General features: G+C 46.0%; 1 protein-coding gene across 2 annotated transcripts; it reads left to right on the plus strand.

Annotated features, from left to right (window-relative positions):
• Positions 1 to 58659: 58659 nt before the first annotated feature.
• On the plus strand, positions 58660 to 114269 carry LOC144149957 (ribonuclease Oy-like). 2 transcript variants are annotated; one of them, XM_077681710.1, is made up of 10 exons: positions 58660 to 59130; positions 65036 to 65273; positions 71732 to 71749; positions 88087 to 88133; positions 100847 to 100913; positions 103189 to 103259; positions 104958 to 105071; positions 105322 to 105370; positions 112952 to 113026; positions 113669 to 114269. In XM_077681710.1, exons 1-10 carry the CDS (start codon positions 59057 to 59059, stop codon positions 113792 to 113794), a joined length of 879 nt encoding a protein of 292 aa, XP_077537836.1. In that variant the 5' UTR covers positions 58660 to 59056; the 3' UTR covers positions 113795 to 114269. The 2 variants fall into 2 exon arrangements, with proteins under 2 accessions (XP_077537836.1, XP_077537837.1); XM_077681711.1 differs by lacking the exon at positions 71732 to 71749 and having other exon boundaries at positions 58664 to 59130.
• Positions 114270 to 144179: the final 29910 nt, after the last annotated feature.

Raw genomic sequence — 144179 nt, forward strand, 5'->3', positions numbered from 1 at the left:
GAGAGAAATGCTTGCTTTATTAACGCTGAACTTCAAGATAGCAACTACAATGTGCACTGAAACAGTGTGATAGTTCATCTTGAAACAACTCCCATAAACATTGCAAACAAGGATTTGCGTTTTTGTTTCATAACGTAGTTCACTTCACAGCCATCGCGAAAGAAGGGCGTTCGAAAAAAAAAACAGAAAAATGAACATCACAATGCATAGTGTTACGACATAGGGGTACATTTTTTACATAAGTTTGTTTAGATTACCGGTACAAAAAGATGGCTTGATAACTGCATCTTGGCGCACCCTAAACCTTGATCTTCGCTGCTTCTATTTTAGCTCGCTTTCACTAATAATGAGCTTTTAGCAATTTAGCTGCAAGAGCGTTTACTCTGTTTGGCCAACCTACATGAAACGGCTAACAATACTTGTAGCATAAAACGTTCAGACATAACGTCCATATGTCAGCATTATATCGTGCATATACGCATACTTACACAGCAGCATGAACATACTGTTTGTCCGTTAGCATTGCCCTCCGGTGCTGCAGAGAGCAAAAGAGACGCCTCGCTATAGCTATGACGCAAGTGCCATGTCGGCTCTGCAGCGGCTCTGATCTCCAAATGTTCAAAATTGGTCTGGTGTACTCGCGCTAAGGCCGCGATTATAGCACGATGTAGCTTCACAGCCTAAATCTTCCCATTTGTGAATACTGTATATAAAAGCATAATTTGATAGGCAGAAAATTTATATCCCAAAAGTTAATGGGGAAGATTCCGCTTTGACGTTCCATGCGCATATATTTATTATCACAATATAGATGCCTTTTCGCAGAACGCCTGAAGCCAAGAACTGGCGCTTTGAAGCTGATATCTCTCGAAATAAAACCGAGTTTGTAGATTATAAGAAAGAGGTTTTTCAGTCCGCCCCTCACTAAAGTATTAGTAATGAATGTTGCCATTTTTTGAAGTTCATTGTAATTGCAATTCCAGGCAAGCAAAAAAGGATATTTTAGTCCGCATTGTTGCCACACTTTTAAATAAGGACTTCGGTGGAGAGCACTCCACGGAATAGTGCCATGAACGGCAGCAACCACAAAAGTGTTTTGTCTCTTTTTCGCGTTTTATTTTGCCGACGTCTTAGCAACTTGTACGCACTGACGGTGAATGAAAGTCGCCTTTAAGCAATACTGAGATTATTTGTTTTACAGGTCAGAATTTTTTTCAGTGGATATTATATTTGAAGGGTATTTATTTAGGTCCGTGCAATTACTTAGAGAGGTGAAGGTGTAAATAAAGAAAAGATGTGAGCTACGTTTATTTCCTTTGGCAGGGGTTCAAAGCTGCCGTATTTTTTCTATAAAACCGGAGGATTTGTCACTTGTTTTGTTGAGTCGTATGAAGTAACTGTTCGAAATTGCACAGATTCGATTTACTCTGGAGTTCATCATGGTATAGCGCTTCTACTGCGACCCTATTAACACCAAGTAGGTACGGTTATGAAGCTCGGTAATGAAATATAAAAAAAGGGAAGACCTCAGGATTACCCATTGCCACAGATGTAGAGGAAGCGTTTATACATGTGGGTTTACACCAGGAACCCGAACAAATATTGCAACACGAACGGTAAGCTCATGCAATATATTATCAACGGAAATAACTTCAAACATGGAAATACGTAGTCTAGTACCACCTAATGACGAGTGATGCCTTTGGTGGAGGTAAAAAGTGTACAAAAATGAATCAGCTATCAGGGGAATTAAACATCCTTGAAATAATATTGGAAGGGGTTGCGATGTAGACGCACAAGTAAAGCACACTTACACATACACACACAGCCACCACGGCGCCGTTTTAGTGGTCTTCAGACATCGTAACACTTCTCCTCAAACCACACGCCGAAAGGGAAAGAAATGCCAATACAGACAACCTGACTTGGCTACTGGGCTATCTGGGCTGACTGGGATAACTAGAAAATGGATATATATCACCTTGAAGGGAGAATTAGGGGGAGCAGAGGCGGCGTGAACTGCTTGATTTTGGGGAAAGAATTTTGGCCCAGTGTCCACGCCAATTAGTCTTTAGAATACAGACATCTTAGTACAAACAGTCGTGTAGTTACGGTGAGTGATCAGCAACTCGCTAATGCCGGCTTGCCTTTGGAAAGGGGGATAAAGCAACTGGGCCTAGAATGTGACTGCACGCTAAAGCGCTTGTGGATTCTTTTGGAAATATGAGTGGAGGTACCCTGAATGGCCACATAATCAATCGCATGCCCATTTGAGTAGACTAACCCAGCAGCATGTAGCAGGCGGTTGACTCGTGTCACCATGATAAAGTAGCGGGGTCACAACAATATTACGCAATAGGCGTTGTACCATTCCCGCGCAGATCAGGCGACATGGCTTGTTGAATTTCCGGTGTATGTGTCATTCACTGACTGCCCCACAGATAAGATGTATTCTATTAGGGATGAGGCTTCGCGCTCAGCGCGTAGTAGCCACTAATTTCGAATAAAAAACACGAGTGATTGTGCTTTGTCGTAACGAAGTTTGCCTCACATAAATGTAGTCCCGCAGACTCGAAATAGCCACTACAAAATAGTGCGCCATATTGACACTCGAGATTGCGGCGTCTGCTCAAACATTAACCCTATCGGTTGGTGACCATAGTTTATTTTGTTGAAATTATAAGAGATACCGATAAATTGATCTAGTAGTGAAAGTTTCGTGGAGAAACTGATAAATTAGCTTTTTAACAATTTTTGTAAACGACCAAAACATTCTCGCATTGAACGTCGTTTTTGTTAAAACTAAATATATGCATAACACGACGTCCTTTACTTAGCGTATTTCCTGCTTTTGGTTTTCATAACCTAATATAGCCTTCTCAATGAAAAACACAGCTCACTGAGTGCTTCTTTTGATGCTTTAGATCACGTTCTTCTGAAAGGCCAGTCGTCCTGGATGGTGGGCTGAATAGAAATTCTTGCATTTCAACTTCATTTTTCTCTGTTTTACACAGGTCGCTCACGTTTCATACTGTCACGGTGTTTTAATTTGAATTAAATATTCAGAATAGCACGAACCTCTTCAGCATGGTCTTCAAAACCAACACCCTCCATTTCCAGGCGTCCTAAAGATGTAGATTACCCTTTCATGCGGTGAACGCTCTACATATCTCTCTCTGTGTTTTTATTTGCATTCGTTGGGTCTGGTCTTGCGAACCGTTCTTCGTGAGATTCGTGTCATTTCGCCCAAATAATCATTTGCATTAACTCTCCTCAGTGCTCTTAGACACGCCACTAAGGACGAGTTATTTTGTTTGCTCAACGAATGGTATATTACGAAAAAAATACTCCAACCAGCTGGAAATAAAACAGTCGATATTACAAGCCACAACAAAAAGAAAAACACGGTCTTCAAAAAAAGTTGAAATATTTCCTTATGTAAAACAGTGGTTAGGTATACCCTAAACTTCCGACAGCAGCGCGAACTTGTGGCTGCAGCGCCTTCGAAAGGGAGGTGGAACGGGTGGTGGGGGGGTGAGGGGGCGCTGGAAAATTTTAACTAATTTACGGAGCGCAGAGCTAGACCAACATGCTTTAGAAAGTTTTTCCGAAGGAGATTGTAATGTGGAATAACACTCTGCGCATTGCCGTAAACTTAGTTGCTGTAGGAGTCCTTCAAATAAGTCCCTTTCTGATGTGAGAAGTTCCTCAGAGCTGCCCATCTCTTCGGAACAACTTCTAGATCTAAGCGAAGGTGTACATTGCTTTTGTAACATACTATACTTATTTAATGATTTTTGCCTAGTGTTTGGTCTGTATCACACTTTAGGTGTATCAACCAAAATTATTGTTTATTTATTTACTCAAATCACTTAGAACACCAGCAGCTATCACTAAGCAAGGCAAGTAACCAATCACAGCTCACATCGTTGCACTACGAGTACTCCACGAGGCACGTAGAAAATGGCGGGACAGGGCCATTTTAAAAAAGTTGCCCTTCTAATAGCGTGCATTTGTTCTGCAACTGTGACTGCGGTTATATGAATAAAAGGGACTCCTACGCCACGCAGAGTGTTTAGTACCGAGTGCAGCCAAGCAAGACGAGTAGCAGTGGCACGCTTGAGCATGTATCAACGCGCTCATTACACTCGGTTTTGCTGACGTGAACCTTCCGGTATTTTAAAGTTGTGGTTCCGTGTGACGGCCGCTTTAGATGCCAACAGCAGTATTTTATGTTTTCTTTCATCGCTTGCTATATTTTATGGTGGTAATACAAATACCACATCTTAAGTATATTCACGACGCTTCTGTGTACAATTTTCTCTTGAAGGAGGGAGAAGATACAGTAATGAAAACGATTGCGGCACAATTTTCAGAATACTTAGATCGTCCTAAAGTTTCCAGAGCCTAGAACCATGCCAACGTTTTTCTGATTCATAAAACGGGATATGCCAGGTACCTTAAGAAGTACAGCCCCATCAGACTACCCTTAGTTGTTTACGAGACGTTTACTAAAGCTACAGTTAACTGCATTGGAGACAGCTGGGATTCTCAACAACTCAGAGAGCAGGCATGAATTAGGAAGGCGTACTCAACCATCGATCATACCTATATCTTCAATGAAGTTATAGAAAAATCTGCAAAATCTATTTAACTCCTTTAGTTGACTTTTATAAACTGTGATAAATTCTTTCACTAAGTACAAACCGCAGCCGTGCTAAAATCAATAAACAACCAGGGAATACAAGGTACCTGCTTAAGACTTCTAAACGAAGTAAATAATGCAGGTACAACCACGATAACACTTCACAAGCAAAGCAATTATTTGCCCATCCAAATGAGTTAGAGAGGCACTATCTCACCGAAACTGTTCATTTCATATCCGGAGGGGTATTCAGTTAGCTTGGCTGGGACCACACGCGATTAAGGTTCAATGGATAATACTTTCGTCATTGAAGGCTGGAAGGCGACATGGTATTTCTGACTGAGACTGCAGAACACCTGTGAAAAATGTGTAAGGAACTGCAGTTATAAAGGAACCCACAGGAGCTACAAATGAAAATGAGTAAATCTAAAATTATGAGGAATAGGAATGCAGTAAGCGCCCTGTTCAGCATAGAAGCCGAACGCTAGAAGTACAAGATTAAAACTACAGATGGTTAGCGCTGACCCCAACCACGATAAACGCGGTGCCAAAAATGTAAGGAAAGAGTAGCACCCGGCAAGCGCCCCCAAACAATCAAAAGTAGCTACGTCTCTCACTTAAAAAAACGAGAATTATACAAAGAGTGCACACTACCGGTGCTGAAAAGGGGGAAGCTACAAAGCATCATCAACATCATATGGCGCGTTTGGTTCAGCCGACCTGGTGTTACGATTTCGAAAAATAAAATTTACGAATTTACACATGCAGAAAAGAGCTGATCTTTTCCGTATTGCAATATAAATTTTGTCTCCAGCTGCCTATCACAGCGGGCGCCAAATACCGTGTGTGGTTATAGGTCTACATGTATTTAACCATTCAGCACGGGTGCGCCGACTTCTTGTAAACCATGAACCAAGCACGTCTCCATATTGGTGTAAGCATTGGTGCCCCCCAAATTGCTGCTACCCCATAGCCCGTCCATTGATAATCAACAGCGAAACAACCATAACGGCGACAGTAGCGGCCCTTTTATCATAGCGCAAGCTACACAGGATCTCCAATACAGGCACAAAAACGGAATAGAAGTTTCGGTGAAGGCCTTTTTTCTCTGTGCTTCATGCAAGCACATTGTTTGGTAGAAATAAAATTAGCGCACTAGCGCTGCAAGAGCTGGAGAAACAGCAGAGCTGGAGATCGCACTAGCTTCTCAGCACACTGAATGTGCATCTCAGGAGAGAGGGAGCCGCCGTAGTGGAGAAGAGCGAAGCCGTCTGGATGGCACCTTCAAGCAAAAATGGATGGCACCTTCAAGCAACACAGGCCCGTGCGGGGAGAAAAGCACAAAGAGAACAGAACTCCCGCAAGCGCAGTTTCAGGCAGGGGCGCGCGAGCATTCCGAAGGTTGGAAATTTTAATTGCATTGGGGTGTAGCAGTAAGCGGATAACGGCGGTACAGCCCATTATTGGGGAATCACTGCTCCGCACTTCCGTCAGCTTTCACATTGAGTGTCACGGCTTTATTTTTCAATGCAGAGCATTTCTTTAACTCACGATGTCACCCGGCATTTGGGTGCCTCGGCGTCCGCAACAGCCGTTCCAGGTGCGCCCTCTCCCCTACTCCTCCTCTCCCGCATCACGCTACCCTCCTCGCTCTCAACAACAGGTCCGCACCCCTCCCCCTACACTATATAAAAAAATATACTTACCGGCGCCTGGTTTCGATCCGACGACCCTGCGGGCGGAACGCAAGGTACATGGTGCTCTACCCACTGCGCCACAAAGCCGACACAGAATGGAAGGCTACGAACGCGCTTTATATCCTTGACTCATTCAAACTACGTCAAGAAGCAGCTGATACAACGCATTCACTAACACCAACTCCCCAAACACTAAACGTTAACGCATTACACCCACCCCCTATGCGACGCATTTACTCGAGTCCCCCTCGCGGGGAGATGGGCGCTTTTTTCAAACCATTGCTTTAGCGCGTCTTCCAAAGATGACACGCTCACTTCTATAATTACAAGTCTGCTTGGTCCACATACTTAATAGTGTGTTGCCTCAAAAATGGCATTTTTATGCTCAACACTGCTCAGAAATATGAGGCGTGATTGCAAGGTTACTATGGAAAGTCACGGCCGAAATTTTCGTTCAAGAAATCCCGCAACATCTTGTCCGTGGGTCTGAATCAAGGGACAGACACAGTTGCAAACATCTAGACATAAACGTATAAACGAAATGAGAAACTCGTGTTTAAGTTGGCTGAAACTGCACTGTCGTGGCCAGTTGTAGTTTCAGCGTGGCTACTGAAGCTTGCATCGTGCATCATGTAGGGTGTGGCTCAGGCGCGTAGGCTTAGGATATCTCGTAGGAACGGAGAACCGCACTGTGATACGAAGATCAACTTTTATTCGGTGCCCTATCGCTCCCTGGGAATGGGAAACTGCCGCCCTTAGTTAGGGAGTGCCCTTGCCGGGCGGGTGTTACGAGCAAACGTGAATGTCGGCAATTGAGCAGCATGAACTTTGGCGGGCACTGCGCAGCGGAAACTAGTGCAAAGACGGGCAGGGCAGCGAAATTTTAAAATTAATTTCCATATAAAAAATATCTACTGAAGCTTGCACTCGTGCGCAAGACTTGAATCGCGAAACAGTTGTAGGTGAGCATTGACGGACACATGATTTCAGTATGACGGGCTGCCTGTCGGATCGCGGCCTCTTCTTCGGCCATGCCAACTACCCGCGGTATAGGGCCATAGCGAGAACTAGAGATGCGTTGCTCAGGAGCGATCCGGATCTTTTGAGCCGCTCTGTTAGATGCGAAGCATCTCTTGCTCTGGGGGATGTCCCACGTCCGTGCCCCGTCCGCAGCGCCTCTGATGGTGATTGTGGCAGGATGCCCCTAGGGATTGGCCAACCAAAAAATCCATCATGAGAATCGAGTTCAACCACCGTCGCAATCTTCCCGTAGGGGCCCCGCTGAAGAAGAAGGAGAAGACAAAGCTGCGAAGAAGAGGGCGTGTACGTTGCTCTCAGCCGGTGCACCAACGTCCACACCCTTTACCTCCCCAACGCTGACGGAGACTACCGATTCTGCCACAGAGACGAAAACATCGACAAGAACATGATGGACGAGTTTCACGCCTCGAGAACCACCGCCTACTCAACGTTACACAACACTACTTGCGTGCCTTTGCTGCCAGTGTGGACCTGGACGTGGAATTCCCTCTGGCGCTAATAAACACCAAATAACATAACATAACTGCAACACAATGGAACCACATGGAACCCCCATGATGCCTCGCATCCTTTTCCGGGTTCCCCACGGGAAGATGGTTTAATTCTTTAAGAGCGTGTGAGCTGTGGCTCAGTAAATGTGACGAGTGGAATTTTTGGAGAGAGGCAGCCTCTTCCCGCCGGCTCAGTGATCGGTGTAGAACAGGGCGAGCCACAGTAGAGCCAACCATGGAGGAAGAAAGCCAACTGAGCCGAAAAGCCGGACAGCTGGGACAAATAAGCAGGCTGTTCGGTGCGAGTTTCGCGCCATCTATTTTCTGCGAGGGTTCAACTTGAATTGAGGACGACTCAGTGCGCAATGGAACGGTAGATGATAGGTGTATTATTAAGGAACAAGGAGATAGCAGAGTGGGTCAGGAAACAAACGCGTTGTTAAGGAATTAGTAGAAATTTAGAAAAAAATGGACGTGGGCAGGGCATGTAATGCTAAGGCAAGATAACAGTTGGTCATTAAGGGTAACAGAGTGGATCCATAGAGAAGGCAAGCGTGGCAAAGGGCGGCAGAAAGTTAGATGGGCAGATGAGATCGTGAAGTCTGCGGGGATAAAGTGTTCACACTTACCACAGGACCGAGATAGTTGGAAATTATTTGGAGATGCCTTTGCCCTGCAGTGGGCGTAGATCGGCTGGTAATGATGATAATGATGACGATGTGAATCGGCGCAAGATAGTAACTGCTTTGCCATGCCAGGCGGTGATAATTTTCTAAATTCCTACAGCGCCTCCTGTCGTGTGAGCAGACAGTCGGATTAAGAAGAGCCGGATCTTTTGAGCCATTCTTCGGCTCTCCTAAGCCGATGTTTTCAAGATCCGCACTTCGCGGAGCCGATCTTCTGACGCACTCTTTGAGAACGGCGGTTGTGACCGCGGCGGCGGCGGCGGTGATTGACAGATCGGGAGGCCGCAATGACAGCAGTGTACGAACTGCCTCTACATTTTGAAAATAAGAAAAAAAGATACTGCTGTGGTCTATACGATTCACCACAGTCACATTTGTGCGCTCGGCTATAGTCCGAGTCAGGAACGATGCGGATCTTCTGAGCCACTCAGCTCAGCGGCGGTTCTCGGCTCGTGGCAGTTCTTTGGCAGATCGGCTCTCCCAAATAACCGCCGCTTAACGTCTACTCACTGCGATCAGAGAACCGTGCTGATCCATATGGCCCTGGACGGATCGGATCGCTACGTTGCGGCAGAGTTAGTAACGGCGCATCGGCCGTGGCAGCCTGGTCTTGTGTGGCAATTTCGCGTCATCTATTATAGTGCCCAAAAGCGGACCCTTCTCGCTTGGAATAAACTGAGCGAAGTGTTGTTCATACAGCACAATATACATTTCATGTATTAAAATAGAATTGTTGTAACTATATTCCTAGAATCATTTTTTCTGGACTCCCAGCTCACTAGAAGAGCGCGTGTTCGTGAGCTAATAAAGTTGACAAAACTTTTACATTTTTTTCTTTATATATCGACCGAGAATGATCTTGAAATACCACAGACACGTGAAAACCTTTGTAATGACGGTAAAGCCAATTCCTGTCTGTGCAAATACACGGCATGCTGTGAAAAAAAAACGTTTCCATAACAAGCAAATGTTCCCGCACTAAAATTAGCGACTAGTCAAATTACGCTTACTCCAGGTTAATGAACGGCTTAGCCGTTCAAATGAAGCGGTTCACTTAGTAAGCGGACCCATTCTGAGCCTCTTACTGGAGTGCGCCATTTTGCACATCTCTACCGAGAACTGCGAAGACGCTGCGCGCGAAGTCCCTTGTACGATACTGAGCGCATGCGCGCGCGCTCCTCTCGAGTGTTTGGGCGGCCGGTGTGGAAGCTATCACTTGTCCTTCCGTAGTCGAGGGGTATTGCGACATCTGCACGACACCTGCGAGATAGCGTTCCTCGCGGGGAGTTTTCTGCGCGCACGCACACCAAACCTACGGCGACTATAAACAGCTGCGCTGTAAAAATTTAGTACGCGTCCACCCTGTGACAAAGGAAGACCTGCGAAGCTGGGCGCAGTCCATGGAGTGGACGCAACAAGACACATTTTTAGTTATTCATTGATTGTAGGGTTTACGTGCCGACGCAACGCAGGCGATGAGGCGCGCCGTAGTGGAGAGCTCAGGATTAATTTTGCCCACGTGGAGATCTTTAACGTCCGCCGAAATCTCGTACACACGGGCGTGCTTGCTTTTCGCTTCCATCGGAAAAGTGGCCGCCGCTGCCGAGAGTCGAACCCGCGACGTCGCGCTCAGCAGCGCAATTCCTTACCCACTGAGCCACCGCGGCGGGTCATTTGAAATAATGTATTGAGCATACTTCCAGCCAATTAGCTGGCTGAAACTCAGAAGGACTCGAGTTTTATTCTAGTGGAGGAACATGGTGTTGTCTGTTTCCCTCATTTGTCGTAATTGTCTTCGGTCTCTGTAACACACCAATCTACTCCGCTTCACCAGGAATGGCACCGGACAGGTAGAATTGGGCCGTTTGACGTCCAGGTTTAAACCTAAAATTCAAAACAGCGCAAAAAGACGGGAGAGAAAACCGTGACACACGTAGCTGACAAGCGACTGGTCGGTTTATTCAGCGGCTTGCGAAACATACCCAAGAAAGGAAGGCGAGAAGGAACCATAATAAAAGGAAGTACATCCAACGGAGAACTCAAGATTTGTGCATGTGCCTTGAGCGAAACGTTAGCAATGCTGATACAGCGCAGCGATAACACACGTGGCGGCAGAGGCGCGAAGCAATGAAAGTCAACCCTGGACATTGCAGATTGTTCTTTTTTACCTCGTAATTCAACAGAAGCCATACTAGCACAGTCAGCACCTGCCTTGTGAATGAGCTAAGCTTCATAAATTTCACGCGCGCGCTGACCCTTGTACGGTCTTGTAACACGGGTATCGTGGAATCTGGGCCCATTTGCTTACCTCGTAATCCAACACAAGGCTTACTAGCACAGTCGCCACCTGCCTTGTGAATGAGCTAAGCTTCACACATTTCACGCTCGCGCTGACCCTTGTACGTTCTTGCAACACGCGTATGGCGGAATCTCGGGGCCAGATTCCACGATACGCGTGTTGCAAGAACGTACAAGGGTCAGCGCGAGCGTGAAATTTATGACGCTTAGCTCATTCACAAGGCAGGTGGCGACTGTGTTAGTAAGCATTGTGTTTAATTACAAAGAAAGAATGCCCGCTATCTGGATTCATAAAAAACAATCTGCACTGTCTAGGATTGCGTTTTATTTGTCCAGGATTGCATTTCACTGCCTCGCGCCTCTGCAGCCACGTGTGATGTCGCTGCGCTGTATCAGCATTGCTGATGTTTTAGTCAATGCACGTGTATAGATTATTGGTTCTCTGTTTATTGTAGGATGTACTTCTTTTTGTCATGATTCCTTCTCGCCTTCCGTCCTTGGGTGTATTTCGCAAGCCGGGGAATTAACTAAGTTGCTAGTGAGCGCCGTGTGTCGCCGTTTCTTGTCCCGTATTTTTGCGTTGTTTTGAACTTCAGTTAGCATGCCCCAACCATCCCAAACCACCGTTCTATCCCAGCTGTAAACCTTCCGCCAGCGCAATGGTGATCTCAATAGCTTCCCGTACACGTCTTCCCCCTCCCTCCACTCCCAACAGTGCACGCCTCAACGGGCAGCCGGGGATGTGCCCGTGCTTACACATGAACAAAATCGTCGAAAATGTCTGTTTAAAAACCAAGCTGCACAACAAATACTGGAGCACGGCTGCGTTCAAAGCAGACAGGTTGCTGTTCCTCCGGGGAAAATGGGCAGCTACTCGGCGAGGTAAACTTGTGGTGGCAACGGCACCAGGTGTGTTTTTTCCGCCAATTCATGCTTCTGTACTGTCCAACGTCATTCGACGCCCACTCTTCATTTCCCGAGCGAATGACATGCGTCCGTGTCATAGCCAGTTAAACAGGGGGAGACTCCAGTTTTATTTCAGTGCAGAAACTTTGGGCGGTGGGTTTCCTTCCCGTGTTGTAGCCATTCTGCTAACAGTGTAACACACCCACCAAACTGAAACCGCTCGAACACGGAGGACAGCTGATAGGGCGCACTGTGTGGTGAGACTTCACATTTTAATCGGCCACCGGCGCAACGTGCGTGTCATTTGCATGGACATGAACCCTAGCTGCGTGTGCACACCGCCTCCTTCTACCCCCAACCCGTGCACGCATAAACCGGCCACCGGTGATAGGTGCAGCCGTAGGCGTGAACTTCAACGGCTAAAATGTCGTTCACAAATTATTTCAAGCTGGAGAAACATTATCGGCTCACATCGGCTTTCCAAGCGGTTAGGTTCCTCTACATCCGGGTTCGATTCGCAGCTGCTACAGAATGTCAATGTTGATGCGGTAGCGGCTATCGGACCATTTGACGCGACTTCGCGCTTCTTCTGATTCTGTGCTAATAACGGCGTTACCGCCGTTATCAGCTTTTGCAACTTGCAAGGGAGACATTGGGCGACGAGGAGCATAGAAGTGGTGCCGAGGAAAGCGGCCTCACCGGAATGAATGCTGGGGCGGAGAGTGGTTGTAAGACAGATATACTGATTCGCTGTAATACCAAAAGGAGGTTCCTGGCAATGGCGAGCGAGCTGAACGAGTTTAGCATGTTGCTGTCCAGGGGGGTGCTCTATGGTGGTAGGAGCCGCTGCCCATTCATCGGCTCTTACATCAGTGGGCAGATTGCCCAAGGCGCTTGTAGAGCGTTCTCAGCATCCCCGTACTTTTCTGAAGGTCTCAATTAAAGCACAAGCTTCCAGTCGCGCTCTCTTACGAACACCAGATGCGCACGTCTTGCCCTCGCTTTGCAAGGCAGCAGCTCTTCGCTTTTGTCACATCCCCCGTAAACCACTCCATCCGCGACCTTCGTTCTAACGGTATCAGTGACATGACTTATTTGCTTTGGAATGCACATCTCCTGCCTCTCCGTCCGTTGCTCCAGCGGCATCCGGATATTGTGCCGTCATTCCGATTTCCCCCTGCTTGCCGCTTGGTACTCCAAAGTGTCAGCACAGTCTATTTTACATATCTTACAAGCGGTGGCAGAATATACGGCAACGTGCGGTCATCACCCGAGGGGATCGCGTGCTGTGGCAAGTGTGGAGACGCGCTTCAAATTGAAATCCCCCTTGTGACGTGAGCAGCTGAACGAAAGTAGCAACCACCTACATGGGATTGCGCCTTCTATTCAGCTGCCGCTATCGTGCAAAGTCAACGGCGAACACTTCAGCCGAAAGGCTTGTTAAGGTGCTCATTAAAAAAAAAACGCCTGGGTAAATGCGGCTCGATCGTCATTGTATGAGGGCACCCTGTGTTCCCTAAAGTTATAAAGGTTCCATGTTACGGCAGCCACGAACCAGTGCTGCATTTCGGACCAGTACATATTTGAGCCAGAGATAATAAGGAGGTCGGGGTTTTGTAGTTCCTCGCAATGCCTTCTCTGCCCGCTATGATCTGAAAACCGACAAACGCGTTGAGCTCATCGAGGCATGTCGTCGCTGCCTCTGCCAACTTATTCGTCGTTGGCTGTTTGACGATGTTTGCGGATTAGTTGTTGATTAGGTACTGCATTAGTTCGAAGAAACGTTTCTGCAATAGCATTTTTTCTTCGTCTCGGCATACACATGCAGTTTCACTAAGTAGTAGATGTCAACGCGTTATTATCCTATTGTACACGGTTGCTCCTTCATCTTCAGTCCGGCGCTTAACCACTACGCCAAATTTTGAATAAAACTCCAGGTTCCTTCGAGGTATTCAAATTAGGAGGTTTAATGAGCAGAGCCTCCACTGGGGCTGTGCGGAGCGCCTTAGTTGAGGACTAAAGGATCATTTACGACATATTCGTACTGTTAAGGTTGATCGATATTGTGGCACAATTTTTTTTGTTTTAGTTTTGAATATTTTTATTTTTATTTTTATTGTTATTTTAAACAATATATGCCATCAGCAGCCGATGTGCGGTTTCAAATCAAAGACCAGCTTGTGTACAGCTCAAAATACGCTACGTGGAGTGTGTCTGGGAGTTTAATTGCTTGCGTCCAGCTTTTCTTCTCCATGAGGTATAATACCTTATTACAATATCTTAGGGGGAGCACAACAATGATGTTTCGTAGAATGAGGGCAACCGGTCAAAAGAAGATCTTAACGCTAAAAGGCAAAGGAACCATTTAAACAGACTCATATGTTATATAAACTAATCAAGGGACATTAAAAGAGATACCTCTTAGCACTTATTACATTTTCTTGTGGATACGATACACGAATAAGCCATGACCTCAATAACAACGTTATCTGTACTCTTACACCTGTGTTACATATTAATTATTTTTGGAAATGTAAACCATTGGTACCCTATAACCCACATCAAACATTTGCAGCCATACGCAGCTATATTTCCCGGTATCCTCAAGGAAATGGTATCAGTTTATTGACCATGAAAGCTGTGTAACTTCGGGTAGATATGGTTCTTTTCACTTAGAATTTTAATTGCGTTGTTCTGCTTTGAGTTCTTATTTGAATACCATAGTGTTTTATATATTGGCTTTGCTTATTTATTTTGTTGAGTAAAAGTTTTTGACACATTGTAACCCACTCTCCGGAAATACTGTCACGAAGCCAAAGATGATGCAGCTGGCTCACAGTAAAAACAAGTTTAGGAGAGCGAACTTGTGCTCCCGTTGCAACTGACAAATTTTACAGGTGGCGAAGAAGCAATGAACAAAGTGACTCGCGCAGGCGAGTGTCGGTTGTCGAATGCCGCGGCATCTGCTCTGCTAGAATTTTTCTTTCGACGTGGATGTTCTTCGAACCGTCGAATTACATCGAGAACGCTGTAGATAAAAGAAGACTATTCTAGGCTAGTAGAGGTAGGGCGAAACATTCTACCTCTGAAATGAGATGATCCTCGCGGAATGACACAGAAAGAATGGAACATGCGCTCCACTGGGGGCACTGGTAACACATCCCTGTGCAGCCGGGAGGGAAAAGCGAAATTATAAACCAATGCATTAATCACTCGTAATAACGAACTCGCTTTACTCGAAATATCGCTTTTTTGGAAATTTCTTCTGGTCTGAACCCAAACTCATACAATTTAGGCCGCATTATTCGAAGCGCATGAAGAGCTTGACCCGCTTAGAGCGAAGTGGCAAGCGGAGGCATCGCCCAGCGGCGGGGACTCAGCGCTTGTCAGGCTGTCAACATTGCGGCTCAACACAAGCTGGTGTTTCCCCGGCGATTTTCTCGAGCCGGTCATGCTCGATATGCCTCATCCGACTTTAAACACACGGTCCCAATCCGTGATAGGGCCATTAAAATTTGAGCCTGGACATTGGTCAATGGCGTAGACGAGATTGTGCGCAAACACTGACACTCGTTCCATAGACTCAGCAGTGTTGGAAGAGCGCGAAAGAACTATTGTGTCGCAAACTTAACGGCTGCATAGCTCGTAGAAAACAATTGCCCAGTCATCATGCAAAGCCCCTTGTGTAAAACCGGTTGGTTTTCATGATTGCGCTGTGCACCCACAATGAGCGGTTATTCGTTTTGTAGCTCAACAATTAAAACCTCAAACTAGAGCCACTGCGTTTCCGGCGCTTTCCAGCGCGGAACTATCGTAGCGTTTCGTGACACCCGTACGACCACTCCCACTTTGAGAGTGGTGGGTGTGGGAGTGGCCACTCCCACCACGACCAAGAGTGGCCACTCCCACTGCCAATTCCAATTCCAATTCCATGTTCCCCCCCTTCCCCGTCAGAAAAAAAAGAAAAAAAAATGTGGGGAACAAGACCTGCTCCAGCTAGGCTATGCCAGGTTTAAAGCAAATATAAAATAAACAAATAGGGCGAAAAGCCAAACAAACATTTTTAAGAAAAACCAATTTGATGATTAAAAAAAAAAATTACCCCGACGTACGTAACAGCAGGACAACCAAGCAAAGTTTAAAAGACTAACTAAGCGCGAAGGAACATCAAACAAAGCATAGGGAAGAACGTTCTCAAGTCAGTTCGGCACAAAAGATCGCACAACGTAGCAGTTCCACTCTCAAGTGTGTACAGCACCCTCAAAGAAAGCCCGAGTCAGAGCTGAGGCGGCATTATCAACTCTCACAGACACCAGGTCACACGCTGTAGCACAAGGACCTTGGGCACACAATATCGCGGAGGTGCAGTCCATGGGTGGCACCTATCTAGGTGTTAGTTCTGCTAAAAAGGCGGCAAGCGGGGGTGAAGGTATAAAAGAAACACCGAGAAAAAAAAAAACCACTGAACACACGTAAGCGTCACACCTCGGGCATAGATCGGGAAATAAAATCGGTGAGGTCCATGAGAATCTTCACGGCTGTTGAACTGTCCAAAAGGTGACGAAGCTGTGGTGGCTGTAAAGGTGAATTCGACAGCCGACGAAGTCTCTGAATATAGCTGGCCGTTTTCGGGCATTCTGGTAAATAGTGCCCAACCGAAGTGGCAGGCGCACCGCAGAAGCACTGACAGTTAGGCGTGAGTTGTAGACGGTGAAAGTAATGAGGAAATCGACCGTGTCCAGTTATCAGGTGAGCTAGCTTCTTGTTAGGCGGGAAATAGGAAGGAAGGTCCAATACACTAGGAGTCCATCGATATAATTCAGTGTCGAAGTTGTTAGTACTCCACGTCTCCTGCCATACCAAGCGACCGACCTTCATCAGCAAAGAACGCACTCTGGTTCTCGACCACCTTCCACGAACCTCCTCTCCTCTTGTGGCAGCACTGCGGGCGACAGTATCCGCAAGCTCATTCCCCCACACACCAGAGTGAGCTGGCACGTGGTATATAGATACAGGCAGTAAATTTGAGAGGAGGGAAATATTCTCTTTTGGGCGATGAATGGTAGCGGACTGATTAAATGGATTATTGAGAGCCAATAAAAGCGACAGACTGTCTGAGTAGATACTGACGGGGCAGGAAGGTCTGTCGTCCAAGAGAAACAGTACGAGTTGTTGCATGGCAATCACCTCGGCATCAAAGGAGGTGGTTGGACACGCCAGACGGAACCTCCTCACCACACACACTTGATCTGCCCCATTCAAAATAACAAAGGCTGCTCCTGATGCAGTCGACGTGTGTGATCCGTCTGTGAAGGCGTGCAGAGTGGAGAAGTAAAGCCTGCGGTTTGCTTCCGTTCTGGTGAGACGGTCGTAACGGACACGAAGTCGTCACGCAGGGTGTGTGTCGACCTTGATGGGCAGGTCCACATCAGAAGGATCGAACGATGCCGTGTTGAAGGTCACTGGTTGCTGGTGATGAAACAATAGAAACATGCGTACTGTGATGTCTAGGTGGGTGTGAAGCGGAAGCGCATCGGCAAGGACTTCTAGGGCGGCGGTTCGTGTGGTAGTATACGCCCCGGTGACGGCGAATAATGAAGATCTTAGCAGCGAGTGTACGCGGGCTTTCAGTAGATGGTGTTGGTTGATGTGCCACCATGCAGGCGCTGCGTATGAGACTGCTGGAAGGACCACAAGGTGATGTAACTGACGGAGATGAGATCGACTGACTATGGTATGCATGCGGGCAAATCTTGTGAGCGAAACTGCCATCTTTTCAACTGTGAATTTCAAGTGGTTTGTGTGCGCCACAAATGTGAGGTGACTGTCGAAAATCACTCCGAGGAGTTTCATTTCCGTCACCTGCTTGATAACTGCGCCGTTGAGCTTGATGGTTGGTTTCCTAATAGCCCCGCGGTCACCTTTGGAGACAAGAAGGCAGGAGCATTTAGCGGGGTTCAACTTTAATTTTGCGGCTCCGGCCCAAGCAGTTATCCTAGAGAGGGCTACGTCAGCAGTCGCCTCCAATTGTCGACGCGTACGCCCATGAATAATGGTCACGGTGTCATCCGCATACGCTTGGATGTATGCATATTGAGGCATGGGCAGGCAAAGCATATCATACACATATGCGTTCCACAAAAGTGGGCTGATAGGAGAGCCCTGAGGAGAGCCTTTTGAAGTGGCATGGGTAGTGCTTCCTGAAAATGTGTCAAAGGAGACGGTGCGACCCTTTAGAAACTATTCTAGGATCTGGTAGATGTTGCGGGGGCAATGATCAGATCGGAAAAAATATAATAATCGGGGATGCCAGATGCTATCAAATGCGCCTGTAAAGTCTAGTGAGATTACGAATGAAAGTCCCCCACTTTCTTTATGCTACTGCAGTCGATTGCGTAAAGCAAATAAGGCAGACGTCGTGCTTTGACCGGTAGTGAAACCATATTGCTGTGGATGAAGTAAGCGAGATTGTTGTAGGAAATAATATAAGCGGCCATTTAACATTCTTTCCAAAAGCTTGCCTATCATAGATGTCATGCATATTGTCCGGTACGAAGAAGGTGCAGTGGGTGAGCGTCCTGGTTTTAACAGAAAGGTGACACGTGCTTGTTTCCAGTGGGGGGGGGGGGGGGGAAGTGACCGTTCGCGAGACAACAGTTGAAAAGACACAGTAAAAAATTAGGAATATGATGAACGAAAAGACGAACCATGGGAGTTGTGACACCGTCGAGACCTGGCGCTGCATTAGCATTTAAATTTCGAGAGGCCAATTGCAGTTCTTCTAGCGTGAATGCATCATCTTGTTCTTCCGCGGGGTATGGAGTTGAAGCCACTATGGTTCTAATTGCCATGTGGGCCAGGGTGTCATCACGTTCATCAACAGGAAAGTGAGTCCGCATAAGCAGATCCGCCGACTGTATTATGGATGTTGTCGAAGTGTAGTCCGTCACTTGTAGTGAAGGCAAAACAGAGGGAGCTCTAAGCTGGTTAAACGCCACATTAAAAGGTGGTCCAAAAAGGTTCTTGCCGGACGCTCTCGAGCATGCCTGTCGCACAGCCTTGTCTTTTGCAAGCTGAATATTTTCCCTGTACGCAGCAAGTCGCCGATAGTAAATGAATTTGTAATCCGCTCGTAAAAAGGGGTCGCGACACTGCTGGTACCGGCGGCGCAACACTCGCACGGCTGATCTCTCTCTCGCAATGGCGTCACTCCACCACATGTTTCCCTTGTGCTGCTTCGGAAGCCGCTCAAACTTTATTTTGAGACAGTCCAGCTTAGAGTAAAATCTGTCCAATGACGAGTTGAGGGCGCTGGGTGTAGCAATATCTTGATGAGTGAAACCTCCAATCCAGTCATCACTTGCTAATTCTTCAAGCAGATGTTGTAATGCGGCCTTGCTTAAGCGTTTTTTCTGCGGTAATTGCACCATTCTGGGACCGAATACCACATATTTATGATCAGATAGAGTTGGTGTGTCTCGAACTTCCCACAAGGGGTTGCCATCCCAGATTGTTCCGGAAACGAAGGTGAGATCAATCCAAGACTCTGAATATGCATTGTGAAATGTGGCTATGGACCTGGGGTCGTTTAATATTCGGAGGTGCGCCCCATGAATGAAATGATCAAGCTGAATGCCACGAGAGTTTAGAACGGCCGCCCCAAAGAGGATTCCTCGCATTAAAATCGCCCCCAAGCAGCAAGTTCGGCACTCGGTGGCGCTGAAGAACGTCTTCAATACCGGACAACGTAAAGAGGTACAGATGGAGCCGCGTAAACGGCTATTAGGAGCAAGGTGAACTCCTGGTGCTGAAGTCGGAGAGCCACGATGTATGGAGACACTGCCAAGGGGAATACGTCGAATCTGCGCTTAGGTATGAGAACCATACAACGTGGGGTGGCTGAGTTGAGGAAACAGAGCCAATTGGGCGGCACTCCGGGCACTGTCGATCCACGAGCGTAAGGGTCAGACACAATAGCCACATCAATGTGCTCCGCTTCGATGAAATCAACAAGGTGAGAAGTAGCTGCACGGGTGTGATCCGAATTTGCCTGAATAAATTTTAAGAAAGTCATTTGATATATTCTTGTGACAGTAAGCCGGAAACAAAATGTTATGTTATGCAGAGACAACGGGGGAAGAGCAAGGTGCCTGGGTGCATTCATAAATGGTTTTTTGACGCATGCGTGAGACTCTTGATTCTACAGTGTAGCAGCAAGGCGCATTGAAGACGTGATCTGAACGACGCCCCGCTGCGCGACACTCCCTGCAAACAACCTTTTCCTTGTCAGCCAAAGTGCAGTCTGCAGTGGCGTGCTCTTCGGCGCAGTATGTGCAGCATACACTTTCTGAATTGCATCGTACCGCTATGTGACCGTAAGTACAGCAGCGGCTGCACGCTGCCACGTAAAAATTTTCCTTTATGGGACATGACGTCCATCCAACCAATAGACGGTCCTTCCTTTTCAAGATGTTGCACACAGAAGGCGAAACTTCCACGATATGTACGTTGTTGCCCGTGCGGTCTTTGAAATAAGTCCTGTGTTTGAAGTCTTCTTCTGGGATCTCTAATCCATTTCGAGCATTGATGTTTGTGCGGAGTAGGCCGGGAACAACGCTTGGGTCAACTCCACTGATCTTAAACTGGGGAAGGCGGCGTGGAGGGCGGGTGACTTTGATTGCAGCTTTCAATTGTACATTTCCTTCAATTGCTTTTTCCAAATTGTCAATGGATGCGCGGTCTGCAGATATCACTGTGAGCCCTGAACGGTTGGGGATAAGTTTCACCTGTTTGACGCCAATTCCTGATGGATCATTTCCGAAAGTCGCTTTTAACAATGTGATAGTTTCGGGGCCGGGATGAACAGAAGGAAGCAACGGAGAAATGTGCAGTACATGATTCGGATCCGAGGCGAAGCTGACGGCGTTATCTGGGCGTTGGTGCGGGGGCTGAGGAGGAGCAAGCGATGGTGCGGGACCCTGAGAGCCAGGAAAGACATTCTGGTGGTCTCTAACAGCGTTCACATAGGACCGCCGCGGCATAGAAGGTTGTTGGGTGGCTTCACACTCTCGACACTCAGCTAGTTGTGAACGAAGTTCGTCAATTGTTCCTTCGGCACGAGAAAGCTTTGTGCGAAGCGCCATGAACATTGCCTGAATATCAAAGAACACTTCCATGATTTTTTCACGCGAGGGACATGGCACTTTGTGCTTGCTGTCGCTGAGGATATTAATTAGTAGCTTTCCTTTGTCACATAGAAGAGAGGTATCGTCCTCTTTTTCTGTGGATTATTCCTTCCAAAAGGTGTGTTGAAGATACCGGAGAACTTCCACCGCCACTGGTACCAGCTGAGGCATGTCCCCGCGGGGAATTGTACCCCTCCAGCTGATGATGAGTATCAAGGGGATTGTCTCTTGGTAAAGATCCTTGCTCGCGAGAAAGCAGCGCGCTGTCGCCGGCTACAAGTGAGCCTCGAGATGTAGAGCGGAGCGTAGGAGAGTGCATGGAAGTCATATTATAGTCGACAAGAGGTCCTGTCCAGAGTCCCGATTTGTAGGGGAAAACGTGTTAGGCGAAGTACACCGAGCCAGGACGTGTACTAAGCCTAACCGCACATCGGAGTCCCGCGAAACAACTGCATGGCCTCAAAAGAAGACGGGTGCGCTCACCGACGATGCTTGAGATGTTCCGGCGATGGATCGTAGTGGTGGTTGGCGATCTCGTAGCCTGGGAATCTAAAAATTGCGTTCCGAGCACAGAGCCGAAAAAAACACTGCTTCGTTTTCCTCAGTCAGGAGATTGTCCTGACTGAGGAAAACGAAGCAAGAGTGGCCACTGCCACTGCCACTTTTATGTGCGGCGACCGCAGCGTCATGTAATGCTCTGCCAAAGTAGAGCAACGAGTGCTCGCGCCCAGCAAGAGCTTGAAGCAGCCAAAGCTCGCTGCCTTTTTTACACCTTAATAAAGTTTTGCTTCACAGAATACGTTGTGCTTTGATTCCTTGCAGCTGTGGCGCAAGTAAAGCTCAAATGCTTTAGCTTTTATATCGAAACCCTGCTTATAACAAAAATTTAGGCCGTCCCGCCGACTTCGTTATAACGAGTAATTACTGTAGATTGCATGGTTCGCGGCAATACCTAATACGGATTTCAGTGTTTTTCTGTAATCCCGGGTAAATAAAATTGGGTAAGCAAGAGCATATTATGCAACAAAGATTTAAGAACAAAGGGGCTATGAAAGGATAGAAGGGGGGCTAGAGCAGAAAATATTCACCAGAATAAATCCAGAAGTAATACACGATAGAAAACTGCGATGTTGAAAAATGAAAAACTGGCTCCAATTCACGCTGCTAAGGTGGTTGTAAAGCAAAGCTTTAAACGACATCCACAACAACTGCGCATGCGACGTCGCTTGAATTCTCGCACGTGGCTCCACAAAGAGTGATACGAGCGGCGGACGCCACTGCTGTAGCCCCGCCGCGCGCTGGCAGAAAGAAAACGGAGGAGCGTCTTTCGAAAGGTGAGGCAGCGGAACCTAGCCATCCTGATGCGCTAGCTCTGGGCTACACCACCGGGAGACAAAAAGTAGACCGCGAAACAATTCGGCATGTGATCTTAGGGATTCCCATTTATACCGATTGAAACTAGTTAGTTTAGCAAGTTTGGAAATTGAGAGAAAGTGCAGGAAACTTTCATAATCGTTAACTATCATTGCCAGTTGCTCCTTCCACGTTTTGTAATACCTCTTCGAACACAACCGAATTGGTAATAACCAATTTAGAAAACGGAGTTCAATTTGTGGCAAGCAGTGTGCAAAAGGTTGCGTTTCTCTAGCGGCCAGCTGTCTGTATGTCGTCAGTACATTTGTTTTCAGGCCCTTCAAACCAATCCTTAACGTATCTTTGCCCTACGACCGCTTAATTTCTTCGGGTCCGGGTTACCCAGGACTGCTTTCGAACAAGTTAGTCAAGCTGTACGAAGGAAGCACGCGATAGACTTGCAGCTGCGCCAAAACAGGCCGAAAACAACCGCCAATAAAGCAGATGACAATGTCGTTCCGCCGACGCCCCCTTCGGCGAGCAGGCACCTGCGTGCGGGGAACGCTCGGTAAATTCGCCGCGCCATCTACAGTGTGCTCCGTAGATGATTCGGAGGAAGGAAGCTCACACCAATGCGTTAAACTTGTAAGTAGCGAAAGTGTACGCAACAGTAGCGGTTTTCCCTTTTTTCGCCTCATGGCGTTGTTCAAGCCTCGCTGCTGTACAAGGGACCACGGCTGGATGTCCGTCTCCTTCTTTCACGCACGGTTCAGCGCCTCGCGTGGCCTCGTGGTCTTCCTCAGTTGCGAGGGCTTATTTCTGCGTCGGCAGATTCCTCGTTTTCCTCCGCCAAGTACCGCGCACGGATCCAGCCTACGTCTCCTTTCCCTCTAGCCTATATCTACCCCTGCAACCTCTCTCTCCCCGTTATCGGGCCGCTGCTCTGGGCCGGGTGCTTGTGGAAGGGGGTACGGTTTGACCTCTAGCGCTCGAGGGCAAAACTGGCTACCCCGCCAAAAACTGCCCGAGGTGCTTGCGCTACAAAACTCCGCCTCGTTGATCGTCGCACTTGGGGCCAACCCAGAAATTTCTTTTATAGTTTCTGAGCCATTACTTGTCTAAAGATGCATGCACTCAAGAAAGGTTAGGAGAGGCGCTGCAGCCACCTGTATATACTGAAGCCAGAAACAGAATGTTTCGAGGGTGCCTTGTCCTGCTTGTATTTAGCAAGCACGCGCCACCTACGCCGCGTTCGCGGGCTCCACATTCGTCTGCTTCGTCTCCGTCTGCCGATCATTGGCTGCGGCTGGGGCTCACACTAACAGGGTGCCCGGTGGGCCGGACCTCGGCCTCATTGCTAATACGCGGTGGCGAGTGACCTCCGAGCAGCATAACAAACCACGTGACGTCATCAACACCTTACCAAATCCGCCCGTGACCATCAAGGTCTCATCTAAGCTTCCTTCCACCATAAGTCATTCGTAATCCAGGTTGCGCTAAGCTTGTCGCATTTGAGAACAGGCTTTATTAAACGGGCTCATGAACTGAAAACCGTCCGGTTCCACCAAGATATAACAGGTAAATTATATAAACTGAAAATGGATGTTAGGATTTAAAACAAAAGCATGTAAAAATGTAAATATGTAAGATAAATACGGAGAAAATGACAAACTACAGAGCAAAAGTAAATAGAAAAGGTATAATCGCGTTATTGACCGCTGACTTTGTTTCTGCGTGTGTGTGAAATTATGACGAAATATTTCAGGGGTTAGTATTTTTGAATATTTGCGGTAATTAGTATTGTAATTTCTTTAAAAATTTTTAATTTTTTTGTATGTTTTTTAGCTCTGATTTCCTTCTTACGAGATAATTTCTATGAATAATAAGAAGTTTTTCTCTGTGTTTGTTATTGGGCAGTCCAGTAAATAGTGGTCGGAACTGTCTGCTGGTAGGTTACATTTAAATATGTTATTATTTGTAATGGCGACCCTATGAATATAAAACGGAAATCTACCGTCTCCGGTGATCAACTGTGACGTGTAATAGTTGGTGGTAAAATGGTCCGGAATTTTGTGAATATTCTTTATTGATTGGAATGTGTATCTTTTATTTCCTTCTTGTTTCTGCTCAGCATTCCAATGTTTTTGTACGTTAATATTGAGCTGTTTTTTTTTGATAAATTGTAGTGAAATAGGTCAGTCAATTTTTTCCCCATATTTGGCTGCTTTTTTAGCCATTTCGTACGATATTTTGTTACCAACGTTGCCACTGTGACCTTTAATGTAAGTTAACGTTATTTTGAAGTGTTTTGCTACTTTGTTTACATTTCTTTATTTGTAAATATACTTCGGTTTCGATTATTTGGAGTGCTAATTGTCTTTAGTGTTGATAGGCTATCAGTATAAAACTCTACGTTACCTTCTTAGAAGCTAGTTTGGGTGTATTCTATTGCTTTTATGATCGCGATTCCTTCTGCCTCAAAGTTACTGCTGTACTTCGGAAGTTCGTATTGTTTGGTTTCTGCTATTTTGCCGGATTTATCTAGAAATATAAAAGCTGCCCCTATGTCAGTTTTATCTGGCGAGCCATCTGTAAATACTACAAAATCTGTCGGCGAAATCGGTTGAGTAAGATAAGTAAAAGATATCCTATCTGCTGAATGAAGCTGCCATATATCTACTTTGTTACTTATGTGGCCTCCAGTAAAAGCGTGGTTTTCCCAGGTGAACATTTTTCCGGCGAAAAGTACGTTAAATGTTTCGATTTCTTTTTCGATCGTCAGATGAATTGGTGGGACATTAGCTATGATGTTTAAGGCCGCATTGGATACTGTTTTAAATGCTTTAGTAACTTTATTGAGGCTTGTTCTTTGAACACTTGTTAGTTTTTTTTTTCTTATTAGTACCTGTTTCTTATACCAAATTGGAGCGGCAAAAACTATGATTCTTTCTATAGCTCTGATAAAAACTTGTAGGTGTTTGCTGGCAAGCCCCCAGTTGTATGCTGTAAGGTTTCCTAGGCTCTTTATATTTGGTTTAGTTACATTTTACAGAGTTAATATGAGGGATAAAACTGAGCTTGTCTATATAGACGCCAAATATATTAATTTCTTTACAGAATTTTAAGATTTTTGTTTTTTAGTTTAATAATGGGAGGTCTTTTAATGTACTTTTCAGCTATTACAGTGAATGTTGATTTTGTTGTGTTAAATTCTTTGTCTATTCCCCGGTTTTCTACTAGTTTGAGTGCTTCGGTTGCCTTTTGTTCGATATTATCTCTTGAATTGTCTCTTATTACTACGGTCATGTCGTCGGCAAAAGCCCGAATATATACATCGCTAGGAGATGTGCTGTTCAGGAGGTGTAAAATTGTTATGTTCCAGCGTAATGAACTTAAAATTTACCCTTGCGGAGAGCCTGACTTAAGGTTGAATTCTTGATTTCTTCATGTTATAGATAATGTTTCTTAAAAAAAATATGAGTCGAAATGATCAGACTTCTCGGACAGCCTTATTTTTTTAGAAATTTTACAATGACGGATGATTTGATACAGCTAAATGCGTTCTTTATGTCTAAAGAAATGACAACACATACCGCTTTATCTAATCCTGTTTGATCAATTTTCTTTTTCAACTTGTTTAAGGCGATGGTTGCCAACGATTACGGGTAAATCCCAATTGGTTTGTGCTATGGAGCTTTTTCTTGGTTAAGAAGTAACGTATTCTGTCTTTATTTTTTTCCAAGTATTTTTCCTGCTATAGAGTTGACTGCTATGGGTCTGTATTTGCTGGCTCCTTGATTATCTCTTGATTTTGGTATTAGGAATGTATATGATTCCTTCTACCGTGATGGAATGAATCCTGTTTTGATCCAGGCATTGTAAAGATCAAGAAGAATAATTTTTGGTTATTATAGAGACATTGTACACACGTGACTCGTAGGCCATCTGGTCAGGGAGCTAGATTCCTGCATAATTCAGAAATGACTGCGTTAATTTCATTTTCCGTAATAACAGCTTCATCCCTATCGTTTTCAAGAAGAAGAATTTCTTCTTCGCCACAAACCTTGTCGAGTTCGTGTAACTCTGTTAATATATGTTCAACTGTTTGTTCGGTTGACTGTTTTTCCTCCACTTTCTTTTTCTAAACCTGAAATGATGTCAGATTGCTTTACTGTTCCTCTTGCTAAATTATGCGGTAATGTGAATAGATTTTTATTAACTTGTGAACAAAGTTGTCCCCAAATTTTTCTTTCTGGTGTGGCTAAGATATCATTGTAAGCTTTGTTTTATGTATAGTACTCGCGCTTAAATTGTTCCCTGAATTCTCCTCGCGATTTTTGATACCTCCTTCTTAGTGCTCTTACTCGCTTTCTGTCGGTTTCAAGTTGAACTGTCTAGTACCACAGTTTTGGTTGCTTGTGGGATGGTTTTACTTGTTTTTCTATGTTTACTTAATAATTTTTCTCTTTTATCGTACAATGTGTTTACAGCATTTTCGATTTCTTGTTTTTTTTAATCCCGTTTCTCGCGGTTTCCAACCAAGTGTCTTTTTTTTAATCTTCTAGGACATGTTTCTCACCTTTCAGGGTGAGACGGTACTTGGGTTTGTTAACGATATCGTTTAAAAGTAAGCAAATAAATTGGTAGTCGCTGATGTAATCTTCTAGTACTTCCTATGAATAACTTCTGGTAATAACGCTTGCCCTAAAATGGTTACGTCGATCCAACTCATACCTACACTGTTTTCGAACGTCGGAGGTGCGTTAGGCCTATTTATAACAGAAAGGTCGTGCCTAAGGGAAACTTCAAGTAAATCATCACCCCTTGCATCGGTTATATTTCCTCCCCATACTCGGTGTTTCGCATTGAAGTCACCAAGTAGTAGTAGGTGGTCTGTAAAAAAATCTTGAAAGAAGAGTTCTATTCGGTATAACGTGTTTTCAAAATCTCTGGGAGCCGCGTAACTATTAATTATAATGGATTCCTTTTCTTCCCAGTTTCCCTTCGCCGCAATAATTTTTGTTCGATTATAAGAGCCTACAAGCGAGCCATCGGTCTCGCACTAAACACGTCCACAGAGCGATTTGAGGCCCTGGGCCTGACAAATAGTCAGGACGAACTGATCGAGGCTCAACGGCTAGGGCAACTCGTACGGCTGACCTACAGCACAACGGGGCGCCACATACTCGACTCGCTGGGTATAGCTCACCCCCACAGTGCGCCTACTAGTTTCGCAATCCCGTCAACAATACAGGAAAATATTCAGGTCTCTCCGCTCGCGCGTAATATGCATCCTACACATAACAGGGAGCGGCGAGAGGCCAGAGCCCGAGCCCTGCAAAGACGCTTTGCGAAAGTCGATAACGTTGCTTATGCGGACGCGGCTGATTACGCTGGTCGCGAGGCAATGGCCATAGCGGTGGTCAACAATCAGGGCAACACCATCGCCTCCTGCTCTATCGGAGCGAGACACTCGGTGGTTGCAGAAGAGATAGCCATTGCTTTAGCCATGGTTGCCTCCACAAAAATCAAGACAATCATCAGCGACTCTAAATCAGCAATTCTAAATTTCTCACGAGGACACATATCAAGGGAGGCGGCCGCAATCCTCATTTCTGGTCTCCACCTCAAAAACCGGACAGGCAAGATCAACTTAATTTGGACCCCCGCCTACTCCGGCCTTGCAGGGAACGAGTCTGCGCACGAAGCCGCTCGAGGCTTTACCGACCGAGCGGACGGCCCTTCCGATGCGGAACTCGTCCCAATGTCAGGCAGGGACAGGCTGTTATGGTACAGTGATATCACCGGTCATTACCGTTTAGGCCGGGCCCGCTTCCCACCCGCGCACCCATCCCTCAGTAAACGGCATTCGGTGGTCTGGCGACTGCTACAGACCCACTCGTACCCAAATCTCGTAGTGTATAGCTATTGCTACCCAGGGCGCTATTTCCCCCAGTGTCATAGATGGCAGGAACGAGCGGACCTGGCGCAGATGCTATGGCAGTGTCCGCAGGCGATCACAAATGGCCGCACAATCACTAACAGTGAGCAGTGGGAGAGCGTGCTGCTCAGCCCCAGCCCGCAAGATCAACTCTGGGCCGTCCAGCTGGCTGAGGACGCTGCCAGAGCCTAAGGGCTCACGGCCGACGACTAAGCTACACAGCTGGCAAATTGAATAAAGTTTACTCTCTCTCTCTCTCGATTATGAGCGGGAATACTTTTACATCTGGAGAATGATTTACTAGAGCGACTTTCGGGTTATTTCTGTGTGCTATGACTTTATGTCATGTCGGATGGGAAAACCTATAACCTTTCCTTTAACATGTTAAGCTTCCTGTGTTGCTGAGATGTGATTGTGATTTCGTTATGGTAGAAACTTAACGCATCCTTCCCTTTGGCACACCTTGCCAAAATAACTGGGATGATGTGTAGTGATGACCGCGGCTGCGAGATTTTTTGCTGTTCTGAGTACTGCTTCGCATTACTGTTATGTATGTGTGTGTTGTGAGTGTTGTAGTGATGAGAGTGTAATTGCGTTGACCCATTCATAGCAACTCACAAGTCGCTTTTCTGATGGAGGCGAAAAGCAAAAACGCCCGTCTGTTCGGGATTTCGGCGCACGTTAAAGATCCCCAGGTGGTCAAAATTAATCCGGAGTCCTCCACTACGGCGCGCCTCATCGCCTGCGTTGCGTCGGCGCGTTAAACCCCACCATCAATCAATCAATCAATCAATCAATCAATCAATCAATCAATCAATCAATCAATCAATCAATCAATCAATCAATCAATGAGCAACTCACAAGTTTAGAGCTTCCACCTCAGTCCACTTCACGCAACACTGAACTTCGCTAAATGTTCCATTACTTGCCGCTTGCGTTGCCGGAGCAGGGCGACACCAGTCGGTTCAATTCAATCGGAAGAGAATGATCTCTTGTTCTTGTCGCTGCCTCTGAATGTATCGGGCATGTGTTCTCCAACATTGAGTGTCTTATGTCGACATTCTCAACCGCTCCTTGGCTCTCTTCCGCACAGACGCAACAATGAGGTTCTACCCTAGCGCAGTTCTTGTAGTAGTTCTTTCCCCCATATTTGGCGCATCGTGGTCTCGTGCTGATGTCAGAGTGTTTTCCGGAGTGGCCGTAGGTCGCACAATGCTTGCTTGTTTGGAGGAGAACGTTGTTGAAGTACCTGCAGCCTGTCCATCCGATGTAGACTCTTTCTTTCAAAACGATGCTCTGATAAGCTGACAGTTTTGTTAATAGAACGGCTGTTGTGCCATTCCTTTCCTTCCAATGGTTGAGAACTTGGAGGTCGTCGGAGTCGCAGGATAGTCGATTCTGGTTTATTAATACTGTCGGAATGTCTTCGACTGAAACGTTGTCTTGGATACGTATTGACTTAACCTGGGGAAGTTTTTTCTTGGGTTCCCTTGTTCATATTTGGTGGATTGCTGGGTTTTTCGCGGTTTCTTCAGACAGTTTCTTCAGTCCTTCCTTTGACGTCGAGGTTACTACGATACCTTCTCTTCGTTGTCAAAGAGAGACTTCTGTTAGGCCGGTTTTTCTTGGGTCAATGCGTATTTGGAGTATTTCAACTATCTTTGCTCCTTTTAGTGTGAGTGACGTCACCACTGGCGCAGCGCGAGGTGGTGGCTGGTTGGTTTTTGTTTGTACTGGGTCTTTGTCGTTGGTTGGTTTTTTCACTTCGCTTCCTTCAACAGTTCTAGCATAACTAGGACCTCCTAGGTTGTGCTTACTGATAGGCTTTTTCATGCCGGAGTTCTATCCTCTAGATCGCTGCACGTCAAGAGATGCTTTTAATGTAAGCTCCTTCATTTCAATGAACTCTTTGAGCAGTGTGTCGACTCCTTGCTTCAGACCTTTCACATTTTTAGTAAACGTCGCGATTTCCGTGAGTGCGCTCATGAAACGCTCATCACAGCTGGTTATTTTCATTAGCAGGTCACTACTGTCATCTCAGGTCGAAATGTAAGATGTAGTTTGTTCTCTGGCGTGTAGAGTGCGGAAATCTTCAGCTATATCAGTTCCATCCGGTTATTTTGGTTTGCGGAGACTTCGTTGGTGGTCTTCACCACTTTCTTGAGTCTCAACTCTTTTGCGTGAATTACTGATGTTCTAAAGTTAAGGAGGGGCGATCGAGACCTTGTCGCTTAGCTGTGAGCCATCATTTTGCCTCCGGTCGCGTTCTGATGAGGCTCTTTCATTGCCGCGGGAGGAAGCTGGCTTGGTTTCACTTTTTTTGTTGGGTCTGCAGATTTTTTCTTTCTGCGATTTTTTTTTCATCCTTTCACTACTCGGGAGCTCCCACTTGCTTTCGCATGTTTCTTCCTTTTCCGTCTCCACGAGTCTCCTTCGCGAACGCTACACTTCCGTATTCGGCCTCACCAAGGCGAAACCGACTTTGCAGCGTGGGAATGGGCTTTTATGAGTTTTTTTTTGTTCCGATTGCAGTTAGAATTTTCCACTCGGTTTGTTTTTCCCCTTATGGAGACTTTCGTCTAAATTAGGAGCCCACCCGCTTCTCCTCCGGCAACCATGTGTTTGTTTACAGTGTCCATAATGGCTGCGCCCAGGGTCCAGTCGGCCCAGAATGGTAAGACGGGTTTTATTTCCTTCTTGCACCTGTTTTGGCGGATATTGACTCGTCAATCTCACTGAAAATTATCGTGAGTCGATTAGAACCTAACACACCATCGTCCCGGCAGTTGTCTTTAAAATTCGAAGCGTTGGGACAGGGGTTCAACGGAACCCCAGTTTTCCGGGGACCTGAGGAAGGCTATTTGAAACTACTAAATTGGCTCCCGCGTCACATTCACCCCGCGTTAACTCGCCGAAAATAAACCAGACTTAGGGGCGCGTTGAGAGAGTGGCGTTACCACCCACGAGCTATACGTTGGCTATCAGACGTGACGTGGTGGACGGCTGTCAACATGCGTACAATCTCGACACATTGCCGTGTTTTCTTGCCTTCTTAACCTTAAAAGTGCGCGCCGCACGCTGTGCATTGAACCCGCTACCTGGGGTTTAGAATTAAAAGGTTTTGGTCACTAAGCCACCACAGCGGATTGACATGCATATTTAGTCCAAATAAGTAAATCACAGCATTCCCCAGCGTCCTTGTATGACGAATATCTTTGGGTTTGTTGCAATGATAGAAAATATGATGATTGTCTTTATGAACTAGGAGGCTCGTAGTCAGAAGGGCCTTAGAGATTACAATAAGGAATGGCGAGGTGGCACGCCTTCATGACTTCAGTCATGGATTCCATCTTGAGGAGTGGTTCGAGGTCACCTCAGGCTGCTGTAAGGTGACCGCTTTTCAGTGCGTAGTGGCCAAATTTCCCTAGGAGACGGCGCGCGGCTGCTCCAGCATCGTGCGGTGAGTTGTCATGTGCCGGCTGTCTGGAGTGGGCGCTTCGCCGAGCGTTGCGGCCACGCGCTCGGTGTTTCTTATTAAGAGTGGCCGCAGTGTACACGTGCGATTTACATGTCGCGTACGCCCAAACGCGGCTGCCGTGGCCGATGCTCGAACTGGCATAGTATAGAAACAGCACCGCTGAGCCATTATTAGAGGTAAAACTTTTTCACGCACGTTCGTACTCGTGAATTTGCAATGTAAAAAAATGTCGCAGATGCAACACGTCACACTGCAAAGAATCTGCTCATCAAAGGTGATGGTGTCTTCGATGTAAGAAAATGAGCTATCTTAATTCCAATGAGCCCTAAAATGAAGACGGTGGAGCGAAAGTACGTACCATAGTTATACCTACATATTTCCATTTAAATGATTCCCGTGCTGTAAAGACTACATGCTCACTCTGAGTTCCCCGTACCGTGAAATATAAACCAAATATAATAAATATATTTTCTTAGCATCTACACCCGAGCGTGGTCATGCTACGCGAACCCTCTCTATGCTTACAAACAATTGACCATGCCAGGGGCGGACCTGCGCCTGAGACGACAGGCCCAGCCCGGGCCCTGGCCTGGCTACATTATGGACGTCCGTGCCCGTGCCGGGCCCGGGATAAATGTTAGTGGCCCTGGTCAAACCCGGCCACATAATACGAGCTCGGGCCGGGGCCGGGCCATAGAACTTCTCCCGTGCAGTGCTTTAACATGTGCATAAAGAGAACACCGGGCTAAACGGTGCAGGCCTTAGTGAAGCTCCGGCCTCATAATACATATTTGGGCCTAGGCCAGGCTATAGAATCCCTCCCGTGCAGGAGTGGTCTACCATGTCCACAATGAGGGAACGTAATTGCACGTACGTGCTCAAAAAGGTCCAATCCCTCCAAAAAAGTCAGGCCCAAATGGCGGTTTACATATTCGCCATGTGAGAAAGATACGTCGAAAAATGGGCCCCGAGATCCCATTATGGATGATATGGGGCTACGAAATGGATCTTTACTCCGGAAGCTATTCCGGAGCTGCAATAATGGAAAGAAGCAGCTACTGCGGTTTAGCTTTTTTGTTCCTTCCTAAGGCACATTGGTACAGCGTGGTAATTGCGCTAAAGAATCGCCGTTTGAGCACGAAGCCCGCATTTTGAATATTCGCTACAAAGCGGCGCATGATAAGAGTTCGACAGCCTTGGAACTGTAGGCGGTGTCAGCGAAGACATTTTCTGCGTTACTTCTACAGTTTGATGAATTGAAGGGTTTGACGGACAACCGTCTGGTAAGGAGGGTACATTTGAGAGAGAAAGAGGGCCCCGACCAAGTAACGAAAAAGAAAAACTTCAAAGACGTTTCGGCTCCCGCACGGGAGCCTTGTTCAGAATGAATTTTATTGCAGACAAAAACGGCCTTACGTAGGCTTTACAACATGAGCTAGGCAGCGTGCATACATTGGGTGCAAGGTTCCGATGTTCCGATTAAGGGTGTTAGGTGTTGTCTGTATTACTACCGATCATAAATTTAATCTTGCGGCCACATTCTTCTCTGTAGTGATGATGCGTGCACTTTCCCAGTCTATCTCGTGGCCCGACAGCTCTGCATGTTTGGCGAGAGCATTCTACGCAACTTTTTTTGTCTACACATTCTAGCAGTGCTGTTTCAGGCGCTTTTGAAAGCAGGCCGTCTCACCTACGTACAGGGGGAATTAAAAGAAATGCGAACAACAAAGCACACAGCCTCCTACGCATGCCGCGCCGTCTGGCTGCACTGTCAGTAAACTGCGCGCATGCGTAGATCTTTAATAGCGTTTGAGAGTGTGGCCTACTTTTAGGGTAAATGCTTGATAAAAAATCGACGCCGGTAATTTATTTTGAGGCGCCTTTCTATGCTCTGTCGCCACTTAACATCCTGTTATCTACTGAATTCGGGAGCCAAGCGTGCACCAGGCTGATTGCAGCTAGCACGATGCCGTTCAACGATTATCCCGCTCGGTGCTGACGCAGCCTGAGAAGGCACCTCAAAATAAACGACCCCGGTCGTTTTCCATAAGCGTTTCCCATAAATGTAGGCCGCTATCTCACACGCTCCCGAAGAAGTGCGCATGCGCGTAGTTTACTGACTTTGCAGCCAGACGGTGGAGGATGCGTCGGAGGCTGTGCTCTTCGTTGTTCGTAATACTTTCAATCCCCCCTGTACACAGAGTTGCAGTTTGCACAAGGGACCTCGTATATTGCTCAGGGGTATCTTTCGTTTGGAAGCTTATCCTTTTAAGTGCGAATGCACTTTATAAGCGACCCCAAACCTTCCACCGCCGGCGGCGGCGTCCGCAGTCCTCCTCTCCCTAGCAACGGCGTGGAGCGAAGAGGAGCGTCGGTAGCAACGGCGCGGTGACGTCACTTCACCACGTGACCGCGCTCGCTCCGCCTCCTCGCCATGGCTGCGCGGGTGCGCGCCGCTCCCCGCACCGCTCCTCGCGCCGTGACGTCATGGTATGATGTCACAGCGCGCCTCCTCTCCCCAGCAGCTGCCGCGCGCCTCTCTCTCCACCGTGACGTCACACTCTCTCCTCTCCCCCTTGCTCGGCTGCAGCTGCCGTGCGCCGCTGTCCCTCTCCCCTTGCGCTCGCCTCCTCTCTCAGCCACCTGGCTCGGCGCGCTCGGCGCGGCGTACCCCCCTAGATATGCAGCGATAAACTGCCAGACCTCCGTGGGTCGGCTCGCGCGCGCTCACGGGCGAATGCCAACGGATTTTAACTTTACTCCCCCTCATAGCATCACCCCGTGCATTCGCACTTAACCATGTTCACCCTCGGGGAAATGCTTGGGAGTTTTTTATTGGGTCAGTGTGTGTCGCAGCCTCTTCGATGGCACGTGTGCCACGTGCACATCATAGCTGCACAGAACACGAGCGAGCGCTTCGCTTGTGCCAGGGACATAAGGAATCGCAGCCCGCTTGGTTTTTTTTTCATTTAAAAGGTACGCCACATCAGCCTTGATGACTATGACATTATGGCCTCCTTCGACGTGATTTTCTTGTTCACGTGTGTACCCACTGACTTAGCTGTGAAGGTGTACCAAAATGCTGTTAGCCCGGACCCTTCCCTGCCGGAGAGGTGCCCGATTGAGTTCCCCGACCTCGTCAGACTTACAGTTCTGCCTAGCGAACACTTATTTTACGTTTGGACAACTGCACTACGAACGAGTTTTCGGTACAGCGATGGGTGAGTCGGTGTCTGTGACGGCTGCGAACCTGACGATGGAGTCACTGGAACGCTGTGCACGGGCTTCCTTTGTTCCGGCACCTAAAGATTTCTTTGGTTATGTAGATGACTGTTTTTGCATAATTCGTAGAGACCTGCAACCGCAGTTTACAGCGCACCTCAACTTAATGAATGCGGCCATACAGTTCACTCTTGAAGAGGAGATCAATGTGCAACTGCCGTTTTTAGACGTGCTTGTCAAGCGCGCCGGACCGGACCTCGAATTTGACGTATACCGGAAGAGCACGCACACTGGTCGTTATCTCCACTTCAGATCCGTTCAACCCGCATCACACAAGCGCTGTGTGCTGTCTTCTCTGATCCGATGAAGCCATAGTGTTTGCCCAAGGCCAGAAGACGTGGAGAACGACATTAACCGAGTTCGTCAGGATCTGTCGGGCTGCGGCTACCCTGACGCCTTTATTTCATCCGTGGAAAGAAGGATGGCTCTGCAGACTACGCCCTGTGCCGGAAAAAAGAATTTGGCTGCCATTCCTTAAGTCTCTGCACAAGCGAAGCACTGGCTCCTATTCTGCGCAGCTATGATGTGCACGTGACACACGTTCCATCGAAGAGGCTGCGACACACACTTACCCACGTAGAGGATAAGCTTCCTAAAGAAAGATACCCCGGAGTGATATGCAAGGTCCTTTGTTCAAACTGCAACTCTCTGTACGTAGGTGAGACGGGCTGCTTTCAAAAGCGCCCGTAACAGCACTGCTAGTGCGTCGAATGCCCTCGCCGAAGATACAGAGCTGTCGGGCCTCGATATAGACTGGGAAAATGCACGCATCATCACTACGGGGAAGAATTTGGCCGCAAGATTAAATATAGAATCGCTAATAATACAGACAACGCCTAACACCCTTAATCGCAACATCGGAACCTTGCACCCAAGGTATGAACGCTGCCTACGTCATGTTTTAAAGCCTACTTAAAGCCGTTTTTGTCTGCAATAAAATTCATTGCGAAGAAGGCTTTCGTGCGGGAGCCGATATGTCTTTTAAATTTTTCTTTTTCGGTACTTGGTCGGTGCCCTCTTTCTCCCCCCTTCTACAGTTTGAGCAATGGGCCCGAGTCGTCTTGGAACGACTGACAAGGGCGGCACAAATGAGGTGACGCTAATCACGCTCAGATTAGTAGTTCTCCCATTTCTCAGAACGAGTCGAGATTTGAAACTATCATATGGCGCACTAGATACGAAACCCCGCTGCGCTTTCGCTTTAAAGCCTTATCGTATCACTGCGCCAAAGTAAAATCCAAAGGACTGAGCTCTATAGGCTGTCGCAGAAAGTGGGTCGCGTGTGGACGCAAACCACAAGATTTCCGCCTACGCAGCCATGAAAAAAAAAGATTTTAAAACGAGACGTTCGGAAAAGGGTCAAAAGAATTCATTCGTGTGATATATCCCAAACTGTACTCCGCCCGTGCTAGGCACTCTCTGTAAAGTCCTTAAAGTCCGGAAGAACAAAAAAAAAAGCCAGGCTATCGCAACTAAACTGAAGCCGGGTGAGGGACGAAGCATGCAGTGTTCTTACATCACTGGTTTTTTAAGCACGAAGATCTCTAGCGCGAGGCGTAAATGGGTATCGCGGTGTTTTTATTTAGTACGCGTTACAAAGCGCTCAAGCGCGAAGTGCAAGCTTTGGACCTAGTGGTTTTTTTAGAACGTGTTACCTTCTAGCACGAGTCGTAAACGAGTTTCACTGTGTTTTACTACCGTGACTAAGTGAGACGAACGACAATTACGACGACGACGACCAGAGGCGCCAACAGCCCCCGCCCATGAACGGCTTCGCTTGTAATATTCACTGCTTCCGGGCAGCATAGAGAGGAGACGTTTTTCTAATGCCCTGTTTATTCGCTCAATGTATACTGACTATTTTTTTGACATCGAAGAAAATTCAACGAGGAGTGTATCTGTACACACAGGAATCGTCTTTACAAAAGGCAAAATGTCCCAAATATTAAGCCATCGTAACCCCTTGCTTTTTGACACAGATATAAAATTTACATAGCTTAGGCCGTATGACTCTTGATATATTGATGTAAAAAGAATTCATGATGATGCCACAAGTCGAGCAAGGCTTTAAACACAACAAACTGGAGCATCTCGTTCATGTAAGCACTGAAGGGCACACCATGACGCACATTAATAGGGTTGAAATCGTTTATATACTCGTTCAGTCGTCGCTTTTCACTGGGGTAGTAGTAGTCATCGTCATGATTACCTATATCGACATCTTCGCTATGCATGACTGGCGGGCCTGAATAGTTTTGTCCGGCAGCTTTCACATGTCTCCCAAAGTGGAACTCGTCAGCAAGCGCAAGGACCGTCTGCAACCGGCTTCGCGACCTGGGCGTCTGTTGTGTGAGCTGTCTTGTGCTCTTCCCTTGAGGCGCGGACAAACGCGAAGTATTTTTTTTATGTTTTGCTAGCGCCCTGCGGGAGCCTGAACTACACCGAGCACTCCTCGTAAAACTCGTGCTCACTTCGGCGGCAAACGTTTGGAGTATCTCTGACTTTGTATTTTTGGGTGACGCCACACACGAATTTCCTCCCAGCTTCAACCACTCCGCGTTTAAAAATGGCTGTCGGTTACGTAACCCTGTAATGTAACATTTGTGCGCAGGGGAAATTGATGACTTGTGGGTGATGGCGTGGACCTGCTGCATATCGCGAAGTGATCGCCGCATCAGCGAACGCATGAAGGCGTGGCAAATGCTGTGAACTACTCTGCTAGCGCTTCGCCACGGTAATGACGGCTCGCCATTTTTGTCATGCTTTTATCCTCCTTTTTACTGCTCTCACTGCTTTCGGTGGCCCATTCGGTTGTCGCCGTAAGAAGGTCTCTTCCCGTATCAGAACAACCGGCCTCCTCCTTACAGTGTCGCCACATTTCTCTGCCGCGTACATCCTCGTCCTATTCCTTTGTCTTGTTCGGTGTCGCCTTTGTTGGGTCCGTTGTAATGGAGGACGAAAGCAACGTAAAACGACAGGAGTGGGAGACGAAGTGCCGCGCTCTAAAACTAGGCCCAATTGCACTACGTGAAGGAGGACGACAAGCAAAGCCTTTTGACGCACAGTGTAGAGGTGACACAATAAGGGCGAATGGAAGAGCAAATGTTAGGTTTTTGGCGTTGACGGTGGCCATTGATAAAAAAATGTTTCGCGTCTCGGTCACGATACATATAAATTGTAGCTGGGTAGAACGGACATTATCAAGTTTTTAGAGTGAAAGCATGGTTTTTGGGAAAGAACCCGCAGTTAAGGCGCATGCAGTTTTTCTCCAAGACAAACCACAAACGTTGATTCGAGCAGTTCCGTCGTGGGGAAACGCGTAGTTAAGTTTGATGCATACAGTGTGTGGTATTGTTTTCTGATGCCACAATTCCTTGTTCTCCCCGGTCTCGCTCCCCTGAGCTCTCACCGTGGAACGTCCGACCGATTAGACTCTTTTGCTGCGGAAAACGCCGCTAAGTGTTTCTTGCAGTTGACGAAGCCTGCTCTGTGTGCTTCCGTCGGGCCAGAGAACCACACGTCCTCTTTGTCTGTGGTACTCTGCCGGAGATAAAGAACTCAAAAATTGAGGTAAAAACGGGGTAGAGAGACGACCTTAATGCAAACACAAATCGAACATAGTTCTAGATCTTGCCGTTCGAGACAAAACGGGAAACAAATCATATCAAAAATTGAAAGCGTGGCCCGACATACGGCGCACGAGCCGCGCGAATGACTGTAAATTTGGTTAGCTTGAAGAAACGAACTTTAAATTCATCATCAGAGGACCGATACGTGAAATAATGACCGTGGAAGAGAAGACCGTCGAAGCGGAGAGCTGAGCATGAGTTAAATAGCAGCGGCGGCAGAATAATAGCACCTTCTGAAGACATTTCCAATAGGCCATGCAGACGCCTATCCAATTTTACAAATAATTTCTATACTATACCTTCTCCGTTCCTGAATGGGCATATTCGCCAGTTTGCTTCTTCGTTCTGGAGCGTTGTATCCTAGCTGACCTCTAAGTACGTTTATTACGGATGATTGCTGTTCAGCATAACGAAAACTATTTCTACACATTAGATTGCGGAGTCTAAAAGAAATTAGTTAAATTAGCCGTTCTGTGCTATGTGGCCGCTATGACACAGGAGCACAGTAAAGGTAATTGACCACTATGTCCTGAATTTTTAACACACGTATGTTAGATGAACATTTAACAGCGGCGGATAAGGAGTGTAGGCGGTAGACTGCGTTTATTTCGCGGGAAGATGTGCTGTTTTGTGCACGAGAGCATCCTGCCCTGAGCGTTCTGCTTGGGTCGATGTCCACGTTTCTATCGGGGTGCAGGTGTTTGTGTAATTGAGTAGGAAGCCATTTTCGGGCATTCTACAGCGGTATGGATACGGGTAAGTCATGCGCTGGCCTCCACAAACATAATCATAGACGACGAGGCAGCACTGTCTATCGAATGTGAAGCCTTACCAAACTTCCAGATATTTTCAGAAGTGGTTGGTGCTAAGACACCTAGAGGAACGAGGAATGAATATTGAAAACTCGTCTTGCCTTTCGGTTCGCACATTGGTTTTATATCACGTTATAATTGAGTTTTAACATGCGTTTTACATTGAGTTTTAACATGCCACTTCTCAGTGCATTTTACGCGGAATACTTGAAGTAATGCCATAAATCAGGGCCACCGATATTATCATGTTCCTAATTACTGCCTCGTTGCATGGCAGCTACAACCCTTGAAAAAAGAAACAGAGTCTCCGCAGCCTGCAGTGTGGCTAACCTATGTTCAGCCATATTACATCTTAGTGGTGAATCGCAACAGAGAAAATAACATCGATATTAAGCGTATCGTATAAAAGCCTACCCCTACGCCACCGGTGCACAAGGTAGACTAGAGGTAGGCTTTTATACGAGCAATGAAACAGAAGATAATTGGTGTAACAGTAAGTGACAGTAAGAGAGAGGAGTGGGTCGGGGAACAAACGAGTGCTAAGGACATCCACTGGAACACCGCCGATACGTCCCCCGGACTTACGACGACCCGCATCTTACAACGAATCGGCGCGGTCCCGGCAAACTCCCCGTAGAAAGAATGCATGAAAAACTTGATGATATGACGCTCGGGTGCACGCGGTCCGCTTCATACGACGGACCATGGCGCAGATAACCCCGCGTTTTTCCATCTTTTACACCACTTTGCGCCTTGTCCGGACCTTTTTTATTCCTAACACCCGTGTGAGGCTGCTTGATGTGCAAAGGTCCGTCGGTGGGCCAGACCCCTTGCTGAACAGACGCTAGCAAGCAGGCGTGAGTGAGAGTTAACATGCGACGGCCCTACGCGGCTGCAGTACGGCAACGCGACAACCGCAAGAAGTCAAATTTCAGGTGGTCGGCGGAACGTGAATTTGAAGCTCTCGTCGAGCCGCCGACGAACCCGAAAACACATACGACGCAACCCCATGGCGATGAACGAACAGCCGCTGTCCCCACCCGCTGGATCCAATCTTCTTTGTTTCACGATGCGCTCTCTCTATATCCCAGCTCTCTGCTTACCAATGTCTTTCACAGCCGCGTTGTACCTCCACTCCTCTCTTAGAGTTCTTCAATTTACGCGCATCCGCCGTAAGGGCGCAGACACGTAGCCATCGGAACCGCCATTTTGGGTCACTAGCAGGCTGTCGCAGCAAGTCACTGTAGCACGACGGCGCTATAATTTCGCCGTAACACGGTTTACTCTGTAAGTTTGAATCATCTAATCTATTTCGCGTCGCTGGGTCTTGTGGGAAATGAAAACAGCTGTGTTGAACACTGATTCAAACGCGACGGCACGAGACCGTTCAAAGGGTGTCTCCACCATGTACAAGGCTGTTTTCTTTTTCATCTCCGCCTTCTACTATCGTTCGTTTCGCTTCGCCTTGGCAGTTTCACACTCTTTTCCCCTGTCAATTTGCTCGACTGCGTCGGCCTTATCCAGCGCGCGTAAGGAGCAGGGCTGGTGGTCTATAAGCCTCGAGCGCGGCCTGTAGAGGCGCCACTGAAATCGCCCTAGCGGCCCGTTTGGAAAGCAGCCGCGGGAGTGCCCAGCCCGCTCCCCGCTGTCACCGCTGCTTTCGGGCCCCGTTCACGACTGAGATTTACCGTGTGTAGGAGCTGGCAATGCCTATTTATGTGGAGCAGTAACTCTGTTCGCAAGTTTGGTTTATTTACGAGAGTGTAAATGTTTCTAATGCGACCCTAGTGTACTACATTCGGTCTTTATGAACGGCAGGTGCGTTTCACAGGCGGGCGTCGCGAAACGGCGTATGCATGGAGCTGATTATAGTTCCACTGCCATGAAATTTACTAAGAGTGTCTCCGTAAGCATAGTTTCCCCAGATTTCCATGCTATGGCTACACACTGCGATGTAAATATACAACCTAAAGAAGCACTCATACCTCACAGAACGCCAGTTATGCTTGTAAATATCCTACCTGAGATATTGATCACTACCCTGGACATAAATTTCACGAACATTCTACGAAGTGAGTACGATGAATTATTTAAAATAATAACGGTGATCAGCGCACGACAAAAAATTAATTACGGGGCGTCTTGTGAGCTGAGCACCCACAAACACTCATGTATGCTACATATATCCTCCGCGAGCAGCGCGGATAAGGGCTTCCTGAGCAATGCGCGTCCGCAACTAAACGTTTCTTCGAAGCATAGCCATATGACGAAGGGAGACTGCAGAATCTATCCCAAACGGTTATCAAAAGGCCTGTATAAGATATCCCAGTCTTCTAAAAGCACTTATTATCAGTTGTGAACTTGTATACCTCTAAAAAGGCGTCCGCCGAGTGATCAGCTGTTCGTTGAAGTATAAAAACTAGAGTAAGGTGGATGCGTAGCTTGTGTGTCTGATTACTAAAACGTTCATTCCATGATTTCGCTCCGCATTGGTACACAACGATAGTTAAACGTCCCCCTTCCCTCACCCCCCTCTCGATATCTCGCGGAATAGCAGTGCAATTCACACACTTGTTGGTCTCGTGAGTCCTACCTGGCTTAAGTTTACACGAACGCCTTTAGCATTAAAAAGCTGCACTGAGTTTTTTTCCATTTTCGTACGAGCTATTCTGTTTCTTCTGGACCTGCAGACTATTTATTTTTTCGTGGTTTAATTACCTTGTCTATGTTCTTGCTATAAGGTATGCAAGAGTGCACATCTTTCACGACGCACAGCATTGGAATATACTTAACACTTTCGCGTGGCTTATATATAGTATTATAAAAGGTAGAAGTTATTATCAGGTATTGGGTAATCACATCCGTGAATATATTTTTCTAGGACGTATATATTCGAAACGATGCCGCATTCGTTGTCCGCGCTGCAAAACGAAACACAGCTCTCATTGTCCCAGTATCAGGTCTAAACGTGGCTGCAATAAAATTCACTTGTGCCGCACGTATTCATAGGTGACAGCACTGATATGCTGCGGCCGTCGCCGACGCCAATAGCAGCGGCAAAGGCGCACAACCGCGTTCCCGGATAGCTATTGTTGGCGTTTGAGCACCCTAGAAAGACGAAGCGGATTTTGAGGTGCCTTAAACGTACTATTTACTTACAGACTTCACAATAACAAGTTTTGAGGGTGCAGAAGGGCAAAAAGAAGCAAAAGAGAACCAAAACACTGCATGAACCCCTATCAGCCGCGCAGCGCTAATCCCGTCAACGCTGCGGAGAAGCGGCGGCAGGCGGCGCAGCGATCGCAAAGCTCGAGGCGTATAAATTGCGCCGGTTGCGGCGCCTGGCTGGCGCAGTATCTGGACGCTGTGGAGGGGAGGGGGCGCAAAACAAGGTCGTTGATTTTTTTAACTTGGAATTTCAGATTAGGTTCCCAAATAACACGAAACGCGCTAAATGTAGTAGTTTGAATAAGTTCTTCGCCCACCTGTCACGTGAGACCGTCTACTACGCCGGCATTTACCCGCATCCTGGTCGTACGACCCCCCGGTTATACGACGCTTTCTCACGGTTCTTTCAAAGTCGCATTATCGGGGTTCCACTTTAGTAGAAATTAAGAAGAAATGGAAGGGGGCAGGGTATGTAATGCGAAGGCAAGATAACAGTTTGTCATTAAGGTTAAAAGAGTGGATCAATATAAGAGGAAAGCGTGGCACGGGGAGGCAGAAAATTACATGGCCCGATGAGATCAAGAGGTTTGCGGGAATAAATTGGTCGCAGTCAGCAAAGGGACGCGATAATTGGTGATCTATGGGAGAGCCCTTTGCCCTGCGATGGGCCTAGTTAGGGTGCTGCTGCTGCTGCTTATGATGATAATAAAAGTCTACACTGACCACGTCGCCAATCCCATCGAATCAAATATCATTACAATAAAACGTTCCGGCTGCTCAAGAATATTGTTTCATGGGCAGTCACCTGCAGATGCTGTTCATATGTTTATGGCGATACAATAAAAAGAATACGCCATAGTTTAGCTAAACCTCTCTTCTATTAAATGTGATCCCGATTAAATAGGGAACAAACGTTTTGACTAGTGAAGCAGTTCTGCGCGCTATTGACAGGTTCTCGCAAAAACCTGACTGACATTGACAGATATATTGGACGTCCTAATCAGTCACGACTACATTAGCCTCTCAGTGAGGAAAGAGAAACATAACTGATTCACATGTGCGTCGAAAAAGTCGCAAGAATATCAACCGTCGCAAATATAGGCTCCTGCGGTACAACATTGACTCGAACAATATTGTTTGCAGCAAAACACTCAGCGTATATGCCAAACAATGTTGCTCCAAAATATATCACCTAAACGACAAAATCCGGGTTAGGCCGCTCTGCTGCGAGGTAAATGCTCCCCGCATGATAAGCCGAATGGTTTGCTGTAATTCCAAGGTGAGTGCAGCATACGAGCGTATTGATGTGAGAGGAATGGGAGTTGAAGTCTAAGCTTCCACAAAAGTCTTCAGTACTGCTGCCAATTCCTGCAATGGAAGCTTGCATATGCGTACAACGAATTTTGTATAGGCTAAATTAAAGGGGTTTCGCGAAATCGTGGTCAAGCGGCCGTCATGTGATTGAAGCGTGGGTTCATATGATGCGCTTGGCCAAACCTGAAAACCCAGAATTAATTTTGCGTGGATTCAAAACGCGCAGCAGGATACTACGAATTTGAATAGAGTTGTGGTATCTAATATTTACCAGTTTGCACTGCACACAGCACCTCCGCAGCATGTCCATATTTGCGTCTTTTCTCATTCATTTGCAAGTTGCCGCTCAGTACGGGCAAACAAACAACCGCCAGTCATCCTTTCGATTGCACTTTGGGAAATTGTATGCAAAAAAGTGTGGCGAAAGTCTGAGGAGACTCCGAAGAGCTCTGCAGTTGTAAACATCAACCAGCTAATTCATTTATATTTTAGATGCGGAGTATCTCATGCTCGGGGCTGTGCCCCTCCCTTCCTTGTCGTCCACAGTCCGCACTTTACTGCGCATGCGCGTCTCTTCAGCCCCGTCAACGTTTGGACGGATGTCAGCGCAGTCCACTATAAAAAGAAATGGTTAGGCGGCGCCCGGTTTCGATCCCACGACTCTCTCTCCGCAACGGGAGGTACGTGGCGCTCTTTCCACTGCGCTAAAAACCAAGACGGGAGCATGTGCTACGAAGGCGCCTAATGTCCTTGACTCATTCCAACTACGTCGAGAAGCTACTGATACAACGAAGGTACGCGAAGCTGAACGTCGACAGAAAGGACGAAGTGAAAACTAAAGGGAACTTCAGTCGACCCAATGGCTGCTTCGCATACTACACAGGCTTCCCCTACGGGAAGATGGTGTAATTTTTTTTATATTACAAATTACGGAACACTCGACAAAGCTCATGGTATCATGGACAAAGGTTAATCGGTCGTCTTTGTTCGTTTCAAGTCCGCAAAGACAGCGACGATGATTGTGTCTATTACAATTGCTTATGAAACTCCATTGTAGGTGGGACGTCCCGTATTGTTCTTGTGAGGCGGTTGACCGATACAAATCAAAGCGCGAGACGGGGGCTCAAGCGGAAGCCGCGAAGGCGGAAACTCACAAGAAATTAACTTCAATAAGGCTTGTTGTGGGGTAGTTGGTATTTATACATAATGTAACAATAGCGCTGAACTTCACATGACGACGACAGGATCAAGAAAAATGGACACACGAAACGGTAGATGCGCTACTAACCACTGCGAAAAGTTTTAATAAACAAGACAACATATAAATACCCCTGCCACGTCGTACCACCACCCAGAACATGTTCGTATCATATCACCTCATACAACCATTCTTTTTCTTTAGATACTCAATCTCTCTTTCCAGCAACGATACTGACGGAGCACTGACGCACTCGCCTTCGAGGCCAGAAAGCATCGAAAATGCTTCACATATTTCCCTTGTAACCCTGTCCCTTCATTTGAAGAGCACCATCGTGCTTGTGAAATCTGGAGTGCATTTGCACTTGTCGCAGTGCTGTGCAAGATTGCCAGAAATAGCCGTCTGCTGACAGCGCACGGTGCTCCTTCAACCTTTCGTTCACAGAACGTCCTGGTTGTCCTATGTATGCCTTTTTGCAAGCCAGCGGGATCTTGTAAACTATGCCAACACAGCCCTTCACAAAATTCCGTAAGTGCGGAACACCACAACCACTATCTCTACTAGTTCCGATTTTCTTGGTCTTCATCGCTTTATTAACCCGATTGCACTTGCTTCCAAGCTTATCTAGTGCGGTACAAACTACCTGTACGTCATGTCTACCCTCTATTTTTTTTCAATCGATGGGACAAACCATGAATATACGGTATCACTACGGCACTACAGCGCACCGCCGCCATGGCAGCGGTACAACAATGCATTGACGCCTACGGATGCGTTAGATTACAGAATGAATGCGCTATGACTACCAGAGATTTCCTCGACCTGTTAGGCCTGTACCTAAGGTCATTGTACATTAGTTTGATGGTGCTTTGTTTGTGCAAAAAGATGGCATCAGCATCGGATCCTACATTGCTCCTGTTCTTTGCGACATCTACTTGGCACAGGGTGAGCGTGTGTTGTAGGGGAGCCTTAAAAATGTTGGTGTACTCAGATTCTTGAGATACGTGGACGATTTCCTTGTGTGCTTGGCTTCTGGAGGTGATACTGATGGCATTGTCCTGAATGTGTTGGATGAGTTTAAAGCAGCGAATGAGGCGTTAGATTTCACGTTTGAATTGCCCGCAGATAACTGTCTTCAGTGTTTAGATTTAAGGCTTAATTCCAACAGGGGCACACTTGCTGGTGTTACCATACCAGGGAACAAAAACAGCTGCTTCCTTTTGATTCTGCGTATAGTAAATCAGTAAAGCGAGACATAGCCAGAGGTTGTCTAACGCAAGCGATAAAACATCGTGTTATGTCATGGGAGAAAGCCTTGACATCCAAACAGCCAGGCTCAGAAAAAGTGGCTATCCGGTATCTTTAATCGGTTCTGTAGCAAGAACGGTTATGTCCGCTGTTGCTTATGGAAAAGAATCGACGGGTGACAAACCAGATAGTGTGCTGTATTGATGCCGTATATTCATGGTTTGTCCCATCGATTGAAAAAAAATAGGGGTAGACATGACGTACAGGTAGTTGGTTCCGCACCAGATAAGCTTGGAAGCATGTGCAATCGGGTTAATAAAGCGCATGAGACCAAGAAATTCGGAACTAGTAGAGGTAGTGGTTGTGGTGTTGCACACTTACGGAATTTTGTAAAGTGCTCTGTTGGCATAGTTTACAAGATCCCGCTGGCTTGCAAAAAGGCATAAATAGGACAGTCAGGACGTTGTGTGAACAAAAAGGGTGAAGGAGCACCGTGCGCTGTGTCAGCAGACGGCTCTTTCTGGCAATCTGGCACAGCACTTCGACAAGTGCAAATGCACTCCAGATTTCACAAACATGAAGGTGCTCTTCAAATCAAGGGACAGGGTTACAAGGGAAATATGTGAAGCATTTTCGACGATTTCTGGCCTCGAAGGCGAGTGCGTCCGTTCTCCGCCACTCTCGTTGCTGGAAAAAGAGATTGAGTATCTAAAGAAAAAGAGTGGTTGTATGAGGTGATATCATTCGAACATTCACTGGGTGGTGATACGAGGGGCAGGAGTATTTATATGTTGTGTTGTTTATTAAAACTTTTCGCAGTTGTTAGTAGCGCATCTACGGTTTCGTGTGTCCTTTTTTCTTCATCCTGTTGTCGTCGTGTGAAGTTCAGCGCTATTGTTACATTATAACTCACAAGAAGTACGCCCTTTTTGGTCACCATTTAACAATGATCCGTTTGCACATCTGCCATAGTTGTATTTTTGTCCTACTCCGCAACAAGTACAGAACTAGTTATAACAACTATAATTTTTTTACATATAGTTGCAAAAGAAGCCCTTGGTGAATCGCCAATCGTAGCTGACGATGTAAAAACGCCGGTAGTGCTTGCCTAGTAGTACAAGGTGCTTCTAGCCCCAAGCATTCTGCTTTAGTGGCAAACGAAATGTAGGCAAAGTTGCGCTCCATGATTTTCCTTTTCCTATTGAACAGCCCTTCATATGAGCTTGTGAATGAGACGAAATATAGCTTCAACAACCCGTTATACCTGGTTTGAGAAATTTATCCAGGTCGAGAAATTCGTTTGAGGGCGCTGGAAGGTGACGCTTTTTTAAATTTTGTAGCAACCATTTTTTATACAAGTTGTAGTTACTTATAAACTCTAAATAAAAAATCACACCTCATGTCTTAGCAGGAGATGGTGAAATGGTGTAGCTCTCTTCCATCTAACATGCGTCTTAGTCAAAGGAAAAAAATTCAAACTCTTTTATTCCTGTCGAAATGAAGAAATCGGATAGACGACCGCTTCGTAACGCGAGATAATCGCGTTCCATCCCAACAACAGCAAGTTTTTGTTTTGTTTTGTGAGGCTTCTGACATGCATTCGGTTATTATCGTCATTTTGTGAAAGTCATTGCGTGAAGTTATCTTTCCTACACAGCGTTACATATCCACATCAAACGCAATCATTGCGGCTTAGACAGCTTTGCTTTAAAATACCGAAATAGACCAAGGACCCAGCTTCAACTTCTTTAAATGTGTTATTTTACTCTTTTCCCTCGCACTTAGATGCCCAGGTGAAAAACTGTGAAACAAGACGTCAATGCGGTGTTTCTGTTTTGAAAATGATCATACGACCAGTGCTGTTCGATTCCCCAAGTTCACTGATATCGGTGAGTGGCAACCTTACACTAAACGTTTTGCCACAATCTCTAAAATTTATTCCCAGTTCCTGTTGTTCCCAAAACTTTCTGCGCGGTGTCTGCCTCCTTAGCCTAAAAATAAGTTCATTAAGTACCGCTTAAGCAAACTGGGAAATCTAGTATTCTACGCACCGCAGTCTCGAAAAAACGACAGTCGTTTGTATCTGTGCCACTGCTCATGACCATGCACACTACGTGCTCCTGAAATTTTGTTACCGCAGGAGTAAGATTTCGTCTTAAATGCTTCTCCATCACATGCCTTCGTCAGCTAGTATTCGTTCGGTGGTATTTGTGCGTTGTGTTCAGTAAAAGGGGAGCTCTCTCATGGTGGCCGGATTTGATCGGCGCACTTCATTTTAACGCGTCAAATGCAACAGTGAAATAGGGCATAATGTAAAAAAACGCTGAGTATAGTGTCCCGTCAGATGCCAATCAAAATTTTAAGACAGGCCTGACACCGGCCAGGGTGTCCCGTGTTGGGATTTCTGGGTTCAGTTAAAGCTTCCTCTTATTTAGGGCGGTGGTTCGCACCCGGTTTTCGCCACATATTTTTTTACAGCGTAGTCTTCGTATAAGCGGAAAGTTCACCGCTGGAAAAAAAATAAAAAGAAAAAGCCGAGCGCACGTGAGGGTGTGCTTCGCGACGAGCGCGGATGATACCCGCAGTGGCTTTAGCAAGAAAAGTGCCAAAACCACCCAGGAACGAAGAAATATAGAGAGCTCGTGAGTGGCGGCCTCGATGCGACTGCCGAGTCCCTGTCTCGCGCAATGGCTTGAGCAAAATACGAAAAAAAGTATCACGCGCTGTCGTGAAGCGCCACCGCGCATACAATAAAACAAAAACTCCAATGCCGATGCAAGAATGAAGAAGACACCCTGGTAGGGAGAGGACACCGCTGCCGCCGAAATCTCTAGAAGACATGACAGATAATTAGAGACATGGCAACAACTGTACATATTCTTCCCGAGACGACTAGATCCCGCTACGGCTGCTTCGACTCGATGAGGAAGAGTTTGTGGAAGTCTACAATGGTGAGGATGACTTTCTGTCCAGTAACCGACGCGAAAAAGACGATGACCTCTTGGATGCATATGACGACGATTACTAGCACCGCAACTATGCGAATGAACAGTGTTACTGAATTTTAAGAATGTGTCCGGCAACGTTCACCGGCAAGAGCTTCGCCATTTTAGTCTGGCGTGTGAGTGTAAGCTTCCCTGAATTTTTACATTTCGAGTTTTAATTATCATTTATATGAGTTAGGTAAATATTTGGTGTTTTAAATGATTTCTTTAAGTTCATTTATTTATTTTAGGTTAGTTTACGTTACGTTTTAGTTAATGAAGGTGCATTATTGCCATGCACACCATGTTTTATCGAAACACCGATGGATGTCGCTATAGTGGAGTGCTTATAGTGCCGTAGAGAGGTCTAGACACAGCCATAAAATAACTTACATAGGCACGCCATATTTTGTTGTAAAAAGTGAGAGTGCGGGGGGTGTACGTTCTTTCGCAGCGGTGTAGGGGAGCTAAGTTGAAGTCCTCGCTAATGGTCACCTGTGAATCGGTCAGGAGCTGCTAACAGTTCCCTTGCTTGCCCAACCCCTCTGAGGGGGTGCGTGAGGTACTGGTTGTTGTCTTGACATCGATGCAAATTTAGTACTGGGGAATCGGCTGCCACCTTTTGGATAGCTTGGAATATGCATGGGCTATCAGGTACTTTGTAGCATATAGCTAAATAGCAATTTTGATTCTCTTTTGAAACAGAAATGGACATGGGAATAGGGGAATACCAGTAACGTTAGCCGTGATTTCGAGGCCAAAGTCGACGGCGTTATATTGCCGATGGGAGCGATGGCGAACGAGGAACAAGACTGCGGGGATTGTCTATTTTTTGTGAAGATAGAAGACGAAGCTGCGCAGCACCGACGACCCATGTGCTCAACTTACGACCAGCGCAGCATGAACACTTCCGGTAACTGAAGGGGGGTGGCTACTGGGTGTTTTCAGGAGAGATCAGACAGGCGTGTCCTGTCAACATCTTTAATTATGACAAAAATTTTATATATAGCTCCTGGTGCACAGGTGAACAGATAAGTGAATCTATTTTGTGGAAAAAAAATTCCCTTTCTAAGATAAACTCCCAAAGTCAGTTAGGGTCACTGGCGCGTTGACCGGCTGGCGGAAAATTCGTACCTTCTACCCCTGTAAAACGAAATACACTGCAGCTATACCCCAGTTCTTTTTATTTGAAATCTTTCCATACTCTTCAACGATTTAACATATTTGTGTTCGGCTTGCATATCAAATTTCATTTATTAAAAGTTCCTCAAATGGAAAAATTTTGAAAATTGCCCACATTTTGGGCTTTTTTTTTTCTCAGAATCTAGAAATGCTAGGCAGATCAAATTCTTAAGTGTTAATCTTCTATCCTTGTTCAATCTGCACGCCAATTTTATTTTATGTGTGTCAAGACGCTTCAGTACGTACATAGTCCAGTACTGAAGCAAGGTAACCATATTGGAATATTTTGAAAGCCATATAAAAAATAATCTTCGGTATTTTTCAAATTACACAAATGAAAGCCAAAGTTGCTCTCGATCATATACATCAGAAACATGCAGCACTATTTTTGTTGTTTTCCAGCTACAAAGCGCCAGATATGGCCTTGTTAGAAGAAGTGCTGTGACATACCCAAGTGGTTTTTAAGAAGCTTATGTCCGCAATGTAGGGTAAAAAAATGGCCGTTACAAAGATAAAATCACTAAATAAGCATTGTGGTGAGCAGAGCATGGACAGTTGAAATTGAACGCGTATAAAGTACACTCCACCTCTATCCCATGGTGATGCCCCGGCTTCCTACCTCCTTGTTCCTAGCCCATTTTGGTCGTATGTCGAGTGGTCGTGTATCGAATGGTGCAGTCTCAAGCACCCTATTCGAGACTGACCTTTTTAGTTGTGGGCTTTAAATGGTTACCGTAATAGTTTGGATGAATAACAGCGGAGGCATGGAGTGATACAAAAACGTGTGTAATGAACCAAACCTGCAAACTGTCTTTATTCTCGAACTATATGCACGTCAGTCCCCTGATCTGGTAGTCCCCATGTGTTCAAACTTTCGAAATTGCAACCATGTTCCATTTAATTGTCTGTTCATTAAAAACTTAACTACACACGAACGGCTTCCCGAGGATCTCTGCGGCACTACATGCGACGGCGGAGCCCTTAGTTCCGACGAGGCCGTACGTCTTTACTGTGGTTCACTTGAGCATGAACAGGAAGGCAGTGCGGCTCATCCAAGTGGTCAATAGCGGGGTGTTTTAGATGCTAACAATCCCGGGAAAACAGCCGTTTAGCGACCTTAAGGTCGCTATACGAACTAGGATGTACAGTCTTTGTCAAAATTTTGTGGGCCGCGGCGACCATGGCCGGAGCAGGCGCACCGCCAAGAAGGGGCGCTGCGATGGCCGCTGTCGCCTGGTTACGCGGGTAAAAAGAGTGAGGGGGACTTTCGCGATTGATTTCGTAGTATCGCTGGCGCGATAAGTACAGCGGGGTAGGTTTCTCAGAGCAGGCGCACTTGGCTTCCGCGTAGGCACTTTGCGCAGCACTTGCGCGCCGGAGTCACTACAAACGCAAGAGAAAAAGTTCCCTTCGCTCTCTTTAGCCACGCAACCAGCCGACAGCGGAAAGCGCTGCGCCCCTGCTAGGCCGCGCGCCTTCTCCGGCATGGTCGCCGTGGCCCAAAAAATTTTGACAAAGACTGTACATGCTGGTTGGTCGGCTCAACGGGGTCTTTTGTTTCGCTTTCCAGAACTTTCACGCTAGGGAAGTTACTTTATAAGGCATATATTTCTTATGCCCTCCTAAATATTCAGCACAACGCGCGCGCTCCTCACTACTCTTGGGCTGTTAGCCTCTGTCATTTGTTTCTCAAAAAAACTGAATTACGTAAAAACGATGAGGATGACCCCAGAGTAGGAAGTTAAATATAATGAAAAAAAAACTGTATAACTTTCACTCGTACAGAAGTAACACGTCCTTTCTGGTCGAAGTCAAAATGCAGAGTGCCCCCAAAACGTGTCTTCATGGGTGAGGGGGAAACTCTCTCTCTCGGGATGGGTCCGACCCCGCAGGCGCGCCATGGTGCGTCTCGGGTTTCGGCTTTCACGGGGAGCTTGGCTGTCTGTTCTTGTTCTTTTTCTTTGCCATCGGTCTTGATGGGATTTCTTAAATCCTCCCCCCCAGAATGAGCATCGCTAATTTTACTTCTGCTTCCAAAGGGTATGAAGCCGCACAGGACGTCGCAGAGTGGTCCCATTTGATGACTTTACGGCACAAGACCGCACTGCCCCGTCACGTACCTTGAAAAATTCAACTATTCTTCGCGTTTTCCACATGTGTGGCTTTGCATGTTCGTCGTTCACAGTCACAATGTCATCCACCGAAAGGAAGTTATCTTGCCGTGAGGGTATCACGTGCGCCGACACCAACTGCAGCAGGTATTCTTTCTGCCACCGGTTCCAAAAGGCGTTGACAAGTGGCCTTCGGTATTTCCAGCGCCGGTTAATATCTGCTGCCGTAAAATAAAGGATCCAGGTCTGTCTGGAGCCAAATACCGGTATCAGTTTTTTCCCGTTAACAGATGGGATGGTGTCAGCCCTGATACCCCCCTGGCTCTTCTAGGGCGTAGGTAAGTGGGCGCGAGTTGATGGTTGCTCACACATCGACGAGGGCCATGGTTAGCTCCACAAAGGAGAGGCTTTAATGTCCGAGAGCTTTTAGCAGGGAAACTTTTACGGACCTGACCATTCGCTCCACCAGCCACACCACAAGGCAGCCTTTTCTACTATGAACTTCCACGTGATGTGCTGAGCTGCAGTATTCTTGAGCGTCATGGCTGCGAAAGATTTTCCAGAGTCTTCGTACGTCCTTCGATGCTCTTTTGAACGTCAAGGCATTATCGCTGTAAATAGATTCGGCAGACCCCTACAGACAAAGTGTCGGAGGTCCAGCAATAAAACTTCACTCGTAAGGCTGGAAACCAACTCTAACTGAACCGCTCTCGTCGTTGCGCACGTGAATAGGACGATGTAGCTCTTTTCGCAGGAAGTTTTAGTCCTGATGAAGAAAGAGCCCCAGACGTCGATGCCTACAGGTTGAAAGGCCTCGCTGCGATTCACTCTTTCACTGGGAAGGGGTGCCGTTAGAGAAGCCGCCGGTTTGAGTCTCTGCTTGGCACATACGGAGCATCGTGGGATTACTTTCTTTAGCAGCTGCCGACAGCACGGAATCCAGAAAATTCCGCGAGGTTCTGTCATCGTCTTCAGTACGCCTCCGTGAAAGGTACGCAGATGAGCAGCGCTCACTATCACGTGATCTTTCGGAAGAAGGATTGGATGGTTTACTGCTTCCGATCCCTTGAAAACTGAAGACGAAATTCACACGCAGCAATCCTTCTTTATCAAGAAAAGGCTGAAACTGTGCGAAAGGTGAGTCCACCGGCAGGCTTTGTCCCCGAGATATTGCTCCAATCTAATGCTCGTAGTCGTTGTATTGAGCATGTCGAATCTAGGTGTTACTAGCCTCTTGAATTTCGTCTACTGTGGAAAACATTGGAGCACTCTCGCTACATTGGCAGAAGTTTCTCACAAACCGGAAGACCCACGCAGTCACTTTTATCAAACCTGTGTATCTGCTAAACGTTTATGCTTGTAGCAGAATGGTCGTATGGGTAGTCCCTGTAAGAAGCTGGGCTGCGCACTTCCGCTTTTCGTCGTCTACTTCGCTCCTCTGACGCGTACTGTCGCCTTCTTTTGCTGGCCAGAGTTGAGAATTCTGTTGCAGCCAACTTGGGCCTTTCCACCAAAGTGCGTGCGCTCTGAGGAATTCAGCCGTGATCCCGTGCGTGAGGTAATCAGCGGGGTATCGGTACCCGGGCAATGCCTCGAACTTTCTGGGCTGCTTAAGCTCTGTATGTCTGTCACCCTATTTGCAACAAACGGCTTCCATTCCTTGGCCGTGCTTTTGGCCCAACAGAGGGTGATCGTGGAGTTGGACCACAAATACACTGCGATTGTTTGATTCAAGGCAGTAAGCAGGTATTTAGCCATTCGTTATCCGATCAGGGTAGCCATCAGCTCTAACCTAGGCAAAGACATCGCTTTCAACAGCGCCACTCGGGACTTCGCGTAGATAAGATTGGCGTTACCCACTTCGTTGTCAACTTGCGTCCGTAGGTACGCACAGGCGCCGTAAGCTTTCGGGGTTCCATCACAAAATATGTGCAGCTGCCAAGTTGCCTCGCCGTTAGGTAGTCTGCAACGTGGGAAAGAGAGCTGTTTGAGGTTAGTGAGATCTGAGCACCAGCTTTGCAATTCCACTTCGGGATAGTCTGACAGTTGCTCCTCCCAGCCAACGCCCCTCTTCCATAGGCGCTGAAAAAGCACTTTAACTCGTACCACAACAGGCGCCGCTGTTCCCAAATGGTCAAAGATCCTCGCTGAAGCCTGTAGTACCGCGCGTTTAGTGCTCACTCCTGTGCATGCGCTGACTAGAACGGCAGCTGTTGAAATGGGCATCTCGTCGGTGAAGGGCTTTAACAAAAGTCCCCGCACTTTTTGCGGCTCGTCCCTAATGCTACTTTTTTGATCGCTGAGTGCCATCCTAACTTTGTCTGAATTGGATGACCATTTTCTCATGTGCCTTGCTGCATCAGTAATTCTCTCTCGCGCTTCCGTAACCATTTTAATGCGTCGTCCGCAGTGCTAGCTCCTGTGACCAAATCGTCGACGTAGAAAGAGCCCCTGAGTACAGCCGCAGTTTCCTGATGTCTGACGCCCGCGTTTCCCAAATGGCGAAGGAGGACCGCGTTCAGCAACTACGGACTCGCTCTAGTTCCAAATGGTACTCTTTGCATTCTCCATTCCTCGACATTTGGAAGGATGTCCGGGTTAAGGGGCGCTTCTCTGTACCACAGAAGCCTTAGGGCATCCCTGTCCTGTCGTCGCACGATGATCTTCAGGAAGGCTTTCTCTATGTCAGAGACGAGAGCAACAGGGTGCAAGCGAAACCGCAGCAGAATGCGTACCATGTCGCCGATAAGTGTTTGTCCTTTCTCGAGGTGCTCATTTAATGACGATTGTTCTCGTGCATGGGAAGAGGTGGCGAACACAACCCGAAGTTTTGTTGTTTTTGATTGCTTTCGAATGACCGGCTGGTGAGGCATGTAGTACACATGCTCAAAAGCTGCATCTTTTCCCCCTCTTTCTACATGTCCTTCTTTCATGTAGGATCTGATGGCGGTGTCGTATTCTTCCTCAAATTATTTTCTGCGACACAACATTTGTGAGACTCTTTAGCCGTTTCACAGCCATTTCTTTGTTGTCTGCCAGTTCGGTAGCGGGTTCCTTCCACGGAAGGGACACCTCATAGCGGTCCCCATTTCTTTAGATGCTTGCAAGGGTGAATGAGCTCTCTTGTTGTTTTATGCCCTCTTTATTGGTGACTCCAATGGCGTCCAATTCCCAAATGTTTCGAGAATCGCTTGTTGTTTGATGTTGCTTTCCAAACCAATTCTTAAAATGCAGACGTTTTTCGCCATTGTAACAGTGCTGTCAATGCTGAGGGGACCCCGGAATGTCCATTGTCTCTATAGCTGCCAAGCCGTTGTTCTCTGTGGAGCGCAGGAGTTGACCTGGCGGAAATTTTCAAAGATTACCGGCTTCAATGGGCATTCCTGGGTAGATTATCTTATCGGCGATAAGTCTTACCCCTTAACCTCAGTTTCATGGACGAACGCATGATCAACAGGAACCGGTACACCGTTTTACAAATGAGTGGCACCTCCACGGCCTCTATGATCGCTTCGGTGTCGCTGTACTCGCTCCTTAAGCGCAGTTCTACAATTCCGAAACTTCCAGTATTTGCAGCTGTCATCCCAAATATGCTTAGGTGGAAGTCCTTTCGTCCTAAAACTCGCATGTTAAGAGTTTTCGAAACGTCTTCCCGAAGGAAGGTCCTTTGGCTTCCGCCGTCTAGTACACCACGGATGTTGCCGCATTTGTTTTCTCCGACGGCTGAACTGCGGAACGTCTGCAGAGCCACTTCACCGTTTGTTTCTCTTTTACTGGCTGTATGTACGTTGGTTGTGGCGACTTCTTTTGGAGTAGTTTCTTCCTAACGGTCCCTACCTGTCCCTAAGATGGTCTTTTTTTTAACTGGCTTTTAAAATATACCAAAACGAGTTACCTTGCTGCAGTACAGTACTATTTTAATGTTGTAGCGTCCTGACAACATAAAATAAAATTCGCACGCAGATGGAACAAGGATAGAAGTATACTACTGAAGAATTTGAATTACCTAGCTTATTATTATTCGAGAAAAAAGCCTTAAATTTAGTTAAATTTCAAACATTTTTCGCAATTTGGGAATATTTATTTGAAGGAATTTGCTCTGCAAGCCAAAGACAAATATATTTAATCGTTCAAGAGTATCCAAAGTCTTTAAATAAAAAGTACTATGGCGATAGCTGCAGGAGGTTTTGTATTACAGCGTAAATGTTCACAATTTTCCGCGAGGTGCTCAACGCGCCAGTAACCAGAGGCGGCTTTTGGAATTTTTTTTGCGAAGGGAAATTTTTTCGAGCAAGATAGCTTCACATATTTTTTCCCCTGTGCCTAAGGAGCCATATATAAAATATTCGTCAAAGTTTATGATGTCGGGCGGACACCGCTGTTCGATCTCTCGTGAAAACACCCTGCTATTCTTCATAAAGATTTCCCTCAACCTGTCCTCACAAAAGAAATTCCAAAGCCCCAAGAGCACATAAAGGAGATTCTGAATGTTTATTCACTGTTTTAAAGAGTTCAATCGCACGCGCCAGCTTATTACGCAGGAGAAAATGCTGGCGCGTAGCCTATGATGAAAACATCGCCATTTCTTATCGTTCCGAGTAATCAGTAAATAAAAAAAAACGTGTTTCACAACGGTATCAGCTAACGAACGGTTTGTTATCTCGGATATCCCTTGGAACCTCCCCCTCTTGCCGGCAAAAATAATGGGGCGTGCGTTGCATGATATTTGTTATCTAGGATATTGCTTGCACGATCCCCATCTTGCCTGCAGAGACAATGGGGCTTCCGTTGCTTGATCGAGAATTGTATACACGACGCCTATGGAATGGACGTCTAGTACAGTGCCCTCATTCTGAAATTAACTCCTGGATACAGACACTAAGGGGTACACCGAAACTACTTAAATCGTATTGTAGGAAAAAACGGTTTCTTACACAATGTGGGATTGTCGAATGACCGATAAGAAACTAAATACTTGTAATTTTCTTGCCACAATAAGTTTGGGATTTACGAACAATTAGTGGCTGGCGCAGAAGGAGGCCTCACCAGAAGAATTCACGTAGACGTTGATTTTTTTTACGATTTTTAACAGTGCGTGCTGTAGACAACTTGAGTTTTATTATTCGTAAAAGCGCATTTGGTGTACTGCGTGGGATGAAAGACTTGCGTGCTTTGGAGCAACAAACTTTCCAGGTTCGCATTAGACGTTCCAGAAGTTAAAGGTGGTTATTGCTTTCGCCCTTATTTGTTATTCGCACTGTAACTGTGCAGTTAAAACAGTTTCGTAAAATATGCCATACATCAGGCAGAATTAGGGCCCATTCCTCAACAGTGTTGCCATACACGTCTTTCAAAAAATTAATTTTTTCGTAGAAAATATTGCAGCACCATTCTTGGTTCATGAACGCTCACAGGTGCTCTCCTTGCTAGCGATGTAAAACCACGATTTACAAAAGCTTAGTTGGGACACGAGCAGCTGAAAACAAATCCAAACATTTTTCTCAGGAACCCTTCCAGTGAATAAACAACGCCTTTTCGGCTGCTTACTCTCGGCTGCAAGTAAACATCGTTGTTTCACAATTTACAGAATGTCCATTTTCTGTTTTATTAGACGAGTTAGGATCGCGCTTTCGGAAGGCATTGCGAAAATACTTTCCCTTGAGAATTTCCCCACTTTGGACAAAGCGTTCAAACGTACTGTCCTACTCCTTCAAGCAGGGCCAACCTCTTGGTCCGGTACAGCTCAGTGATTCTCGGCGGTTTCTCCTACGGTCGCCGAGAACGCCGTCCGGAGACGGCGTCAGGAAAGAGTGTGCGTTGCCGCTTCGAAACCGGATCCTTAAGGGCGAAAGTTTTGTTATATTTGTTGGAGGTCAACCTCGCCCTCTCGATAAGCCATGAAGGCCGTTTGAAAGGCTTCCTTTGAGAGGGGCGCCCCCGTCGGCAGATTTTTTTCTGTATATCTTCGCGCCCTCCCCCCGCGGTATGTTCCCTCGCTTCGTGAATACCCTCAGAGAGGCGCTGCTTTCTCCGCCTCGCTCACTCCTAGGTTCCCACCGTAGCGATGGGCTCTTTGCAATGACGTATCTTTGACGACTGTCACGAGCCCCGGGCGGACAACAGATTGCTGTCATTGTGAGAGCGTCACGGGGCCGAGGGCGGCTTGTCTGAAGTGGCAAGTTGAGCAGCGAGCTGTGTACGCCCACTGTAATCTTGTTGTTTTCCTGGTTGTCGCACGTGCGGCTTCCTGACGCCATATCCGCTCGTGCACGAGACTCGGTACGCACGCGGCGGGCCGGCCCGCGCCCAGACTCAGCTGACAGAAAAGCGGAAGGATCTCCGTCGTGTACGTGATCTTGTCTTCGCCGTTTGCGTTTTACCTAGGCGATAGCATCCGTTTCCAAAACATGGCCTGGACCAAGCATTCTGCCCTCGCATGGAGTGCTCTTCTGGTGGTCCTGACCTGTGTCATCGTACAAAGGTAAGGCGCTTGTGTGAAAACATTTCTGCAAGATGTAACTGGAGCACCAATGAAAAAAGGTGCTTTAATGGCATGACAGATGCTTTCAACGGTTCGGGTGTTAAGACGATTATGCTTATTCGTGACCCGTTTGACGCGTTGTATGTAAATCATTCGAGCTTTCTGATTGTAGCCGCATTTATATTTTTAGTTGTGCTCAAGCTGTAACTCAGGTTGATTACTCGTGGAAATATACTACGAAACCCAACTAGGCGCCCTGGGTTGGGAGGGGGGTGGTTATCGCTTAGGCAGTGGATTTAGAATCTGCAGGAAAGCGTAGGGAGGTTTTAGCGTTGAAAGGTTTGCAGGCACGGACAAGTGAAACGCGGAACACAAAAATATGAACAAGAACCCACAAATAGCGCGGCTACATTCCACTGCAAAACACGACACGAGGCTCAGTTACAAAAACAAAGTTGGGAAGTGTGGCTTTCTGTATAAAGATGTGTATAAAGATGTGTTCTGTATAATGACCACGTCTGGCCATTATTTGACTGCAACCAGCAGCATTTTTTAAATTTTGCGTGTGACGATTCACATATTATTGTTCACATTTCATGCGTCCATTAATGTAAATCGAACACATTGACTACACAAGAAGAAAATATGGAAGCCCTACAAATCCTCTGTTAAAGAAAATTTCTCCCCTACCAAGCCTTTTTCAGCCGATAGTTCTATTAAAGATCGCGGCCTGGGATTTTATACAAACTAAGGGCTTTGGAAATTGAGGCCTCATTAAACGTCTTCGTGAAATTTAAAATGTTTCCGGACAACGAATAATACAGAGGAATAATTCAATGAAATGCAATAAAAAATACCATAGAGTGGGCGAAATCATAATTTCCTGTAATTATAGCGAACATATTCCAATATCACTGGATAGATCATATTCTGTCGTAAACATCGGGGATCTAGGGACTTTCGGAATAACCTGGGACAGTTTAACTCAGACTTAAGTTCCGGTAACTTCCAAATTGAAATTCTTATTCCTACCGCAGTCGCCCACGGAAGAGTGGGCGCTCAGGCTGAACAGTATATCAACCTAGGTTGCCCCGAAGCTACATGACCTTACGCTGTTTCAAGGAGAGTGCTCCTAGTATATCAGTATTAGTCGCGCCAAACGTCAGAGAGAATACGGAACTTCACAAATGGTAATGCAATAGAAATCGTTTCTAGCAGCGTCAAATTGTTTTGAAGCCGAAAGGGTTAACTGCCTCGTTCTACGAAACAGCGCCTCTTTTCTTCCGTGTACCATGTAGAGAAAATCACCGGCGTTGTAAAGGCTATTGAAACAAAAAAAAAAACACGTTCGATCCGATGAGATGTAAACACGGGTCACCGCAGTTGTTGCGGAACCGGTGCAGTACCTGCGGTTTTTCTTCATTGCTGAGCCCTACAATGCACGCGTAACCGGCTGTAGAGCAAATCTGTCGACGTAGTTTTCGCCGCTTTCAAAGTTTCTTATTGTGGAGGAATCGGCAAATTTGAGGTGATAGTGTACCCACTTCCCAACATAGATGAAACTTCGAATTTCCAAAGTAAGATTTGCAGAGCCTTCTGAGCCGCGTAAAAGCTTAAAGAGCACTGACACCAATTTTTGGCGTTAATATTATTGCACAGTTCGCTTTCTTCACTCAACAGAATACCCTGGTTGAACTATGAGCGGTCTGCGACGCGAAGCGCATACCTCAATTGTATCTCATTTGTCGCGCCGACGCAGCAGCGCGCCGAGCAGCACTCAGCAGATTGATATCAGCGTGACATCACCCCGTGATGCCAAAAGAAGTGAAGAGACAGCGCTCGTCAAAAACTCGTGACGTCCGTTCACGCGCGCGGCCCCCCGAGCGGCGAACGGGCGCAATGCCCTATCAAGCGGGCGCCGGTGACGTCCGCACAAAGCGGTGAGGTCAGGCCGGGATTCTGTCACATGCGCTGTTCGGGATGAAACCGCGGGAATTTGAAACAACGATTTTCATGCCGTTTAATGTACTTAACTTTGGCGCGCCGAAGTATTTAAAGTGCTGTTTCAGGTTCGCCAGACCATTAAGCATCGATAAAAGCAATAAAAGTGTAACACAAAATGTTCGTGTCAGTGCACCTTTAACCTAACGGCACGTATTAGCAGACAAGCAGATGGTCGAAGTAATTTGAGCTAAAACAGCAATTAACGAAAGGGAAGAACGGGGCTGGAGTGTACCTAACAGTGAACGAGGTGTTAATCAGTTGCCCCGAAGTTTCACCCGCAGACCATGTAGTCAAACTTAAGTGCCCTAAGCAGTTTTTCTTGTCGTTATCTCCACGGCAGTCTGCTGGTAATAAAAGCACTGTTCTGAGCCAGACTGCTTCGACATTACCCAGAAAAAAAGCACCTACCTGGAAATTCCGTGCTACAGCAAAGGTAACATAACGTAAGACAACGTGCCGAACCGAAAATAAACTGATAAAGACTGAGGAATCTTGTGCGAGCAATAAAAAGTTTAACTCAAACAAGGGTCTAAAAATGTACAGAAGGCAATACCAGGATTCGAAACACCACCCTCGCAGCAGGGAGGTTATACAGGACACCTTTACGTCACACCCGAAGGTTATTCACCCTGTGAAAGCCTATTATTAAAGGGGTCGGCAAAAATTGTGTTATTTTTTTCCAAATCCTACATTCTTACACAACGTAGTCAGTCAGCATAGCCAGTACTGAGAACAACGCGTCGAATATACAACGCTGCATGTACTGGCCGCCGCTGCAGTCTATAAATGAGTATATATATATATATATATATATATATATATATATATATATATATATATATATATATATATATATATATATATATATCAAGGTTGCAGTCGTCATTGCCAGTGCTATTCGGCTGTTTCCAAAATATTTAATAGTGCCCAATAACGTGTGTTTGTCATGTTTCTTTGATACAGTGATAAATAGGCGAAAATATAGGTCGACAAAAAATACGCCGTTTTTCCGGGAGCGGGAGTCGAACCCACATCTCCGCATAACCCGTGCGGTGCGTTAACCAATTACGCTACCCCGCAGCGGCTCCTCTTTCGACTTTACACGGGGGGGTGGTTTATTTACAAGTGCTCTGAGGACGGCCAACTAGCCCCGCCCCTCAACCACCGCGGGAGACGTAGAACGTCTTTTTTCCCAGCGGCCGCCACGTAAGACGTGGTCGGAGGTCGGGGTTAGCAATTGGAATTTCTGAACTTCTGGAGCCAGAGCCCTCGTAATGCATGTAGCAGAACAGAAAGATACGGGACGAGGGACTCTGTAAGGACACACACACACACACACACACACACACACATATATATATATATATATGTATATATATATATATATACACATATATATATATATATATATATATATATATATATATATATATACACACACATGTATATATATGACAGGAATAAGAGTTGGCAGTCAAGAAAATCTCGGGAAGCAAAGGGGAAGATATCGTAGGCCATTGAAATAGATAAAGAATTTGGAAAGAAATAAAGAAAGTGGAGGAAAAATGCCTGTAGCTTTGGCAGCTAGAGTTCTTTCCCCAAATTCTTTGGCTATTTCAATGACCCAGCACATCCTCCCCTTTGCTCTCCGAGGTTTTCTTGACTGCCAGCTCTTATTCAGGCCTTTTTTTCAATGAGCCCCTCATTCCATATTCTGATTCGCTATATATATATTACCCCTGTACTCGTGGAATTCAGTGTATCATGCAGTTGTAGACTGTGCTTATCCACCGCCCACTGGTGTGGTCAATCTTTCACCTGTGCATAACCATTGTAATTGTTATCTGTACATGATCAGCATCAGAGGTGACCCTGGATGTTGGGTCACAATCTGAGAAGTAAAGGTGGAACCGTGGGTTGTGCTTGATCGTCGCCTCTATAGTCCAGCTGGACTCCTGGAGCTCCGTTCCGGCCGCCATTTGTCGGCGCGAACAAAACTCTGCTCAGCGTTGGGGCCGTGATCTCTCACGGCCTCTTTACTTGCCTGTAGGACATGCTTTTGCCCCTGAAGCGGGGAGTGCTACCACCGAGATGGCTCTACAGACGTGGTGTTCGGGAAGCTGGTTGCCACTGGTTCTAGCGCGTGTTAACGCGGTCTTCTTTGGGAGCGATGTGAATGGCTGTGGACGAAGCGAAGCGGGCCGGCCTGTGATGGAGCGCTATCAGAAGCCAGTTCAGAGACCCATGTAAGGTGCAACAGCCGGGTCTCCCACTCAGGGAGAGGGGCCGCAAATCTGCTGTTTCTCCCACCTTGCACCACTAGTGAGAACTGAGCTCTTTTTTATTTGTCTCCGCAAAGGTGTGCAGTCGTCCGCCGTTTTAGCTGGAGCAGCGCTTTACCCACCTATCGCCCCTTGTTTCCTTGCCTAATTAGGTCAAAACCGCAACTTTTTTCGGCACCTCAGGAGGGCGCTCAATTTCTTTACAGTTGTTTCAGTAGCTTTTCTGCAGGCTTTTCGAGATATTTTAAGCGAATGCGGAATGTAATGTTCCGTCAAAGCCTCTGGATGACAGTACCCGCGCGGAAGCGTGTACATTTGCCTGGTTAGACGCATACAACTTATCTGCCAAAGTAACGGTGCTATATCTGGTGTTGCGAAGAGTGGTTTTGATTTTCTGCTTTTTTTTCAGAACATATTGTGGTAATCCCAGATAATGCGAATGCTTGGGTAATGAATTCGAAAGAAAAAAGTATGAAGTCTCACAGGAAAAGCAAGACTTGTCTTTGCCTTAGTGCTTGTATCCAAAAAATGCTTGTAAAATTTTAAAAGCACAGCTGAAATCTTGAAGCGAACCACAAGTCGCGCAATACTCATGAACACTCCGAACAAACTCAGTCATATACCCCTGGCGTAGTTTTTATTTCCCAGTATCACACTTTCTGTTTTAGAACTGTAGATAACCAGAATTTTCACATGAACCAGCAGTGGTCAATGGCAAATTTGTATTGTCAATATTGTGCAAATCGTTTCCAAACTGTCTAAAAAGGAGAAAAGAACACACACGTACTATAAATGATCGTATCTGATAAACGAAATACAAGCCCTGCGTAAAGGTGAGAAATTAGCTCTCTCGAACAGACAGGCATGTCCCGATTTTGCGCACTTTTACGGGTGACAGCGGTATATGAACCTAAGTGTTTGTACAATACATTTAATATAGAGGACAATGACAGGGTATGGGCCCTAACTGGAGCGATCATGTTACCTATGTGACTTAGAGGGTTCGAAGTGTGACCACAGCAGAAATAACACATTTGAAAGAAACAGGAACACAATTTAACTGTTCCGTAACGAGTTGGTAAATTGATGCGCATACCTTTTCTGGTTATTAAAGGAAGTTGTGTTATTTCAACGCTGTGGAGTAACCGAATAAGATTTTTTAGGGCTTTCTTAGCTCCAAACGAATTATGTTCCTATTTGGTATGCGAGTTTTGGCGGTCTTTGACATCCAATAAAAACGTTAGCGTGTTTCGTCATTTATACTATCCAACGTTCTGCTGTTGATTTTATATTGTATAAATGTTCTTGCCGAGGCTCGCATATATGTTTGGGTTGGGAAATAAGCTGGTGTGTTTGTGTCAAATCAAATTTCTTATTCGGTATACTTTTAAGAGCAGATTAAGTTGAAATCTATAATGATCGATATTACAGGGAAACCTGCAAGAAACTGAACCTTTCAGAGAAGGTCCCTTGACATATCGAGCAAACACAAAAATCAGATTTTCATATCTCGCGCCCTAATGTTCTTACAGAACAAAATGATTCAAAAGTTTTCAACGAAGTGTCGAATAGCTCTGAACCCACGGTTGTAATTGCTTCATCATGGAATCATTTCGCAGCTGGGCCCAAAACTCCCACCAGCGTGCTTCGAGTTCAGGGCGATCAGCACAGGGTGGCCCAGCCTCACGCACACGCTCGCAGTCGCCCGCGCACGGAGCTGGTGGCGTGGATGGCAGACAAGGCCGCCGGGGGCGCCCGGATCGACCGCGCACACCCGCGGGCTCACCAAACGCCACCTACGACTACCTCATCCTAAGCCAGCAGTGGAGCCCCGGAATATGCGCTGCCGAGCAACAGGTATGTCCATCCTTGATTAAAGTACAATCGAATGCCTGTGAGCTCGGTACTTTGGTTGAAGCATCGCTACAAAATGATACGCCCAGCCAATTCGAGCTTACTACTAAAATTGAACACGGGCAAGTGAAGGGGTAGTAGAGGACTGCAGGGCTTCACTTTTGATACTTGATTGCACTCAGAGCAAAGAAAAGCATAAAGTAAAACCTTAAATGGGGTTTACAAGAACCGTTGATCGAGAAAACGTCTATTTCAACAAAATTACAAAATATCACTAGTGTCAACGAGAAACTACGCGCAGTAAAGGGCGCCTGCTGTCCTATGTAAGTACCTTTGCACAAACTGCGGAATTTACCGGAAAGTTTACTGTGAGACTGCCACGACGACTACGTACTCAGAGTGCGGGAAGAAGAATATATCCCTGGATATTTTGGCGAAGCCGCCACAGCGTACTTAGCCTGAATTAGTTTGTCTGTGCCATCAGCCTTTACTCTGACTGTCGTTAACGAAAGAATGAAACCGGTGCCGTAAGAACAACTGATTTCCAAGTACCTCCAACTCAAACCAAAGGAGATGCAGTTTCTGGTTTTCACACATCCAACTAACCTCTCGCTGTTCTTTGTTTCGTTACTAAAATGGCGGACTGCCGTTGTTGGAATATTGAAGCAGGAGTCATCTAGTCGGAGGCACCACTGAATACAGGAATAAAATAATGCAATTCCAAGCGGTGTCCGGGTGAGCCAAACTCACGAATTACAGCGTTAGCACCTGTTTTTATCTGCTGGTATAGTCCAGTTTCTTATGTTTATGGCAATGAATCTGTGAAAGATGCACGGGAAGTAAAATAATATTGCAGTGAATCGTTCGGTTGCCGCTGACTGTGAGAGCGGTATCGTGTGGGCTCGTTGGTCCTTTCCGGCTGAGAAGCAGTAATGCTGCTGTGCCCACCAAAATAGCTCTGCCACTACTTTTCAAATAAATTTTTAGCAATGGTACCCACGATAGCCACGAATATACCTTTCAAACCCGTGTTGCATTCATATTGCCTCATTCATAACAAAATAACCCAAATATTGTGTGCTCTTCACGCGAATAGAACCCTCTCTATAGAAATTAAATAGAACATTAAAACTAGTCTAGAAAATATCCCACAGTTTATAATCACTGATGTGAAACGCAGGATAGAGTACAACCACTCTGATATCAAATCCGGTAGTCAGTCTTCTGACATTCCGCAGCTTAGTCTTTCGTTCGTCTTTGTTTTGTACACTTTGCACCACCGAGCAACGTGCGACCAACAAATACTTTGATTTCTTCAATTTTTAGTAAGGGGCACTTTGGCTCCCGGTAGAATGGTTTGGAGGAGGTGGTGGCGATAGCAAAGTCATCGTAACCGAGCGAACGAGACACCATAGGCAGAAAGGAGACAGATAGGAGCGTCTGGCGAATCTTTGCGCGTGGGACAGGACGACCCCTCGCTACTGAGGAGCCATATCTGAGCGCGTGCCTGCGGCTGAGCATGTCTGAATAGCAACATATAACACGGCACACCATATGTGACTTCCCCCTTATGAAAGCCGCCGAGTAGCGCTCTCGTCTTTGCGCTTTTGCAAGGTGCTGGACTGCTCCGTAATCGTCATATCTCAACCACTTTGTATTTGAGTGGCAGGTTAGAACATGATTTGCAACAAAATCCTCGGCGGCGGCGACGCGCTGTAATATAACGGCCGAGTAGAGCCCGCCGCAATAAATTTGCTGATCAAGCGATCATTTCCTTAGACGCGGCCGCTATGCGCCATGACCGGGAACAATGCAGATCACGCTTTGCACAAATTTCACATTACAGAGTTTCGCCATCCTCAACTGGTTTTCAGTCTCACGTAGCCATAAAGGGCTCAACTCTGCTAGCTGGACAGTAATTATTTCACCCCTATGCACTGTTAAGCGTGTTATACAACATTGCAATCATTAACACTACCAAGCTGTGTTCTGCATATTTTGCTAATATCGTATTATCTGGACACACATACTTTACCTTTTTGTAAAAAAAAATGTACAAATTTGGGCTGTCCTGTTGCAAACAAGTTTCTTGGGTTACGTGCTCTCCTGATAGTGCTAAAACGCACCAAGAAACGAAAACCTACCAGATTACACCGAACACAAGAAGTAAATAGGATATATACTACCACGTACGAATAAATGCACCTAATTGTGTATGAAAGAATTGAAAATAACTGTATATAAAGGGAGCCCACAGTAGTACACACCAAGGAAAGAATTAAAAACGAGAAAATTATGAACAGCAAAATTTTCTCGCTCTTGCCTTCACCGCATCTTTTTTTACATTAGTATTTGTAACTGATTTCTGGGATATAAATACTTAAGTTTGGAAATAGTTTAATATTTGAGATTTAAATTAGCTATCCAGTAGACACAATGAGGCCAATTCACTTCGTTCAACATCTTTGACACTGGACCATTTTTTTATGTTCATATTGGGTCAAATAAATTGTTGCCCCACGAAAACGTTCTCCAAACCTCCTTAACACCGTTGAAAGCGACGGAATGCACAGGAAGGAAAATGATTTATTAAAGTGCCGCTTCTCGGGAAACGGGTGCAATCACCAGAATAACATTTATTTGAAGGTTCAATTGCTTTGGACACATGAGGGCTTCTTGCAGCAAAAATTACCTTAGCCAACTGCGGAGCAAACGCCCATAGAAAACATTATTTCATTACTCTGGTGTCCTACCTATAAAAGTGCAGTTAATGGAATGTGTGCAGAGCAGAGATAAGGGGACAGAAGACATTGCAAATTGGGGAACCAAGCAGATTCTTAATTCACAGACTTCGATTGATAAAATGAATTGTTCCTAATTTACAGCTAAAAATTCTGGTGTTTATTCAAAGGTACACGCAAGGTAAATCGGGATCCAGGTAAAACGTTTAAAACTAGATAAACCAGACTTAACTGTTAGTGCCGAGTTACATAAGAATGAATTGATGCCAAGTTTAATTGCTCCGAAATAAGTAAGGACAGCTGTATATGAACAATATTTAAAATAGTAAAATATATTCTAAAATTAGCATGGGCCCAGCTCCAGTGCCTCAGAGAGAGGAATGAGAAAAGCACGTGGGTACAAGTACACATGAAGCCTCATTCTGAATAAAGAGTTGAGCACGTTGTCGAATATTTGTTCGCTGCCATCGAAACAGCTATCCGTGAGCTCTGACCCGCAGACTTTGTATTGCCCAGGAAACAGTCATCGTTGCAGCGTACGCAACTTAGGAGTATTAAGGTTTGAAAAGGTATGAAAGTATAGAGGCTTGCGGTGGTGGTAGCACCAATTGTGCGTGGGTTGGTAGGTTATAACATTGATAACTAGTTAAACCATACACAGAAAAAAAGCCGCATCAGAAATCTGTCGTAAAATAATTTATAACTGTAAAAAAATAGCGGGATGTGTTAAAAAGTATACCAAAAGAAAGAATGAAACAGTGCGTAACGGCGAGCCCTTCTTTCAAGGGATTCACAAAAGATTACAATCAAGGAATACCAAACAAGTATTTGGTGTATAGCTTGCCTTCTTTTAAAACAGCAGTTACAAATAAGGTGTACAGTACACTGCTAGATATTACTATTTCACGAACAATTATAACACTGGCCAAAATGGCAGCATTGATTGAGTTAAGTTATTACGCGCCTACGCACCCCAGGGGATGAGTCGCGCCGTAGTGGAGGGCTCCGGAATAATTTTGGCCGCCTGGGGATCTTTAACGTGCTCCGAAGTCTTGCCCACACTGGAGCTTTTGCTTTTAGCCTCCATCAGAAAAGCTGGCGCCGCAGCCGGGAATCCAACCCGCGCACTCGTGCGCACCAGCGCAACGCCTTAGCCACTGAGCCACCGCGGCGGGTACTGGACAAAACGTAAAAAATCTGAACTTCGGCCACACAAAATGTTAGTAACTTTTACAGGCGTAGCGGTGAATCGATGTATCAATTATATGAGCTTTTAATCCCTGCAAAACTAGGTTTACCTTGTTATCCTTGGGTTAGCGGGATGCTACGGTCCATTGCGTAACATGGAAAAACAGTGAGGTCGTGCTTCAGGCCATTTTTCCTAAAATGCGTGTGTACAATGGTGAAAGAAGATACAAGTTCCACAAGGTCAGCCTATGACATTGAAGACGCGGGGCTGAATATATCAAGTAATCTAGGTTGATTCAACGCCCCTTGCAAGCTTCAAATGTTATTTCGACATCGGGAGACCGCCTTTGACGCAGTTGGTGTTGCCCCGGTATGGTATGTAGTGCCTGAGCATGTGCGTGTTTTTATTTGGCCGACGAATATATATTTGGTGCTGTGCTCAATACGACGTTACATTTCAGAAGTAACATATTTTATTGGAAGGAAGCCGGGGCAGCATAGCTTCTGTCGTAAAACCTTTGATCTAGAACAACACTTCGTCCTCCTAAGATTCGTCTTTTCTGTTGTGGCTTGAATCCCAATTTTCCCTGCGCGACGAATCACCAGAACGTGCGTGCCCATATGAGTTCAAAACGCGCGCACATGGACTACATAGAAGGCATTTAGGTATTCGTTATGCTGGCAGTACAGCTCAGTCAGTACGGTTGGCATTTCACCTCACCTACTCTGTGGTCACTAAATGAACTATTTTAGCGAACACCGCATGGTAGATACAGTACCGTCATTGCAGATATGTTTCAGAGGTCGTTTATTTTAAGTAAGATGGCAGGTTGGGCTTGTTGGCGTACATTAAGCTTCATAGTCAAAAACAGCGCAAGAAACACAGGGACAAAAAGCAGAGGAGACGGCGTACAGCGCTAGACCGCATAATTCATCCATTTCCACCTATGATATTTCGCCCAGTCTCCTGTCAATCCTGAATCCCCCCTGAAAATGCTGGCGTATCTAGAAAGTGCAATAAATGTTTACCGTCTCCAACGCTGCCATCGCCACCATAAAATAATTCCGGTGACCAAGTCATCTACCAAATTCCCGTCGTCCGGAAAATAATAAACAATAGCACCCGGGCTGGTAAACAAATCAAACAACAACAATAAACACCATCATGCAAGCAACGACAAACAAATCGTTCTCATCTTACAGCTAGCCTGTATGCAGGTCGGACAGCCAGCCTCTGATTAGCCAGGAAATTTTAATGTCACTTAGGAGACGCCGGTTCCGATTACCTTTCAGCCTGCTCGCTTAGTGTATTGCCACGCATAAGCAACGACACCAATCGGGGACTGCCCTCAATCAATTATTGCACGTTTTGTTTGCTCTTAATTTTCTTTACGTCCAGCGTTTTTTATTCGTTTTTAAACAATCCGGTAATACGCATGACGGGGATTGCTATTTTATCTCTGCGGGAATGTATATGCAGAGCTACCTCATGTCGCGCTCCCCTCAGAATTTTCGCGGTATCGAACAGACAAAATCAAAAACACGAATTATCGTGAATTAACATTCAGAAAGCGATACGACACTGGTCCTACAAGAGACAAGTTTGTAGTAATAAGAGAAGCCACAATAATTCAAATCCATGCATGTATCAGGCAAAGCAGAAGAAAGTATTGTCCATGCTACACAAAGGCTTCGTTACAGTGACGTCATGTTTCTTCATGGAAGAGCTACTACCCTGCTGAAAGGTTCTGTATATACGGAATTATGGGAGTACGGAGTACTTTCCTAGAATGACACAAAGCCGCCACAAAGGTAGGAATATTTTTGAGAAATGCATAAAAATAGAATACTCCATACTTGTCGAAAAATGTGACACCAATTTTGTGTCATTAAGTTCTCTGGAACGGCGAAACCATTATCCGCATGAATTTCGTATATACCCAGTTTACGGAAAACATAAAGAGAATGATTTTGCTTACTATTGAAGATAAAAATAAGAAAACTGCGCCAAACATTGTTATTGTACAACTCAAATTAACCCCTTCTTTATAAAAATAATATTTACTTTAGTTAATTCCGTGGGCGTTCTACTCCGTCTGAACTCCGTGTTCCCATAATTCCGTACATACGGAACGTTTCAGTAAGGTATTTCTACATCTTTTCTATTGTTGGATGTCGCGAAAAGCAAAAACGCCCGTGTGTACGAGATTTTGGGGCACGTTAAAGATCCCCAGGTGGTCAAAATTAATCCGGAGCCCACCACAACAGCGCGCCTCATCGCCTGCGTTGCGTCGGCGCGTTAAACCCTAAAATCAGATAATGTTGGATGTCAAGGTATTTTTCAAAACTCTTTTGATAAATCGTACGCTGAGATTACTGGACACAGCTTCGTGAACCACAACATACTATTCCGGGGATACAAAGGGGAATGAAGAAGGGAACAGTACAGGAAAGGAAGGGCGAATAAGTGTAGGGGGGTAGAATAACACGACACCACACAACACTTTTCTAACCTCCTTTTTTTATTTACAGAGCTCCAAACGAAGAAGAGTAAGTATAAATATTCTACTAACGCATACTGCGCCATTGCGCCAGTTTTCCTAATGATATGACAGGGTGTTGAACTTGCAAAAGTAACAAGCTTCCCGGAGTGGTTATTTTCTATTTTTGGGTACGAACAGAACAAGACTGCTGTGAGTAGAACACCGCGAATAAGAACACTAACCAGTTAAATGAGAGAACTCACGTCATGAGGACTAATGCATGCAGGTTAGATATTTATTCTGCATTAAAACAACAAAATATACTTGTAAGTTCTTAACATTAATCCATTACTGTAGTACCTGTCGTACAAACCATTCTCGCAAACTAGTATTAAAAGAGCAGGTCCCATTTTCTTTCAAAAACATAAAGTCATGTACAGTTAAACATATAAAATTAAATAGTTAAACAGGTAACATGTACAGTTAGGCTCCACGAATAATAAACAGTGGCATCTCAACCTATTTACACTCTCCAGTGTTGCGTCTACTAGGAAAAAACACTGGTGGGGGACCCGGGTTTTCTGATGCCTAGATCCCTGCTCGGGGCTAGCCCAGAAAGGCCGTGTCTCGTCGAAACCCCGCTTCATCGGAACAGCCTTCACCTACTCCGTCTCCCTCCTGAATACCTAGTTTTGTTTCAAACGTACCAACCTGTCCGGCTCCCCAAGCTCTGGCTATGGTCATTTCCAAGGTGTCAATTCACCATCCTCGCAACCCCAATACATTCCAAGGGGATGTCTTCGATTGCATTGAAGACTGGACTCGCACTTCGAGCGGTTGCCACTTCTAATCGGTGCTACCATGCGCTCAAACTGCAGAATGCCTACTTCGTGTGGGAAGATGGTGCTCGTAATTCGCGTGAGATCCATGGGGCCATTTTCACGACCAAGACCGAGTTCCGCAACCTGTTACAGGAAACGTTTTCCAGCATGGATCACCGTGACCACACACTGCATTTGTGCTGTCCTGAATCCAGAAACCCAACGAAAGTGTCAACATGTTTGCCGATGACGTGGCGCGCCGGTTTCGACACGCTGATCCTGCCATGTCTGAAGCAAAGAAACTCCACTACCTCATGTATGGCGGGAAGGAGAAGCTGTTTGCTGGCCTTGTTCGAAACCCACACCCACTATCAGAGTTTATGAAGGGGGCCACAGCCATCAAGCGGGCTGTGCAAGAGCGAAGCCTCCAGTATTCTGGGATGTCCACCAGCGCTTCTGGAAATGCTGCCAGCTTGACCAACAATGACTGCTCTTTGCGAGAATTGATCAAGTCGGCTTTGCGCTTATAGCTAGGCACACTTGGTATTACAACTCCGCATGAGGTGTGTAATGATCAGGAGTCCAACTAGTATCTCGCACCAGACCTACGACTCGCTCCGTTGCACGTTGCCACAATTGTATTTCCAACACAAAGACAAGACCACGAAATGAAAGACTGACGAATAGTTCCCAGCACCCAACACACACAGACGGGCAGTTACGCCAAACACAAGTCTCTGGAGAATGTCCTCTCGGCGTCTCACCAAACCCCAGTCCCGGCTCGGATGTCAGCGTCGGTGACTGGCCGAGACTGCTGAGAAGTTGAGTTCCTCGGGCCTACGCCGCGAGGAAACCGGGCACCAGGGCTGTTTGAGCGCCCCTCCGGACGAAGGACGAGAGGTACACCGTGTCTTCTCGCCGGCCTGGAGATCCAAGACGCCGGCCCGAACCACTGATCGGGCAGTTTCGGTTACCCGGTCCCCTCTTTCTTCCTCGTCTTCCTCCTCTTCCCACAGCCTGATCCAGCCATCTGACCGTCCTAGGGATTGGCCACACACGCTTTCCGTTCAGCATACCACAATTACCCCCCTTTTAAGAAAGTTGTTATAACAACTATTCTCAGTCCAACCAAAAAACGTCTTAAAGGGTTCGTTGATTATGGGTCCAGCCGGTTTCCATGACACCTGCGCCACCTCCTTGCGGTGATTCTTTTGGAGAGTATGTTCGCTGACAGGTGGTACACGATGCGACGAACCGCCGCACGTCAACGTTGACGCCAGGCCAGTAAAACTCTCTTAGCACTCGGTTAAGCGTTTGCCGTACCCCGAGATGACTGGCCGGGGTACCTTCGTGTGAGCTTCGAATGACCGATTCTCGCAGCGGCTTAGGCACAAGGATCTGGCTGTACGTTTCACCCATCACTCGGTGGTACCGCCGGTACAGAATATTGTCTTCCTGTAGGAAGTTGCTGTAGTGGCCCTTGCGGTAATAAACTCGCTTGCCGACTTTCCGCTGGCACCATTTCAATGAAGGATCGCTGCTCTGTTGTTGAGCTATCTCGTCCTTCGAAAGAGAGCTCATAACTCCTAGTTTCTTGGAAAAACGGCTGTTGTTCCGCGCCTTGACAATGGCAGACATCAGCACTGGAACGGCTGGTGGCCTTTCCTCTTTCAAAGGCTCAATCTGTTTTTCGTCCCGGCTGCTTGTGCTCTCCCAGCACGGATCTGGGTTCAGTGCTGCTCGTACTCCAGCCACGTTACCAAGAACGAGATCGTAAGTGGGGTTTTCCATGCAAATGGCGTTGACTTCCCCTGTGAAGTAGGGCGTGTCAACGTGAATCTTCGCCTCTGGTAACTGCATCGCCGACCCGTCCAGAAAGAAGACTTCCTTTGTTTTTCCGGAAAACCTCTTGTCGGGAATGAGGCTGCGCCGAACAATAACGGTGTTGCTGCCCGTGTCCCTTAGAACGCGTACAGGTTTCCCGAGCACACGCCCTCCAACAACGGGTAGGCCGTCTGCTAGAAATCGAGGTGCCTTGTAGTCCCCTCGGCTATAGAAGTCTGATGTTTCGTCTGCGTTCCTAGAGGAAGCAGTGGAGACCCGGTTTGGATGACCCTGAGAAAACCGTGTGAAGGCGCACGAGACAAAATTTTCCGGGTCGGTTGGTTCGTTTTTGCACTCTTCAGCGCTGTGCCCTGACTTGCCGCAACTGTTGCATTTTGCCGGGTTTCTAAAAGGGACGTGACAGTCAGGGGCAGTGTGGCCGGTGCGGTTGCATAAGTAGCATTTTAGCGACTTCTTTTGAGCATGACTTCCGTCTCTGGGCGGCTCTTCACTGCCATTCCCAAGGTTAGTAACATTTTGGGCCTCCAGGAAGCGGTCGGCATGGTCCGCGAGAGAACTCAGCGTCTTGCAGTCTCGCTCCTTCAGGAACACAATTAGCTTCGCGTGGCAACATCGAAGAAACTGCTCGGAGACGATGAGGTCCCTGAGTCCTTCGAACGTTTTCGGCACACCTGACATCTCGATCCAATGGTCAAAATATCCTGAGAGCCGGGCAGCCAGCTGTCGTCCAGTCTCGCCGTCCATGGCTTGCGCTCCCCTGAACTTCTCCTGGTAGCCTTGGGCAGTGAAGCGGAAGCGCTGCAATAGAGCCTTTTTGACTGCGGAGTAATCTAGCGATTCTTCTGCTGTAAGACGGCCTATGACGCTCAAAGCTTCCCCAGAGAGGCACATGCTGATGGCCGTGGCCCATTTCTCTGGTGGCCATTCTTGTGCAGTAGCTACCCGCTCAAAGCGCTGTAGATATGCATGTAGGTCATCACGGCGCTCGTCAAAGATGGGGAGAACCTTCTGGGGATTGACCACCGCCCCAGGGGGTGTCGTGCCGACCGGTCCAACGCCGTCCTCCTGGGTCCCTGCAGTTGCCGGCGTTTCCCGAAGTCGGAGCTCCAGCAACAGAAGCTCTTTGCGCCTTTCGTCCGCGGCCTTCTGCCGTTCGTCCGCGGCCTTCTGCCGTTCATCCTCGGCCTTCTGTCGTTCGTCCGCGGCCTTCTGTCGTTCGTCCGCGGCCTTCTGTCGTTCGTCCGCGGCCTTCTGTCGTTCGTCCTCCTCGCGGTTTGCTTCCCGCTGAGCGACTCGTTCAGCGCGCTGGTTGGCGCGTTCCTTCTCAACCCACTCGCGGAGCTCATGCCCAGATAGGCCGTACTGGACGCCTAGCGCTGTCAGCTTCTCGAGGTCCATGGTGGTCTTTCTGTACGGTACGGAAGTCGTATCGGTCAGTATGCTAGCTGGATCCTGGCAGGCTCGCCACTTTTGTAATGATCAGGAGTCCAACTAGTATCTCGCACCAGACCTACGACTCGCTCCGTTGCACGTTGCCACAATTGTATTTCCAACACAAAGACAAGACCACGAAATGAAAGACTGACGAATAGTTCCCAGCACCCAACACACACAGACGGGCAGTTACGCCAAACACAAGTCTCTGGAGAATGTCCTCTCGGCGTCTCACCAAACCCCAGTCCCGGCTCGGATGTCAGCGTCGGTGACTGGCCGAGACTGCTGAGAAGTTGAGTTCCTCGGGCCTACGCCGCGAGGAAACCGGGCACCAGGGCTGTTTGAGCGCCCCTCCGGACGAAGGACGAGAGGTACGCCGTGTCTTCTCGCCGGCCTGGAGATCCAAGACGCCGGCCCGAACCACTGATCGGGCAGTTTCGGTTACCCGGTCCCCTCTTTCTTCCTCGTCTTCCTCCTCTTCCCACAGCCTGATCCAGCCATCTGACCGTCCTAGGGATTGGCCACACACGCTTTCCGTTCACCATACCACAAGGTGAAGTCTCTAGACAGGTTTGTGCGTGAAGAACTACTCCAAGCAATATTGTCTGCTGCTGCGGAGCCGCCTTCGGAAGAGCTCTGGGCAAGCTATATCTATATATATATATATATATATATATATATATATATATATATATATATATATATATATATATATGGTAACAGAGATGGTGGCCGTTAGGAGGCGCGCAAGTGTGGCCTAAGGGGTGTGTGATCAACTGAGACCGAAGCTGACTATCACGTAGCGTCAAACCCCCAACTGGGTCTATGTGCAAGGCTCAGTCATCGGAGCAGCCCCATCGAGAACGATCTTGCGGAGAGACCTGCGCGGGGACTCCCGAGCTAGCTTGGCCTCTGGCACAACCAGCCCCCGTTACCACTCTCTAGCCGTTTGCCAATAAATCCCATTATATTTTGGCGGAGGTCGTAGTCTTTGCACGGTCCCGGGCCTGGAACTACTAAGCAAGCGAGTGCTCCCTCCCGTCTCCCGAGGAATCGAGCATGACACGACCTCGCCGCAGCCTGCGCCCGTCATCTGCTCCTGGTCACTGTGTCAACGCGACCCACCCAGTTTCACCGGCAGCGACGACATCGATGCGGAAGATTGTCTCTCAACATACGAAAGGGTGAGTACCCACAACCGCTGGGATGACGTTGCCAAACTCAACAACGTCCCCTTCTCCCTCGACAAATTAGCTGAGTCATGGTTTCATAACAATAAACCGAAGATGCAGACTTGGTCGGCCTTTAAGACAAGCTACCTGGGAGCGTCTGGTCGCCCCGCTATACGCAAGCTAAACGCCGAAACACGCCTGCGCGTCCGAGCGCAACAGGACAATGAAAGTTACACGAGTTACATCGAGGACATTGTAGACCTTTGCAAGCGAGTTGACCCTGCGATATCGGAGAGCGAGAAGATCATGCACGTTCTCAAAGGAATAGAAGAGTTCGCCTTTCAGATGCTGCTAAACAAGAACCCACAGAATGTGGATGAAATCACCACATGGTGCCTAAGCTACGATGAACAGCGCAAGCAGCGTGTCGTTACTCGCCAGCGCACATCGCCCCATGAAAAGTGCTCACGGGGATGCCTTTCCTCTCTCACGATGCCACATGACCTTTCTTCTCTTCTACCGCACATCGAGGAGTTCGTGCGCGCAGAAATTGCTCGACAGCTGGCTCTGCTTCCCAGTGTTCATGAGCCTGTGCCTTCGCCTTCACTGCCTTCGACTGTACGCCGCGTAATCCGGGAGCAAGTCACCGAGGCGCTTCGTGCAGTTCGCCAACCTACACTTGGGCCGGCCCCCGTGGTAGCGATCATCGCGCCACCCGTGGCGCCCCCGTTCGAACCGCAAGTGACAGTGCCCCTCGAACAACCGGTGGCAGCGCCCATCGCACCACCAGTGACAATGGCTGTGCCCCCCGCCATTCCTAGAGCTCTCCCCTTCAGTTACGCTTCAGTGGTCCGGCAACTACAGCCCGGTGCTTTCCAAGCGCACCAGTATGTGAGATACCAGCGCGCGACGCCTTACCCTCGGCTACCACCTGAACCCCTGAACCCCTGGCGCACATCTGACAACCGCCCTATCTGTTACGCGTGCTGCATGCCCGGACACGTCGCTCGGTTGTGCCGTCGGCGGCCACCGCCTGCTAGCGACGTCCATCGAGTACCTCCTTATGGACCGCAACCGTACTACACCCATGGAGACTTGGGTCAGGCACCGAATTCGTCCTCTGCCGATCGTCCGCCCTTATCCAGCCGTCGCTCCTTTTCTCCTCGTCGCCGTTCGCCGTCTCCCATGCGTCCGCGCCAGAATCCGACCGCTCAGGGAAACTAACGGCCGCAGTTCCCGAGGCAAGAACTGCAGCCCCGTCGAAATTCCGAAGCCATCCTCTCTCACCCGCCAATGTTATAGACGTGACTGTTGAAGGTGTCGCCACCCTCGCGCTTATTGACACTGGCGCCGCTGTGTCTGTGTTGAATGAACGTCTACGTCGCTCATTACGTAAAGTTACGACACCTGTCTCTGACCTTACCCATCGGACTGCGAGCGCGCAAGAGATTAAGCCGTTGGCCATGTGTACCGCTCGGGTTCTCATCCAAGACGTCACCTACGTCATGGAATTCATTGTTCTCCCATCATGTTCCCACGACATTATCCTCGGCTGGGACTTCCTATCCCGATATCACGCCATAATCGATTGCGCACGTTTGCAAGTTGAAGTTAGACCGTTCTACGAGCCGCCGCCGAAGGAGCTGCCGACCAAGTTAACTGTTTCCGACGATATGGACATTCCCCCGAGATCTTCCGTCATAGTGCCCATTTAGTGCAATGTGGGCGACACGACTGGGGTTTTCACGACTTCCAGGTCCTTCCTCTCGCGCAAATGTCTGCCTTTACCCTCTGCTGTCATCGACGTCCAGTCCGGTTGCAGCTTAATCGTCATCTCTAACCCATCTTCTTGCCCGACTACCTTGTTCCATTGGGAATGTATAGGGTGTGTGGAAGCCGTTGTCCCTTCTCAAGTGAACGCTGTGCCCGACGAACCATCGCTGCTCACTGTTGGCACACTTAGTCCAGTGCGTGCGTCAAGCTCGGATGCGTTCCTGCAGCCCATCGACAAGGGCCTTAGCCTTGAGCAATGCGACAAGCTCATCGCCCTCCTTCAGAGATTTCGTGACTCCTTTGATTGCGTACAAACCACCCTGCGACGCGCGTCGGCAGTTTCACATGAAATAGACACCGGCTCCCACGCCCCACTGCGGCAGAGACGATATCGCGTGTCACCTACGGAGCGCCGAGTGATCTACGAGGAAGTGTCCGATATGCTTACCCGTAATGTCATCCGACCCTCTACCACCCCGTGGGCCTCTCCTGTTGTTCTGGTCATAAAAAAGGACGGGTCGATCCGGTTCTGGGTGGATTATCGCAGCCTAAATAAGATTACGCGGAAGGACGTTTATCCGCTGCCCCGTATCGATGACGCTCTTGACTGCCTCCAGGGGGCCGAGTTTTTCTCCTCCTTCGACCTGCGGTCTGGTTACTGGCAAGTGCCCATGGCTGATGCCGACCGCTCCAAAACAGCGTTCGTTACACCTGACGGTCTTTACGAATTTAACGTGATGCCCTTCGGGCTCTGTAATGCGCCTGGCACTTTCGAACGAATGATGGACAACGTTTTACGGGGTCTTAAGTGGAAAACCTGTCTTTGTTATTTGGATGACATTGTTTTGTTTTCATCGAATTTTGACACGCACCTTGAGCGCCTTAAGCAAGTGTTGACCTGCCTCACGTCAGCCGGCTTGCAGTTGAATCTGAAGAAGTGCCGCTTTGCTGCTCGCAAGCTAACAATTTTGCGCCATGTTGTGTCCAAAGACGGCATCCTTCCAGATCCGTATAAGCTTCGTGCCGTGGCAGAGTTTTCCAAACCGGTCAGTATCTCTGTTAGAATATATATATAGATATATATATATATATATATATATATATATATATATATATATTTATATAAGGGTTGGCAGCCAAGAAAACCTCGAAAAGGAAAGGGGAGAATGTGGCAGGTCTTTGAAACATTGAAACAGATAAAGAATTTGGAAAGATGAAAGGAAGCGGGGTGAAACATGCCCGCAGAGTGGGATCTGAACCGACGACCTCCAGAATACGTGCCTATTGCGAAGACCACTACGCTACCGGCCGGCTATTTTACCCTCAAATTTCTGGGGTATTGATGTTCAGGTAACTTTGTTTCCTGCGCTTGGGGGTAGCAGCCAGCGCCACTTGGACTAATCGGGGTGAAGGGGACCTTCTTTTTAACCCCCAGGGCAGTGACTAGAGTTCTACGACATGTCGGGAGTGGTAGACCAGCGTTTAACCCTTTTAAGCTCCGTATGGCCCCAAAATTGCCAGAACCGAGGCTCTCTCTCTTGCATGTACCGAATCACAATAGGATACGAGGAGCTCGCTGGATATAAAACAGAAATAAAGGGTTGCCAGTCAAAAAACCTCCGAAATCAACGGGAAGAATGGGGCAGGTCCTTGATACAGATAAAGACTTTGGAAAGACAGAGAGAAAGTGGAGGAAAAATACAAGCCGGGCGTCATTCGAACCCACTACCTGCCGAGTATGGGTCTTGTGCGATGATCACTGCGCTACCGGCCAGGATAGTTTCCCTCCACATTCTGGGGCATTATGTTAAAGTATTTTGGGTTCCTGTGCGTGGGGGTGGTAGCCAGCGCCACTAGAACTACTGGGGGTGAATGATACCTTCTTTTTAGCCCCTGGGCCGTGACTTGAGTGTGTACGACATGTAGAGAGTAGCCGACCAGCGTTCAACCCTCTGCCGTCCTAGAAGATGCAGATGTTGACCGCGTATATATGGTGGCGATGCGTGTGTTTGTTAGGAGTGTTGCCTAACTAGTTAAGGCCATACACCAAGGGTGTCTTGGACGACCACACTCAGAGAATATGGCTGACTCCCTCTAGTACGAGGCCGGAGCGAAGGAATCTTGTACATGCCCACGAAGGGGGATTATCCTCCTGCCAATCCTTAATCCCCCCTGACACTTCTGCCATTTCTAGAAAGTCGAAGAAACGTTCACTGTCTCCAACGCTGCCATCATACTATAAAATATTTCATTAACTGCCTACGACGCTAGTGGTTCATACTTTTGCCCGACTATCACCACCCCTATTTTCCATTGTATTTTATCCGATACGATCCTCATGTTATACTTGTGTGTAAAAATACCCCGTCTCATAAAATGCTACCATGCGGTTATGCTCAAATATTGTGGAAATATTCTAGTAGAGCTAAAGGATCGTTGGCTCTGTCATTAAAACCCTGAAGCAACGAAGTAAAATAAAGAGAAATTATTTTTATAGTAAACAGGAGCATGCCTCATACACCAAATTTGAAATGCCGACACGAAATTGACGTGTATACTGTTACGGCGCGCAATTACTTGATACAAACCCAAAGCACTGCGTAGCAGCTTACAACGGATGCTTGCCTTGTTCCACCTACCGGTGACCAAGTTATCTGCGAAAATTCGCCCCTTCCGGAAAATACTGAACAATAGCCCCCCGGCAGGGAAACAAAGCAAACAACAACACTAACCACCATCCTGCAAGCGACAACAAACAAATCTGTCTTATCTTACAGCTCACCTGTATGCAGGTCGGACACACAGCGTCTGATTAGATAGGCAATTTTCATTTCATTTAGGAGAGGCCTGTTCGGAAAAACTCATAGCCTGCTCGCTCAGTGTATTGCCACAGGTAACCAGCGACACCAATCTGGGACGGCGCTCAATATATTATTGTGCGGTTTTTTTAACCCTGCTTATATTTTCTTTAAATCGAGCTTTTTTGTAAATTGTTTTTAAACAATGCGGTAATACCCATAACGAGGATTCCATTTTATCTCTGCGGGAATATATATGCACAGCAACTTCATGTCGAGCTCCCCTCAGAAATGTCTCGGTACAGAAAAGACAAAATCAAAAGCACGAATCTTCGGGCAATACATATTCAGAAAGTGATACGACACTGGTCCTACAAGTAGCAAGTTTGTAGTAAATGGAGACACCAAAATACTTCAAATCTGTGCATGTATCAGGCCAAGCAGAAGAAAGAATTGTCCATGCTGCACAAAGGCTTTGTTAAAATGACGTCATGTTTGTTTTTGGAGGAGTTACTATTTCTACATCTTCTCTTTGTAGTTGTAAAGGTGTTTTCTTGAAAACTTTTGATAAATCGTACGCTGATATTACTCGACAGAGCTTCGTGAACCACAACGTACTATTCCGGGAAGAAGCGAATATTAGAGGAAAGCAAGGGCGATTAAGGGCATCGGTGCAGAATCACACGACAACACACAACACTTTTCTAACCTCGGTTTTTATTTACAGAGCTACAAACCAAGAAGAGTAAGTATAAATATTCTACTAACGCGTACTGCGCCATTGCGCCCGTTTTCCTAATGATATGACAGGGTGTTGAACTTGCACAAGTAACGACCTTTCCGGAGCGGTTATTTTCTATGGTTCGGTACGAACAGAACAAAACTGCTGTGAGTAGAACACCGTTAATAGGAACACTAATCGGTTAAATGAGAGAACTCACGTCATGACGTCTAATTCATGCTTGTTAGATATATATTCTGCGACAAACAACCAAATGTATTTGCAAGTTCTCAACATTAATCGGTTACTTTAGTACCTGTCGTACAAACGAGCCTCGCTAAGTAGTATAACAAGAGCAGGTCCCATTTACTTTCAAAAGCATGTGGTCATGTACAGTTAAACATGTAAAGTTAAACAGTTAAACAGGTAACATGTACAGTTAAGTTCAGCGCCTAATAAATAGTTGCATCTCACCCTATTTACACTGTCTACAGTTGCATCCACTAAGAAGAAACACGGGTGGGGGACTCGGGTTTTCTGATGTCTAGATCCCTGCCAGGCGCAAGGCCAGAAAGGCCGGGTCTCGTTGACACCCCGCTGCAACGGAACAGTCTTCACCTGCTGCGTATCTCTCCTGAATACCAGGTTCTGTTTCAAATGTACCGACCTGTCCTGCTCCCCAAGCTATGGCTATAGTCATATTACCCGTGGGAATTCACCAGCCTCGCAACAACAATGCATTCCAAAGGGATGTCTTCGATTATATTGAAGACTTGTTTGCGCACTTCCAGCGGTTGCCACTTCTAATCAGTGGGACGATTCGCTCAAACTTCGAAATGTCTACTCGCCTTGGAAGATGCTGCTCGTAATTCGTGCGAGAACCATGTGACCATTTTCATGACCTGGACCGACTTCCGCAAGCTGCTGCAGGAAACGTTTTTGAGCACGGATCACCGTGAGCAGACACTGCGTTTGCTGCAGTCTTGAATCCAGAAACCCAACGAATGTGTCAACACGTTTGCGATCACATTGCGCGCCTGTTTCAACACGATTATTTTCCCGTGTCTGAAGCAAAGAAACTCCGCTACATGAAGCACAGCGGCAAGGAGTAGCTGTTTGCCGGACTTATACGAAACCCTCACCGACTTCGCAAAATTTATCAAGGAGGCCACAGCTATCAAGCGGGCTGTGCAAGAGCGAAGCCTCCGGTATTCTCGGATGTCCACGAGGGCTTCTGGAAACGCTACCAGCTTGACGAACAATGACTGCTCTTTGCGAGAATTGATCAAGTCAGTTTAGCGCTTTGAACTAGGCACACTTGGTATTACAACTCCGCACGAGGTGCCGTCTCTAGCCAGGATTGTGCGTGAAAATCTACACCAAGCATTATTGTCTGCAGCTGCTGAACCTCCTGCGCAAGAGCTTTCGGCAAGCTATATCTGTATATGTATATATATTTAAATAGGGGTTGGCAGCCAAGACAACCTCAGAAAGCAAAGGGGAGAATGTGGGAGGTCATTGTAACAAATAAAAACTTTGGAAAGACATCAAGAAAATACAGTGAAAAATTACCCGTCGGGCGGTAACTTAACCCACGACCTCCAGAATACGGGTCTAGTGCGATGACCACTACGTTACTGGCCGGGCTATTTTGCTCTCAACTTTCTGGGTTATTTATGTTCAGGTATTTTTGTTCCCTGCTGTTGGGGGTGTTAGCCAGCGCCACTTGAACTACTCGGGGTGCAGGGGACCTTTTTAACCCCCGGGGCCATGACTCCATTGTCTACGACATGTCGTGAGTGGTAGACCAGCGTTCAACCTTTTTAAGCTCCCTATGGCGCCATGATTGCCGGAACAGAGGCTCTCGCATGCATAAACCGAATCAGAATAGGAAATAGGGAGCTCAATGAATATAAGACAGAAATAAGGGCGGCCAGTCAACTGACCACCTGCAATATATGTGTCTGGTATGATGCCCACTGCGCTATCGTACCGGATATTTTCCCCTCCACTTTCTGGGCCATTTTTGTTCAGGTATTTTTGGTTCCTGCGCTTGCTGGTGGTAGCCAACGCCGCTCGTTCTACTCGGGGTGAAGGGTATCTTCTTTTCAACCCCCGGGCTGTGAATCGAGTGTGCACGGCATGTAGAGAGTGGCCGACACTCCGCCGTCCTAGAAGACTCAAATGAGGACCGCGTATATAGGGTGTCGATGCGCCTATTTGTTAGGAGTGCTGCTTAACAAGTAAAGGCTATAGACAAAGGGTCTCTGGGACGACGACAATCAGAGAATATTGCCGACTTCCTCTCATGCGAGGCGCGAGTGAAGGATTCTTTTACATGCCCACGAAGGGGGTTTGTCTTGGTACCCACGCTGCAATATTATAAATATTTGATAACTAGACGTTGTGGAAGCTATCACCCTTGTTGCGGTGTTTGCGCGAGTAATTACTCGCTAGGCGGGAGGAATGTCCCAAAGACTCCCACAAGACGGATGCATATATATTTTGGATGCGAGAGCATCATTGGAGAATAGTTCGGCTGTTACGTGCACCAGATGCGGGGGAGCGTGATTACTTTTATTAGAGCCATGGGCATAACATTTGTCATAAACATCCCTAATCCTTAACTTATTCTGTTGTTTGAAAAACAAAGAATGGAAGGGTCGCTCACACTACGATATAGCATTCCCTCTTTAGTGATATAACTGGGATGTTGTTAACGATTGTTGAAATACAATGTTTTTCGAAGTTACTCCTCGTGAGATTGAAACAGGTTTTTTTTCCCTAATAACAATTCCTCAGCTCATCTTCTACGTCTGATCAACAAAAGCATAACCTGACGACCTAGGCATAATTAAGTAGGAAATACATCGGCGAAAGCTAGTTGCCCAAATAGTATGTTTCAGAAAATTCTGCTGATATGTAATTTACGACGCAAAGAACACACAGCCGCTCAGTATACACCCTCGGGAAACATATATACACCCACGAACAGATCCTTATTTTAAGGAGATGCACAACAGAAAAATGTAAGCAACGAGCAATATTGGAATAGAAAAGTTTTTCAACGTTCACGTTTATGGAAAATCGCCGCAAAATATTGTAGAAATGAAGAATGTCACAAAGAATTTGCTTTGTTTTCACAAACAACGAGGTCAGCAACGTGCACAAGGTACTCGCTAGTATTCAAATTAGGTGCAGCACGTTTTGAATGTTTCGTCGGTGTACTTCTAGAATATTTATGGAGCAAAACATGTACAAGCTCCCAAAGAGCGTGGCAACCGTTGTGTCGTGTATTGCGCTGTCTTTAGGTTTCCCGGATGCGCTGGGTTGCAAAGTGTTGTACTTTAGCGAAGTGCTTAAAGGAGCCATGAAGAGAAAATACAAATTCGTTTATTTGAAAGAACTAAGATTCCGTATCTTACTCATCTCCATTACAGCCACAAAACATGTTTTTAACGAAAACAAAAGCAAGGAGTATTTAAAAACTTTCAAGTTTGGCGCCACAGTGCCGTGTTATGAGCAAAAATGACGTCATACGGGCCAACAATAAAACATAATTTTCAGTGAGTTCACTGCAAGTAAGCATTCAAGTGATGCAGTCAAATGTAACTAGAGGCCCCATTACAGACGTCCAGTCATGTGTCGTCGCGACAGGTCAGTTAGGCGAACGCCAAACGCATAAACAAGGTTCCGTGACGTCATAGAAAAGTTGTGGGAAACTGGCTAGGGGATTACGACTGCTTCACACGTTTTCTTTTTATCTCCGTTATTTGTTCGAAGATTGTGATGATATTGGTATCATTCTTATCGGGACTATGCAGTCTTTCTAATAAACCCAACTTGTATTCTGTCTTCATGGCTCCTTTAAACGCTGCACTGGCCTTGAAACCGCTCTATAACACTAAGGGCAAGGAAACATATGCTGCCTTGTGCTACCGTGCAGTCGCACGACCAATCGCATGAGGTCACTCGTCGGGCACGCATGCGCTGGTAAAAGGCGGATTGGAACCACTCACTTTTGTCTGTTTGGTGCGAGAATGAAGTGTAGCGTTCTTCTTACGCTGTCAAATATTATGAAATAATTATGCCCTGTAAAGGACAATTTTACACACGTGTTATTATTGCGTATGTAGCCGGTATTGCGTATGTGGGCGACACAAAGGGTCTTTGCTGTTACGTTTCACTCATGCTACTCTTAATTCTAGTGGCAGAGACCGGCATGAGAAACGGAAGCAGGCCATTCCTACGCAAAAAAGACGGTGATTGAAGCTGCGACTTTAAATACACGCATGCATCGAATGAGCAATTCGGCGACAGTGCCAATAAATTCACTGTCAAATTCGATGCGGTGTCACTGCAGCACGATTGCCCTGACGACGTCCTGAGCGGCGTTACAGCCTGTTTACAGACATAATGACGGGATCTCCAACGCTTACAAGAAAGCCATATAAACGACGACATTGACCTTGCTCCATTAACCGCAAACAAAATGGTTTCTGGGTGCATGTTCATAGCACTAATATGCAGGGTTTCATTTATATTCATGTTCAGCTGCTTTCCGTTGCTGCATGCATTTTGTAGGAATGTCGGATCACTTTTTTATTTGATGCAAGATGCACGTTTCACGCCAGAAAAAAAAACAATAGCGTGTGATGAAGAGAGAACATTGCCTAATAGATTGAGGGAAAATAATGTATGGAAGAGTGGTCAAACAAAATGTGCACTTTTGCGAGTGTTGTAGACATATCGTAAAAAAACTTCCTGAAAATTATTACTGATTTCGCTTGGTCTACAGCTAGCAGCTGTTGTTTAATTACCTGCTTAAAAAATAGCGCTTCGTTGTGGAAAGGCTGGCACGAGAAAAAAGACTGTAGTAGTGTGTTCACGCTCCTACTTTGACAATTCCGTTTTAGGCGTGCGCTGCATATTATATCAGGAGAAATCACTTTATCGCCCTAATTCTGAATCACGCTGTTGTGCTTCCTTTTGTAGACATGGTGGTTTTAATTTTTCTAACCAGTGAGAAAATTCATTTCAATTGTGTTTGTGCGTCTTCACATTTGCAAAGATTTAAAGGCGTTCCTGCGAAAAAACGCTGTGGCAAATGTCTTTCCGCATTTAGGTCGGTTCTCTTCCTGAAACCGACCTCAATCCTTGCGATTATGTATATGGCTTTCACTTTGTGTACTGTTGTTTTGCTGGCTCGATCAGAGTACCGTAGCGGCAGTACATTGTGCATAATTTATGCAGCACCTCTTTTAGGAGCTCCCTTTTCTATAATGGTTATACGATAACGCTTCTGCGTAAACACGCCAGAGAATTTTGTTTCTAGTAAATATGGTTATGCGCTAATTAAAGCCCAAAAAATGCTGGTGCTGTCATCGCGTGCAGGAAGAGTAAATAGGAAGCAAAAAGAAATAGAAAAGACATCCGCCCACCAAAAAGAGTCTGTATGTTACAAATATTGCGCGACTAGGCGAAAATTCGACTAAACTAGAGCGGCGTGACAAAACACTCGAGGATTGGCATGCCGATACCATTCAACAACCGCAGCCGCTTGCTGCATACGTGGCCGTCGGATGCCTGCATAGAAGCGGTTGCGCCTGCACCGGCGCGCCACTAAATAAAATTCACGCCGAGGTTTCGTGGCAACTGAAAGAATTGAGTGACACTCGTTTATTTTGCATTGACTATCTAGATGAATTTCGAGCGTTCTTTAGCCATGCAGGAAGCATTCTCTCAATTACGTCACGATGTACGTCATTCAGAATCCTTTGTATCTAACGGCGCCCACTTTTGTTTGCTAACTTTTCTATGTGCCACTTCGTTTCTTATAGTGCGTTGCGACGAGCAAGAAAAATTACTGGACCATCCATGGACTGTGGTAAGTGTCCGTTTTCCACTTAACACAAAACTAAATGCCCTACCGTCGCCTGGGCAGGCTGCAGGTTTGTTAACTGTATTTGTGGCCGCAGATCCTGCCAGTTTGTTTACCTTCTTGTCGCCCGCTTCCTGTCCTTGATGTGCGGCAGCAGTAATTCTCTCTAGTGCAACCCACGCGGCTGCCCCGAATGTTATGGGCTTCAATATTTTCAAAGCCAACCGTGCGTATATATATATAATTTGTGCGAATAAACGAAGTTACTTAGAAAATGCATAAGAAGCAACTCGGCCTCACACGCGGTGTAGCCGGGCCATGTCAGGCTAGCTGCCAGAACATTATTGGGCGCATTGGTGTTGGAAATCGGTGAAGGTATTTAAGCGTCTACAATAGCTACCTTGTGGTGACTCCTGCTTTCAAGAAGGTAGGAGTAATAAACTCAAAAAAAAAACTCCAGTATCTGAAAGTGAAAATATGGTTCAGTTACCAGCTAGAGCTCCTGGGGTTTCCTTAAGATCAAGGCCAACTGTAACCACTATTTTTTTTTTCATTTTGACAAGCCTGAACTCTGTAGTTCTCTGGTGAGTTACGAATCAACCAGAGCTTTGTTTCTGTGTTTTATTTATTTTGTAATTATAATGACCAAGTGACATAAAAGCTTTTGCTCTGAGCTCGTACCCAAAATGCAATACACAGACAATTCATGTGGAGAGAGGAATATTTTTGGCTCTTATAATGAGGTGCAAATGTACAGAATACAGTGGTAGCTCATAGAAAATTACGAAAATAGCCGTAGTTTTCGACGATGGAAAAAAAAACATTCCTTGTTGTATATCAAACATCGAATTCGCTCAAACTGCTAAAGCGCGCCACCATCACATTTAATAATATTTAAACCGATATAGCGAGACAATAGGTGAAAAAAGCGGTATGTATTAGGTACAGGAACCAGAAAAGTTAGGTGCAACCAAGCCAAGTAGCTCCAGGACCTGTGCCACGACTATTTACGCCTAGTGGTGCGAGAATGTTGCGGCAGTGGGCAATCACCGCCAGAGGTGAAGTTAATTGCTTGTCGCATGCTATGGTCAAGCAGCGTTTTGCGCAGCGCCGATGTAATGGTGAACTGCGCAGCTCTCAACGCACTGCCGTATTACCTTTTACATCGGTAGTAAGCCCAGCGGGCAGTGCCACAAAAACTTTTATTTGTGGTCCACCAGATATTATCTTTATAAATACATCAATATTGCAACGCGCCCCTCAAGCGGCAATAAAACAATTTAGAAGATTAGCGCTGCTTTCAATTACGCTTAAGTTACATGAAGAAACCAAACATCGGACATACCCGGAACCAGTTTGTGAAAAAATAAACTGTGCTGCAAAATGGGGTGTTGTTCATATGCGAGGGTTCGTATCTACTGTGCGCAAAATTTTAGGCACAACAAAAGTATGCAAGCATGTTTAAAGTCGTAAAATCCTCCGGTTCAGACCCTAAGATATTTTAGGATTTGAAAAACTGGGGCAAACGTGATCAGTCATTGACGGTTGCATTTCGCTGCCAATAAAGCTTCCCGTTGGAAGTCGTTTAAATTCTTTTTACCATAGTACTTCGACAGTTGACTTTTCATTATCTGCAATTCGTACCTATCTAACTAAATAGGACTTCAAGGAGGTCTCCAGTACGCGGCAGCGAATGCGCCCGCGTTTTATAAAACAGACTGGATGTACGATACCCAAACCAGAAATCTTCTGATACGTTGCTTTATAACAATTGCACCTCTAAAATACCCATTTGTAATGTGCATAGAACAGCATCACGGTGCTTGACGACGGGGTCTTTTCTCATCAACATCTGTAGTACTGGAAATAAACATTTCATTTTTTTAATGCGTTAACATGTAGCACCTTGAAAAAAAAACTTCTATCGGCTCAACCTGTTATCACAAACTAATAGTAGGTTTCGCAATGAAAAGAAGAAAACGGAAGCGTAAATTCGGGAGCAAGTTCATGTCGACGAAGTTGTATTTCTAATTAAGGAAGGAAAGTGCAATTGGGCAGGCGCGTCATGCGTGTGAGGTCTACGGGGTGAACCAACCCTTGAAGGCTGTATCTGCCAATGGTAGAAAACAAAATAAAAGCAGGCCTACTACTGAAATCAGGGATTAACTACGAAAACTCACGCGAAGGGAGGATTTGGCTAACTGCCCATTGATGTAACCTTAAATCGTTGGAGAGGTCTTCGCCCTGCACTGAAGACAAGCAGGCTGAATATTATTATATTATTATTATATTACTATTATTATATTGTTAATTTTGTTATTATTATAATATTAATTATTATTATTATCATTATTGTTGTTGTTGTGATGATAAAGGGAGGGCCAGTGGTGGCGGGGAGAAAAATAAGCAGGGATCCGGCACAAAGAAAAGAACCCCAACAACACTCAAGAGCCTACGTTTTTCACACGCGGAGATAATTTAGTGCTTCTGTGTGTTCAGTGTGGGTTTGCAGGTGTGACGGATAGTTGGGGATCACGTTTGGCCATTATAGTTAGTTTTTTGGGGTGTAGGACCCCAATCAAACCGATAGTTGTTGACCGGTTAAGGTGTGTGATTGGGAAATTGTTGAAATGGTTGCATGCCCGTTTGTTGTAGGCGCGTTAAATCGGCGTGTATTAAAGAGAAAAAGTGTGTGATGCTTGAATGCTTAACAAAGGGTAGTAAGACTAAACGTGATATGCGAGGTTCCATGAACAGTTCCATGAACAGGACACGGAAGGGGCATACTCGAAATACATTATTTAGGTGCCGTTTGTTGCGAATATTCTGCATTTCGAAAGAAGTTACAACAATTTCGCCTGATGGACCGAGGTGTGCTAGATGTTTTAGCTGCAGCAGGAGCCTTTCCTTTCACCTGGCAATGTTGAACCTTCTTATGCAGGTAAACACGCATGTACATAAAGGCGAAAACGACTAAGGTTACCCTGCCCCTGATAGCAATGCACGTTAGAAATTAGCGCTCTCATGTGCAACCTCATCCGGCCCGCAAGAAGGGGTGTACATAGCCATGTATCCAGTCGATGTAGATGCTTCTTCTATAATCTAAAAGTTCTTAAACTATATACATGCTTTAATTGAAAGGAAAATGAATAAAATTAGCAGATCATGAAACTTCGCCTGAATCCAAAAGAGGCTTTCGTTTTCAGCATAAAAAGGCAGTATATGTGGGTCACATTGGCCGGGAATCGACGCCACTGCACGGTCAGAGTGTACAGCTCGTAACCGAGGGTTCAGGCTGGTCTGCAAAGCAAACAAGAGCACCTTGATAGAACGCAGCCTCAAGGCATGCAAAAGAAAGCTCCGCAACTTAAAGTGTTATGTTCGCGTCGGAGATTGAATTGGAGAGAAATGATTAGCCGTGGTCGGAGCGACATATTACTTTCCATCGTTGTGTTGCGGCGCGTGAGGTGTCAAGGGCAGATCGCTGCCACTGTGGGGCCCAACGAGGCAATGGTGTACCTGAAGAAGTTAAAGCCAGGTGACCCTTTCTTGGTTCGCAGTTCTAACGAGTTGACTAAAGTATTAGACCAAAGTATTCCGGAATCTACTAGGCTTTCCAATTGTTATTGAAGATGTTTACTACAACTTACTGCACGAAGGAATTTTTAAACTTGTTCGAGAACTCATTGAAGAACTTGGTGAAGTTACTTTCAAAACCAGACTGGAATCAATACCGAACAGTTTATCGGGCTCCTTCAGTTTTACCTGCAGTCTAGAGTTGTCATGCATCAGAATCATTTTTATGGAAAAAAATCAGGCGTCTGCTTAGGGTCATCAATAGCTCCTTTTCTTTCTGATATTTACTTAGCATCATTTGATTAACGCCTCGAAGGACAGCTTAAAGATTTGGGGGTGGTGAAGGTTCTAAGATATGTAGATGATTATCTCGTGCTTGCAACAACTGCTGACACTGACCTTCCAAAACGGGCCAGCGAAATTGTCAAGGATTTTATTTTAGCCTCTGATGAACCCAATTTTACCTATGAAATTCCCCAACACAACCGTCTACAATTTATAGATTTAAACCTCAGCATTTCAAGTGATCACATCTGCTGGCAATATGAACCAAGGTCAACAGAAGGCCTTCTGCGATTCGACAGCGCTCATTCAAAGCTGGTGGAAAGGGGTATTGTTATGAATTGTTGTCGCGCTGCTGTTACTAAGTTATGCCAGCACAAACAGTCTGAAAGCTTCGAAGCTCAAGTGTCACACCTTCAATTAGCAGGTTACACTTCATTTTTCATCAGTAGCGTCTGTGAATCACTTTTTCAAAAAACCCAAGGGAGCATCTAGCATAAAAGAAAAACAAAAAGATAAAAGTAACAATCTGAATGTCATGCCTTAGAACCACAGAGTGTCGCACAACATTAAAAAAGTAGCCAGCCGGTACATTGTAAAAATGTTTTTTTCAGCCCCGTCTAAATAAGCAAAACTGTGCCCGTTAATGTCTAACAGGAAAAATAGAGGGCGTGAAAAAAGACACGAGAAATGCTACACAAAATGCGTTTCAAACGTAATCTACAAAATTCCATTGACCTGCAAAGGGGTATACATCGGACAAACTGGGCGCTGTTTTAATGAGAAAGCGCGGGAGCACAGTATTTCTGTTAAAAATAAATCGGGGGGGGGGGGGGGGCATCTGGCTATGCATTGTAACACCTGCGGTGCCTTCCCAAGCTTGAAGATACCGAATTCCTTGAACGAGCTAAGGATCAAACAGAAAGAGAAATTATAGAAGCCTACAAAATTAGAGACTTTGGGAAAGATTGCGTCAGCACGCCCTCGGTAAACCTCCAACCAACTGAGTAGCCTTCTTAGAAGGTCATGTTTAAAAGATTTCGATATTTCTAGTCACTTTTAGGCTTTGTTAAATGTTGCAAGTCAAAAATGTTGCCGCTACAGGACAGTGAAACAAGGCATGTTCCGAGAGAGAGAGACAGCAATAACACGCGCACTCTGCGTTGGTCACAACTTCCTTTTCCCATCGCAGCCATTTTGTTATTCTATTTTTAAAGTTTTTATGACTTTTGGCTGCGATTTCTAGCTATTATTCGGTCATGCTTGATTTAGGGTGGATATGTTGTTAATACTAAAAAGCGTGTGTAAGCTCGAAGTTTGATTTGTTTTAACTGCTCATAAGTCTCGCAAACGCGGGCTGTGTTTGTTCTTATCTTCCATTCTTATACTCGTGTTCTCATGTTGTCTTATTCTTAGTGGTTTTATGCCCTTTTGGCTCTGAGTTTACTAGTCCATCTTTGTTTTAAAGTGCGTCACGGGTTTTTTTGGAAGACGTGCACAGTCTAAGTCGTATCTGTTATCTGGTAATGTTATGTTACGCCCTTTTATCGAATCGTTTAGTTTTGTTTGTTGTATTTGATTTGTGATTTTATTACTTCTTATCGGGTGGTGCAAATGGTGATGGGATAGAGGGGGACACCGCGGGTGTGTATATGTGTCTTGCTATTTCATGTAATATAAACTTGGAAGTTGCGCTCATCCTGTCCTCTCGTCTTTTCGTCCTCGTCTTCTGCGCAAACTTATCCTTTCGCCCATCTCTTAGTATGCGCTCTGATAACTAATTGTCTACCGATTATCGTTTCGTATCACCACATGACCTGCCCAAGTCCATTTCCTTTTCTTCAGTTGAACTAGGATATCTTCTACTCTAGCTCGTTTTCTCATCCAGGTAGCTCGTGTACTGTCCCTGAATGTTCTTCCTAACATTATTTGTTGCATGGTCCGTTGCGCTGACCTAAGTTTGGTTTCAGGTGGCTGATTAATGCGCCAAGTTTCAGCTGAGTCTGTCATCACCGCAGTACGCACTGGTTGTAGATCTTTTTTTTTTTGAGTGACAGAAGTTGCCTACTTTTATTATCTTTGAGTGCTTGCCGAGTGCTCGCAAACCTGTAGCAATTCGGCGCCGGATTTCTATCGCTCGGTTGCGGTCTGCAGTTACCATCTGTCCGAGGTAGTTATATTCTTGTACTAATTGTATTCTTTTGTCTCCTAACCTGATGGGGGCGTTTTGTATATGTTTATTTCTCATTACTTAGGATTTATTAACATTTTGTTTTAGCCCCACGGCCGTGCTTGCTCATTTGAGTGCTTATAGTAGTGGCGTGCTTTCTTATTTGTAGTACCAGTTTTTAGTAGCTGTACACTTGTGCATAGCAGTAGCTTACGTTTCCAAAGGCCAAACGTCACTTAATCTCATCAGTAAGCCAGCCTGTTTTCTTATTCGTTCGGAATTGCGCGTATACATGAACATACGTCCAACCCTGGCTCATGACCACTACAGGCATGCAGGGCAACGTTGGCTACTACAAATGTCTCTCGCGCTCTCACACTTTTTCGTCTGGATCTCCATGTCACCCATGCAGGTGTGAAGTGCTGCCTGCTCCGGTGTTTGTCATCATCCCGCATACCTAATGAGATACACCAGAAAGGTTCAAACATGCTAGGAGGGTTGGGAAATAAACAGCAGGGACGTAAGCAGCAGTCCCTCACCAGAGAAGGACCCGGCGACTCTGGTGTAGTAGATGGCCGCCGCCTCCCATGGCTAACAAACTCAACTCTAGTATGCTCCACCGTAATTCAAAGATATTCGGCGAACGAACTGTACTACTACAATATATTTTTGTTTTATTTTTCAGAGGTGAATGCATTGAGTGTTTTGATATTCTAATTGCTAAGCCTAGAAGAATAATTCTAAGATGAACCTCATATGTGGCCACTGCCAAGGTTGACTGGCACTTTTTGAAACCGGCTGTGGGCCTACACGTATACATGAACTGGAAATGGGTTTTTCCAGGGGTGAGTAAAAGTGCTATCATAGCCTACTGTAACTGTACATGGGCAGGTTGGACAATGCAAATGGACGATTCGCCTTTAAATTACCCAAAAAATCGTAACCCATTTGTCGACCTTGCGGATAATATGAGTAAACTCCACTTTACCATAAAGCGTTGTCGTGGTGTTGACACATCTAAACAACGTTTGGGTATCCTGGGGATATCAGAAATAGTAACATTTATAATAAAACCCAAAACGAAGGATACGCAAAACTAACATTAACATGTCGCAGCGCTTTACGCGTTCAGTAAAGTAGTAGTGTCTGTTTCCCCGGAAACCAGAAGAAACACCTTAGGTAACTTTCCCAGTCGCGTGTGATTGGTTTAACATTCCATCTGGGGCATTATTGCGCAATCCCCCCGAGATAACTGTCCCTGTCGTATGGTTGGGGATCAATTGTGGTATATTATTCCGCAATTGTGGTACACTCGCCGTTCTGAAAGGGCCACACTACGGTTCCGAAACCGAATACGGCAGCTTTCTGCGATTTTCGGGGTGTAACAAAATGTCGTTTAACAGACTTTTGTTACCGAATTTTTCTGCAGTAGCGATCTACCCCGACGACACACCAGAAAGAGACGTTGTCGTTAGTGTGGTGGTTGGCTTGCGAGGCCACCGTGGGTAGACCAACGTAGCTTTTCTCCGCCTAATGTTCCGGCTGCCCAAGTGCGTCGCGTCCTGCTCGCAATACATTTCTTCATCGTGAATCACCAATCTGTGAAGGTGGATTACCAGAGAGGCTCTTAAACGTAACACAGGAAACACATAATTTAGGCGACACGTTTGTCAATATTGTACTTTGTCGCATTTTGACGTCGGCCATCCCTAAAACGTTTTACATCTCGGAGAAGATACCCAGATGAACGTAGCTACTGATGTCGCTGTGTTTAAATGCGCTAAACCAACTCGGTGAGAGACAGCTCGGTTCGGGCAAAGACGATGCAATGAAGCAAGTTTTCTAGCACCAAATACCGCATCTACAGCTGCACCATAGCAAAAACACGCAGCTTGCGCAACGTCCAAACACACACACACGCCCAAGCACGCACGCACACACGCACACACGCGGGCATGCACGCACACGCACACGCACACGCACACGCGCACACGGACACAGAAATGGAGGGCGAAGTGAACACCTAAAGTGCACACTGGAGCGAAAATTTGTCGATCCCTAGCTGGTTTTTTTTTTTTGCTCCAAGAACTCGCAGTGACTGCGTACACTTTGTGATAGGTCGTGTGGTGCTGCTTTTTTTAGCGGAAGGTACAGTGGCCGAGGTTGCACAGTTCTGCGCAAACGCGAGGGACATTGGATTGGATTTGATTAGATTGGCTTGGCTTGGCGGGGCTTGGATTCGATTGCATTTGGATTGGATTAGATTAAAGTGGATTGTGTTGATTTGTGTTGCGTCATAGCCGCGGAAGACGGACTGGCACCGGCGCGTGCCAAGGTGTGCGCCTCAATTGCGCAGTAGCCAAGTCTGACGATGCACCGGAGCCGCTTGATAGCTGTTTCACGTGACTAGTGAAGAGTCGCCCTGAGCATGCGCGACGAGCAGCGACTAGACAGGACTGGACTGGACTAGACTGGATAACACTGAATTGGACTGGACTGGACTGGACTGGACTGGTCTGGATTGGACTTGATTGCTGAAAATTAGCTCACGCTACGTATATCGTGGCGTACCAGAGCTAAGCCACTACTAATTTTCTTCTCTGGCACTCGCAACCCTGAACCGGAAAAGAGACGCTTTCACTCCGCCCATCCGCACGAGCTCTGCTTTTCCCATGGCTGAACTGTGTGCCCAGACCGTCACTTCCGAGTGTTTTCTGCGCTTGTACGTGGAGAAGCAAGCTTCCTCTAGAAGTTCATGTATTCTATAACTCATCAAGTGACTTTTGTCATCGTAAAGGTACGCCTATAACTTGCCGAGATAGCGTGCCGAGATAACTTGCCTCTGGGTTGGACATAAAATTAATAAATTCATAAAAGTATACATTATAACAAAAGTTATTACAGATGCCTAAAAAATTTAACCCAATTTATTCCTTGTTTATCTACAAGTGCTGTTCATTTTATATAATAAACTATGTTGTAGCTTGCGTGATAAAACGTTTTAATAAAAAATTTACTGGTAGTAAAAAAATTTCACACAAAAAATTGGTTCTTCGAGAAAATACTAACGAAATATTTGTATGTAACTTCCCGACGGTACATGCTTTGAAATTGCCATAAAAAGCACTAATATATTTAAATTTTCTCGGAAAGCTAGGGTAAACAAAGGAAAATATAAATTTGAAAAACAAAATAAGTGAGTAATCAATGAATAAGTGTTTCAATGAATGAATCAATTTATTTTGGATTGGGGCCGTTGGGTACTGTTGGGTTTATTTTCGGAAAAAGGTGGGAGGCAGGAATTCCAGGTAGCTTGGCAGTTTGGATCAGTTGATTTGATGGTGTATTCAGGTCTTCACTGCGCACAGCCAAAGTCAGTTCACACACGAGGAAGTATGGCATCTTTTGAAGGCGACAAAAGAAAAGTGTACGTTGCCTTTGGGTTGTGTTGTAGCTTGAACCAAACTTTGTATGTGGGAACCTAGTGAGGTTTGTAGGTCTTATTTCGTTTTCTAGCTTGCCGGAATTCAATATATACATGAGCTGTTCAACCTGGGGTCGGCTGTTGTAGCTAGGATGCATGAGTGGAAGTTTGGTGGTGTTGGATAAGTGCGATCAGATATTGTTCTTCGGGAAATTCTCCAAGTTACTAGCTATGCCCGTCTTGAGTGTTGCTGTAGCTACCGTGTGCTTCCCGGAGAAAGTCTTCCACGCTCCACAGAAACTTCACAGCGATTGCTGGGTCGGTTGTTGAGTACCCCTGTTTACACGCTAGGTGGTTACGTTATGTAAATTGCTTATACTGCAGCGTTATGGCTCCTTCATAGAAAAGAGACAAAGGTTTACTTAATATACATTTGCTGTGAAGGAGGAATCAATTGGAAATGCAATTTGTATAGTGACCGCTTTTTCCTAGTTGTAGTGGTATCCGGGTTGCTATTTTATTCGATAAACACGCTGTTTCAATATAGTGCTGCAAATGCTGGTGGAGACAATTTGTCAGCTCGATTGGTGCAGGTCTGGTATTGAGGGAGCGTTGATCTTTTATACCTCGGTTGTTTCGATGAGTGAACCTCTTCAATTCTTAATATTTTTTTGCAGAGGTGCGTGCGATATAAGTTTGAGCGTGCGACGTACACATTTATGGTTGCGGCCTTTACGGCGGGGCTGGGAAGAGTGGTTGCTTGCGAAAGGGATTGGGCAGAGTCTTTTAGACCTCACATCGCTCTTCTGCCCGTGTAAATGCGGTAGTGTAAAGACATATGACCCAAGGTCTACTATGCGGTTTGAGCTAGTCAGGTATGTTCTTTTGTCTCTTGTTGCTCCGAGTTTGTGTTATCGTTTGGAGACGAAGCAATGGGAATGCGGTGCTGCGGTAGCTTTCGTTTACATCGGTTCTGAGCAGATATGCAGGGTCTTGTAGTAGATAAAGCGTCATTTCTGAATTTTCAGGTTAGACGTTCTAAATATATGCAATTGCACCACGGCTGATTCCTTGTCGCAGCGCCATCACCCAAAGTACTAATACTCAAGATGGCTTTATTGGAAAAAAGTAAATAAATAATTATTAATTAATTAATTCATTCATTCATTCATTCATTAAATCTTTTATGTACGTGCCCACCAATATTACGCGGCCTTACATGTGGTGCACAAAACCGAGAAAGAAATATAACGACAAAACAGAGTAAATAATGACACAAAAGATGAATTTCGACCAAGAGACACTGTAATACTTCAAGGAGACGTTTAAATACACAATGAATATTTTTAAAGATGGGAACATCATCACACCACAACATCAAAAAGGAGTTGCATTCCATTACAAGCCTAATCAAATTCGGAAGCGTTGTAATTCCACACCACGGTCTAGCTCCAGGCCGGGGAGTCACGTGTACCTATATAACCGGCATGTTCCTGGTGCCACCAAGCCACACGAATGCACATGGTTACGCCCACAGCACGGTGGGCTTTCAGTTCGTAACCGCCGGTGGCAGGACTTGAGCCAGTCCATGAACAACCCCTCAAAGCGGTCTTGTAGAAAGTTGGGAGAGGGGACATTTGTGCCATCGATGTGGTGCAATAGTCCATTGGCGCAGCAATAGCGTAGTATGCTGGTGGTTCAGGGTCCCAGTCCAGGTACCACTGGGAAAACACTGTGATCACAAGGGGCGCCCGGTGATAAGTTTGGTCATTGCTATAGTGCGATGACCGATGAAAGAAAAAACCGGCATCAGACTAGACAGACGAGCATGCCACCTCACTGACATGGCATTTCATAGGATTTTGGCTGACAAAATACGCCCCTGAAGCTTGCTATATCGCCCATGAAATGGCGTAATGTGGAGGATATGCTAGTCAGGGCACGTGATAACAAAGGTACCATTTTAACTGAAAACTCATTGTAGAAATGAGCGTTGTAAAAATTCATTTTCAAGTAATTCTGTGATTGTATGGGGATAAAAACGGCTTTTCCTTCTGATGCGCGTTTCCTACAATATATGGTGCACAGGCTCATAGTCATGAATAACCTTAACCAGTTTCGCACACCTAGTTAGGTATTTTTCACGCCATTTTTTTTTCTTGCTAACTAAAGGTTTGAGGGTTGCCATATTCCTTACATGTGCTCTTCAATGGAAAAGCGAAAAATTCAACGCCTTCGAAGGACAGGCCACAGGCCCTGCCAAACTACCCGACCAACATCGGTGGATATGCGAACTCCAACGCAACTTCCTTTTTGGTGCTGCAGCCTAACGCGGCTCAACGTATACATGTAATATTAGTTTAATGCCAAAAGATCTACTGTTGCAATGTAAAAAGAAATGTGGATACGTGGATATGCGAAGCAGCTCTGATGAAATATTTTTTTTTTTGCGGGGGGGGGGGGGGAGGTGGAAGGCGAGGTAGTTGCGTACAAAGTCACGTTACAGCGTCTGTCACAACAGGTGCTGTTCAGACATCCCGCGCAATGCATTGCCCATTCGGAATCACCTGCCTGCGTTGTATATTCGGTCCAGCATAGCCTAGCGAACTGTGACAATGGAGTTTCCAAGACCACACTGGCAGTGTTTTATTTCTCATCTCTGTATGAGGAAACCCGGTTTACAAAGTAGAAAAGTATAGTTTCTCTAGTGGAGGTGCATGGGCAGTAAAACGTCATCGGCACTTTTCAAACGTGATTGCATTCGCTACTTGTCTTAATAAACGCCATTATGAACGATAGAACTTTATGCCTTTTGAGCGCAGTACCTGTTGGTCAAAAAGCATGCTAGAAATAAAGCACCCGATAATTATTGTTTCTATCTGACGCCAATTCATTCCACGTTATCATAAAACTGGAATAAGAGTTCCACACTGAACGCTAAAACATGAGAAATGCCAACAAACCAAAATATCCGGAAAGAGTGCTCGGGTATTGACGCCGACATTCCTATCTATGTTCAAAATGTGCGAGACAACGACTACGGCCACTGTTACAGACCGGCCACACATTTTCTTGTTCTCTTCGTTCCTGGCAGAAAAAATCAAATCTGATGGAATGTTCGCCCCCCCCCACCCCAACTACCTGATGCCCTGTCTAGACCACTTATTACGATCGGTTTTCTGCAATTGTTTATGTAGCTCGAAGACACGCTAGACTTCTCAAGCAACTAGTGCCTTACGGTCGAACCTTCTATTTTCTTCAATACAGGCCTTCAACCGACTATAGCTCTCCTAGCTTCTGCGTGGACGAACAGTTCAACGGTCGAGTGCTCGATGTAAGTGGCTTTTGCACTTTGTTATTTCTGGTTTAATGTACCCACTGAAGTCATCATTGTGCCAAAGTTGGTTTCCTTTATTTTATATCACGGATATTTCCTATGCCTGAACGACGAGAAACAAAAACAGCCATTCCGCTGCTGGTTTTATTATAGCCGGTGCTTCGCGAAATGGTGGTCTCAAAGTTTCAGTTAACTTCAAGACATTGAAAATTAAGAAAATCAACAATAAGATGTTCGCGAAAGACTGGTATGTTGTGTTACATGCAAGGAAGGTTTTGGTGTGTCATGAAATCAAATTACAGGGAGTTCAATTTTGCACAGCCAGCATTGCTCCGACCTGACTTGTATATTCTACAATAAAGGCATGAACTTTGCAACCCACCATTACATGAGTAAGACTACTCCATTTTCATGGTTGTTTGAGGAAGTTTATTTACATCTTGATGCAATTTAACAGCCGTGCAGAGTCTGTGAGACATGCCTGGTCAACATTATTTTTGGAAAATTTTCCTTAATTTGAATAAGGCGTGAAGATTGGCATGTTAATATTGTTGGCGAATACAACGTAACAGCCGGATTATTAGGTAACAATGGTGATGTTTGCGATCTGTCGTCGCATTCGTGTGATACTTAATCACGATTAACTGCCTAGACCTGTCATTGCATTGCATCACTCCACAGCGCAGCGGTAGGGGAGCGAGTGTGTGGTTGTTTGGATGGTTTAATAGTTATTGAAAACACAACTTTTCATTTGTGACTTCATGTACTTGAATATTTTACCACTAATCTTCGCTTTGTTACAGTGACCTATTCAATATTCGTTTTTTTTTTCTACACTGTATACGGGAAACGGAGGGCGGCAACTTCTGAGCCCAACCTACACTGGCTGAGATTTTGTCTCTCAGGCAACTAAAGTAGTCAGTCTCATCAGAGAACAATGTTGCCTACTTGGATAATGACCGATGTAAAAATGAGCGCGAAAACAGGCAAGTCAATAAGGACGGTCGCCTTTTCTGCGGATTCAAACAGAAAGGCGTAAATTTTCATCTGAAGAAAAGGCGGCGGCAATGTCTGTGACCGTAAGATGGTGATAGTACAGTCAGTTTCGATGTCATCCACCATGGTATTTGCCGTGGTGTAGCTGGTCTATTATCAAGTAATTTCTGGCCGTACATTTTTGTAACACTAAACCAGAAAGTTTTGTGCATGCGCATAGCAGGGTTCGTACGGCGTAATTTGTCTGAAAATTGTGGGAATACGCTTTGCTAAAGACACTTATGAAATGAGCCCTGCAACAAATTTAACTGTATCACTGAAACTGTACGCAAAAGTTACTTTTTTTTCATAAATTAAGAGCCTGAGCTAAAGCGACATAGCTATGGGCCACCACATTTCGAGTCAGAAAATGGTCGCGTTACAAAATCAAGCAAAAGCACCGAAATATCAGAACCTCAAGCCATTTCACCGAAATGTCCTCAATGAGTTATTTCATTAGTTTAACAGTGTACCCCTAAGAAATTAAACGCCGAACTACAGTAACAACTTGTAACCGTGCAACAGCAGGAAGCAGCTAGCGCCCCATCTGCGGTGATGGTGATGATGAACAACTTTATAAGATGCGACTGCATCTCATTCACTCGCCTTGTCCATGCAGCGTCGTCGGCGTTCTTGTCATCCGCCTCTCCCCCATTCTCCTCGCCCCGCGAGCTGCGGTCTCCGCCGCTCACCCCCTCTCCTCTCCGATGCCCCTCTCTCGCGAGGGGCATTGGATTGGATTCGAATGGATTGGCTTGGCTTGGCTGGGCTTGGCTTGGATTGGATGGGATTTGGATTGGATTGGATTAAAGTGGATTGTGTTGGATTGTGTTGCGTCATAGCCGCGGCAGACGCACTGGTGCCGACGCATGTGCAGTACTCTCTCTTCCACGGTCTCCTCTCCTTCGGGCGCGCGGCGCATATAACCGGTGTGCCGCTCTCCGGCGGCCTTTCGGTCGACAGTTGCTCTCCAGGTGCGCTTGAACCCCCCTCAGCGTCGCATCAAACCAGGGTTCCCGCGAGGGGAGGTGGACGTACTTTTTGGTCCATGAATCCTTGCCAAACACTTCGTGTCCGCTAGGACCAAAGGAACGACACATTTCGGAAGTCTTCCTACATATCTCGCCCCTGGCCCTTCGTAGTCGGCGGAAATGTTGCTGCAACACCCTTTTTTGTCCAGTCCATGTGCACGTGTACCCATTACAAAATAGTTTTCTTTAAATTTACACCATTTTAGCCAATCAAGAGGGAGCTGAACAAGTACTGGCCTTCACTGACGAGTCCTGAAGCACGCTACTTTACATTTTGGTAAGCTATGTAATTTCATAACACCCTCGGCTTAAATTACAGTTTAAAAAATATATCCTAAAGGTTAGAACTTTATATCAGTGGCCCATTATCTGCTATGATGAGAAACTCTGTTGTGTCACGCTTGCTATATATTCATCCAATAAATTCACTGGCAAGGCGGGCTACCTAAACCTAAACCGGCGGGAGAGTTCCAGTGAAGCAAAGCCCGTCACTCCACTCTCCCGTGAACATCGAGAATGTCGGTGAGCACAAGAATCATGGAAACATGCAGGTGTCAGTTTAGCTATTCATTCATGCATCCGACATGACAGCAGATGTGGACGCATTACAAAAGTGAATGCATAGGCTAATAAATATGAAATACAATTTTGCCAAACAGGTTTTGATGATTCCGTGTGGCGGGGGCATCAACAAATTAAATATCGTGAAGCCTGCTTATAGTTTCCCGCAAAAAAAGTAACCTGAACTATGCATTGAAAACGACTACAAAGCATATTTGTGAATGCGAATTTTTTTTTTCAAATAGTGATTGGCTGTACCAGTGGCGTTGAATACAGGGGCGGCGTAGGATATAGGGGCTCCTCCTGGAAGTTTATTTATTTGGCTTAAAGAAGCTGTTTTTTCTGGCACTATTAAAACGGCCAGGGCTAGTGGTGGGACTGAAGTATACAAGTAGCGAATATAAGCTTCCTGCGGGACCTGGAAGAGGTACCAGTTATTTATATACCATAAAGTATCATTCATATCTTGACGACATTCAGTTATAATTGGCGGTGTAATGTGTATATTACATTATAGTATACCTCTGAAAATAATATCCATTATTACATAATATTCATCTCTACCCATACAAAGGCACCCGGCTGACTGACTGCCTGAGTCACTCATGGAATAATGAACGCTTCGCATAAACTGCTGCACCTACAGCACTCAAATTTTGAGATTACATCAGTGTCATTGTGTGTGTGGTGTTCTAAGGCGAGATTTGTCGACATTTTACTACTAACCGAGGAAAATAGGCAAATTTTGTATTCCAAAATTGTGAAGATTGCGCTCACCCTTTCACATATCGAAGTGCTTTTTGCTGAAATGCGTAGCCGTTAACATTAACTAAAATTAATTTAAGTCTTCCTCCTTAAGCCATCTGCTGAAGAAATCTTGTGGAAACACTAAGAATTTAGCACCAAACGCGGAAAACTACGCTTTGAACTAATTCCGGGTAGCGCAAACACCGCTGGAAATATAGGCTACGTACCAAACTTTGGCCGCGGTTACAGCTAATATCTTAGGAAAGCTACAAATAATTCAGTATTGTAAAACGTGCCCCCAAAGAATCGTTAAACTTGGCTCTTTAAACAAGCAACAAGATAGCTAGTTCTTACAAATACACGGTAGTGTATTTTTGCTGCCGGTATGTCGTATTGAAAAATATCTACTACAACACTATTATTTTTACCGCTACTTCTAAAACTAGTATTGCGACACAAGCTACCAAAACAACGACCGCGTTTGTGAACGGTTCAATACTTTTTGTCAGAACAAATCAAAATTAAACTTCGCGTGGTCGCAAGTTTTGCTCAATAATATAGTTTGTGCTAAAAACACCATTCAAATTATCAGTGAGAGCCTACAGAAATTACAGTAAGTGAAAAAGGTTAGGTTTTTACATTTTAACTCAAATATTTTCTGCTATAGGCGACACCAGTGGCAGAAACATGGTTCCTGTGCCGGCGACATACCGGCACTCAACGGTATCTTCAAGTTCTTCAACTCTACCCTCGCCGTCTACCACAAGTACAACATATTCGAGTAAGCTGTAATATCTCTCTTTTATATCTTGCAAGTCATTTAGCGTTTTTACACGGGGCTTCAAACACTCCGTTTGTTCACTATTTTACTTTTTCACCATAGCTCAACTAACCAGGCGCGCGTGATGTGGTTGGTTATCCTTTTCGTTGCAAGTTTTTCAGAAAAGCTTGCCCTCACGAGTTTTTAAGACAAATCGACAGTTTATAGCATATCGACAATCGTCATTCTCGTGGATACATTTTCCTTTTAGGTTCCTGGCGAATAGCCTGATTAGGCCAAGTCCAGTGAGGACGTATTCGGTAAGTGCCTGCATTTTTATTGCGAATATCTTACACTTCTTCGTTTGATTTGCACATCTAGGCTAACTGGTATTCTTGTTCGACTTTTTAGTCTTAGAAAAAGAGAGCCAAATTTAAACGGGGGGGGGGCTCCAGGTTTCCTTACATTGAAGTACTGTAATACGTAAGAAAGTAACAGATCCCTGTATATCTAAGGATGGGCTTGTAATACGCCTATATTGAGAAGGTTGACTATATCTCTCAACGTTGCCGCACCGCACGCGAATGTCAGAGTTTTAGCTGCACAGCATTGCTTGGCTGTTGTCATTGTCATGGGCACGAGGTATTCGGAGTGCCGTTTGGCCTCAGCCGAGCTTTCTACGCCTACGTGAAATCGCATCATTACCGCGAACAGGAAACAACTTTGAGAACCCCATAAAGCGGGTGGCCAGCCATATTTGAAGTCGTAAAAAGGTGCAAAAAAGCACCATCGTACTTTCAAAAACCAACTAAGCGCCGAGATTTTAAAAATAAAGGAAGCCCACACTAGCGTGCAAGGCTTGAAGGTAGCGAAGCTGTATGCTCTTTCACAACCATTCGGAATGTTTAAGTCCACGATGGTAGCCCACCTGCTTCTTCGTTACTGCCGCAACGACCTTTATTCATCTATCATTGTTGCAATAACTGTTTGCTTCTTCCAATTTTTGGAAGCGATAATCATTGGACATCACCTTCGAGCAGAGTAAGCTAAGCCATGTATTTCTCGTTCCGAGGAAGTGTTGCCCCTAATACGGCGAACGCTGGAGTCTTTCTCGTTCCGAGCAAGTGTTGCCACGGTTACGACAAACGCTAGAGTTTTATTTTCGGCCAGGTGGGTATGCTTGGCTTGACAAACGTCCGCTGGGGCCGCTGGGTGGTCGCTGCGAGTCACGCACACGTGAGCTCTCAGCATTATTCTGATATTTTTAACTGCCGTACAGTCGCCGAAACCTTGGCAGTTCTCCCTAAGTGGATATGCTTTGGTTGACCAACTTGCGCGGGGGACTTTGAGCGGTCGTCGCGACGCATGCACACACGAGCGCTAGGCATATGTTTAGTTCTGTTAACTGCCGAGTGGTCGCCGGGAGGACCACGCTCACGTGCGCGCGATTGGCAATTTGTTGGTATTTTTAACTGGAGACTCGAAAAATTACCATTTCCTAAGCAGCTTCGCTGCTAAATAACTAAATAACTGACTGAAATACCCCGTAACAAAAATAACATCACGAAATAGCTTTATCGTACACCAGTTTTCAAAGTATTTGTGAAATCTCCCACGAGAGGGTATGGCCGGAGTAATGAAGAAAGGACAGTGCTATGTGGCCGAGCACCGGGGTGTCACGATTCTCAAAGAAGAACCAACATAAAATAAAACACATCTAGCGCTCTGGCGCCTCTAAAACGGATTTTTCAAGGCAATGCACCGTAGTTAAGAGGGATAAGACAGCCGGAAAAAGAAAAGGATTCCTAGTAGTGACTCCTGTCTCACGAAAGTCCTATAACTGTAGCGTGCTTGTTTGAATAAAATCTTCGTTCAATCACTATACAGCACAACGTCGTAATACCACACCCTGGCGCAAAACTTTAACACCCGCAACAGTTGATGTCCTGTGCTTTTTTATTTACTTTATTCACGCCCGTGGGAGGCGTTTTAATTATCAAAGGGGCCTTTAAAGGCCCAATAAAATGTTTGTCCTTCATCCTAGTCGAATTGGTAAGCGCCAATTACACACATTTTGTCTCTCTCTATTTACAAAAAGGCGTTGAAGTACTGATGTGCTCCGCCACAGATGCAAGAAAGGCAAGAAAAGGACACTCCTTTGTGCGTCAAACATCAAGGAATCTCTAAAACTGGCATAATACAGTAGCTACATTTTTACCCCAGGGCAAGAATTACGGCGCTTGTATATAACGATTTAAGTTTTTTTGCAAATATCCGGCTTCCTCGTATGCTTTTGAGAGACTGCACACCACAACCAGCAAAATAGCGTTGTGAAAGAGCTATCGTTCTCAAGCCGATTGCTATTTAAAAAACACGACAAAAGCATCTAAAAAGGCAACGAAGAAAACACAAGCAAGCCAACAATGCCCCCTGCTTGTCTTTCTGGGTTACTATAATTGCTAGCAGTGTTTTAGATCACCCTATTAAAAGTTTGACCCGCATTTGCTAGAAGCACTCTTGTGGAATGCAGATGCGTATGGTGTAATGCATACAAAAACTTCAGCTGCCGATATTATATAAATTATACGATTTGCAAGCGCAGCCGTAATAGCTAACGTGCAAAGAGAGAAAGAGAAAATTACCATTCTCTGACAAACATGATTACTGTGGCGTGGAAAAGAGAAGTACCGGTGGAGGAAATGATTGAAGAGATAGCACAGTTCAAGGTTGTGCTGTCATGCAATGATTGTAGGGTCTAAAATGCCTTGAACTAGTACTGTACATTCCGCACTATGCATGTTCCGTGGAGATAATTTTGTATTTCACGCGCTCATTGAATAAAGAGCACTGCAAAATTGTTACGACAAAGGCGGTCCAGTTAACTGTACTAGCATGCATAAACTACTGGCTAGTGTAAATTATATTTTTATGAGGGATTTGTTCAGACAAGCGGTGACACTGCTTGGACCGATTTCCAAGAGTGTAAAGCTGCGAGTTGTGATAAGCGTACACTTTCCGACCAAATTATACAGATTAGGGTTGCACGTATGATTGCAATGCAGACACCACTGGATACAGGAGGTCCCTTCGGGCAATACGCGTGTACTAAGACATGAGGCGTTAGTTCTGGTTTCGCACAGAAATTATGATCGAATAGCTGCGCCGAGTGTGTGCGAATCTCGACCTGGCTTAATTAAACTAGCGGTGGGTCATCTCGCAAGTTTTTACGACTATGGGCCTCAAATTTGCTCATGCAATGTTGACAGTCTTCTCGTGTTGGGTGCAGAAATGGGGATCTGCGAACCACTGGAAGTATGCTACGCTTCTCCTGGGTGGTGTTACGAGCGATGCGGTTGTCCCGTGGCCAAGACACAAAAGAAACGTGGCGTTTCGCTCGAGCAGGCGTAACGTTATTAAGGGAAAATTTACACGGTCTCGGTACGATTGCCGATGCCAGATAAGCAGTGATTACTGCTTAAAAAGCATCGTACTGACTTTACCAAAAGATGAACCTTTACCCGCCCGTACATATTAGAAAGGGCGCGTCAAGGTCAAGCGTATTATAAAGTAAGATACAATTTTCAAGTAATTGTCGATAACGTTGTTATTGCATGGGAAGGTGTGAGTAATATTTTTAGCGACAAAGCAATTTGCGAAGCCTCAAATCGGTAGAATGCTGGCTGAAATAATTCTTGCTAGGGCACTCACTTGAATTGCTTTGTACAAATATACGGTACCTTCGGCAATAACCTTGATACTACGATGTTGATATAGCTGGATACCCTCAAAAAAGGCTAAGAATGGTGCATTCACCAATGACACGCAAAGTACATCATATTCATGTTTAATATGAGAAACGATACTTGACCCCAGGTATCTACCCATGGGAGAACGTTAATATGCAGCCGCGAACTACGGTGCTTTCACATTTGATAGCTATTTAAGGCTTTTTATGACAAGCACGCCACTCCTCAGCCGCCTTTTGCCTTCTGCAGCATATATGACTGCGCAGTACTGTGCCCGAAATGTACAACTAGGTCAGTCTCAGCGGATAACTACCTGTTTTTTAAAAGGCGCATTTGCGTTCGCAGGCATCAATGTGGTGGTTCAGGCTTTTACAGCGTCGCCGACAGCTGGAGACGTCGATTGAACGTGCCGTTTTAGAAACAAAATGTTACAAATTTGGGGTTTTCCACAAACCGTAATTGCTTCGGCAGTACTACGAATGTCTCCGGCTCCCATGCGATGAGAAGGCGAGGAGACTCTGAGAATATTTAGCGCTATTCCTCTTTGTCGCCGCGGATCGTACCAAATCGTCCCCAGAAGTCACGCGCTCACGTCTCATATGTATGGTATTTCCGAAGACCGTCTAGTATACATCGAATGCAAAGAACGAGGTATATACGCACTTAAAACTACCTCCCTATATTTGACGTCCCGGCTTGTGAAGTAGTAATAAGGTATGCTCATTGTAGCTGTTCTCGCCATTTATTTTGGCAGGTTGGACTCTTCTTTACGTCGCTTTTTGTAGCCCATGTCTTCTCCCGAGCTCGTGCATTCTTTGGATGATGGAGCAGTCGTCTGCTCTATCCTATTTCTATTCATTAATCCAGTCTGTACTCTACCTATGAAGCGACACAGCTCCATGCTTCTCCACTGCTCCAGCGTTTAAGTGCTTGATCACAGTCCTCAAGGGGCTCAGTTCATTTCAGTGGCACAAAATAGCGCGTTCATGATTTTGGATATACTTCATGTTCTCGCATTTTGTTGATACGGTTGTCATAGTAATAAATGTGGCAAATATACAGATGGTAGCAGTATAGAATATGAGGGCCTGCATCGACACACACTCCTGGGACCTCAATCTCTAGAATCAAATTCATGAAACCGTCTCTAGAAGAGAACCGCACCAGATTTTTTAAAAGTTACGGCGGGATACATGCAACAGCACAGAAGAAGAACAACGGGAAAAGCACTCGTAATATTATTAATCTTTTCTGCCCTTGTGTTTAGCGCGCCCTCTGTTGAAAAAGATGACGCCTCGCCTCCCTCGTGCCCATCATCATCATGACGATGTATCATTAAAGTACTCATCTGAACGGGTCTCGGCGGCTCGTCCCTTTTCCCACATTTTTGGTGCCGAAAACCCGTTGCTCGACGTTCTCCGAGTTTGCGACGAACGGCTGGGAGAACTGGGAACAAGGGACCTCTAGAGGTGAGCCATTTCGACCGCCTTCTCACCTCTGGGGAACAGAAATGAAACCACCTAGCAGCCAACCCGTTGAGAAAGGTTGGGCCAGCTAAAGAAGAAGAAACCAACCGGACCCATTCGTGCTGCACCTTTGCCGACACACATGACATGCGCCTTCGCCATTGCGTACCTGCCAGAATGCTGGCGCTGACCTTTTGCCAGTGAGTCCGATCCCATCATCGACGTCTGTGACGCTGGACTGGACCATGGAGGCCCTATACGAAAGGCGGCGGATCGTCCGGGAGAAACTGGCAGATGTGATCGGCAAGGTAGAAGACTTTCTTCGCGTCGACCTACCACCCATAGGTGAGTTGACTCACCTGTCCGAAACTCTGAGCAAAAGGAGTCATTGATCCAGATTAACCGAGAGGTAGAAAACACCGTAGAAATTGAGAACCTGGAATGGGAGATGTTTGGAGCATTTGATGTTGAGGCCATGGTCATATCGGCAAAAGTTAAACTGGAAATGAATATAACCGAGGCCAGAACTAAACGGCAAGCTCTCATTATGTCCATCAATACCCAAATTAGGTCAGGGATCAGACAGTGCCGGGAAAATACGGACAGCGAAAACGAAAATAATATTCTGGTAATAAAAAAACAGGAAGACCAGAACAAACATGAATTGAAATCAGATGGTGTAGCACCTGTAAAGGACAAGAGTCTTGATTTCTGCGCAGCAAATAACTTGTGAAATACGATGGACAATAACACCCCAACAGAAGTAGGACTGATTCTGGGTACAGCGAAATCGGTGCTACCAGAAACCATGCCGAAAGAGAAGAAATTTGGAACCGGTTTATTTCGCAACGTGACACATTCAAGACACAAGCGTAAATATTGAATACAGATATCAAGTTGAAGCTGGAAGACCGAGTCGCGAACAGCCTGCGGAAGACGGAGAAAAGGAAGCTAAATAAAAGACGAAGGAAGATAGCGACTATCATTCTGCAGAATTCTGCATGGCCTTTAAAAGTGATACGAGTAATGCAAGCTTCTGTGATGGACAAAACGACTGCCGGCTGGCGAACGAAGTTTCCACCCAGAAGAGGGACTCCTTTCCGCAGATCAGCGGCTTCTCAGCAAGACAACAGGTCTATGCTTCGGCACGCTAACAAGCGTCGTTTCCATTGATGGAAGCAGAAGCGGTGAGGTCCCTGAATCTGCTTGATTTAACGGACCTGATTTCTCGATGCCTGCCAACTGGACCACTTTCCCGCCATGGACTATAAAGACGCAGTGAAACTTATAACCATTTTCGCGCGGGGGAGGGTGTTTAAAAAGATGACCCCTCGCCTCCCTCGGGCCCATCATCATCATGACTATGTATCATTAAAGTACTCATCAGAACGGGTCTCGGCGGCTCGTCCCTTTTCTCACACCCTCATAATAAGAACAAGTATGAACCAACTTCTCCAAAAATGTGTTTTACTGAAGAACCACCGTCTACGCAGATGCCGTGACCTAGACACAAACCTAATGACAATTTCGCGAGTGGCAAAGAACGTGACGCGTCTCAAAAACAAGATGGTGCGGGTTGTTTTCTCGCGTCTTAAATGACCTAAATTGCCTCGATCCAACGTCAAAGTAAACAACAACAGCGAGGAAACATCCATGAAGCAACATTTTTAAGAGGTAGCTTGGTGCTCCACGTAGGCAAACAATATGGTAACTTAGTGGCCTCGCTTTTTGATCGTTCCTGTGGCAGTGTGTAATCTCAGTGAGGGAAAAGATTCAATGATATTGAGCGCAGTTCAATGGTTTTGATCCAAAATCGGGAAAATTTACGTTATTTAAAAAAAATGCTTTGTTCGAAATAATTGTTGCTAAACAATGTGGAATGTATTATGGTCATACATCGACACGACGGGCACATTTGTAATCACCAAATTCTCCAGCTTTCCCATTTTAGAAAATTAAAGTGACAGGGTGGTACCTGACTTACCTCTAAAAGATTTGAAATAAAACGGTAGCGTGCTCAGGATGATAAATTTCGTCGTTTGTTATCGTTTCCAAGCTATATCGACTTCAATTGTGTTATGTACTGACATTGAGGTGCGGGCGGCTTCTTTACCCCAGGTCATCGCTAACAAATGATTGCTGTTCAACGAGATCCACCGTGGTGCATGACCTACTCCAAGCGTTATGGGGTTGAAAACACGACGCGCGGGAAATGGATGAGCTGTTTTTGAAGATTAACATCTTGTCACTTCGTATCGTGGAGGTTTCGCATGATATATCTGCTGAACAAGCTTTCAAAGTAAACTCGTTACCACTGGTTGATGCAAATAATTAGACCTCAAGCGATTTCCTTTTTTTTTCAAATACGGAAGTTTTAACAATCCCTAGCAGCAGTGCTTGGTTGATCACGGTATTCGAACATTGTTAGAACAAATAGCTTTTAAACCAAATGATGATTTACCTACTATAAAATCTATTGATAGAGCCACTTCAATGTTCTTCCACAATAGTTCCTCGGCGATAACCGCAGGTTCTGCAATTTTTATTGCAATTATATCAAATGAAATTAGCGGTTAATAATGTTCTGAATGATTTGTGTTAAATTTTTGTTGAAACTGCTACATTTTCACCCATCTTTTTAAGTGGCATTTGTAACATTTGTTTATTTCATTACAACGTGTCATTGCAGGCGGCGGAGATACGTAACGCCCTGTCGGACGATATTCGGGAAAAAGTGAACATCGTATGCAGCCAGAGAGTTGCTGTGAGTATTTATTTGCGTCCTCGAGTAAGCTCAATACTTATTCCACTTCCGCGGTGAGAGTAACGTTTCCGATAGCGTATTGCGGTAAGAGGTGGCTTCAATTTCGTGCACAAAAGATGTTTGAAGTTTTTTTTTTCAGAAACTCAGCCACACAGAAGCTTTTTAATTTTTCTTTTCACCTTGTCACGAAGCTAGCGCAAATATGACCTCAAATTTCGGCATCTCGAACCGCCCTCACCTCACTTTAACCCTCACCTTACACCCTACCCAATATGAAACCAAGCCCATGCTGTTTGTTTAGTAATCGCATGTTCATTTCTTTTTGAAATAAATTTCTTGGTGATACACACAGTCTGTACCGTATACTTGATAACCGTCATCCGCCAGTTTTTCCTATCGGTTGTTACACGTTATCAGATAAATATGTAAACCTAGGAATGGTGCCGCCATCTTTCATGCTTTTCAGAGAGCCCAACGGCGGGTCATACATAATAGTATGCGACCGAAACTTCTTTAAATGGAGCATCCATGTTTTTATCTATTTGCTGTCAGAAATTCTTTCAATGCTTCCTCTTTTATCTCTACAATTTTAACTGAACTCTGTGTAATGTAACGTTCTGTATCACAAACCTTTCCGATCAGAACAAAGACGCACCGGTGCTGACGGAGATCCGGTTCTGCCTGGACAAGGAGCTCAAGCCGGTCAACTGCCAAGGAAAGAACGGCGGCTGCGGAAGGCGCAACTACTACTTGCCAGCGCGAGGATAGCATCATAGTCTCCTCACATTAAGCGCCAAAGAAAAGAGAAATCCTGTTTACAGAACATTTATTTAAATGTGGTGTTTGGGTGTAGTTTTGTTTTCACGTGTTCGTGAACATAAACTTCAAGAGGAGGATTTCCTGTTTAAAGTAGAAAATGCAAATTTGGGTATACAACAAGCCAAAGACTTTGATCAGAACCACTGAACTGTTAAAATTGTAAATACCCTGCAAGTTGAATTCTGAACCAAGGGACATATTTACGTCGAGGCAATATTTACAGCTGTATTTTAAAGTCAAACTTTGTATTTTGGTGGCGTTTGGCGAAACATTTGTCAGAATAGTTTCTGATTACCTAGGGGACCATATGCAAAGGTATCAATCGCATTGAAGAACATGTTTTTATGGTTGAACTCCAGCAATAAAATATCGTACACTACTAGTATTGTCTCAGCTTGGAATAAAATACTGGTGGTGGAAAATATTTACGTACATGAATTCGTTTTCTTACCATTGGGCACTTCCAGTTTTCATAATTTCCAAGGAAAGTCATTTTCGCCCCAAGCGGGTCGCGCGAAATAAAAAGAAAAGTTATCCTGAAACGTTTGCCTAACTACATTGTATATTTTTTGTGTATTAATGACGTGCCCCCATTATGAATTCAGGTGTTTTTAATATTCTTGCGGTGCAGAAGTGCCATCATTACTGCTCGCACCGTTGCAGAATAGTTCGTTTTGAGCCGGCTTGAGGTAACTTGGACAAAGCTGCAGATTGAGAATGAAGTTATCATGAAGTGATCAGTATCACTCTAATCGTAATTGGTGTTCGTTATGGGAATAATTACCTAATGCACTGAACTTTCACTTACGCAGTGGCGCCGTTAAGGCTCAGCCTCCATCCTCCTTCTGAGTCATTTAGAAGTCATCCCGGTTATGTGGCGGGGATGCACAAGCGCTGGGATGAGGCTCACGAGGAGCTCGAGAGCAGGTGTGGGGCCTCCGCGCTTTTCGAAAAAAAAAAACGATTACCATGTTCGGGATCCAAACTGGGTCCCCCGCCGTGTGCAGCCCGCGTCTATTTCACAGAACTGTCGTCGCGTTCGGGTCGCTCAGCATTTACTATGGGTTCGTACCGCAGGCGTTGGCTTTGATCATAGGCTTAGATGACTTGTACTGCGGCTTCGGACTCTGGTAGTTTGTATTTTATATTCTAGGAGGGTAGATTGCAGACTTTGAATCATTTCAGTTGCCGGGGAGAAGGCTTTGTGTTTTAACTATCTTCTTCTGAATAGGAGAGCAGACTTGACAAAACCCAAGTTTACGCTGGTGCGTACCACGAGATCTGCTGTTTTTTTAGTCTTCGCAGCTAAATTGCGAAGGTGAACGAATTTTACAGCTGTCTTCCAAGCTGAGTGGCACAAAAATTTAGCGTATCCCCAACCTGCATAAATTGCAGGGTTCTTTTTTCACAGTTTCACCACCTGGACTGAATTTATGGAATTTGGAAAGAAACTACCGGTAGTGTGCGAATCGGGTGTCTTTGCTACACCAGGCGCCAAAATTGAACAGAGATGGGGGGTTGGGGCAGTGCACGGGCTCAATCAATAAACCTTCCCTCCTCAACAAAGCTAGGGATGCTCCTTTACTCGTTTTTTTATGCCCCGTACCTTCAAAAAACCATGTGCATGAGCTCGCCCTGCAGACTATTTGTTATGTATTGCATGATGGCATGATTATTTCCAAATGTATGTATTCGTACAGTGATCTTGTAATTGAACTGCGATTGGTGTTTAGATGTTGATTCTCCTAGGCCTTGCTTGCGCGCAGTTTAAATACGGTAAAGTTCTTCAGGCCTGTGACTGGGATGTTGTAGGTTTTAGATCCGTTATTTTAGCCGCGAGAACGCTTTCCGGAATAAACGTAGCTATGAAGTGACAACATTCGCGTCCCCATGTTACGTTCAACAACGAAAGAATACGAATTGGGTACCATTGTTCAGTACTACATTTTTTAAATCATATATTTTTTTACGATTTCAAATGAAGGGAGCGTTGAGGTGCCATGAATAAAGGGTTCTTATTTTCTTGATTTTTTAGCTTACTGAAATATTCAAACCTATTTTTTTAATTTCAAGACTTATTCCCGAGGTTTCCTGCAGGTAATTCTTAAATATATTCTTTTTCTTCTCTATTATTTTTCCTGTTCCGCCGTGATTGGGTCATTCGGAAGCAGGGATGTTGCATGCTTGACGTATGATAACACTGCAATCCACATGGTCGTGCCAACTGAAGGATGCCATGATTTAGAGCGGCTAAAGGTATCGTTCGCATGCAGCCGATTGCGGAGGTGTACAGAAGCGCTTTCTTACCGTGTGAGCAGAGGAAGTGCCGCCGATTTCCCCTTTTGTGTCGGAACCCCAATCGTGATTTTATCGGCTTACTGAAACCAGGAACTAGAGTAAGGCGGGACAAAATGAGGCGTGGCGCAAAATGCGACATTTTGAATTTGCCGCCCTCTAAAGCTAACACAAAAACTATTTTTTCTTTCTCTCTTTCAGCTACAAATGCCGGTAGTTGTCCATAGTTTCTGGTGCAAACGTTAGTGACGACACCGAGCGTTCGCACGGAAACAAATGCGCGGCAGATGTCAGTGTGTTCGCGACCTGCCAAAAAGAGTCGAAATTATGCTCGAAAGATTTATCGGATACGTGCATGAGGGCATATAGTTTCATAAAATTATAACTAGAGGGAAAACTGGCGCTAGAGTCAACGCGAACATGGCGGCGGCGCTTACGGTTCAAAGGGAATGATGGGTAATGCTGGAACCGGATTCCGTAGAATCGACACGGGCCTCGGGCTGCGCAAATCGTCTTTTTTGATAAAAAAAAAACACTGATTGCCCGGTTCTCTGGCGACAAATACCATGGCAAACAAAAAAGTTAGTGACAAAAAACTAGTCTTTAAGAAATAAAAAGGCGCGTTTAAATAAAAACCATACGCAGAGTCAAGGAGGTTTGTGGAGCAGGTTTGCCATTTGCCGCCAACTACAGCAGGACGCGGTTTTTTGTTTAAAGTAGTTGTAAAAGATCCGGCGCTGGTAGTTTTTGATACTAAAAAAAGTTTTGTGCTCATATAAAAGAGACGCCAATTGCGTTTGGAGAAGTTATTCTTGTCTGAATTAGTGATATTCATCAAGCAGCGTTCCTATGAGTTGCCGGTACTGCTGGTCTAAACCGTAGAAGCCGGCGTTCGCACGGAAGGTGTGGTGGCTGTTTTAAGCGATTCGTAACGGTCATCAGATGCGATGATAAATTGCTCTGCCGAATGAGCAGCGCCGCAACTTCTAATTAGCAGACAAGTTCAGCGTACAGAGCGCCGTCATTTGTGTTTTCGTGATTGCTGCGCCAGCAATGCATTGATTACCCACCTAATTCGCAACTCTAGTTATAAAACATTCCACTCAGGGCGGTTTCAGTGCGTGCGCGGCATGCAGTTCAAGAAGAAACGTATTTTTGATCGCTTCTTCCAACACCTCGCGTAGGCAAATGCGTTCATGTTAACAAAAAACGAAAACGAAACTGCCTGCAATCTATAGTAACTTCCACAAGCCATCAAGCGCCAATCCGAACCCATAGTTACCCATCACGCCCATTGAGCATAAAGTTTCTTAGTAAGTATACTAGAGAGGAAACTGCGCCTTGCAAGCCATGTCGTCGTGGGGCTGCTTTTGAAGACCCCCCCTTTTTGGCTTGGCCTCGGCATGACAATTAGATTGTTAAGATGTTTCTGGGATTTGCTTTCTTCACTATGCATTAACACGTTTACGAGGTACGAAGAAGCCCACATCCTGCCTGTTCGTTGGTAGGCTTGTTCGGTGAAACAGCAGGCACTGCGTGATCGCCCCAGACGTTGCTGGGAAGGACGCATGACTGAGCGGGTAATATGCCGCCGCGAAATTTGTAGCTGACGAAAAGAATAAACAAAACGTACCTCGACGTAGACAAGATACGACCACGGGGATACGAGAAATACGGGCGCTTGTAGCGTTCCATCTTGTCATCGTGCATGACTGTTTATCGCCACGTTTTCGTTTTTCTTGTTAAAGTAGTTGGCGATCGGTGCACCGGTTCACTATGAAGGCACCGTTTTATTTGCCCGCTCAAAAAAACTTTTCAAACTCTTCAAGCAACTTATTAATTGCAATAATTTTGAACTTAATAAAATCCGAGTCTCTAATGTGTCCCCCCTCCAAATATTAACCTTGGTCGTAACTACAACTTTGGCCGGCGGAATAGCAGACACAACCGTTCCGGAAAAAATACGCTTTACTTCCTTTTTCCTTAGTTTTAAAACAGTCTGTTTTTATTTTCCACTTGCGCAATTGCACACTATTTTTCGCGTTTTTGTTGCACTTTGTTTAACTTCGCGGTCACCAAAACGTTTCACCCAAGCCAATGATGAAACTAGGGCGAGCGCAATGTATAATGGCGGTCCATGACGACACAGACGGCCTTGATGTGAGCCGCATAGACGCTAGCGCCAGATTCCTCTCTAGTGTATTTTGTAAGAAACTGTATGCCATTAAGGTGTACGATCGCAGCGCCAGCTTCGTCTCTAGTTGTTACTGTATGAAAGTGAATGGATGAGGGTACTCCACTGTCAGTACATCATGATGACAGCGCCGCTGGATCCAGCCAATAAGCGAAGCCGGTTGGGTAAAATCAACTGTGACTGCTCCCATCGGGAAGGAGATTTTATAGTTGCGCTCCTCGCGGCGCCAACGAGAAAATAAATATAGGGGAAACAAAGCAGACAACACAGGCTTTTTCAAATGGCTGAAGACTTGCCTCATAATTCTGGAGCACGATATTTAGCCATTTATCGAATTCTAGGGAGCACTTTTGAGTATATGTTGATCTGAAAGAATCGTTCCAACTGTACACATTTCCTGATAAGATTTTGCTCGCTGTTTTACAGCGTTTTGTCCGAACTAAAACTTCCTTTACCTAACATTCAGCCGTCGTTGTACTAGAGCTGCCGCACTAAGTGATTGTTACCATGGTTATCAGAATCCGTACAACTGTTGCACGAGAAAACTTACAAAAAGAAGACACAGAGGAGCAAAGTCTCCAACGTTGTTTACGTCTCGTCGTTCGAATGGAATTGCAGTTTGGTAAGAAACTGCATTCGCTTCGGTGTACTGAACCCCCGACAGGTGCAAAATTTTGGCTCCCCCACTGAACATAGTCCCATCCAGTGGAAGCTGAAGTGGGCGTAGTTAGCATACCTTCACAGGCTTTCGCACACTATACACGTGCCAATACGCATGACACTGACCTGGTTATATACGCATGGAAAGCTCTGCTAAGTCCGATAATCGCACGCGGAAGTAAGAGCCACCGAACTGCCCTAACGTCTGCCCGCGCTTTCTTCGCGTGCTGTCATTCGGGAGAGGGGAACAAAAAGAGCAGTGACCTCCCGCATTTTTGTGTGTTTGTATTGATTCCGACCACCCAATGAGCGCAAATTTCTGGGGAAGGAAGAGAATGGGCCGGTGGACGCGGCAGCCAGATTCCCCCTCCGTATCGTTGCCTGCCTCAACGTCAACTTGTCTTTCTTTGAAGGCATTTATTTGCAGATAGCCACGGGTCGGGTGATTGTTTGGACGAATGAGTGTTGGTGTCGCGGCGACAGCTTCTGTTTCAAACGTACTGAATTTCCTGACGTGCTAAAGCTGCGCGGGAAATGTGAGCTGATCGCTCGTTGAATTAGCTCGTCTGTGTCGGTGTGCAGTGTGTCCCATAGAGATATGAAACTCTATGGTGGGTACATCTCGTGGTTTGCCTTTAATTACCTGTCTTCTTTCATCAATGTCTGCGTGTCAGCTCGGCCGTCTTATGCACTGCCAGCTCCTCATGCGACGACGTTTATTGGCCCTTGTATACCGACTCAAACAGCAGAGTGTGTGGTGCGTGTAGCGCTGCCCCATTGCGCATGATTTCACCGTACATTAAAGGAATCTTGTTTCACCGACTAGTGCCCTGTAAAAACCCATATATTTCTGTCTTTTGTTTCCCTTCTGTTGATATTTAACCGTGGCGCTCCCCAACTTAAGCAGCGCCACCTATATACACCTCGAGCTTCGCGATCGGTGCGCCGCCTGCCGCCGCTTCTTCGCGGCGCTTACGGGATATCCGCAGCGCCGCTGATAGCGGATCATGCAGTGTTTTGGTTCTCTTTCGCTTTTTTTTTGCCTCTCCGCGCCCTAAACATCTTGTTATTGGGATGTCTGTAAGCACATGGTACGTTTAGGGCACTTTAAAAAACAGCTGCGTCCCGATTAGAGTGGTTAGAGTGCTCCAACGCCAACAAGAGCTGTAACATAGGACGCGTTACTGCGCGCTTCATCGCCGCTTTTACGGGCGTCGTCGACGGCAGCGGCATATCACCGCTGTCACCTCCGAATATCTCGGGCGCAAGTGAATTTTATTCACGCTTCGTTTAGACCTGATATTGGCCCAGTGAGAGGTAGGTTTAGTTTTGCAGCGCGGACAACGAATTCGGCCTTGTTTTGAATGTATACGTCATCCAAAAATATCGTTCGGGGAGGTGATTACCTAATATACCTGGCAATAACTTGTGCCTTTGATAGAAATAGAGGCTACGCGAACATGTTAAGTATATTCCAAGTTTATGGGTCGTTAAATATATGCCCACTCCCGCCTGTTAGAACGCACCAAGGAGAGTTAATGAAACCATGGAAAAATAAATGGTCTCCAAGTCCGGCAGCAATGTAATAGCTCGTGCGAGAATGAAAGAAAAAAACAGTGCAGCATCGCAAATCCTGGAGACGTTCGTCTTACTTTAAGCAAGGTTGAACTCACTAGACCAACTAGATGCGAAATGCACTGATGTTTACCAAGAAAAGGAGGCGCAGGAGGGGGCGCTTAACTATCGTTGTGTACAAATGCGGAGAGAAATCAAGGAAAGACCGTTTTAGTAAGTCACACACAAGCTGAGCGTTCACCTTTATTTTTTTTCGACTTTAACGAACAGGGGATCACTCGGCGGACAAAGTTTTTTGAAGTAATGTAAGTAAGTTCACAAGCGATAAAATGTGTCGCTGGATTGAGTGTGGTAGCTTATAAGGGCACCTGATTTGACATTTGTGCTAAATTCTCCAGGCTTCCTGAGTCAATGATGATGTTTCGATAAAGCGTTTAGTCACGACCGGGGATATAAGCTGAGGATATATGTAACGATTACTGTTTGGGGAAGCTCACCTCGCGAGAAGACGACCCAGCCGTAAATTCTTTGTGCTGACTCCCGCATGTAATTTTGCATTATCAATATTACTTATTGCGTAGAATGTCCGTGATATTTATGACACATTGGCTTGTTCAGGGTAGTGACCAATATCCGAGATATGATGAGTAACTGGTGGGCTGTCAGGTATGAGTGCTCCGCTAGATTATGAAACCACACGAAACCGATTTACATCACATTGTATAGCCGTAGAATGAGCATCTGAACGAACGCTGCTTACGGAGTTACCGTTAGTACATTTCACTGCAGTGGAATTACAAACAGATCCATGCATATATGCCAGTTTCGCGACGCCGGCTTGTGACACACACCTGGCGCTGATGCGGACCAAATGTACCGCAGTAAGATCGTGTCAGAAGCAGTTACACTCTCGTAAATGCACCACCTTTGTGAACAGAGTGACTGCTACTCATAAATATGTATTTCCAACGCATACAAACGGAAAATACCAGTCGCGAACCTCCCTGGAAACCAACGGCGACTGTGTTGAGCGGGCCGGCAACTCCCGCGACTGCTTTCGAAATGGGCCGCTAGAAGGATTTCAGTGGCGCCTCTACAGGCAGGGCTCAGGGCTCGAGGCGTATAGGGCGATCTCCTGGCCAATATGCGACACTAATTAGACCGTTGATGGGAGGCCATCGGTGAGCATGTATTTTGTACTATGTTAAGAATTTATTAAGCATGTAAAGAAGGTAAATAACAGCATAAATAGTCCATACACAGTTCTAGGCTACGGGGGAGAAGTTTGTAGTTCGGAGAATAGAGTTTTCATTTGCAAAATAGGAGACAAACTTTCGAAGCTAGAGGTTGCTTAATTGGAAGAAATGTAAAATTATATTTTAAATTAAGAAATAATTGAAAATAGGAGACAAACTTTCGAAGCGATGCATGCTTAGATGAAACAAATGTCAAATTAAACTTTAAAATAAGAAAAACTTCTGTGGCTTCTTCAAAAACGAAGTATAACACTGGGTTCAATAGATTTTCAAGCATAAGGAGCACATATTATGTGTGTGTAATAGTGAACTTAACGAAAATTGTGTAAGGTGTGTCTTCGGGTGCCTCTGTATGAGGAAGAAATTTTTGGTGAACAGGGATTGCACCACATAAGTAAAAAAAAAGAAAGCGGCGTTTTGCCTTCGGCCTTGTTAGGATACATCTCTAACACAGAGAAAAGCAGGAAACTGATAGGTATTTAGCTGGTAATTAGCAGAGAGAATCAAAATTACTTATTGTCTGATATTAATCATTTAGGGCTTTTGCAATGGGATCCTAAAACTTGGAAATCCAGACGAGTAGTAAAATACGAAAAATCTCAGCGACTGAGTCGGCTACAGAGATCTATAACCACTTTTTGAGCCTTACAGAAACAGACCTAGCAGAAACGAAGACCCACTTTTTGGTGAATTTAACAGAAAACTGTAACCCAGAAGGACGTTTGGGACAATATGAGTAAGTGACAGCAGGTGGTTGGTGACGAGCCCAAACAAGAACAGGAGGTAGGCAGGAGAACGAGAGACTTCAATTTGGAGCGCAAAAAGAAAAAGAAAAAGGGAAGGAACGAAAGCCCGTCAGGCAGAAGGAAATTAAGGAAGAGAGGATCCCACAACAGAGAATGAGGAGGAGTTCCCGCAACTCGGAAAGGACGAATGTGAGGATGAGTCACGGAAACAGGTTGAAAATGTGGAGGAGGAAGCCTTCAAAGCTCAATTGAAAAGGAAGGTAAAAAAGGTGGACGCAAGAACTTTCAGTAGCCTAATAAAGGTAACGCGAGTAACTGAAGCCGAAAGAGCAATGGGAAGATTGGCAGATGATATTCAGGAGATGAGGGGCCTAACAATAGGCCTCATTTCTAGGGTTGGCAGAATTGGAAGGTGAACTAGCAGCACTAAATGTATCCCACACAGCACATTCGCAGACGTAACAAAGACTAGCGAAGCAAAACGTCCCTCCGACCCTGACCCTGTGGACGAAGAAGAAAGGAGGAAGCAAAGTGTTTTGCACATCAAACCCAAGGACACAGGCGAAAAAGACGCAGCAAAGGTAGCAGAAGCTGAACTGAAAAAGAACTTTGATACATCCCAGCGTGGGTTAAAGAACGTGTCACTGCGGGAAACAAGACAAGATGTTTTGGTCCTATCCGATGAGAAAGAGGGACCGGAAATAAAACGCGGGAAGCAGAAATCCGCGAAAAACTTGCGAAACAAACAAACACGATGGAAGAACAGGTAATAAAAACGCAATGTCCAATCAAAGAGGAGGAGTTAAGTAACACTAATAGCTCAACTCCCAGGTCCAGCATTCCCAACATCATGGGGTAATGACGTGTTAGGATTAGATGGACAATGTTCAGGGCAAACTAAAGCTCGTATGTCCCTACGTGAGACAACTGCGCCAGGTTTGGGCACTACTCGGTGTCCTGCAAACAAAGAAACCCGACATGCACAGACTGCATAGGGCAGCATCATCACAGGGACTGTCCGGTATCGGAGTTGTTCTGTCAACAGTGTGTGCTGTACAACCGCTAGGCCGGACAGCACGTACTAGATGCAGGGCACTCAATGATGGACGTGTGACGTCCGTCTTTCAAACGATTTCAAGATAACTCGCGGGAAAGAAGCAACTACGACTAAATGCAGGAAGGCAGGTTCGTCAAAGGCATCTATTGAAGTAAGACGATGGTGTGAGAAAGGACCATCTTGAGGGGGAAAAGAAAGGGTCAATAGTGAAAAGTAACTAGGGTAATGACAACAAATTCAAATAAAAAATTCAAGGTATCTCAGACACTTAAAGTTTGTACAGATTAACATGGCAACGTGTCTCCAGGCGAATGAATCCCTAAATTAGTTCGAAGGAGAGAACATGATAGATATATCGGTTGTGCAGGAACCATACATTGTACATGAAAAATAATAGGCTTTCCAATTAAAGTATAGTTGCGAGTGCATTTAGCCTAAAAGTGACAATTCTTGTTCATTCAGAAGAAATCCTAGCTTTTAAAAATTTAGTGGAGCGAAATAGTACGTACAAGAATACAATGGAGAGATGGTTATTATAAATGCATATTGGGCACAAAAAATGATCTTAATCCAATATTGGTTGAATCGAGAATCTACTACATACTGTCGAAGGTGAACACTTTTTAATTACAGGGGACATTAATCGAAAAAATACTTTATGAGGAGGGTATATAGCAGATAGAGGAGGCGATGAAGTAATTAGTTTTACCAACGCAAAAATTTTAAACATTCTAAAGAATTCGGGGTCAATCCCTACATTTCAATTTGAAACGGTAAACGGAATGAGTTGGATTGACCTTTACTTGGCATCCATAGAGTTAACGACAGAAATAAACCCAAGGAAGGTGTTAGAACAGCAAAACAGTAGCGACCACAAGTACATCATGATAACTATTTTTAAAAGAGAAAAGCAGAAAGAACGCAGATCAACGAAAAAAGGAAAACTGAAGATACTATGCGACCTAAACTGAGGAGGAAATGTCAGCAGACGATGTAAAGTGTTTAGTTGGCAACTTTTGTATGAAATTCCAAGGTCTCATCGAAAAATACTCGAAAAATGTCGCAAAGGATAGGGAGCCAAAGCGTAGGTGGAATAATGAATTTGAGGTGCAGCGTAAGCGGGTAAGCGCACTCAGGCGGCGATATCAGAGATCAGATAACATACATAGAGCAGAGTATAAAGTGAGATATAATGAAGCTCACATGTAGTACGATCAACATCTGAAAGAAAAAAAACGAAAAAGTTGGGATAAAAATTGTGCCCACATGACATCAAATTCGTTCACATTGCCCTTTGCACTGTAAAATAGCTAGGACCCAGATTAAGAAAAAGGTGGTATTCTCGAGAACACCTAAGAAGAATGGGGAACGGAGAGAATCAGTCGAAGAAACGGTTGAGGAATTAGTAAGCCTATTCTATAATTTAAAGGAACAATCAGATGAGCTGGATAATATCAGTACCACAGTGGAACATATTGAGAATACGAACGAGAGCATAACAAAATAGAAAATTAGATATACTCTATGGGTCTTGAGGAAACATATCGCAGTTGGACCAGATGGTATAACTGCGGACTTTGTACAAGGTATCTATGAGGTAATTAAGGATTTTCTTCATCGGGTATACTCAGTATGTTCGAGGTTTGGACAGGCAGAAGATGCTATTGACGCTTTTTTTTGCTGGGAAATGAATCCTCGGAGGGTTATTTCACCCTCACTATTCTATAGCATTCTGGTTTCATTTGTACTTCATTCACGTGAACCTAAACTCAGAACTTGCATGTAACAAAAACCTGTAGGTAAAAAAAAATTACCACTTTTTGTCAACTTCGTAATGTCCATGTTTAACTGTAGTTTACTCTTTACATTTCTAAGCGTGTATTGTCTCATCTAGAACAGTGATTTTTTCGCAATTTTATGTGTCAAATCGACAGAATAGACGCCTGCTTTGAAACACGCCCCATGCATCCATAGACGTTATAGTGTGTTTTGTATGCATAAACCGGTATATGTGGAAATGCGTACGTTTTTTGAACAGGGCGCTTTCGGGCTCACTAAAATAAGCTTTCACTTTAAATGGTGACTGACCAATATGATCTCATCATGATCATCACCAGCCTATCTACGCCCACTGCAGGACAAAGGGCTCTCCCATTATTATCCAATTACCCCGGTCATGTGTGAACTGTGACCAATTTGTCCCTGCGAACTTATTGATCTCATCCGCCAACCTAACTTTCTGCCGCCACCTGCTACGCTTGCCTTCTCTAGGGATCCACTCTGTTAAACTTATTAACCAACGGTTATCTTGCCTGCGCATTACATGCTCTGCCCACGTCCATTTCGTCTTCTTAATCTCTACTAATATGTCCTTAACACGCTTTTGTTCCCTTACCCAGTCCCCTCTCTTCTTGTCCCTTAATGTTACACCTATCATTTTCCGCTCCATTGCCCGCTGAATCGTTCTCAATTTAAGTTGATCCCTCTTAGTGAGCCTCCAAGTTTCTGCCCCGTAGGTGAGTACCGGTAAGATGCAGCTGTTATACACTTTCTTCTTCAGGCACAATAATAGGCTGCTATTCATTATCTGAGAATGTCTTCCGTATGCACTCCACCCCATTCTGATCCTTCTAATTATCCCTGCCTCATAGTTGGGATCCGGGGTCACAACTTGGCCTAAGAAGATATATTCTTTTACCAGTTCCACTACCTCACCCCCTATCCCAAACTGTTGTGCTGTCACAAGGTTATTGATCATTACTTTAGTTTTCTGCATATAAATTTTCAGGCCCACGGTTCTACTAGGTTCGTCTAGTGCGGAAAGCATGCTTTGCAATTCGTCCCCCGAGTTACTTAGCAAGGCAACGTCATCAGCAAATCTTAGGTTACTGAGGTATTCTTCAATAACTCTTACTCCCAATTATTCCCAATCCAACGTTCTGAATACTTTTTGCAAACATGCTGTGAATAACATTAAAGAAATTGTGTCTCCTTGTCTGACGCCCTTCCTTATAGGTATTTTACTGCTCTCCTTATTTTTAGGCTTTTGGAATATAAAATATGGCATGTCCGCATCAAAGCCATCTTATGGGGATTATCAGGGTGTCTGGCTACCAAGGGGAAGGCGAGGGGGCGGGGATACCGTGCACGGTTTTCTTATACGGCCGGCGTGGAGGACACTAGGGGGCATTATTTGAGTTTCCCCCCTCTCCCTTGTGTGGGACTGCAAAGGGTGCGAATATTCTTGAAGTGCCTTAAAATTTAGGTGATTTTATTGGTTGATTTGTTATACCTAACAAGAACACTGCACCGGAAAACCTAGAAGGAAAACCGTTCTTACGAGGACTAGTGGACTGTATTACTGTGGTCCCAAACAACTTCTAATACACTAGTATGTAAAATAAAACCGGATATTTAGTAGTGTGCACAAGATCAGTGCTCCAGAAAACATGAGTTTTCTAAAGCAAGAAATTATTTACAGCTGTATTGGAGAAAGACTCGCGTGTGTAAACGTTTTCCCTTGATGTAAAGAGGCGATAACCAATGACTGTCCCCAGCTGCACCCAAGCGGCAACTGCCGCGGATTCACCGGGCCCAGCCTCGCCCCCTTTGTCCACTAGACGAAACAAGGGACTTAAATGCCGCCTTAAAGGGAGGCGGTGGGTCCTGAGGCGCCTGTCTCTCGCTATAGACGGACCAGTGCTTCGGCTCAGCCGTTGTGCGATTGAAGTAGGGAGCGAGGATGCGGGTCCATGAGCGCCAAGTTGGCCATGGCAGCTTTCCCTTGCATAACCGGGCCCAGCCAGGCTAAGCCGCAAACATTTGTAACCTGAATTTCGCTTCCCAAGAGTGACGTGTGCTTTGCGTAGCTGAATTTATGAGATATTCACTCTTTTGTCATGTTAAGACGATGTTGCTTTGACGAAGTTGCTTAGAAGGACGTCATCCAGAGTACACGGGGAACAAACCTTTTGTGCTGCGCTGAAGGCCAGTCGAATACCATCTTGAGCTCCTGGGTGCGCCATAATGGTGACGTCAGCGTCCGGGAGCGCTCCTTTACTTGGGAGCATGGCCTTGCCAGCATGGCTTTCCTCTGAAGGGTGCCCATAACGACAATCTGCTGAAATAGAGGAGGCAAGTTCTTGCACGCCTCTCAGCTTTCACTCTGGTTGCGTCTCCGCAAAATAAGGGCACTCTAAAAATGAAAATTCGTGAATCATTTAGGTTTGTTTGTGTGCTAAGAAGGCGAAAAACGGACGACACTCATGACAAACCGCGTGTTGCTACGTCGTATTTGATTCCCTTTGTGCGGTTTCCTTTTGGTTCCTTTAATACAAACTACTTTCACCGACTTATATTCTTTTACACCGTTTCTTCGATTGGCGGCGCAAAATTCGGCAGCAATCACGCAGGGACGCGCTACAGCTTCCTTAGTGCAACACGTCGGCGCAGCAGGTTTAGACCAGTTCTAATCACGTACGGTCATGGTTACGTGTCAGGTGCAACGAACTATTGAATGGCTTTCACGTTTCCAATTCGTAGTTATTTGTTGTAAACCGGCCACATTTTTAGTCAAAACTACCAATTCATGACCAATATCTTCTTGAGTATGTGTCATGTGGAACCGGGGCTTCTGCACCCGGCCGGGAATACTGAGAAAGACACCGAGACCGAGGAAACCGCAAATTTACTGGGACGAGAGTCCATCCCACAGGTCCGGTCATTGCCTGTCAGGTCCACGCTTATAGGTCAGTACCGCACTGTCCACGCGTCCTATTGTAGCTCCTGTCGCCCGCCTCGTCTGTTTCTTCACGGGGCACGCGGTCGTGTGCATATCCATGCCACAGGATTCACTACGCCATGGTGGTCCGATTACCACAGGAACCAATCAGAAGAAGCAACCCCTTTTCTTCCGAGCTAGCTTCTTGCCTAGATAGCGCAATGGTAAAAGCTGAGACTTTAGAAACACTGGGATGCATTTTCTAAAGCCTGTTTACGGGAGCCGCGAATTTCTTGATAGGAGAACAATGACTCGAACGTTTTTTTTCCTACAGCCCTATTCCTGTTAAGTTTTGTTTTGCTACTAGAAACCTAATTCAAACTCAACACCTCTTCAGATTTCTCATCACAAAGTCAACAATATTTTATCAAGAAAATGCAACACGAAAACGAGTCACACCAGTACATTGGAATTCTTTCAATAACTAATTGACAAATCTCATCAGGCTGGAAAAGCCCGTGGGCTACACCGGTCGTACTCATGAAGGGAAAAGAGGGTACATTGAGTTTCTGCGTTGACTACGGCGACTAAACCAAATAACCAAAAAGGGCGTTTATCCTTTGCCAGGAATCGATGACGCACTCGACCACCTCTGCCACGCGAAGTACCTCTCATCAATTAATCTGAAGACAGGTTACTACCAAATTGAAATGGACGAGAGAGATGTAGAGACGACCGCATTCATAACCACGGACGGCATATACGCGTACAAGGTAATGACATTTGTGCTATGAACAGCGGCAGAAACGTAGCAAAGAGTCATGGACACTGTGCAAGCTGGCCTGAAGTGCCGCACCTGCCTCGTATACCTTGGCGACGTTGTGGTACTTGCCCGGACTTTCGATGAACACCTTCCAATTTGGAGTGTTTAGTCGAGGCCATCCGTACGTCGAGGTTAACGCTGAAGACGAAAGGTGGCGCTTCGTGTACGAGGAACTGAACTTTTTGGGCCTCGTCGTCAACGCCACGGGAATCCTTCCTGAACCGGCGAAAACATCCACCATAGCGAAATTCCCGAGACCGGAAAAGAAGAAAGGTGTGCAAACTTTTCTCGGACTGTGCGCTTACTACCGACACTTCGTCAAAAACTTCGCACGCATTACAGAGCCGCTCACACGTTTGACGAAAGATAGCACCACTTTCAGCTGCGAAAGTGCCCAAGACGAAGATTTCTGCAAGCTGCATCAACGCCTGCAAATCCCACCCGTGCTGGCTCATTTCGACGAAGGCGCGAAACGGAAATGCACACGGACGCCAGGGATATAGGCTTTGGTGCCCTCCTCATCCTAAAGCAAAGCCGTTACGAAAAGGTAATCGCCTATGTCAGCCGTGATCTGTCGAAGGAGGAGTAAAACTACTCTGCCTCCGAGAAAGGGTGCCTGTCTATCATATTGACATTTCGATATTTCGCCCATAAGTGCATGGTAGACCATTCCAAGTTGTGACAAACAACCATGCGCTGTGATGGCTCGCCAAATTTATGGACCCCTCTGGCCGACTTGGGCGAAAGAGCTTGCGCCTACAAGAATTCGACGTTGCAATCGTCTATAAATCCGGTAGGAACCACTCCGACTCAGAATATCGGTCCCACGCCCCCGTCGACCAACCGCCTCAAGACTCCAGTGCAGACAGCGTGTTCTTCGGAGTCGTGTCCGAAAGCGATCTAGCTGCTCAATAGTGTGCCGACCACGAGTTACGCGTCATGATCAACTACCTCGAAGGACGCAGTGTCGCTGTGGCCAGGGCTTTCAAACGCAACTTACCATCATTCAGCGTCAAAAAATCCCTCCATGTAAAAAAATATGCAACCCTTGAACGAAAACAAACTTTGATGGGATGCCCGCAATCCCGTAGGTAGACGCAAATGGACAAAACGCCCTAGACTTGCGTAAAAACTTGTAACCTAAGGCATACAACGGATATAAAGGATGCATGCCTTAACTTGCCAACTACGTCCACTGGCCTGTGGGTTACTGGTATCGCGCAATACTATGGTTCACACCTCCGTCTATGCCACCAGGACACGCTTATAAATTTTGGTGTGTGGAAAAACGTACCCGCGAAACCAAAAGCCAGCGATGTTTGGTGTAAGTGAATTCTACAAACAGTTCTATCGTCCGTCGCTCCTGCTCTCTGAAAGTAGCAGTGAATACTGTGCATAACCTAATGATGACAAATTTCAAGGTGTATCATGAAACAATACGCTGCACTAGTTGTTCCGCGCACCATGTTAACACCACCCGGGCGTAACCCCGTCAACGTTAGTGCCCTGCGCAGTGAAGTTCAGTTCTGGATTGGGCGTACGAAGTACCCAGGCAGAAAAGCAAGTTCGATTCTTGACCGGCCAACCGACGGCTGTTCTCGGGAATGCTCGGCTATCGGCAGCAAACTGGCCAGCTTTGAACAGAAGATAAATGGTTTGAATACGGCGACCATCCTCTGCGCACGTTTTCGGCAGCCTATGTTCTCAGGTTGGTCAGCTTTCGTTCGTTCACCGTCAACACGGTTTCCCCCCGGCGAAAGTTACTCAGTTGTTATCTGGCGCATCAACCACCGGTGATGAACGGCACTTGCTCCAGCAACGCCCAACTAAAAGATAGGCGGTAGGTTTCCCACCGCCGAGTATTCGCTTGTTCCTTAAAAGCGGGTTTACAAAAGATGATCAGCTTGTGCACGGCCACCAGGCAACCGCTTTGTTTCCGCGTGCAGGGGAACGCATGATGAATGGCTGTTGTCCCGTTCTAGAGTACTCGTGTTTCGTAGGCAGCCGTTGTTCAAATGTTGTTTTGGAAACGTGCGTTATCCGGTCCGCGTATGAATTGTGCACGCTCCTGCTCTTCGAAAGGTGAACGGCTGACGTTTCTCTCATGTCTAGCACCGACCGTGCCCAATCGCCGGAATTCCGAAGGTCATCCGTGAACACGCGCCCAGCCACCGAAGAGAGTGCTATATATACATGTGCACTCATGGACATATGAACGAGGCCACAAAAACAGTAACCGAATACGCTAAATCAAAGATAATGGAGAGTGAAGACAAAATAATGGCTTGCTAGTTGTATATTTGGAAAGGCACATTTTCAGTCTTTTGTTGTGACATGTGTTCGCTCTTTGTGAATAAAGCCTGCTTGCCCCTTTGGAAACACGTGATGCTAAGGATAAGCTGAAATACTGCTGCATTGATCGACGAACGGCGGCGTTTTGCAGTGCCCGGACATAGAAAGTTCAGTAAGTTTATTTTTGGTGGCCATTTTTTTTCGGTAATAACATTCGGTGCAGAAACGTGTAACGGCTCGATTTCCCGCTTCCGCTTCAGTCTCACGGTGTGGTTCGCGGAAGCTAAATTCAATTAACTGATGCTGACCACGCTCGATATGTCTAGCGTTGCTGATGTACAGGTTTGTCGGCGCAGCGAAGGGGGCTAGGAAGTCTGGAATAATTGCTGGTGCTCTTGATGACATCGTGAGGAATGAAGGTGTTTTGTACCACATGCAGGTTTTTATCGCACGACATCTGTTTATATATGCGGCTGGGCGGTTTCACCGCACTATCGTGTGACTTCGATAGCCTGGCCACTTTGAACAAGGCAAAATACAATATACGACTGCTTAACGTTTTGGAGGTAAAACTTCCCTTGAGAAAAAAAGTAAACACTGGAATAGTTTAAAAATATGAGCTTTGCAATTTATATCCCATTATAATTTTGCCTGATACCGGGATGAAAACCTTTCGTAATGCTTTCAGGGGTTCTCTTTCTTGGGAAACTATTTTCTTTAACCAATGTGTAGTTCAGGAGCACCTCGACTGAACGCACAAAAATTCTTCTCTCTCACATTGAGTGGGGTGCGACTCACGGTGTTCTCTTTGGGGGCCTTCGCATTATCACAGGCCGGGGAGTTTTTTTTTCTTTTCACCGCAACGTGGAGGAGTCTATTTGCTGTCTGGTGCTACAAAAAAGCAGGCATCGCTGCCTACTCGAAAGAGCGTGCTCAGTCTATTAGGATGTCTTTACAGTAATGAACGTTTGTTGTCGAGTGATCTCGTGGAAGGGGGACTATTTAGTCGGTCACTCCAACTCCTTGCCCACTCAAAACACAACAGAACCCCCTAAACTCTACGTACAGGTTCACGATTCGAAGAGGTTGGTACACAGCGCCGACGAACAGGAAATACAAGACATAAGCCGCGAAATTGACCAGCGGCAGCAAATAGCACAGCCATGGCCGTATTGACGTTGTTTAGGCCATGCCAGGTGTGGATAATGAGCAAAATTAAAGAGAGGGCGGTTGCTTCTTCCCCGTCTTTCACAGTGATTTGCGTGCCGACCGCTTCACGTGGACGTGTAAAATTTAGCTCAGGTATTCCTGGCATGCAGTGTAATCTAAACGTCGTGCAGGTTTACTTCCACTGCTCCAAGAGTGTTGTAGGGTCCTTTTAAAGCAAGATGCATTGCACATTAGCAATGTAAGTCTCTGTAGGTGCCTCGAACTGCCTTTCTCAGTTTGGTAACAGTGTGAGCTGTGCAGACTTGTAACGTGTCCTTTTTTTTCTTTTTGTTTTCTTTTGCAGGTGCTCCTGAGCCTGGCAGCTGTGGTTTCTATTGGAACTCTGTACATGACCACTGTAGCGGTTGCATCAAATGGAAGCAGCATCACTGTATGAGGAGCAATTGAGAAAATACAGCTGCACCACAATTTGTGTTCAACAGTCTTTGTCAGTTGCTGAATTTTTTTGTTTCCTTAAAAGCAGGAATGATTGCTGTTCCGAGGTTATAAAGTCTGCACCTGGCTGGAGAAACAGCTCGACTATACCCGTTCTAGGGCTGGATGAAAGCTGCAGCACCACAAGTAGTATGCATCCTGCAGTGGAACGGCCAGACGAGTCTGTTGCATTGTTAAAGTTCAACCATATCTGAGCGGCTCTGGTTCAACAGCTGGGCTCCAAGCAAGGATGAATAGCCGTCATCTGTAAAGGTTGAACGGCCGTGGGTTGTTAAAGGTTGAACGGCCGCCGGCCAATCAAAGAAGGGCAAGACAATGGCAAAATCTGGCGGACGAAGGGCGGTTGTGGGCCCCTTGGCGATGCTTTGGTCAAAGGTGAGCAGCTGTTCAGCTTACACCACGAAACTTTCTGCATACGGCCAAGGCCCCCTTTTGAGTATGGGCTGTACACTCTGATGGTGCCACGACCGAGCAGAAATTACCTGGCCAGAGATCGACAGCTCATGCTTAGCCGTATATGCTTGTACTGCTTGGGTAGGTCTGGGTGGCATTACCGCCATCATCATCATGATACGAGGGCACTGTGGAGTATTTTAACGCACCAATAATATCCTATGAACGAGCCCGTCAGGCAAAATCTGGATAACAGCTTGCGATTAGTCGATGCATTTTCTGAAAAATCCAAGTGGTTGGGCCTCAATTGCGGATATCAATTATTTCGCATTTCCAGAAAAGCGAAAGCTTTGCTTTTTGGGAGCCATCCCGTTGCAGCCAGCAAAGAAGCGTGGAGCAATGGAGGACCTGTTTCAAATCCGCTATTTATATGGAGGGTCTCGTGGCTGGCTCGTGTCATGGAAACCCTGTACTTTTGCCTACCCCCACAGATGGGCAACGACACTTTCTACAACACTTCAGTGCGATCGTCAAAGTTCATCCGGTAGAGATACTCACCGATTCCCGTTTGTCCCGACAGGCTTTCTTCCAGGCGCCACAGAAAACGTGTCCCATTTCTGCACACCAAATCGATGATTTCTAGCATATCCGGCCAGGTTCTTGGTTTTGGCATCAGCTAATCATACGGTGAACAGTCTGCGTAAAGTCACGAGAAGTTGGGTGTTTATGGAGCTGCCTATGTTCAGAAGACCGACGGTAGCCACGCGCTGTCCAGAAATATAATTTTATTTCGGCGGCCAATCTTCAGCAAGACAACGGCCGATACTTCCTCAGGGCATCCATTTTTCTCTCGGAAGTGGTGTCTGGCGGAGGCGCGGCAAGCCACCGGCCTAAGAAAATTTGTTACCTTTTGAAAGACTGTGTTCGGTGAGACGCAAACCCACGGGCGGCCCACCCCATGCAGTTTTCTTTCCTAGGGTTAGCGGTGTTCAGCAAGAGAACGGCAACCTTCCGGTGACAGAATATATGTACTTCCACGCACAATTTTTTAGTATGGGAGTGACGGATGATTGCTCAAGAGCTTAGGCTTTCATTCGGTGACCAATTCTCAGCGGAATCACGGGAAGCGCGAGGCCGCTGAGTATTTTTGCTTTGGCAATTACTGTAAGAGTATCAATAACCACGAGGCCCAAGGTTACATGTTTTTGTTGAGGCGAATGGTATTCGGCAAAGGATTGGCAGTACTCTGTGCACCAAGAGCCATGATAATACTTGCTACTGCTGTTTGGAAGGAGACCGTCCGATGTACGTGTGGTTTTTATTGGCGAGCAGCAGGCTGCTACGGGGCCGACCGATTCAGAGGCACTTTACATCGGCTTCGTGTTTCTGCCCGCTTCATGAACTAGATTCGTTTTTCAAGCAGTAGTGAGTTTAACCAGGTTATTCCGCAAGGTGAGGGTACTCGCAGCACATAAAGAGGTGATGTTTTGTGCCACGGAAGGCCATTTATCGCCGTGCTTACTGTTGATGTAAGCCTTGTCTATGGGTAGCGCTACTGCGCACATTCAATGCTGCCGACCACGCTCAACTCTGTAGCAGCAGTTTGCCTTGTAGAATAGGGCATTCATCCGGCCGATATGCCCCACCCGAGGTAGGTGGAGGATGGCGGAAAACAACCGGCCTGAAAGAAAGCCCAGAAAGCAGCAGCCAACCAGGCGCTCACCAGCCGTGACATCAATGACCCACAAAAAATAAAGGCAAGGGAGGGCAAAATTGCAAGACTTCGGAAATTGGCCTTACAGTAATACTGCGAAGAAAATATATTGCATTATTGTCTTCTCTCTAAACATAAAGAAAGCATATCTTCTGGATATGCTGACCTAACTTCGTGCTCTTCATTAAAACTCTGCCACTTAACTTACTACTTGCTTCTTATAAGACAGTTCTATTTAATAATTTTGACAGAGAGCACTGAAAATGAAAAGGTCTATATTTTAATTTGTGTTTGCAATGTTGACGGCGAGTTCAGCTACCTTTTCGTTGAATACCTTTAAGATTTACCCTTTCTGTAGCACGCTTTTAAAAAGGTAATAGCAAGGGAAAACAATGCTTTTCCTGTGGTGCATTGCCCAACCAATAGAATGAAGTGACTGGCAGACAAAGCCTTTGCTGACAGTTAAAAAATGTGGCCACTGGGATTGTTAGAGCCCGAACTACTGTTGGCGTGTCTTTCGAAAGACGCGCGAGAAATGTTAAAGCCTGAGGAAGGTGGTCCGAGGGTCTAGCATCAAGTTGGCATGGGAGGGTGTCAGAGGCGCACGCGATCAAACATCAACCAGTGAAATATTCAATTTTTTATATTCATTAGAGAATTCCAGCTGTACTGTACGCATCATACAATTGCTACGTTTTCAGCTTAAAGCAATCATAAACACTAACCTTTTCCTTTGTCCCGAGCAAACACAAGCTTCGATACAATTGTAGGCATGAGAAGCAGGTTGTCTTTGAAGGTACGGCTATAACTTTTCTCCACGAAGGGTAAAATTAGGGGCAGCATGAACTTCATTTTGGCTGTTAACTGGTGTGCGCATCACCAATGAGACGAGAGAAAATAAAACTAGAAATACAGCTACTTGTGAGGCGCGTTCACAGAACCTTCCCATTGATAGATGATAAGAAGTGATGGCCGAATATAAAGTGTATCTGTCGAGCAACACAGTGAAATACTGAACATCCTTCCTGTGTGAAGAAAATTTTTATCAAATCGTCCTTAGTGTTGCCTGAGTGCCTGAAAATGTGCATGACATCATGCAGGCGGGTAAACATTTAACTAAACTTGACAGGAGTTTGTTTGAAACAGGGGTATCGTTTCAGGGCATGCAGGTCGTCATAAAGATTGTTCTAAAAAAATTGATTTAACCTGGTGCTCTTGTATGTCTGTTAAATAAGCCAATAAATAATGCCCTTCCCACTCCTGAGTTCTGCTACGGGGCTGCACGCGAGATAAGACACTTATTACAGCTTAAGGAGCCAAACTAATTTGTTTTGCATTTACAGCAAAGGAGGCATAGCCGATATAGGGATGCTCACATTGTAAGCAAATTTATTAAATGAATTTGATGCCAACTGAGGTTAACAATCAGCAGTGCTGCGACAAAGGCACATCGCTAACGGCGCTAGCGGTGATGTAAAGGCTACGATTGGCGTAGGGTAAGTGGTTCCACTGCAGTGGGCTTCCTGCACCTGCGCAGTGCGGCTGCCCCACCTTGTCATGCTTTGGGGATTGTCGACCAGCATCAGTGGACCATGCTATGGCTGAAGTGCAATGCCCTTAACGTAAATGTTATCTGGTGGCTTTTGCGAGCCCCATTCTGGTCGCTGTAGTACGACGGGGGTCTTACCTATGGGTCTCGGTGGCCTGGGGTGGCCGTAGTGATGCCCCCAAGTCGTGTCTGTCGAATAGCCGAAATCCTCGTGCTGGAAATGCTACTAAGAACGTACTCCGGCCAACTGTTCTACATAACCATCGTGTTGGATTCCCACGGGAATACGGACCGGACTTGGTTGAGCCGTAATTTGGACGGGGCCTAGAACTTCCGCCGGAATACGGTCGGGTATAAATTACCTGACTAAAATGATTAGGCTTGCCTTAGGACTAAAAGTCCTCCACTGCGTGTGGTAGGGGTATACATCTCATACCAGCAGCATGATCTGAAATTAGGGTGCTTCTAAGCCTGAAGTGCTTGTTTGGTGTCATCGAGAACAGTCCTTACTCTCTGACATGTCTTGCTTACGGCAAGAACGCCTGACCTTGCGCCTATTATGATGGTTACGACGACTCCTGAATCCGTGGGAAGCTTGTTGACCTACTTTTGTAACAGAAACAAGGAAGGCGCTTAAAAGACTACTCTGGCAGGCATGCTGTGGTTGTAACTTGAGTGCAGGTCTGCAATTCAACCTGCTTCATTTTTTTTTGGATGTGCAGCTTCAATCCGGCTTCCAAACTCACGTATTAGTCGTTCACTTCGGATACCACCCATTCTTTAGTATCATGCAAGCATCGTGGATGCGGATGTGTGCGTGCGGCCTTCAATGAAGATTGCATCATCCATTAACACAGATGAAGCGAAACAGACCACCTACGCACTCTAAATGAAGGCTTTCCCCGATCTAAACAACAAATAAATACAGTTTACAATCGACCACCCAGTCACATTCAGGTGAGTGACCGCAAGTGCAAAAAACCTGGTGGTGTCACGTGAGGCATGTTTGAGACAGGATGTTCCACGTACTTTGTACCGTGTCTTCGCATTCCGATCCTCGACACGACCCGCAGTACTGGGACCACCCACGGATTCACATAGCGCCAAGATTCAACTTTCGACTTGATGGCTGTGCTGCGGCTATGGTAATAGAATGCACGGGAGTGTCCGGCAAATTCATCGGCGGGGCGGTGCTGATGATACCGGCTCAACCCAGACGTGTCTTTGTCCTTTCCAGAGGAACAGGACTAGGACGTTCACACTTCTGCAACACTCACAGCCAGTGTGGACAGCTCGTTAGGTCGGGAGGAAATGTTCGCCAGCAGTCAACATCAGCATCAGTTTGCAAAACAGCGAACTTCCTCGGCTCGAGGCGGTTACTATTGTCAGGATAAACACACTGTTTTTATGGGCAATATTTGTGATAGTGTTTATTGTTGATATCATGTTTATTGCTTGAACGCAAGTTTGCGTTCGTGTCCCCATAAGCACACGCTTACTCTCTCGACGTTCGACCTCCTTTTTTCGTGTTCAATTAGGTTTGCTGGATATTTTGCTTTTCGTCGTATCATGCAACCAACTAGATCCATGCAACCCCGTTCGTTCAACTGATATGCCTCAAAATCATTGCCTGAACTAGATGGTTTTTTCGCTGTGGTAACGTAACATTTTGTCGTGTGTACCACTCGCGCTCGCTGGCTAATGGTACAAAGTAATAAATTTACTCGCTGATTTCCCAGCAACACTTTATTTGTGACAACCCCTCGCTACGTTCTGCTTAAATTAAAGGCTGGGATGGATGTCAAGAGCATTCAAAATGATAGCGTACACGTTCGATCGACTTGCTCTACAATTGTGCACAGATGTAAATAACAACTACCCGTGTTCTTCAACGTGAGTGACGCGTGCACTTCTACGGATGCCATTGCTTGCCAAATTGTCTCGACAGGTTCATGGCCCTTTGCCAGAAAAACTGGCAACCTACAATAGTTATTGGGAAAGAGCACATTTTAGATAACACCCTATCACCTAAAATTCTCATTGGCCATAGTTCTTTTCCGCGTTAAGTATTTACAGCAAAAAAATCCGGGACATGAATCGGCGCCCGGTGAATTTTATTTTCAATAAATAAAATAGTTCGTGATTTTGAAAGGAAAGGCACTGAAACTTGCTTATCTACGGAAATAAGATGTAGGTCTTCCGAGTTTTTTGGAAAGTTCGCTGAGAAGCTATGCTGAATCGCAAGGTTACAAAACCAAATTCCTCTGGTCCCTATCCTTCGAAGGAAGGAAGGACAATGAAGGACACTGTGGGTCGGGCGGCGGCATTGCGGCCGATCGCTACAAGCTAGTCTGCTTGATTTTACAGGTGGCCGCAGTTACCAGCAGAAGCAGTTCTTCGTTCAATGTGCGCGTGCTCCCATCACAGTTTCCCGATTCCTGTTCCGTGTATGCCTCGGCCGATCCTGCTTTCCCAGCTTTCAATTTATCACCGGGGGTTATCACGGGCACCGGTTAGCGACTTGAACGAGACTGTTTCTACAGCGCATGGCACGCTGCAGCAGTGAGGTCTGCGGCATCATCGGTAAATATAAGACCGATACCTCGACAGCTCCTCTTCAGTTGGTCCGGCAGCGGCATGGCGTGCGATCGCTACAAGCTAGTCGGCTTGATTTTACAGGTGGCCGCAGTTACCGGCAGATGCAGTTTTTTTTTAATTCGCATTTTTGCCATGCGGCATATAAAGAAAAGATAAGACATTGGGTAGAATAAAAATACCGGGTACAAAAGCACAGGTAGTCAGGAAATTGATGACCCTGTACAAGTCTAAAGGTAGGCGGTAGGCATGGAGTCCGGTCTCATGCAAAAAGTTCAGCAGCGACCTGCAGTAGCGGTCTTCGTTCACCCACCGGTTGAAGTCCCCCGGTTTATCCCACCGAAGACCAACCACTCTTAGCGCACTGTCCCGAGCTGTTCTGGTTCCTGTGCACGTCCACAAGAGATGATTAACATCAGCTGCAGCCGCCGAAGCCAGACACTTGGGACATGTTCCTGGGTCTTCTGGTGCGGGTCTCCAAGTCCAGGTGACTGAAGGTGTGAGAGCCACCCCAGCCCGAAGCCTCCTCAGAGAAACTTCCTCCACCCGGGAAAGATTAGGGGGGAGGGAGCAGACACACGGGGGAATTAGGGCACGTGTGTCACTTCTCAGAAGAGATTTCATGGCTAAAAGGCGGGAGCGTGCATCACTAGGAAGAGGGCTAGGGGCGGATTCAGATTCAGGTGGGGCCGGAGAGTGCGAAAGATTGTCCGCTAATTGGTTGAAAAAATTGTTACCGTGCCCCTGTACCCAATGTACGCGTACCATTAGCTGTGCTGTCACGTGGAGGCTGTGAATGTTCTGGCAAATCAGGGGAGTCTTTTTCACTTGCTTTAGGTGCTTCACAGCACTAAGTGAGTCTGTGTATATATGCGCCTCTTTGATGTTAGGGAGGGCACTTGCAGCTTTGATTGCGTCATATACAGCCTGGAGCTCCAGTAGCAGCGGGTCTGGCGTGTCGGTGGAATAACAGCGCGAGCCTTTCAGTGCTGAGTGTGTGGAACTGACGAAAGCGGTCCGTCCTCCTTGCGGGAGAAGGGCTGCGTCTGTGTACAATACACAGTAACCTTCAGGAACTGTGGTATCTGAGGTTGGCGCTGGCTGTTCACGGCGACAAAGCTTCGTTGTCTTGTTGGTTGTTATTGCTGTATAGCGCCATGGTGGAAGGTCGTCTATGGTTGAGGTCACGGGAGGCTCTTTACAGAAATACGAATGGAGACCTCCGACCATAGGTATGTAAAAACGCTTGAGCTTTCTTGCTTCTTCACGCTGATTTACAAGCTCCGTGATAGTATTGAGCTGAGCGTGCTCCTGTAAGATAGGAATCGGAGTGAGACGTGGAAGTGCCGTGATGGTTCGCATGGCCTCTCTGTTGATAGCCTCAAGCCTCGCCCATTGTTGTGCTGTCAGTCTGTGAAACTGCGCCTGGTAGATTAAGCGCGGCTGTAGAACAGCGCGTACAAGTCGCCGAGCCACCTCCGTGCGGGCTCCTCCACTCCGCGTGGCAATCCTGCGGATCAAGTGCAACGTCGTCGAGGAGTCTTTCCGTGCCTTTCGGAGCCAATGGATACCTGAACCCGACTGGTGGATCTGAAGTCCCAGCACCCGCAGCTCTTCCTTGGCTGGTATTGCGGCTGAACCAATCTTAAGTTAACAGTTAGCCTTCGAGGCTAACTTCCTCCCCGCCTTATTAGCCACTTGTACATAGCCAGACTTCTCAGCGGAAATTTCCAGGCCGGCTGATTGCGCAAAGGCATGGAAAACATCCAGGGCTTGCTGCAGATGACGACACTGCAAGCCGAGGTCTCGGTTTGTAGACCACAGCGTGACATCGTCAGCGTAGATCAGAAACTTCACACAAGGGATGTCTTGTAGCTTCCATGCCAATGGTGCAAACGCGATGTTGAACAGTAGAGGCGCTAGCACGGAACCTTGCGGTACCCCACAGTTAGATTCGAACAGGCCAACAGGCTTTCCGTCCACTCGTACTGAAAACGTCCTTGAGCACAAGAAGGAGTGTACCACTTTGGTGACATGTAGTGGAACCCCCAAAAACTCCATGTTTCTAAGTATTGTTTCGTGTTTCACGGTGTCATAAGCCTTGGCAATGTCGGTAGCCACCACAGTTCGCACAAGGTGGCTGTGAGGTGAAACATGCAAAATATCGCCAGCCAGAACAGACAGGCCGTCCTCGGTACCCAGGTGCTGTCTGAATCCGATCTGAGCCGGATGATATTTTCTATTGTGCTCCAGCCACCAGGATAACCGAGTGGCCACGATTCGCTCAAATATTTTGCATATTGTAGGTGTCAAGGAAATCGGGCGAAGTGCACTAATAGAATGCGCGCGTGCTCCCATCACAGTTTCGCGATTCCTGGACCATGTATGCCTCGACCGATCCTGCTTTTCAAGCTTTCAATTTATCATCGGGGGTTATCACGGGCACCGGTTACGGACTTGAATGGGACTGTTTCTACAGCGCATGGTACTGCGCAGCAGTGACGTCTGCGGCATCAGAGCTGGATATAAGGCCGACACCTCCACAGCTCCTCTTCAGTGGGTCCGGCGGCGGCATGGCGTCCGATCGCTACAAGCTAGTCTGCTTGATTTTACAGGTACGATACAATTTCAAGTGTTACAGAAGCGATGATCGTTTCTTGTTGATGATGATGGTTAGTTTTTAATGGCGCAAGGCCAACGAGGGCAAAGAGCGCCAGAGAAGATGTTATTTATTGAAGAGAAGTGATTACCACACAGGGGTAGGTATAAAAACATGTGAACCGAACATAGTAAAATCAATTAAAGAAAATGGTGATGGCTGGTGTATAGGGCCAGATTTGATTATGCGTGATAGGCAATGAGGTTTAAAAACTTCACGTCTGACAAATACTCAAACACACGTTTCACGGAAACCATGGCTCACCTAGAAACCACGATGGATGTAGGGGAATATGTTTTCTGTAGAGTTCTCTGAAGTGTTTGTGTCGTGTTGTGTGAAGTGCTTTGCATGTGATTAGTATGTGCACTACGGATAGGGCCCCTCCGCACCGGCTGCACCGGAGCCTAGAAGATCCCGTCAGCAGATACGAGTGCATTGCATGGGTGTGCCCTATCCGCAGCCTACCCAAGGCTACATCCGTGTGTCTGTTGTGTGAGTCAGATGTGTACCGTCCCAAGTGTGGCTTTATTACATGTAGTTTGTTGTCTGTCTGTTAATTCCAGTGTGGTTGCCATGTTCTGCGCAACTGTTGTCTTATGTGTGGCTTGACGTCTGTATAGGGTATCGTTGTAATGCTTACAGTCTTCCCGAGTGCAGCAGCAGCGGCCTTCTCGTCTGCCAACTAGTTCCCAGCAATCCCAGTGTGTCCTGGGACCCAGCAGAGGAGCAGCTGATGCTTTTGCGCATACACAGACATGATGGTGTTGAATACAAGATTAACTATGTGGTTTTGGGGGGCTTATGCGATGACAGTGCGCGAACAACACTCAAGGAATTCGTGTAGATGATAGACTTCGCAATTTGGTTTTCAATTATGTGTCGAACAATCAGTAAAATTCCATATGCTTCTCCTGAAAAAAAATGTTGTGTGCACGCTCATGGTTCTGGCTGCATTGAAATTCCGGACCATGAGCAGCGCAGGAGACCTTAGTGCGGGTTTTAGAGGCATCACTGTATAATTCTGCAAATAGGTATTTAAACTGCAGACAGAACGTGCTGCAGTATTGCAGCTCGCGGTACCCGATTTTTGTCAAGTTTTATAAAATAAAGGTCACAGTACACAGGGCGAACTTGCCAAGGCGGTAAAATGTTTAAAAAGGGTGACCTGTACACATATAAAACGAAGCGCTGAGATCCGAGGCTCGCTCTTTCACGCGAAGTTAAAAGGGCAGAGGAACGGATGGGCGATTTACAAACAGCACAGATGTGGATGTGTTTTTAAAGACAGGGTAAAAAGGATGTTTATTCAGCGATGAAATCTTAAAAGCATAAAGTAAGTCTATGTACGTCCGTTGGTTCTCAAGGCCCCACTTATTACACTCGACATACGGACTCTCGACAGGGCTAGTGCGAAAAGCCCCCGACGCAAGCCGTAGCCCCAAGTGCAGCACTGGGTCAAGCATTCGTAACGCTGTTTTAGTCGCCAACCCATATACCACACTGCCATAGTCTAAACGAGGACCAACCAAAGCAGTATAGAGCCGTAGTAGGAGTTCTTGGTCAGCCCCGTAGGATTGGTGGGAGAGTACCTTAAGAATAATAATTGTTTTCTTACATATATGCTTACGTTTTTTGATATGTGGGATGAATGGGAGTTTGTGGTCAAACACCACACGTAAAAACTTCTGCTCCTTGTTCACAGGAAGCGGCACGCCATTAAGAGTAATGTCTGGGTACATATGGACCCCGCGCTTCCTGGAGAACACAACGCAAGAGCGTTTTATAGGATTCAATTTAAAACCATTCTTGTCTGCCCAGCCGGCAAGTTTCTTGACGCCGAGCTGGACGTGAATTTCGCATATTGACATGTTACATGATTTAAATGATATCTGCACGTCATCTACATACATGGAATAAGAGATTGTAGGTGGCAGTGCCTTTCCAAGGGAGTTAATCTTCACTATGAAGAGGGTACAGCTTAACACGCCACCTTGCGGTACGCCATTTTCTTGCACGTAAACCTTTGAGAGTGCACAACGAACTCTTATTCGAAATGTTCTTTCCGACAGGTAACTAACACGGGTGTTTAACATGTTACCCGAGACACCGAAGGACTTGAGGTCACTAAGGATCCCGTAGCG

This window comes from Haemaphysalis longicornis, unplaced genomic scaffold (assembly GCF_048455015.1).
Source record: "Haemaphysalis longicornis isolate Haplotype H1 unplaced genomic scaffold, Haemaphysalis longicornis Haplotype H1 scaffold_8, whole genome shotgun sequence".
Taxonomy (NCBI): domain Eukaryota; kingdom Metazoa; phylum Arthropoda; class Arachnida; order Ixodida; family Ixodidae; genus Haemaphysalis; species Haemaphysalis longicornis.

Coding starts and splice junctions, on each gene's coding strand:
- LOC144149957 (XM_077681710.1), top strand. CDS start 59,057: ATGGCCTGGACCAAGCATTCTGCCCTCGCATGGAGTGCTCTTCTGGTG. Junction 100,914..103,188: donor TCAACGGTCGAGTGCTCGAT/GTAAGTGGCTTT, acceptor ACACCATTTTAG/CCAATCAAGAGGGAGCTGAA. Junction 113,027..113,668: donor TATGCAGCCAGAGAGTTGCT/GTGAGTATTTAT, acceptor CTTTCCGATCAG/AACAAAGACGCACCGGTGCT.